A 144,179-nucleotide genomic window follows, 5' to 3' on the forward strand; every position below is an offset into this window, starting at 1 on the left:
GGCCTTCTTGGCCGCCTGGGCACACTGCCGGCTCATGTTCAGCCGGCTGTCGACCAACACCCCCAGGTCCTTTTCCGCCAGGCAGCTTTCCAGCCACTCTTCCCCAAGCCTGTAGCGCTGCATGGGGTTGTTGTGGCCGAAGTGCAGGACCCGGCACTTGGCCTTGTTGAACCTCATACAGTTGGCCTGGGCCCATCCATCCAGCCTGTCCAGGTCCCTCTGCAGAGCCTTCCTACCCTCGAGCAGATCAACACTCCCACCCAACTTGGTGTCGTCTGCAAACTTACTGAGGGTGCACTCAATCCCCTCATCCAGATCATCAATAAAGATATTAAACAAGACCGGCCCCAGTACTGAGCCCTGGGGAACACCGCTCGTGACCGGCCACCAACTGGATGTAACTCCATTCACCACAACTCTCTGGGCCCGGCCGTCCAGCCAGTTTTTGACCCAGCGCAGAGTACACCTGTCTAAGCCGTGAGCCGCCAGCTTCTCTAGGAGAATGCTGTGGGAGACAGTGTCAAAGGCCTTGCTGAAGTCCAGGTAGACCACATCCACAGCCTTTCCCTCATCCACTAGGCGGGTCACCTGGTCATAGAAGGAGATCAGGTTGGTCAAGCAGGACCTGCCTCTCATGAACCTGTGCTGGCTAGGCCGGATCCCCTGGTTGTCCCGCTCATGCCTTGTGAGCGCCCTCAAGATGAGCCGCTCCATAATCTTCCCCGGCACCGAGGTCAGGCTGACAGGCCTGTAGTTCCCCGGATGCTCCTTCCGGCCCTTCTTGTGGATGGGCGTCACATTGGCAAGCCTCCAGTCTTCCGGAACCTCCCCCGTTAACCAGGACTGCTGATAAATGATGGAGAGCGGCTTGGCGAGCACCTCCGCCAGCTCCCTCAGCACTCTCGGGTGGATCCCATCCGGCCCCATAGACTTGTGAGTGTCCAGGTGGCATAGCAGGTCATTGACTGCTTCCTCCTGGATTACGGGGGGTTCATCCTGCTCGCCGTCCCCGTCTTCCAGCTCGGGGGGCCGAGTACCCTGAGGATAACTGGTCTGCCTGTTAAAGACTGAGGCAAAGAAGGCATTGAGTACCTCAGCCTTTTCCTCATCCTCAGTGACAATGTTCCCCCTTGCATCCAATAAAGGATGGAGATTCTCCTTGGCTCTCTTCTTGTCATTAATATATTTGTAAAAACTTTTTTTGTTGTCTTTAACAACAGCGGCCAGATTGCGTTCTAGCTGGGCTTTTGCCTTTCTCATTTCCTCTCTGCACGACCTAACGAGATCCCTGTACTCTTCTTGAGTCGCCTGCCCCTTCTTCCACAAGCAGTAAACTCTCCTTTTTTTCCTGAGTCCCAGCAAGAGCTCCCCGTTCAGCCAGGCCGGTCGTCTTCTCCGCCCATTCTTCTTACGGCGTACAGGGACAGCCTGCTCCTGCGCCTTTAAGACTTCCTTCTTGAAGATCGTCCAGCCTTCCTGGACCCCTTTGCCCTTCAGGACCGTCTCCCACGGGACTCTCTCAACCAGCATCCTGAACAGGCCAAAGTCCGCCCTCCGGAAGTCCATGGTTGCAGTTTTGCTGCCCCCCCTCCTTACTTCACCAAGAAGCGAGAATTCTATCATTTCATGGTCGCTAAGCCCAAGACGGCCTCCGACCACCACATCTCCCACCAGTCCTTCTCTGTTAGTAAACAGCAGGTCGAGCGAGGCACCTCCCCTGGTAGGCTCACTTACCAGCTGTGTCAGGAAGTTGTCTTCCACACACTCCAGGAACCTCCTAGACTGCTTCCTCTCTGCCGTGTTGTATTTCCAGCAGACATCCGGGAAGTTGAAGTCCCCCACGAGAACAAGGGCTAGTGATTGAGAGACTTGTGCCAGCCGCTTATAGAACGCTTCATCCGCCCCTTCATCCTGGTTGGGTGGTCTATAACAGACTCCCAGCAGGATATCTGCCTCGTTGGCCTTCCCCCTCATCCTTACCCATAGACACTCAACCGTACCATCATCACAATCGTTGAGCTCTATACAATCAAAACACTCCCTAACATACAGGGCCACCCCACCGCCTCTCCTTCCTCGCCTGTCCCTTCTGAAGAGTCTGTAGCCATCCATTGCAGCACTCCAGTCGTGAGAGTCACCCCACCATGTTTCTGTGAGGGCGACTAAGTCATATCTCTCCCGCTGCACAATGGCTTCCAGCTCCATATACATAGTATAATGTAACCTTGTGGGCTCTGCTGCCAACCAACCATGGGGATATCTCCATCACCACGTGCCTCGGTTTTCCTGAATAGGGGAGGTGAAGGCACAGGCAACTGGCCTGACTTGCAGTTTCAGTATATTCCCAGATGGAGAAAAATAAACCTTTTAGTGTAGAAATTAATAAAGCTAAACAAATCAAAGTGCAATTCTATTACTTCTTACTCTTTCACGCTATGAACACAAGCTGATGATCAGCAATACATTGAAAGAGAAAAAAGAAGAGAATGGAGGAAGGGTCTGGTTAAAATTTGTCTATGAAATGCACTGTTAAGAGATTTCACTGAGGCCAAGACATTATAGGCATTTAAAAAATAGGGGTTTATACAAATAAACAAAATATTGCAGGATTTTGAGAGATTGATAAGCCAGTACTACACAGTACCCAGTCACTGACTAAGAGCTATGACTACTATGGGCTGATTTTTCTATAGCTGCTGGTATTAAAACTTTTCTGAACAAGAATGAAGGACATAACAAGCTTAACCCCAATTAGCAGCAAGGAAAACATCCTGTAAATCCACCCCATGATTTTATCAAGAGAAAACAGCTGAAGCTGAAGCAATCTTTTAACAACTTTATTAAACAGTATTTGTCTAGATTCATAGCAGTCTTCCTCATAGCTGTCGTTTGCCAAAGAAAGAAAAAAATGGGGGGGCTGCCAATATTTAAACATGCTTTTGAGAAAACTCCAAGATTTCATTCTGCACTGAACCCAGTGGACCCTCTTCTGTCTCTTGAAGAGAGAAAAAGAGCTCTGGAGGTTTCACGCTGTAGGCTTCACGCTGCATACACCTGCTTTAAAGCCATGTTCCATCTGGAGTGCTGTAAGTGTTTTAATTAAGCTATTTTCATGGCATAATGGCAAGACAACAGAGCAGTAAAGTCAAATACAGCCACACAGTCTTCTTTCCTTTACACATAATTCCTGTGAAGTCTATGGGTTGCTTTTCATCCTGCGGCTTAGGCTTTTTCTCTGCCTGCATGGCGTACAATTTTTTTCTTCTTTTTCCCCTTCAATTGCTCTCCACCTAACAGCGGGATGACAACAGACTCAAAAGCCATTAGCACAATGGGCAATCTTCATGCGACGACGGTAAAAACCAACACTGATACAAGTAGCTGCTTTGCCAGCAAGGTGCTGATTTAACTGGAAATTCTGCAAACAGAAGAATATATTTATTCTCCCCATGAAGCTTAACAATGTGGTTGAATTATTTCACTTAAAAAGGGAGTCTTTCATGCATATATTAATATGGTAAAAGCCTATTATATTCTTCCATTCCCTATAGCATACTTTTTTTGACTTGTGTCTAAAGTCACCTCCAACTGCCTTTGCAATTTGCTTGATCTGCTTACTAGCAAGCAATCAGTGGCAAACTCTACCACTTTTCGTGCCTTCTATGTTTTTCTCCTAAGCATAAATTACTTTAGAAAAGCACTCTCTGTCTTCACTATGAGATTTTTCAAGCACGGGAAAATTAACCTCTTATCCAACACAGTGTGTGCTCTGCATTTATTTACATCATTTATCGGGAGTGCCAAGCAGTGTAACAGATAAACAAATTTCTTCAAAGTACTCACAAAAATGACATTTGAATTTAAACATTTCACCTACCAGAATGGAAAGTCTTTACAGTGCCTGGAATGATGTGTTTTTCCCCCCCTTGTATTACTGGGTCTGCCTTATCTTTTCTATCATTCTGATTTAGATGACAACGTACAGAGGACAGCTGAAGACTTTTGGAAGGGTCAACTGGACAGACCTTCAAGCAACTAAAGTTGTATGGCTGAATCATTTTGTTTAAGAGGACAAGGAGCAAAATTTGAGCATTGCTGCAAACACAGGATCTAACAGAACTTATAAAGGAGAAACAGTGAAAAAATGTTGGACTTTTGGGCCACTGCATAAATTTTGTGTCCACACTGATGGACTAACCCAAGTAGGGTTTTATATATGGCATGGGTAGCATTTGCATTAGCACCAGTCACCCCATGCAGCCTGAAAGAGGGAAGGTTTTTGGGCTCGGCTCAGCTCAGCACTAAAGCAGCAGCTCTCAGCTCATGAGACACCGGGCACTGCCCCAACCCCACCATGGGTCTGGCCCTACTGCTCTCTTGCTGAATCCTCAACAGTGATGACAAATGACGCACCACCACCCAAAGGAGAGTAGTGACTTCTTTGCCAACCAGGATCATTTCCAGCTCCCTCAAACCAACGCCATTTCTGCAGCCAGATGCCAAACAGCCAACAAACAATGTTGGCTTAGTGATGGGAGGACCTGTTCTCAGCTGGGAAGTGGTCTTCTGAGAGCTGCATATTCAGACAGGCCCCTGCAAGCAACCAACACCTGCAGAAATGCTACTTGGTTTCCCCTCTATATGGTGGAGGCAGGACCAGACTTAACTTGCAAATTCACATTCACATCCATTTTAGAGCTAAAACTGACTTTAATTAACACCTTCACTGCAATAACAACAGTAGTCCATGTAGATGAACTAGCCTCATCTTCGAGTCAAGGATCTGTAAAAGTAACTCAGGAAAAAGTTTAGTATGTTGTTATCCCTTCCGTGGTCATCACTGCAGTTAAGTGTTTGCAGAACCTTAACCAAGCGGGATTTCAGCACCAAGCTTTACCCTCAACCGCCTAATTGGTTCAAACTCTTACCAAGTAACATTATATGGAATTAAGACTTCCCAGAAATAGAATTTAAAATTAACCTATTTGCACTGACAAAACTTTCTCTGGACTCTTTTCTTTTTGCATCAAATAAAAATATCCTGTATTAATTCTAAAACAAGGAACTGTTAAAGTAATTGTTAAAATTTCTCACCCTTACAAAATTCATGACCTTTGGAGATATTTCTAGTAGTTTTTACACAAATTTGAAAGCTTCCTTAAATTCTGAAACAACTCTCATTATGGATTTATTAGGTGAATTCCAAAACAAATATAGCTATTTATTGGAAAGAGTTTGTTTTGGATAAAAATACAGATCCTGGTGCGACTGTCCTTAAGCAGAAATCCCAATGAACATGAGCTACAGTTTGATACAATACTTTAGCTGTCTTCCAGCCTCAGGATTTTGTAATTCGTTGTCAGGAAGAGAAAATAAAACAGGTAACTATTACAAGACAACCTGTGAAATAATCACAGCCTTATTTGCATGGGTAAATATTAACTAAGAAGGAACTAAAAGTTTGTTTAGTTCTGGGTTGGAGACTTAAAACAATGCTGTACACACCTAGGAAAAACATGACGATTAATTAGTATTCCTGTTTGGCTGAAGAATTGGGGAGTTTGAAAGCATTATTAACTAGCAACTAGGAAAAAAGAGCAGAATGACTTTCATTAGTCTTTTGATGAATGTCCAGCTGTTAGAAATACCTATGACTATGTGTGGGGAAGACATGCTGAAATTTATTCTCTGTTGCTTGGTCAACCTCCGTTCCTCTTGCTCTTCCCCCATCCCTGCATCTGTGTGACTCCCCTCACTATGAAATTCTGATAAAGTATATATGTAATCAGAGATTTTCACCTACTGCTTACAAAATGCAAAAAGTCCCAGAGGCCACTAGGTGGTATATTCAACCCTCATAGCCTTCATAGGATCAGAAGCAGGGGAAAATAAAGATGGGAGAGAAGAGCAAGCAAGTTTAGGAAATAGTAGCAGGAATTTTTACTACTGGTAAAAAAAGGGTTTGAGATCAATCCTCCCATCATATTATCAGTGCATGTAAATAATCTACACTACATCTGAATCAACCTTTTTTTTTTTAACAGCTAACCAACAGATTTTTTGTATGAAAGTATGGTATGTCAATGACAGCAGTTGAAGTTGTGGCAACCTGCAGTAGAGCACACCCAGAAGGCATTGCCCAAGATACAACCCAAAGCCCACAAAAAGCCCGGGGTTCCTCCACAATCTGATATTAAATCCAACACATTTTGAATGTTATATCAGATCTGTCGCTTCTAAAGAACAACTGCTATAAATACATGTATGTATGCATGTATATATCTACATGTAAAATTCTTATGTGTCAAAATTAAGTCCAACTACAGACTGTCATTTTCTTTCTTGCTTACTCAGACCAGAGTGATACATAATAACATATTAGCAATCTATCTGTTAGGTCTTTACAGCTGAAAATACCTAAAGGCAAGAAAAACTGTAAGGCACAGGGCAAAATATTAGCGAGCCTGTGAACGAAACCCTGTTCTCCATGGATTTACCTTCCATTCGTAAGACCAAATCCTCAGCAGGGATTGATCATGGGAGTTGACTCACTTGGTGCATAGATGTCCTAGGTTTTCTTCTTTTTTTTTTTTGCCTGTGGCTGAAATTCACCCTAAACTACTATCAACCCATTTGTAACCTGACAGTGGCATAGGAGTTTATTAAACGTAAAACGCAAGCAGAAACACCAGAGGACACAACTGTCCTTCAGTGGCCCACATGCAGATATGGCAGGAACCTAAGACACGTGTATACTGATGGCCCTGGCGGAAGAGATGCGCGAGGATCACGCGCTGCAGTTATCAACAACATGGCCAAGGCCACTCTCTTGTGTGGACACTGACTCACTGCAATTCCTACTAGATAAGACAAAAGGGCCAGCAGCTCTTCCTTGATTTGTCACCGCCAAAAAAACATTGGAAATCTGAATTTTCCTACTTTTAGAAGCAGAGGTTTAGTTTCTTTTTATTTTTACATGCACTTGTCCTCGTTCATATCATGAGTTGCATGCTGGCAAGGGTTTTTTTATAGCCACAGACTGCTATGAAGCAGGTGGACTGATATGTAAGTTACTTGGTAAATAACCATACTTCAACTAACTAACTAAACTAACAGTCTTGAACAACATCTACAGATGGAGCAAACCAGGGTAAACTCAGAGGCTCAGCGCATGGAGGCACTGACAGTATCTTCTCCATGTTTTCCTTAAACATAACTACAGACTCCACAAAACACAAAATGGTTCAACACTTCATTCATTAATGTCTCATATCTATATACATAATTCTATTGCACAAATAAATAGACTTACAATTATTTTTATTGTGATATCACTGAGAAGTAGAAAATGTTTTGGGATAACATTACTGAAAAAAATCTTATGACAAATTGGCAGATATGCCCTACCATAAAGGAAGACTGAAACCTGTTCAGTTTTACACTGAAATTATTTCTATTCCAAGGTTAATTAGCTTTTTTGCAGCTCGATGGACTGATTCTGCAGTGGCCTGTCCTCGAGTCATAGGAAGGACTCGTTCAGGTACAGCAGGTTATGTCCTCCTCACCTGACGGGCAGCCAGATTGCTCAGAGGCACTTAGTCTTAATGTCCTGCAAAAAGTGTTTTTGCGCATCCAGGAGAAATCTCATGAATCATTAAATCCCCATTTACTGAGCTAATAAATCACAGCATTTAACACCTTGTTCTGTCATTGTGTCCCCATTTGGGGAAGGGCTTTATTACCTCTGTGGGATGAGCAAGGGTTGAACTTGCCCAGGCTTTCTGGGGAGCAGCACCCCGGCACTGTCCTTACCACACAGGATTACATTGCCCTGCTAAAAACCATCAGCCTATAGCAGTAAGGGAGGGGTGGTGGGGGGTGGTGATGCAAACACTGAAGGAGCCAAAGCTGGAGTTAGGGAGGCACTTGAGCACTGTTTCCTCCTTCTGCTGGGAGATGAAGGCCAGATTTTTTTAATTATTTGTATTTTTCCTAAAAAACCTGTGTTTACTTAGAAGTCAAAAGACCATCACTTGGGTATTACCTGTACATTCATAAGACAAAGTTTTGTGTTTTGCAAGAGCTTTCCTCAGTGTCCTACCACACATGGAACTAGGAAAATATTAGCAAAGGCTGTTTTCCACTGTGATGGTTTGCCATCAGAAAACCACGATTCAATTGCATCCATTAAGTCAATATATTTTTGCTAAGTGCATCTTACAACATCATGGGCAATTATAAAAAGGCATTTCAATGAAGTTGAATTTTTCAATCTAACATTTATTACATTACACAACATAGCAGAAAAGTTTGCTTTCATCACACTGTAGAACATAAATGCTGAAATTTTACGATCGAGTGAAATGTTAAACTTTACCAAAGTGAGCTGTTTAGAAGTGGTTCAGCTACAGGGCTCCGACTACTCATTCTGATTTGAAAGGAAACCAAATTTAAAATAGCAAATTCTCTTCAGGTCTATATGCAAGGTTCAAGTTAGCAACTTTTCTGTGCATAGTTCTCTGTGCATGTTTTTCCAGCTTAGCCGCCCTATATATTTTTGCAAGAAGAGCTTTGGCCTCACCCTTCCAGCCACACGCACAGAAGGAGCCTCTGGGGTTAGAGCTTGCCTTTTTTTGCATTCCCTCCTTCCTGTTAACTTCTGTTTAAGAAATTAAACAACATCTGGTGGGTGTTGTTTAGATGACACACGCGTCCCCTGTTGACCAGATTACAGTGGTTAGCCAATGAAGGGAACCCATAACCTGTCACTTAAGCTGTCTGGAAGCCTTCACATATCCCCATCCACATGTTACAATTCAGGCTGCAGAACAAAGCACTGTGCTTCTGGGCTTATTTTATTTCAGTCAGCTCCACCAACATTAGATGACCTGTTTTCTCCTCTGTATATCAGCCATGTCATTGGTCTGGTCCAAATATCTCCTGGTAAATCCTCTGAAATCAGTGCACCAAAACATGCTTTAAAAACAAAGCATTAAATAAAAAGAACAAAAGAAGACACTGATTAAAGACCGCTCGCTGCCCAGGTTATGCCATGTCAGGTACGGGTCAGAACTGCCTTGGTTCAACAGAAGGGGAACTCATGGCAGAAGAAAGAATGGCTGGTTTTAGTGTAAAACACAGTTGTAGACTGAAGTCTGTGCCTTTGAATTTTCATTCAAATTAATTGAAATTTGGCTGATGTTGTGGGCAGCTAGTTATCATCACTTATAAGAAAAACATCTATGTGAAAGTGTATGCTGTATGGAACACCTGAGGCTACAGCCTTCAAGAGGGAGCGAATCTTTCTACCTCTTTTAGTGTGTAAAGCACATACCAGGCAAAACAGTACCCCTCAGTGTTTACCTATTTTTCATGTCCTCCCAGTTTTTAGCCATTTTATTTAAACCTAGAAGGTCACTTTCATCACAATTTGCTGCACGCACAATTCACCCTTCTCGCTACTGGTACCAAATCATTTATAAGCAAAAAGACAAAGCCCGATCCCATCACTCTGCTGCCTTTACTGACACATGAACTAAACATCAGGGCAATGATCCCTTTTACTTTTAATATTTACTTTAGCTGGAAATGTGCACTGGCCCACAGGGATGAGAAGAAAAGTGGGTTGGGTTTGCTCCTGAGCAATGCCAGTTCATAAGCTGAACATAAATTTTAAATATATATATTTAACTGTATAAATATCTGTGTTCTTCATTTAGAAGATTGTATTTCTTGTATTTCAACCAGTTGGTGGAGACCTTTTAAAATAGTTTCAAACACCCGAACATTTTGCTTCGTGGCAGCTGGATGTAGAGGGAAGATTAATATTTTTCCAAGGTGGCTTGAAAGCCAGAAGCGGATGGGGAAGAGGTAGGATTTGCGAAAAAGACAATTGTCTTATTTCCCCCATATGCTTCCACTTGGCAGATATAAAGTCTAAGGTGAGTAATGGTGTATTATAGTCTCCTATATTTTTGTGGAATACAGGTGAAAAGAAATCAAGAATCAAGAAGCGCCCTGTAAATGGCAGGGTTTTACCTACAATGGGTAGAGTGAAGGAAGGGAGCCTTTTCATGCACTGCCTTGCCTTTAGCCCCTTGCATCCTGGAGACTTTTGGGACACAGCTATTTACACGTGTTCCACTGAAACACTTTAGTTTCTTAGTAGCTGGTCTGGAGAACAGCGCCTTGGCGGACACTAACTGCCCGCCTGCTCTCACGCAGTACGTCTGAGCAGACGGTAGCAGTGGGAAGACAAGCATGCTGGGGTAGGCAGGGAAGCGAGCTGAATTCTAAGCTGTTCTTCTGTGGAATAAAGAAAAATTAGCTGTGACCTTTTGCTGTTGCTACTAATCATATTTGTTAATGTGACCCACAGGTTCCACAATCTCCTTTACTGTTGGATGCAACCATTACTGGTTAGCGACTTAATGAAGCCTACTAATTACAGGCATCTCACTAATCTAGGCATCATTTCCGTATCTTGTTTCAGAAGTGCCATGGAAGAGGGACAAGGAAAAGAGAGCACAGATGTTCCTCTTGGGGAATTAAGAACATACAACACTGGTGAACAGCTTCTGCGTCTCGCTGCCAAAGCCCCTGGCCGCACAGTCCTCCCACGACACATGTGCTGTCGGCACGCCATCACTCCTAGGGTCACAGCCTACTTGCTGGCAAACAGCATTTGCTTGGCATAGCACATCAGACTAAGGAAGAAACAGTTCAGGCTCAAAAAGAAAATAAAAATAAAAGAAGAAAAGGAAGCAATCAATAACGACACAGTGAGAATTTCAGATGCCAAATTATTATCATCTCATTTATTTTCTGGCAAGCCCTTGTCCCACATTGCCTGAAAAAAAGAGAAAGAAAAGACACATGGACATGCAGTAACAGAAGAGGGTCTACGGACCGGTGGGTTATTGAAACCTGCTCTAAACCTGCTCGGAAGAGAATTCCCCACTTGAGGATGGCGGGGGAACTGGCTTTAAACAAGCTGTTAAAAGAGACTTGAAACTGAGGGAAGAATGGCAAATGAGAGTTAATCAGCATGAGTAACTTTTTGGACCTCCCCAAGGTCAAACAAGCACCAGTTCAAAATGGGAAGAGGTTACTGGAGGTAAAACTTCTCAACTGGTGTTTTCCATCAGCTTTATTAGGTAAATGGAAAAATGCCAAACACTGCACAGGCTGTCAGGCCATTGGTTCCTCCCAGCCTTCATCGTCAGCTGCGAGTGCTGCAATGGGATGGCAAAAACAAATTTCGGAGACAGCCCAGGGCATGCGTCCCACTTCAGCACCGACAGGTTTCTTCGCCCACTGATTCCAGCCTTGTCTCAGTCTCTGCTCCCACCACGTTCACTCATCCCGACCTGAGATCCATGGGCAAATGAGGTCGTGGCTCCTCCCGCAGCCATCACCCACGGTGTCCTGCCCGAAAACGAGAGCCCTGGGGCTAAGGACAGACAGACGGCATCTGCCAGCACGCAGATACTGTCTCAGCCATTCAGGCTGTGTCTATTTCTATTGATGGCTAGCACGGATTAGGTAGTGTCATAAACAGTGTTTGACCGTAATACAAAAAAGTCCTGTAGCAAATACCTAGGATTTAGCAAAACAGGACCAGAAGGAAGGATTTGTATTAAATCTACAGCTTCAAAGTATCAGTGTTTCTACTTCTCAAACACACTGACAAAATAGTTGCCTCAATTTCTTTTAATGTCATCACGTTAATTCCTTCATATTTTCCAGAACACACCCTAAACAACTTTGTTGGCAACAAAGTATCTATTATGTGTGTTTAGCACAAGCTAGATGTGGAACATGCCTCCTACATTAACCTCCTGATCTTAAGCACTTAATGACCTGCCTTACAGAAGAGGGGTGTTTCCATCTCCTGTGCAGAGCAAGCACTGGCCCCAGCCATCCATCCCCGCGACCCGGTCCAGAAAGTTGGGTGAGGAGCAGATATGAAGCTAAATTAGAAAATGTTAACAAAGAAATTGTATAACTTTATCTATGTAGCGTGTTCTGCAATGGCAGAAGTTATAGTTTCACACCCGAATAAGAACAGAGCTGCCTATTTTTCCCCTGCTCACTTTTGACTTGCCTAAAAAAATACATCTAGCTGAGAATTAGAGGGAAACATAAGGCCAAACCATCCCAAAGTGCTCAGATTTCTGTTTCTAGCTTGGCCACAGGCTTCAAGGAGGAAGCACTCAAGAGCATTGCTCTGATTAAAGGTGAAATATTTTTTGAGCACAAAGTCGGGTCAACATTCAGTTCCCCGAGGTTTTTCTGGCAGGTCTCGGGAAGACCTCATGAACGGGGCTGATGACTCCTGGCACAGATGGAGTTGTGGGGAAGCCCAAAGCACCAGCAGGATGGTTCCCCTCTGCAGACATTAGACATGCCTCTGCCCCAGCCCTTGCACAACCGCCCGGTGGCCCCGTTGCAGCTGGGGTTTTTCTTTCAGCACCCCATTTGCCCCCACCTATTTCTTGGACCCAACTGTATTTGTGGCACCCCTGGGGTCCCATGCTGGGGTCTCCCTTAGCTCATGGCTGCCTTCTTTGGGACTTCTCTTCTTCTATTCCCATACATCTCCTGACAACACCTAAAGAGAACAGAAGACTTTTAGCTTGGCCTTTGGTCCCTAATTTCTGTTTGAGCCAAGTTTGCGTGGCTTGGCACTCATGGGTTAAATGGTCACATAAGGAATTCCTGTTCCCTTTGTACCCAATATTGTATTTTTTGGTTAGTCTAAAGGTTAACAAATCGCTCTGTCAACTTCATTGCCATACTGCCTGTTCTTCGCATGCAAAATAGTTTCATGTTTTTGTTGTCATGGGGAATTCCTTGCCTGTGAACTCTGATGGTCTTTACTTTTTACCTAGCGTGAGAGGGCCAGCATGTATAACCTAATTGGATGAGTCACATTAATACACAAATCTAGCCTGTATGTGAAGTACAAAAGCAGTAAGAGTGATGGGTGAATTTACAGCTTCAGGAAATGTCTACATGCTTTTGCTTTGACTGAGCATCAGAGCTCCCATAACAAACATGTTATGTAAATGCATGTGGTTGCACAACTCACTCCTCAGCATTTACTGATCTCGCATCCATTCGTGTGTAGAGTGGCTGAACAGCCCTCCTCAAAAATGAGCCCATTGGTGCTCTAAAGGCAGAGATCTGTGGGTGATCCGGGCTGTGGTAAAGAGAACACTGCAGCCTGTTTACACTGACTTCTCAAGTTTCATCCCACAGACAAAATATGCTAGGTCAAACCAGAAGTGTGCTCATTGCGGCGCCGTTTTCCTGCCAAAATGCATTTTCTTCTCACTGATGCAAGCACTCTTGAGGTCAACGCTCTCGTGCTCTCATGCTTTCCGGGTCAACAGGATTTTATTCTGAGCGTTCGCTTCTGCTGCTAAAGGAAAAAACGCAAGCAGAGATTTCAGATACCTATCCCAGCAGCTGGAGACTGCTCAGAGGTCCTACAGAAAAGAAACGCAACCTCAGGGCCTGGTTTGGTGCCAGGCTTCCCTGGAGTGGGACACATAATCCACATCTGCTTTTCAGGAACCATGCTTACCTGCAAGGCTGAGCTCTTTGCAGTCACTCTCGGCTAGCATGATGGCACTTCCATATCCTGCAGGCATCACCTAAAATAATTTCTGACATCTGAAAAAATTCATTCTCTAAACCTACCTTTTACCGTCTTCTAGGTATAATACGTTAGGTTGGAAAAAAATATTGCAGGCATAAAACAGATGAACCAGGGACTGAAGGAAGGGAAAATGAGAAACAAAGGACTAACTTTTTAGGCTAAGGAAAAAACGTGTATGTTCCTGGTTTTACATCAGTTGTCAGAAGTGGAAGAGGTTTTTTTCTGCAATATTATTCTACTTTCAAGTAATTTTTAATAGAATGTGTGACTAAGACTGTAAGTCCTGGTATTCTGCTCTGCAGCTGAACTGAAATAAGCGTTCAATTTCTAAGTTTCTGATCACACCAAGATGGATTTTTCCATTAGAAGCTTATGGACACAATTAAGAGAGGTTTTTTGTTCAAGACTATAGTGGAATTACACTTACGAACTTACCAATGAGCTTCTGGGGAGCCCAAGACACTTCAAATGTTTGAAAAAGTTAGAATGAGTTTTCTTTATGACAAGTTTGATTTTAGCAGAGGAAGAGGGACTCCTGCCCTAGCAGACAAGTCTGCTCCAGAATGAGAAAACGCATGCTGGTACCTACAGCAGTGTAAGGTCTCAGCAGTGCTGGCTGAAGAGAATTTGGGCATATTGAGACACTTGTTACTCCCCCCATATAGATATCAGACCCCAAGCTTTTGATGCTTCTAACATTTTGCTCTTAGATCTGTTGGTCATAGCTGACTTTTAGCCTTATTCACCATACAGTAATGGGAGAAAAATATTTACACATTTTCTATCAGAATGATGCCCTTGCATTCTGAAGTACCTGCAAATGACAGACTGCTCCTGGTTTTCAGCAAACAGAAGCAACAGGCCGGCAGCTATTTCATCCGAACAGGTTTGGCGGAACTTCCCTCCTTGACGTGCTTTTTAAGAAATCTGAGATTAAAGGCAGCAAAGACCCAACACCCAAACCCGTACTGTAATTCGCTGTAGTAGCTCTTAACAGAACAGCACAAAATATCTGGCAGAGTGCTGACACCAAAATATATCAGTAGGAATAAAAATGGGTTGATGTGCTGTCCCCACACACTGAACTGCTCAAAAAAAGTTGTAGTTTTAACATCTAAACTAAAAAGAAAGATTAACAAGCAAAACCTTGAATTTCCTGCTTGTGAGCTGTCCCACATCTCTTCACAATAAAAGTGAAAATGTCACGTATATGATCAAAATAAACTGTCTGAAAACAGCAGGTGCCAAATATAGTTGTTTCATTTTTTTATTGTCTGATAACACTGTGATAATATAAACTGTATAAAGCATGATAAAACACTTCCATAAAACAGAGTAGGTACATATCATAAAATAAAAAATACAAATATTATGTTAACAAAGGAAAAAAAAAACATTTAAAAGAAAATATTACAATAAAATAACGGTACCAGTTTCTTCCTGTATTCCAAAATTTATTGAAAATGTTTAAATTATGCAGCACTAAGATAAGTTACTTTTATTTTCTCTCATGATTTTAAACATGCACTAACTCAAACAGAAATAAAACCTATTAATCAATACAGAAAATGTTATTAATCATGTAACATTGCATGTAGATTTAAGGAGGGATGAAGCAGTGGCTGTTAAAAGAAATGCATTATAATTACTTCCCTTCCCATGGGCTTACAGATTTTAGCAATTAAAAATACCTCAATGATTCACAAGAAAAGGACAGCCACTGAATTAGCAATAAACTTTGATAAATGAGCAGTCATTGTAAAAATTGTTTGTCAGAAAACTATCAAACAAAAGATCAGCTGCGCTTCAAATAGTCTGTGCACAAAGCGATGGCATTCATTGCGACCATGATCTTTGCATTTGCGAGGATCCTGACAGCCCTATCAGAAAGATAGAGGGTGAAATCAGAACCCTATTAACATCAACAGAAATCTTGAGACCAAAATTCCACTTACAGCTCTTGAAGAGAAACATGCGTGCCTTCTGACCACGATACTGCAAATAATCCTACTCAAAACGTGGGGTTTTTTTTCACTATGATGATATTCCTAGTGAAAGGAGTGCTTTTCTTCTCCATCTGCTGTGGAGTGCTGGACAAGCAACCCACAGGGCAGCTGGGGATGTGGTTTTCCCCTCTCACCTCCGCAAACACCTTTGTATGTTCTTTTGCATTAACTCTCAGAGACAGCAATCTCGCCTTGAACTAAACTATTCAGCCCCCACTGTCTTCTTCAAACTCCAGAAGAAAGCAGCTAAGGAACAACTGCCAGGACTGCCAGGTGCATTTGTTGAGAGTTAATCCCACAAACTAAAAAAATGAAACAAGTGCCCCAAAAACATGTGACTCCTAGATCTTGCACACAGTGCAAGGCCATCAGTGACCTCATCAGTTCCTTTTGCTCTTTCCCATGCTACACACCTGCCGATTACATTATTTCAAAGGAGGCTGGAAGTTTTCGGAGGTGCGACTGCATTTTTCTATGCATTTGCAGAGTTACCTCAACACTTGTTGAGATGATACTAAAATAATCTATGTCTATGCATGGTCTTTCATTATTCAGCGTACTAAAAATATATTTTTTAAAAATAGCCCTTAACACATGAACTACTTCACATTCTTACCTAGGAACCTTTTACCTATCCCCAGTAAACATTGCCACTGTCCCTTTGCAGAAATGTGATGCTTTTAATCATGATCAAATGCAAAATCATTATTAATTTATCTATAAACATTTTGGTCAGAAATACATGAACTAACAATAATTTAACACACAGGAGCTACTAGCTCAAGAATTCAAGCAATGTAATTTTGTGGAACAAAAGTGGATACACACATTATTAAACAGCAGTAAAGTGGACTTCAATTTTTGTGAAAATATTTGTGATTAAAAGATTCAAAAGCAGATCCTTCTTAGCACCAGTTACAAAAGCTCTACTAGCATTAACAACCAGCTGAGGATCCTACTTATAATATCAAAGATGTATAAACCCCATTTCTTTGATACCCGTTTGTTATCAAAAGTTTGTTGGTTTTTTTTTAAGAGACACAACTCATGCAAGAAAAGTGAAATTTGAAACACAGCTTGATGATGGAGTTTTGGTAAGGCCAATATAGCCAATGGTTATTAGTGAGCAAAACCCCTTCTTGTATAAGAAATCAACCTTAACAGAGCTAGTAAGCAGCCAAGTGATTTAATATACCAGGGAGCTGCTGTTGCCTAGCAGTAGTTAGCAATTACTGACTTTTCAAACCAAAGTCAGAGGAAATCTTCTCATTGACACAAAGCAGAGTGGAATCTGGGCCCAAGCCCAGGTATATACATATTGTCTCTGTTACTGAAGTTTTATTCTACTGTGTTTCTAATTCCGTCTTACATTTCAAGATATGCCCAGTTTACATCAATTAAAAATCAGACAATTACCCCACTATGAGAAACTTACAATTTTGTAAGGAAAAAAAAAGACACTGAACCCAATGACCATAGTCAAAATAAACTAATTCCATAGTTTTTAAAATAAGGATATCAGCATACTGAAATGTTTTCAATTTTTTTAGTTTAAAAAAAAGTACAAAATTATATTGAAGCTTGAAAATTCACAAGAAAATGTTTTCAGGAGTTTTGCACAGCCCTGTTCAGGAGCAGTGATGCTCTGATAATGTCTTTTTGACTCCAGTTATAAAGACAGAAACAGCTTCTTGAAGGAGTGGAACCTACAACACATCCCCTACGTATGGTTGTTGTTAAGACTGTTCTTATTAAAGAATCTCCTTGCTTCAACACTGCTAAGAGACACGGAGCAGCGAGATGGGTTCTTTTTTCTGTATTCAATGCTTTCCATCATAGCTTCCTTGATCACCTGGAAAACAGTGAACATGTCATTCAGGGAAATAACTAACGTTTTAATGATTTAATAACTGATAGAAAAGACCCCTTCAGTTGTTCACAACTGTTGCTCCTGCTTTTATGACTGCTCCATCATTGAACAAAGTGATTGCTGAGTATTATTAATAATATTATTTTCTTGATTGTATAAAACAATGATTTTAATGTAGTTAATAAAGGTATGACAGGATACAACCAACATCAAAGAATTCACACAAGAATATTGACATTGAAACCGAGTCCCAGTGAAATTCTGAAGGGTAAATCAAAACACTGAGAAAATCCATACCTAAAGGATATAGAAAATAATTATCTTGAGAAAGAGTGAATCTTCACTTTTGCTTCCTTTGTCCTGAAGTAACAAGATTTGTTCACTACTTTGGAAAAAAAAAAAATCATTTCTTTATCTGGGATGATCATGTACACTTGTGAATATGGCAAGTCACCCTACGGATGCTGGGATCATGGTCTTGTGTTACAGCTAGTATCAATTAAAAAGAATTATTACTGAGTTAGTTGATAAATTAATTTCCAGAGATCTTTACAAAAAATTTCCATTTTCCTTTTTTCCAGTTACAAAATCAGCATACATAAAGAACTGAGTATAAAATCCTGAACATAATGTCTACATCCTGTGCAGACACCTTTGCTCAGTTATCCTGCAGGACTTTTGATGGTAAAGTGACAAAAACAACACAGGAACCAAATTAAAAAGAATATGAATTGGAATGGATCCTAACAAGCACAGGCTCCAACATTATGAAAAGCACACATTCTACACTCCAATAGTTCTTCATTACATCAATCTTCTTAGCCCCAGAAATACTGTTTAGACTTTTTTTTCCCCCACCGGAAAGCACCTCTGGCCTTTTCAGCAGTATATTTGCTTATTGGTTTATTATTGACAGAAGCTCATATATGGTAATACTTCCTACAACACTGATATATCAGTACGTCAGAAACAGAGGTCCAATGAAAAGACCAAATTCTCTTCACCTAATTCTCACTGTGTATTTCATCCAATTCTCTTCAGGTAACTCCAGACACTGTATTACCTATAGTGACTGGACTCTTCTTTCCTTCCCAGGCTGGAAGGATGCAAGTTGACCATGCCACAGTTTGCGCATGCTTCTACACAAGCTCATGAAGAACTTACCCAGGGTATACTCCAGCCCTCATTAAAATAAAGCAGATTTTATAAAATGACTATATGGGCTTTGATCCAGCGTCAATTCTGAGAATAGCAAGGGGCACAACTAAATGCAGGAAGCACTTTACATGTCATAACAATCAGGCAAACACTGAAGTAAACCCCTGTACCTTCTGTATGACAGATCTAGGGCTTTACTCGCATCACCTACTTTCCCATTTAACAATCTAGACCCTTTAAGCCCCTTCCACACTGGCATACATACATCTATGTTATTGAGGGTGTTGAACTCCATTAGATCATGAAGCCTCTTGAAAGCCTCATTGGAATACTGGAAGTTGAAGGTAGAGAATGGTGTATTCGGATCATCAAAAATGTCAAAGTCTGCAAAATCCTTTTCTTCCTGTGTTTCTCTTGGAACACCTGCATACAGAACAAATACAAAAATACAATCTAAATGTTAGGTCTGAGGACTTAGCATCTTATTTTTTAATGGCTCTCTTGAAATCCCTAGCTACCAAATCTTTGGGTGAAATTACAGTATATAATCACCATGTCATTATAAAGCTTCAAAGGAACAGCTAGATTTAGCATCAGAAACTGTGTGCTCACCTGGAGCTTTGTACTTCCGGAAGTTGATGTTGGCCAAAACAAAATGGATTATAGTTGGACAGTCTTTCTCCGAAGAGGTATCCTTTGGTTTGAAAACATAGCACTCCTTCATGCCCTCTCGATCAAATACATTTGGGTCTATTTTCGGGAAAGGAAGCTTGTTCATTCTGGCCCATTTTTCAGCAAGCAAAATTTCCTGAAAAGATAACAAAGACTCAGGTGCATGTAAGCATCCACTGCAAAGTGAGATTTTATGTAGAGAGAGACAGGTCAAATTGGTTACTAGAAGCAGTTTTATTAGCTCATGATTCTTTACAGCAGAAGGACTGATCAAGTCAGTCTTTGTATAGACTGTATAGACCCAGTATGGCAAACTGAGCACCTAATTCAGCCTGTCCAATCTTCACCACCTGTGATGATTCACAGGAAGGAAAGAGCTGGTCTGTCACATAAATCTTTCGGTGAATTTACAGAGCTGACAGCTAGAAAAAAACATCCATAATTTTACTTGCAAACTGAGTATCAGTGCTATGGAAACCAATGAAAGTTAATAAACACCAATCCACACATTGTTACGTTCAGAATCACATCATAGCACAGACCAGCATTTGAAACCATGCTAAGTGAAGAAGTAAGTCTGGAAAACAGGCTTTTTTTTCCTCGTGACAACTCAGTAAACAAAATAATTTGTAAATAATGACTCAAAAGCGTGTAATGAGGGTGTGTGAGGGAGGAGAGGGAAGGTCAACATCCTTAATCTTGGTTTTGAATGAAATAGGACCCTTCTTTGGACAACTGTTTTGGATACGCAAGAGATTAAAAGATAGTGGGTGTAAAATGATAAAACAAGAGCAGAGTCATTGACTTCAGCTGGCTGATTTCCCTATGTGTTGGAGTAATAAAAGTGTATTAGAGCGCTACCATAGATACAGGTCAACTCTTGAACTGGCATTTACTCTTTGTAATGCAAGCAGAACCAATGGGATTGCACAGCGAGTAAGCAAAACTGGTTTCTGTCCTTTAGGCCATTAGCATACAGCCTATGCTTGTGGACTGTATGTGTGTATTAGCTGGAGGTATGTCATTTTTTTTATTGTACACATATTTGGACTTCGGAAATAATGAACCATTCCCTTCAATGGTGGCTTCATGAAAACCTAAGGCACCATTTAATTTTCCTACCATTTTTTCTTGCGTAAAAGGATTTTGCCTTTTTGAAGTTAGAGTTTACAGAAAAACCTTCAGGACACCACTTGACTTCCAATCAATATCTCCGTGTTATGTTCCCCAAAACAGCATAGAAAATTGCAGCTGATGAAGACAGAAAGCTCAATGCATGGGCCAAGAGTAACAGAGATGACTATACAGAGCCTTTTGCACAGACTCCACGTGCAGAACACAACATAGCTGGAGGAAAAAAGATGTTTCATAGGAGATGGCAGTGCTGTGTCAGCAAATTTAGCTGACGGGGGAAAATACTCAGTCATGACAAAAAAGGAGACAAATTCTTAAACAAAGAGAAAATTAAAGGAAGAAACAGATTGTGGAATTCAGTCAATTAAGGAAAAATGAAGAATCTCAGCACTAGTATGAGTCTTCTTAGTGCCCTACTCTTCCACGTAGTCCCCAAGAGACCTAGAGATTACAGAAGTTACTCCTTTTTATTCTCCTGAAGCTTGGGGGGTTTTTTACATTTGACAACACTCATCTAGAGTTCATTTTGCTACTGCTGTTATTTTCTAATGTTGTTTTGGGGTTTTGTCCCTTGATAGCAAGAGGAAGGAAAAAAATACTCTGTTTGTTCTAATTGAAATTTCTCTGTAAAGCAACAATGAATGCCAATTGTTTCTCAAACAGGCAAGTTTTCTTGGTTTCCTTAAAAAATATTTTTTAGAATCCACATGGGTTTCAAATAAATATTGCCTCTTTTTTGAGTACCTCACAATAGTCTCATAAGTGCTGCTTTTTGTGTGTTAGCTACCAAAATGGTCCAACATTAAACTTTTCTGATCATTTGGAGCTGTCTGGATGCGTAGGTTATACAGGTCATACAGAATGACAGCTGTGCTTTCCACACCTGCTGGATTTTTCTGTGGTTGCTCTGCTCTTGCCTGAATGGATTTAGGAATCCTACTTAAACCAGTACTGGGATTATCCTAGTGAGATGTAAATGAACAGTTAGCCCCACTTCTAAAATGTTATATATTTAGCAATACCAGAGTGACTGAGACACATTTCTGCAAGATGATGACAGAAAACCATTCATTTACATCACAGCATCACAGAGGAGAACAGCTGTACAGAGCTAGAGCACTAGCACAATGGTAAATGACTTAATTGTTTAATACTGACATAAAATAAAATTCTGCAATTCAGTGTGAAGGCAAGACTTCCATAAAAACAACAGAGCTACTACTTCAAATAAATTATATTAGCCTTCTTTGTGTCAGTTGTCTCATGTGAGTCATGTAAACAGGAACTGAAGCAGAACGCAATATTCTGCCTTGACATGGAAACAATTTGCTCCAATGCTGTTGATAAAATAGCACTAAGGCCTTCTGGAACCATGAAATGTGCAACCAACCCGACTGGAAGAATACAACTGAGTCAACTTAAATTTATGAACACAAAGCAAGGAATGGCCTATTTTACTTACTTTGAAAGGAGGACTGGAATCACTTGGCCTCGCTGAAAAATCAAAAGAGATGATGAGATCAACGCCTCTTTGAGGTCTTAAGATAAGTGGGTATGGCAGGTTAAAAGTAAGCCCACTGTCCACTATATGAATCTTTTTGCTCTTTACATCTAGTGGCTCGTATATCCTCTCAAACTCATCAGGATCTGCTCAGAACAAATGAAAACAAAACAAAACAGGAACACACCAGTTAAGAACTGAAATTGTGATGGGCTTTCAAGTGTTTCCCCAAGTGCAGAAGATTCCACAGAATTCAAAATGTACAGTATCCCAGCTAAGCACACTGTGAACCCATGTGTAACATTGACTCTCATCTTAACAACTGGAGAATGAGGGGAAATAAACAGAGCTGGAAGGGACCTCAGCAGGTCAAGTACACAAACGCCCTGTCCCAAGGCAGAAGCAGGGGTGGCTCGAGGCAAAACCGAAGGGGACAAATGCCCAGGTTTGACCCTAGCCTTCCTAGCTTTACCCCTTCATCCCTAATAACCCATACACAAAGGAAAGTGTTTATGGGACGTTAAGAGACAGATTCCTAACATACATCCCCTCAGTGTTCTACAACCCCTGCCCAAACCTCTTCCCCCAGGTTCCCTCCCAAACCCCCTGTCCTTCCCAGCTCCTCTTCCCCAAATAACTGAAATTTGCCTAACAGCCTTGATGTGGCTCTGCTCTTGAGAGATGCTTTTCTATGTCTGTTTCTGTCCATTAAAATTAGGACTACCAAGTCAAATGACTTGTTTTTCAACCTACACGAAATCTTATGACCTCATACTCACTACTATACTAGGAACAAGAAGAAATGGTAATCCATATCCGTATCTGAAATTTAAGCATTGGGCAGAATTACATGTGAGCCACTTACTGCTATTACTGTCATGGTATAGTACAAAATAGTCTCCTATCTCTAATGCCCAAACTGAGGGCTGAAGAAGATGACGTTTCCTCTTTAAACCCAATACTCCCTGGGTGCAACTCAGGAAAGAACAAGCAATTTTTCGTAAGTGCCTTTGCACTTATCCAAGCCACTGGATACTACTCCCGGCAGTACTTAAAACTTTTCTCCTGACAGTCTTTTCTTAAAAGATATCTTAAAAATATTTCCAGTGCATGTTTTTGCCTTTTGACTAAAAACTAATGCTCATATCTGTAGAGGGCAGTGTAATCTAAGGAATGCTGAATAGAATAATATAATTATTTCTTTATTTATTTATAATTAAATTTCCTAGCACCCACTTATTGGCAATGGAAGTAATCTGAAAAAAGATATTTTAATGCAAAGAAAACCCATCAAAAATAATTCAAATTCTAGTTCCTATCATTTCAGCATCCTTATTGTTATGAGCAGAAAAAAAATCTCAAAACAGATATTTTGACTTTTTATTTCTGTTATTATTATTATTTATTAGAGGGCACTTTGCTAAGAAATGAGGCACCAGTTTCCTAACATTTGCCTTGATTTCTAAGGGAGAAAACACTTTCAAATCATTGCCTATTGCTAAAGGGTTAAGTGTGTTTATAGACCTATTTTAGAACCAGATATATTTCATAACCATGAATTAGCATAAATCAACGAAAATCTATTACTGTTTATCAAACTCATCATAATTAAAAAAACACCGGTAAAAAAAATACACTTACTACAGATCCTTTCAGCACAAGTAAACTAGTTTTGTTTTTCCCATCCTCTTTTAAGGACAATATTTCAAACATAATTTATCCCTTGTTCTCAATAGAATTTTAAAAAATTACAGAAACATTTTTGTTTAAGTTTTGTATTATCTTATTTTACAAAAATTTGAATTTGAAAGTCAACAGTGATCCTTTAGACAAGAATAGTACCACCTATAATAATGTTTGTGATAGGAGCGTTACTGCATACACAAACTTCCTACCAAGAAGGCACTGAAGAACAAGACGGTTCCTATTGCTTACAGCCTTCATGACTCTATCATCAAATTTATCATAATAATTTTATGATATTTTGAATGATAAAACATCATAATGCCATCAATAAATTTATAACAACCACATAGATTGTTTTTATTAGTCATGGTCTTCTGTGATTACAGGAGAAATTAAACTTAAAAGTTTTTCTTTTTATTATAATTCATTTTAGAAGTACATTTCCAATCTTTGAACTGAGAAGAAACACTCCAAAATGCAACTTGTGTCCATGTTACGGGGTCAGAATTCAAAAAGCAATGAAGATAATCCAGTGTTATTTTAACGACACGACTTTAAAGGCAGACTCCACATGTGATTTGATTTGATTTGATTTACACAGGATCTGGAGCCAGAGGCCAGAAGCAGCACACAATACCCAAGGCAAGCAGGCAGACTGAACTACGGGTCAGGACACTGCAGGTGAGCCTGCAATTGCTCCTGGGAGAGGTGTAATGTACCATAAGTATCCCTGATGCTAAAAGAAGCATCACCTACCCTATATCCTGTGCTGTAGTTATTCTGAAGGGCTGGATAAGAAACCTTTGTTCTTTTTATACTTTACAACACATGAATCGAGGACAGTTATTCTATATACACAGCCCTGGTAAGGCAATCCATCGTTATTCATCAAACAGTATGAAGACTGAATGGAGTATTTATGCTCTGAGAGCCTGGGACATTAATTTTCAGCCCATGCGGACTGCTTTTATGAAAGATGCATCCATTTTACGAGAAGCTTTCAGTCCATCAAACAGCAAACTGGGAGAAGCAAAAGATGTTTACGAGTACAGCTCTGTGTTAAACCAGCACAGCATGCCTATCTGATTTGCAGTAATCGGATACTCAAACGGATATTAACAATTGTTTGCAAATAAAAAAGAGAGCATGTTCTAGAGACCAAACCTTGTCACAGATGGCAGGTTCAATGGAAGTATGGGAGATGAAAAGGGCATTTGCTACTGACGTGTGTCTACTATAACAGTTTCCATAACTACTGAAATACAGAAGCAGAGATTATGAGTTATTTTTTCCCTATTGTTATTCACTTGGCATTTTCTCAAGTGATTTTGGTGTGTTGTAATATCAAGGCACAGAAACAGAACAACTCTGAGTTCACAATGAAATCATTCAAAGGGTGTAAAGATTTAAAGCATATTTGAGACCAATTAAGAAAATGCTCAGCATAAATAGAAGCCGTAGCAAAGCGAAGCCAAGCGTTTTACTTTCAGATCAAGCAGGTGGGATCTCTGCTGTATGCAGTGCAGACATTTAATCCTCAGTAATGTCTGTAACATCAGCTTAGGTCTGCCACAGTTCATCCTCTGCAGTGCAACTCAGTGGGTCTGCAGAAAGTCTGAGACAACTGGAGGTGTAAAGTAGTATTTATATCCTTTTTGATTCATTTATTTCTCCTTTTGAGTGTCTGGTAATAAAGAGCAAGTAAGTCCTAAAGCAATTCAGACTTCTCTCTGTACTCAAGCTGCTAGTGGTAGGAATAAATATGCAAACCTTAAATGCATCCAGTGCCTTGGCAATATACAATATTTGAAATTTACATCAAAGTTTCTTTTCTATCTACTCCTCTGGGCTCCTAGACTTTTACATATATTAGCAAAATTCACAGCATTAAAAACTGGATACACTTAATCACACTAATGAATGATTAAATTGTATATTAACTACTGAAATTTCAAGAGGTTTTTAACTATTCTTGACCATAATATTGCAACTACTCATAGCTGTTAGATTTGAGTTGTTAGTTCAGGTCTATGAGTGTGGGCTTCAGCTAACCCTAAAAAAAACTCAGTTATGACAAACTTTTGCCAGACATGTTACCTAAAGAAATTTCACGCACTCAAAAGTAATTGTCTCAGAGGTGCAGGCTTGTTCTGTCAAACCAGCATTTTATTCCAACTGAAATTAAAACCCGGGAAGTTGAGTTGATTCTGAAGATTATCCTCATGTCTTAATTATGCAAAATTCTCATCAACTGTCATTTTTTCCAAGCATAAATTTAGTACCTGCTTTCCTGCCTCTTTTACAACTACTATAAATATTAAGATTACCCAGTTGTAAACATGATGAGATGATAAAAATATTTAGAAAGTGTGCACAGATGGAAATTACTATACAACCACTCAAAGGGATTTGTTACATTAACAAATACACATTAGAGCGCGTCTGCTATTTAAGCTTTTAAATGACATCTGGTATTTACTATTACATAATGACCAGCTAGGACAATCTCTTTCCTCTGAATAGAAAATAAGGCCTGAAGTGACTACTATTATTACGAGGGATCGTTGGCAATGCTGTGCCGCTACACAAGAACATGGGAGGAACACCACTTTCAGAGACTTTTAGTTCCTCAGCTTGATAGATGTCAGTAATAATCCACAATAATCCAGAAGCATTAAAGTTTGTGTCATAGAAACAGTATGTGGAGGCTCCACCAAGTATGCATCTTCACTCTGATGTAACTTTTCTATAGGGAAACTCACATCCTTAACTCAGTGCTCTGTTGCCTACTGAGGAAGAAAAAAAAAAAGCACCAGTGCCAGAAGAATACTAAGAAATTCATTGGCTTTCATTGAGAAGACTGTAATGAACAGTCTATAGCAAATCTTCAAAATACTAATCGAACATGATTCCTAATTCTCTGCAGCTACTGTCCCAGACACCATATACTTCATGGAGTGGGGGAAGACATTGAACGTCTTTTGCAAATTAACATTTTTCTGAAATTCTTATTTTCCATCCGCATTCCTGCATCCTGCTTATGCCAATATGAAATGTGGATGCATCTACACACCAGTCACATGTGAAATGTGAATGCACCTGACAGATCAGTCACACTGGGAAGAACCTGGTGTCAGCAAAGCAAGTATCTACACTTAAAGAAGTGTGTTGCCTCCACAGGTTTTTCAGAGGAAGACAAAGACAGCAGAAGAGCTATAAAATTTTTGCAACAGGGAAGCCCTGCCCTTGAGGACAAGGAAAGGTTTTGTTTCCACCAGAAGGCTTAGCACCAGGAAGAGAAAAGGAACAACACAGGATACCCTTTGGAGGAGTCCAAGAGAGTGAGAAAGTGGCCTTAATGAAGGGCACCATACACAAAAGCAGTTTGGTCACCTCTGCCAGCAATTCCTTCAAAACAAAGAGCCACTTCCCCTCCAAAAGGTACTGACTGTTCTGCACATTCTGCCAGGGAACACAGGAAGTAGGCAGTAGACAGAAGTCACTGTGCGGGTGCCCTCTGTGACACCCAGTCACCTCATAACCTCTGCTGCTGATCAATACTCATGACTGCTGCCACAGAAATGTTCTCCTGCCTTCAGGTACCTGCTGTAGTAAGCCTCATAGTTCGATGTTACCACACTGAAAACACACTGTTTCTGGTTTTACTCATGAATATGCAGCAACACAGGCTTTCTGTGACCTAACCTGCAACAGCTGCATCTAGTTCATCTTCCTCCATGGACTCCTGAGTAAGAAGGTCTGCCAGAGGAGAGAGTGGGTAACAGCTGTTGAGGTTCAATCCCAGCATGAAGTTGTGCACTTTCCCAGCACGCCCTTCCCTGGTGTTGAACAGGGCACTATCACCCACCAAAGCCATCAGCATTCGCTGCACCCAGCTTTCTTGGCTGCTGTTCTGATATTCTTGATTTGCCTCAGCATTTTCAGTGCCTGTAGAGGAAAATGAAAATAACCAATGGTGAGACAGTTAATGCACAAAGTATAAAACCAAGATTTCTGGGTCTACTAAAATAAAGGACCTATTAAAATAAAAGGAACTGGGTCATAGCCTTCTTTCAAGGAGCCGTGGACTGAATGTTCAGAGGAATGGAGAGAAACCGTCCTCTTACCTTCACAGGCTAGTGAAACTTTTCATCTGCAGTACAGTAGTGTGGATGTATCCATCAGGAAAATAGATAGGGAATGTGTTAGATGACCTGAGCCGGACTTAACTAGTCTGGATGGCAAGGGCAATGAGGATATGGCTTTATCTGTGCTAGCACCCAAAAAGCAAACTCTCCTGGGCTCAGGGGACAGACTTGAGTCACCAAGATCCATGCTCTATGTAGACCTAATTCATCTGGATGTGTATTGACACCCTTCTCCATCCTTTGCTGACTGCTAGAAATCCAGTTTTCCTTAAGAAGGCAAAGTCAGTCTGCATAAAAGAGAATGCTATAGCATGGGAATTCTAAAATATCTGAAAATATCCTTTCAGCAAACTGTAGACTACAATCAATATCTGGTTTTAATTAACTAAAGAGTACAATGAAATGTCCAGACTTAGATGTCTACAGCTAGACATCGCAGTAAAAATAACTTGGATTGGTGTCATCTTGCATTTGTACTGTCAAAACTTGACTTTTTGAGGTGTTTTGTATAAGGAGATAATTCAGGCTCAGGCTTGATACTTTAAATCCGGCACTGAAACGTGCCTCTTTAATTCAGGCTGTAAAGGAGCTGATTTTTATATAAGCAGAGAGAAAACAAGCATCAAACACCACAAGGTTTAGAGGTCCAACATCTGTACAATAATATTCTATAGAAGTGAGAGGGATGACCAAGTCTTTACAAATCACAGATTTGTAGGTTGTCCACTATGGCTACAAACTATGGGAGAAATGTAGTGTTTCGTGCTGGCTATAGTGCTTACATAGGAAATCTGCAAATAAACACAAAATGTGGTATCACCCTCTCCCTATTATTTTACACGTAATTTTTCACATTTTACAAATGAAGAAGTAATCATTTAACTGAGCTAATGACATAATTCACTGTCTCATCACACAAGATTTTCTTTTCTTCCTGTAGATCCTAAAATTACAAAGAGCTGCGTTCCCATCTTTGCTTTATTTGTTAAAAACATAATCGATTTCTTCAGGTGAAAATCACTGTTGTCCTCAAAAGTATCATCAAACACAGAAAGCATTATTAGGACGAGACAGAGACCCTGACTAAAATCACAGAAATCCCCAGGTGGTTTAGGTGCCTAAAGATAAATTTCAATAGGATCTTTTCTTCCCGCTGTCCAATGTTCCCCTTGTGGTTGTGCCTCTTCTGGGAAACTGCATTTGGGCATTGTTTAAAACACTGTCCAAGCACTAGGAATTTCCTGTATCAGATGTCACTTATAAAGGTGCTAGAAGACATCTATGAATGCTGGAAACACAAACTAATATTTGATCAAGGAATCCCTGAAAACAATGGATAGTGTTAGTTTGCTGGGCTGATAACAATTCGAACATACCTCTGAGCTCAGTAGCTTGCTGGCAACAGACTTCTGGACATTACTGGCTCAGCAAGCCTAATTTTTGGGTGTCTGTGAAATTGTGGACCTCTGTGAAGCCCTGTTGGGCTGATGCCAAGATTGAAGGTGAGAGAATCATTTGATCATCAGCTTGAGCAGGAGGCATGAAGTCAAGCCAAAGGCCCTCCTGACATCTCTTGTTCAACATTTCTCTATTTTGCTGAGCCACTGGCTCCTTTAAGATCCTTGGGCTAGGCAATTAAGTTTTATCATTGGTATAAATGAGAGCAGAGCTCTCAGTTATAAAAGACTATTGGTAAGACTAAGGAAAACCAGCTATGGCTAATTACCAACATCCACGAACTTGACCATGCGACGCGAAAGCTGATAAAAACAGTAAACTATGAAATAAAATGTGAGGATTTCCTTACCTTTTGGATGCTGTGATTCATCTTCACTGTCTGAACTGTCATTGCTTACAAGGTGCTTTAGCCTAATATTTTCTGTTGAAAGAAATATAAAATTACTTTTAACTGCTAGGATTTAATTATCAGAACAGCTAAGAATTTCAAAACAATTTGAGTCATAAAACTATCATAGTCTTCATAATAGAAAATACAGCTGAAGAGATTCAATCTGCTGTGGACTTCTTTATGTTGAGAATCTGATCAGAATATATTGGCTTTAGCCTGCAAATTTTGCAAAGCTCCTGCACTAAGAAGATTAGCCAAAGGGCTGAGAAAACAATATGTAATCCTAAAGCAGTACCTACCACTCACCTCTGCACCACATATGTGACACATTTCATTCACCTTGATTAAAATTTAGATGTATAGCTTCTGTCCTTTCAATAACTCCTAGTGAACTAGGAAGACAACGTTAATTTCTGTTAATTACCTGCTAAATTTAAAAAAAAAAAAAAAAAAAAAAAGAGGAACGCTTAATCTCATTCATACATATATGAATGGGTACCCTTAGAAATAGTGGGGAAAAACAAAAGCCAAGATGGTTATGAAAGTTCTGCTGGAGTACGTGTGAAAAATAAAGGCCAATGCAGTTATGGTTTTCATCTCATAACATTAAGTGAGAGAAATAAAAACAGAAATGAGTGTACTTCTCTGGCAAAAATCTGCATTTTGTTAGGGTTAACAGCTTTGTTTCCAAAACAACCACAAAGTCATGGTTAACTGTTCTTTACTATCTCAAGGAATTATTTCAAAGTCAAAATGAGTACTGAAAAAGCAGCACATTCCACTCCTCAGGTAAGGTTTGTAGTGGAGGTGAATTCATGCGAAAATGGATTATAGGCTGACAAAATTATTTTTGCTAATTATGGAGGGAAGCCTTTCTTGAAATACAGTAGATTTGCAATGTTTTATGAGCAGCCTCATCTTGGAAGCTTTTATCCTACAGAGACTGGAGAGAGAGACTGAGGTCCAGTGATGCAACTGTATCCAAGAGAAGACTTTTGAGAACTAAAACCCTTTATTCCGTAGTATAATGTATGCTAGGAATCATCTCTAATTGAAATTTGAAGCCAGTTAAAATAAACTGAATGAGGGTTGTTTCCTAATGAACTTTAATGTATTATCAACTAATTGTTTTTTCCATTAAAAAATGAAAATAAAATAACATTTACTTTTTCTCACAGAAGGATAATGTAGATGTTGGTCTCTGGTGGCATACCCCTGCTTTGGGCTGTAATTTCCAACAAATGCTGTAATTTCTACCCAATGCAGTATCAAAGCAGTGGCAATTACACTTTGCACTTTTTGCTTAAGTCTATACCTAATTCCTATAAGCACACCTGGCTGAAAGAGAAGATTGAAGAGAGAGTCACTGTAACACCAAGTGTAAAAAACCACAGCTTTATTACCCTTGGTAATGAATACTGGATACAGATGACCACCACTGTTGCTTTTTTTCTAAGGAGGATTATGCCCTCTTAGACTTACATACAACACTGTAAAAATCCCCACAGAAACAGAAGAGCTTGGTCAGCATGTATTTTTCCTTAAATACTTTTTCTTTTTAATACTCAGTGGGTCCTCAATATACCAAATAATATCAATGGACAAACACGCACCAAAGACAAACATGTACAAATTCTTGAGCAATGACATAGGAGACAGGTCAAAATAAAAATTAGTGACCAAAAAAGGAAGCTAACAAAAACAACAAATGCAATTTTTGGACGTCAAACCATCTCTTTAAAGCAACCCCCATGCAAACTTTATTATTTACTGCTTCTAGGTGTGATTTCTCTTCTAATGTCCACTGGCATTTTGCCATTCACTTCGGTGGTACCAAGGTTTCACTGGGACATCCACAGCTCTGCTAATAGACTGTGGTTCAAGTCACATTAGTATTGTCACATCTAATCCAACTTCAAAGCGTATTTTTTAAATTATATGTGAAATGAGCCACAGATGAGAGATAACATTCTGTCTCTCAACATCTTAAAAAGCAATGACACAGACTTTTCCACTATCAAATTTACTGACAGAGATCCTCCATTAGTAGGTGTTAACACTCATAAGGTGTATCAGAAATATGAACCTGGAGGCACAGGTCTCATTTTCATCCATAAATAAGTACATTATCAAACAGCTGAATACCATCTATTAGGAGACAAAAACAGCTAAGGGGCTTGGGGTTTTTTTGTTGGTTTTTTTTAAATCAACTCAATCTGCGTTTTCTCTCCACGCTCTTCACAAAATTCTGGCTGTCTAGTACAATTTCTTTATTGGTTACATATTTCCCTGTAATGCCATCTTCTGAATAGGAAAAAAAGTGTAAAAAACCCTTTCATTATCATCTGCATTCTCGAATAAAACACAATAAAGTCTATTCAAACCAAGCTACAACTCTTTCCTTACAGTCATTATGTCATTTGTGCATTAGGAATGAAACAAAAATCATTAAATTAGTAAGCAAAGGATCAGATACCAACAGGTGACTTGTGGTTAGAATGGAACAATCGAACAATCCAGAGATGATAAAATTTGGTTTTACTTTACTAATCCCTTGAATAATACAGTCCAGTGTCAAGAGACTACACAAGTAACTATCAAGTATTTGTCAGCTTTTGATCTCCAAAAACTAGCATAACAACATAAAAAAGGGAGTTCTATTCTTTTAACTTCATGAAAATAGCTAGATACATGCAGGTGACTTTCAGTACCTCTGATACTGATTAGAAACAAAAGTGAAAGAAAGAAAAGAAAATTACTAACCCTCTTTCCCTGACCTCATCAGCATCTAGCAATTTCAGCAGTTAAAGTTACCTGAATTCCACATTCTTAAAATTACTACCAGCAGAGTGCCATTCTTCCAAAGAGTAAGAGTGCACTGAATCTTGCTAGTAGTTGTTTTACATAGTAGAAGAATTATTTACTAATATTACCTAATTCTTCTTCCATGGTGGGACCTTTATTCTGAGAATTGGAGACGCCAAGCACTCTGTTAAATAATATAGAAAATGCACTGCCCCAGACGCCTGAAAGGGAAAAAGTAAACAATGAATGGAGGCTGGTAGAAGAAAAAAAACCCATATACTGCACTATTTAAGCAGTTGCTTGCTCTTGGAACACACCTCTGATTTTAGAACATGCTAAGTCATGAGTTCAGATATACATACCAGAAACAAAAAAACAGGGAATGCCAATCCATGTCTATGAAATCTTTCAAATGGATGTCTTCTAACAAATGGAGAACTCTACTTGTTGTCTCACACCTTGTGTGATTGTGTTTAAAAGCCCTTGTCCATGAACTACTGAAATTAGTTTTATTTTAAAGTCTCTTTCTGTCACATACTCACCCATCAAGAAATGCAAGGGATTTTCACTATACTTCTTCACCACTGTCCCCATAAAAAATTTGCTTCCAAACAAATCAGGAGACATAAAAGTGCCATACTTTGCCATACCAATCTCATACGGACTGAATTCCACCCAGTCTGCAAAATAAGAAACAAAATTGTCCTTTAGCAATCTCAACCTGAATAGAAACAGAGGATGAAAATACATAAACGAATGAAACCTCTGCCAAGCAAAGAAATTTTAATTAAATGGGAAGCTAAATAACCAACAGGAGTATCTCTTAGGTTGTGCAAGAAGTCAAAATTTTTATTTCAAATGAAGGACAGTCTAATGTCTCAGCAGAGAAGGAATTCTCATTCTCATTCTCTCTTATCACAACAAACTTTAGTGAAAAAATATCAGGTTGTAAAAACAGAAGTATAAAAGTAGCGATCACAAATGAGAAAAACAAAATGACATCTGGTTTTCATCTCATGCTTCAACATGATTCCCTCTCACATGAAACGCAACGTGGGTCTAAGTTCCAAGTTTCTTTTATTTCACTGTGATCCTACCAAAAATGTGGAGGGCAGTGACAAAGGTGGCAGAAAAAAATATTTAATATGACAAAAGTTGTGAATGATTCTAGGAGAGGCATTTGGATTCCACCAAAACCTAAAGTTTCTAGTGAAATCCAATATGAAAAGGCAAAGCTGAGAGACAGCTGAGAAACTTATTAATACCAAACGATGCAAAATATATTTTTAAAAGTACATGCCATTTTATTGAATAGAGAGCTCAATAAAAACATGGAATAAAATGTTCAAATGCACTTTTTGATCTTAGCAGAAAATTTCAGAAGTGATTTACATTCTATGATGTATGCCTTTTTTGAAAATGGATTTTAGCTGATTTTGAAGTATTTTCTTTGATACCAGTGGAATTGCTTACATCAGAGAATTCATTTCAAAAAGGAGCAATACAAACAAAAAATACCCTACATTTTTAGTATTTCACCCATTCATCCATTTTATGTTCCATATTTTTAGGAGTGATTGATTTGGTGGTGGTCGGAGGCCATCTTGGGCTTAGCAACCATGAAATGATAGAATTCTCGCTTCTTGGTGAAGTAAGGAGGGGGGGCAGCAAAACCACAACCATGGACTTCCGGAGGGCGGACTTTGGCCTGTTCAGGACGTTGGTTGAGAGAGTCCCGTGGGAGACGGTCCTGAAGGGCAAAGGGGTCCAGGAAGGCTTGACGATCTTCAAGAAGGAAGTCTTAAAGACGCAGGAGCAGGCTGTCCCTGTACGCCGTAAAAAGAATGGGCGGGGAAGACGACCGGCCTGGCTGAACGGGGAGCTCTTGCTGGGACTCAGGAAAAAAAGGAGAGTTTACCGCTTGTGGAAGAAGGGGCAGGCGACTCAAGAAGAGTACAGGGATCTCGTTAGGTCGTGCAGAGAGGAAATGAGAAAGGCAAAAGCCCAGCTAGAACGCAATCTGGCCGCTGTCGTTAAAGACAACAAAAAAAGTTTTTACAAATATATTAATGACAAGAAGAGAGCCAAGGAGAATCTCCATCCTTTATTGGATGCAAGGGGGAACATTGTCACTGAGGATGAGGAAAAGGCTGAGGTACTCAATGCCTTCTTTGCCTCAGTCTTTAACAGGCAGACCAGTTATCCTCAGGGTACTCGGCCCCCCGAGCTGGAAGACGGGGACGGCGAGCAGGATGAACCCCCCGTAATCCAAGAGGAAGCAGTCAATGACCTGCTATGCCACCTGGACACTCACAAGTCTATGGGGCCGGATGGGATCCACCCGAGAGTGCTGAGGGAGCTGGCGGAGGTGCTCGCCAAGCCGCTCTCCATCATTTATCAGCAGTCCTGGTTAACGGGGGAGGTTCCGGAAGACTGGAGGCTTGCCAATGTGACGCCCATCCACAAGAAGGGCCGGAAGGAGCATCCGGGGAACTACAGGCCTGTCAGCCTGACCTCGGTGCCGGGGAAGATTATGGAGCGGTTCATCTTGAGGGCGCTCACAAGGCATGAGCGGGACAACCAGGGGATCCGGCCTAGCCAGCACGGATTCATGAAAGGCAGGTCCTGCTTGACCAACCTGATCTCCTTCTATGACCAGGTGACCCGCCTAGTGGACGAGGGAAAGGCTGTGGATGTGGTCTACCTGGAATTCAGCAAGGCCTTTGACACTGTCTCCCACAGCATTCTCCTCGAGAAGCTGGCGGCTCACGGCTTAGACAGGTGGACTCTTCGCTGGGTCAAAAACTGGCTGGACAGCCGGGCCCAGAGAGTTGTGGTGAATGGAGTTACATCCAGTTGGCGGCCGGTCACGAGCGGTGTTCCCCAGGGCTCAGTTTTGGGGCTGGTCTTGTTCAATATCTTTATCGATGATCTGGATGAGGGGATTGAGTGCACCCTCAGTAAGTTTGCAGACGACACCAAGCTGGGCGGGAGTGTTGATCTGCTCGAGGGTAGGAAGGCTCTGCAGAGGGACCTGGACAGGCTGGATCGATGGGCCCAGGCCAACTGTATGAAGTTCAACAAGGCCAAGTACCGGGTCCTGCACTTTGGCCACAACAACCCCATGCAGCGCTACAGGCTTGGGGAAGAGTGGCTGGAAAGCTGCCCAGCAGAGAAGGACCTGGGGGTGTTGGTCGACAGCCGGCTGAACATGAGCCAGCAGTGTGCCCAGGCGGCCAAGAAGGCCAATGGCATCCTGGCCTGTATCAGAAATAGTGTGGCCAGCAGGACTAGGGAAGTGATCGTGCCCCTGTACTCGGCACTGGTGAGGCCGCACCTCGAATACTGTGTTCAGTTTTGGGCCCCTCACTACAAGAAGGACGTCGAGGTGCTGGAGCGTGTCCAGAGAAGGGCAACGAGGCTGGTGAGGGGTCTGGAGAACAAGTCTTATGAGGAGCGGCTGAGGGAACTGGGACTGTTTAGCCTGGAGAAAAGGAGGCTGAGGGGAGACCTCATCGCTCTCTACAACTACCTGGAAGGAGGTTGTAGCGAGGTGGGTGTTGGTCTCTTCTCCCAAGTAACTAGCGATAGGACGAGAGGAAATGGCCTCAAGTTGCGCCAGGGGAGGTTTAGATTGGATATAAGGAAAAATTTCTTTACTGAAAGAGTGGTGAAACATTGGAACAGGCTGCCCAGGGAAGTGGTGGAGTCCCCATCCCTGGAGGTATTTAAAAGACGTGTAGATGAGGCGCTTAGGGACATGGTTTAGTGGGCATGGTGGTGTTGGGTTGACGGTTGGACTCGATGACCTTAGAGGTCTTTTCCAACCTCAGTGATTCTATGATTCTATTCTATGATTCTATGATTTGACTGCTTCTGTAAACAAAATAGAAATAATTCTGAAACAGAAAGGCAAAAGAAACAGCTTTGAAAAAGCCCCACAAGTCATAGGATGTCATCCACTCCTCAAGATACTCAGTGTTTCTGTTGAAATGTTAAGCATAAGGTTTAACCACTCATCCTGAAAAAGAAAGATTTAATCATGACCGCTGAGAGTTTTGTTTCATGGGGCAACACTTATCTATGCTAAGTCAAATACAACATCCTATTTTCCAAATAAACCACCCACAAATTTTCACATTTATTGGAACAGAAGAAAATTCCTTTGAAGACCCAATCTAGGAATTTAATGGTATTTCCCTTTAGATATATAAACAGGAATTGGCAGATATGTATTCAGAACCATGTTGACAGCAAAACTAAATTTAGAATTAGAATTAATTTAATCTGTGATAATACACTTTCATTTTTGTATTTGCACTGAAGAAGATGATTTCTCAAATCACATATCCTGCTTAGGGAAGTAAGACTTCTGCCTTTAATTTTAAGGGCTTCAGCATTAGCTTCTGCCATTCCAGAAGCTCCTTGAGACAGTGGCCATTTAAATGAGCAGGACTTGAATGTCCCAAGAGACAAGAACTCTATACCAAGAGAAATACTTAGTGTTTATATCCCAGTAAACTGGGTTAGTTCCTTGGCTGTGGCTTAATCTAAAATGTACTAAAGTCAAACCTCTCAGGTATGTTCACTGCATTTTGGATGTGGCCCTGATGTAAATTAGATCATAACTCTACATTGCTTCATACCAGCTGAAGATGTAACAGATTTTTCCTGTTCTCAGGAGGGAAGACAGAGAGGTAATATTTTGCCAACGTTAAGCATTTGGCAGATTCAGGATTGGGCACATAAATGCATGGACTGTACTCACACACTGAGACCAGATTCACTTCACAGTCCAGCCTTGCTGCATGCGGGCAGATCAAAACCACACACCCAATCCAGCATGAGTGATGAACATGGCTAACCGAGCACCAACTGAAGGATCGCTCTGAAACCTGGAGCCTTGGATCCGAGTGCTATGAATCCATACCTCAAGGCAGCCCTGCTTCCCCAATGAATTCTGTAGCACTTACTGGTATGGAGCAACACACACACTCACCCTCTCACAGACATAAGTTTACTGTAATGACTTTCAAGAGCAATACCCCAAAATCCAAATTTTGACTGGTCTGGCATTGCAGCAGCAGCAAAGCTGGTGAACAAGGCTGTTAGGGGATGGAAGCATGCAATACCAAAGCCAAACATTAAATTCCACTCCCCTCTTTAACACTGGATATCAGTATCTTCAGGTAATTTCTTATCATTAAAGAAGCTATCATAACAATAAAAAAAAACCTAACTAAATCACTGTAATTATGTTCAGTTAAAATGATTACTGCAGTTTTGGGTATGGCCGGCACCACCTGGGTCAGAAATGCTATTGGTAGAGAAAACATGCAGAGCCTGGGGCGTGAAAGCTATTAGCAGCTGCATGAAATCTTGCACCATCGCTCCCAGAAGGAATGTTATCTGATATAATTAATGCATTTCAACTTGAAACAACATGAATGATCTCATCTACAGCTATAATCTAGTAAATAAGTGTAAATATTTCTGTTCAAAACTTACTATATATTTCACATCAAGAATAGCTGTTCAGTTCTAAAAGAAGAAAAAAAGCTTACAATAGAAATGATTGAGATCTAGCATCCTATATAATGATATAGATGATAGCCTCAAAAAATCGAGAATAAGATCTATTGGCAGCGGCAATACATCTTTTAGACCAATTGCTAAGGCTAGAGAAATTAGACCAGCCTTCAGGTGCTTCTGGTCTTGCTTGGAGAAGGCCATTATTAACTGAAGATAATTTTGTTTTTAAAATGGTAAATAAGTAACCCAAATAAAATGTCTTAGAAAATAGAAGCTCATCAAAAAACAAAATACTTTTATTTTCAGACAAAAAGGTTTCAGGTTCCTAAGGAGGAAAGTAGACATTCTCCCATGAAAAATTTAACCTCATTTACAATTTCATTTTCCATTATGAACAAAGTTTTGACAGCAACTTTTCCAAATAATCTTTTTAGGAAATGTGGATACAATGTCTGACTTATAAACCTAGGGCAAGCCACTTGGTGTTTCCCTTCTCAGTCTTATATATAACTATATAGATATACATATCCTTTTCTTTGTACAGCATCTAGCACAATTGGACCCACTCTCAATCAAGGCTACTAGATGGGATTAAAACCTATGGAATAAATAAAAGCAAAGCCCCTTTTGTGTTACCAACAGTACTTTACACTGTGCAAGAAGTAAAAACAAGGGAGTATATTTGATTTGTTTGTTCAATTCTAATTTCACTCTTCTTAGAAAGAGGAATAATCCTGTATGACCGAAGACATTTCCCTTTACCTGTTTGATTTACTAATGTTAAGCAGCTTTCTGCTATTGGAGAAACACCAGCTTTCTTTTTGTCTTGACTCCTGCAATGTACTTAGCTACTTCATGGATAAGCAATGAATTTTTTCAATTGGTAGGAAATCATTTTTTGTAACATATAGAGAATAAAACTTGGCCACCACTTAACATTTCACAGAAACCTAAAGAGGTTGTTATTGTATTAGACTTATTTTCAGGTAAAAAAATAAAAATTAACATTTACAAAATGGTCTAAGAATAAGTCTCCAAACCCAAGAATGATGGAGAAATAAAAGGCTGTTGACGTAAAATACAGTCTGTTTGCCTTTCCATGGACAGGAAAAGATGCATCTTAAAAGCCAAGAAAAGGCTCAGATCCATGGTATGCCATGACAAATATGTCCATTTGATGCCTGTTCTCCACAACCCTGTAACCTTGGTGCAAATACTGCACCAGTCGAATAAATATCCACCTACCTAAGTATGTGAACACTTATCCCTGAGTAACTTCATGTTATCAGACTCTACTGTCAAGATTCCCAGAAGCCTCTGAACACAAATGTGTCCATTTCCCTATCACCTTTTGAAACCCATCAGAACTGTCCTTATGATGTGCCTGTTTGGTATTATCCTTCAACATCACAACTTCCTATTCCTTTTATAAATTAAAATCTCCCTGTATTCAATTCATAACAATGTGAGTTTTGTTAAGCCCCGAAGAATGTTTCATATCATAGCAAATTCTTTCCTAATCCTTGCCATAAGACTAATAATTTCAACATGTACCAAGTCGCAGGATACAATTATTCTCAAAAGTATTAAAAAAATAGGCTTTTTTTCAGCCACGCACTTCTCTCTTCTTTTCACAAGTGACTCCATACACAGATTGAAAACATACCTGCAAACATCAGCTCTGAGACATCTGGTTTGACATGGAGACATGTAAAGAGTGGGAGAGCACACTGGGCATTATTGATTTTCTCTTTCATGTTGCTCAAAGTGGTGTCCATTCTCTGCATGAAAAGAAAGACATTATGTCCAAACGGATCCTATAAAGGTTTGCTGATATTTGGGAGACTACTCATTTCTCTGAAATCCTCAAAGAGAAGGAAAATGGGCAAACTCAGTTACTTCCAAGAAAAACAGAACAGAAGAATTTGTAAAAGGAAGTAATCTGCTTCACTACCTTTTAAATGCACAGTTCAGGAGGGAAGGAGTGGGAGAAGACATGATAGGAAGATGAAATAGGAATGTGTTATAGAATCCAAAATAACATGGCCAAAAACGAAAACAGTATTGCTGCACAAAGCAAGTTCTTTCCCTCTGCTACTGTAACAGATGAAAACAAGGAAAAACCTCTTAGGCAGAACCGCCATTAATAATCATGTAATGTTTTTCAACATCTGCTGTTTCTGAAAAGTCAGCAAAGATAATTAAGAAAAGTAAATGGACTATTAAGAGGTTTACATTTGCTAACCAAGGATCTGCATCTCCCCCAGAAAATATTCTGGAGTCTGCAATCAAGAAAGGCTGAAAGTCATTATGACATAATAGTACTAAGATGTGTTATCTGTGAATAACCAAGAGCCTTATTTCCATTTTTTGCTGATTGTGTCAGGTTCAGATTTAAGCTAAACATTTGTGCATTTGGTTTAACTCCTTAGTAAACAGGGACTTCTAACCAACCTCACAGGATCATTAACATCCCTTCATCGTCAGAAACTCACCCTATATATCACAGTTACTAAAAGCTGTGTTGCCTGTTTTTCAGTATTTTAGAATGTTTAAAACCTAATGGCAATGTATACTCATGAAAGATGCAAGTGCATAAAACAAGTCTGTGAATCTATTAACACATTTCAATCTTAAGATAAGATCAAATTCTCCTCACCTGACTCATTTGAACCTGAAGTCTGTGTGCCTGATTCAGTCAATTAGGATTTGTCAATAATAAAATACAACAGTATGAAGCCCTCCTATTGCCTCTTTTTTCAGAAAAACAAGTAATAATAAATAGAGATGTGGACCTTTCACCTTGAAATCAATATTTTGTTAAGCAAATGGTGCTTTTCTTATAGCAAAATGTGCATAAAGAGGTTATACCATTTTGTAATTTTTTGTTGAAATTGCTTGAGCAGTAATTTTAATGGATGATATACAATGTTAAGAGCTTGCTGCAAGTACCCAGCAGTTGAGTTAATTTCTGTTGCACGTGAATGCATGATGTTTTCCTAGCTCTTAAAGAAATGAGTACCAGTCAGAAACATGTCCCAGAGCAAGGAAGGCATTTATAAGTTTCCTATCCAGTATCTGTTCAGCTATAACTTTAAATATTACTATTGCTAAACATGCTTTGTTAAATGCTACCAAGGTAATTTCAAAAAAGTAGTAACAGCAGTTATTGCGCAATAGTTTCACAACTCTAATAATCATAAAAAAATGAACTCACATTATGGATAAGTGTTTCACCTATTAGCATTCCAAAGATATCTGTGAAGGTGACAGGCTGGCCTGAGCTCTTCTTATTCCACAGTGCTTCAATGTAGCGTTTGACTTTCTGAGGAGTGAGCAGAAGAAGTGGGTTGTGACTCACAGAGTTCATCAATTCTTGATTAATCTCCTTTGGTCCTTTTTCTGGAAAATCCGGGTGTGAATACAAAGTTGACATATACCTGCAATGGAAAATAGGCTCTGTAAGTATCAAAGCCTGGTTCAACGTCAGCTGCCTGAAACGTATAAGCTCAAAATAATTTGATACAATTACTGATTAGATCAGATTAATTTACTCACCATTTATAAAGTAAATCGTTATTTCTTTTTTCTCAGGGCATAGAAAACTAAACAATTTGTTCTAAATGTAAGCATACAATCAAACACTCAACATACATTTCCATAATGTGTATGATGTAAAGGATTAAAGCGTTCCTCATTTATCTGTTTAAGGGACAATGGACAGAATCATCATAAGCTGAAAAAACAGCTTCTCAAGTTGTCATAGCAAACCTAAATTGGGCAGACTAGAGGTCCTGTAAGTATACACATGCAGTTCTTCCGCTCTAAGGTGTACCCCTCTCTGTCACTCTTCAGTTCATTATTACTATTCAGAAATTCCTAACATATTTAGTATATGGCATGCTTTCCAGGATCTAGATGTTTTCATAATAAGATGAAGCACAACAACCAAAACCTGTGCAGAGATTTAATTGAGTCTGAGATTTCAGAAGAGGTCTATCAGGATTTTGTCACTGAGTAACTCTGGAAACTGAAGTTTTGTTTACTCAAAATGAAGTTTAGACACACATGCAGACAACTGTGGTTTCCACTTAGTTGGCTTAAGTAACGCTATCGGTGAAGACTCAAGATAGGCCGTCCTAATCTACCAGATGCTCATTTCACTATTATTTATGCAATTAGCTGGCTCAGGTATACATACCATACTGCAGGCATAATTCTGCATAGCAGTGAGATACACACTGTGTAAGCTTGGCCCTGAGGTCACTGCCCGGCAATTTACTTAACAGCATGATGAACCCTGTCACATGCACGATATAAGATCTTGATTCATTAGTCCTTGCGCAGTCTCTAAAGCTTAGCCTGCATGTCAGCTCACGGGTGGAACAAACACAGCAGCAAGCTTCCATGTGAGCAGAGAAAAGAAAGTGCAGGATGAAGAATTCAGTACAAAGTTGAAGCAAGATGACAGAAACAATCAGGGAGGTAAATGCATTGCTCCAAGGTTAGGTGTGCATCTGAGTGAACAAGCAAAAACCTGCCCCTCTCTGCAGGAAAGGAATTCTCCACCCTTCAGAAAAAAAAAAGAAAAAAAAAAAAAGAAAAGAGCATTATTCCCAAGTAATAGACTGCATGGGAAAAAAGAAAAGAAAGGGAGTGCCAAAGTGTCAATTTATTTATTCATCAAGCAAGGAAAGTCTGAATAGGTGACATCACCAAGACAGCAAAAGCAAATTTGTTTAAATACAACTGTTTCCAACATATGTTCCTGACTAAATCAGTTCAGATAATCTTGCTATTTTAATACAAATTTTATAGGTTTACATTAGATCAACTATGTATTCACACCTGGATTTTCCCAAAAAAGGACCTCATGGCCAGCTGACTGATGTCTTTTGAGAACATGGACTACATACCATTCCCTAGAAACACAGTGAAGATTTTTCACACTGCATTGCACTATTCAATTGCTCTTCATCCAGCCAAATGATATCTTCCACTTTTTGCAATTTGACAAAAGTACATCCAGGACTCTCAATAGACAGTGATAAATCTGCCCCCCCCAACCACTAGTGATAGAAAACCCTGATTCCAGGGATGCCCATCTTTTATAGTTCAATCTGTATGAGAAACTTACTCTAGTTCATAAACACTTTTGGCATTTCAAAACCTTCTGGAATTCTGAAAGCTTTCTATCTAGTATAAGGGGGGGGAAGCAAGCTTCACACAAGTGAAAAGTAATTGAAAAAAAACCACACAAGGAATAGAACAGATCATCACCTATTTCAAAAGTTAACAACTCTGGGGTTAGAGTATTTCCTTAGAACATGTGGAACCAAAATTCATGTGCTTCCTTAGAGTTAAACCAGGGGATAAAACTCATCCCAGGCAGATTCCCTGCTCATTTTGTATTTAGCTATTCCAACAAAAGTCTTCGTCCCTTACTCTTGAAGAAATGAGATATTCATATAATCTTGTAATTTAGACTGGAAGGAACCTCGAGGTCTCTGTTCCCACCTCCTGCTCAATGTAGAGTCAACTCAAAAGTCAGATCAGGTTGCTCAGGGCTTTGTTCAGTCAAGTTCTACTTTCAAATGAAGTATTCACTGAATCAGACAGAAAGAGGATGACACCTTACCCAGCCCAGTCAAGTAAGGATGTGGCAATACATTCCAATGCTTGACCACTCTCACTGCAAAATAATTTTCCTAATAGCTAATCAAATTTATCTTGCTGTAACTTATGGACATTACCCCTTGTCCTTTCTCTGTGAGTCTCCAAAAAGAGTCTGTTTTCTTTACAGTTACCCATTAGGTAGCTGAAGATAACAGTAAGATCTCTCACCACCACTACCCTTGCCTACTCCTCAAGGCTAAACAAATGCAGCTGCCTCACTTTCTCATGTGCTTCAGTCCCCTAATTGCCTAGGTGGTACTCTGATAGAATTAATCCAGTTTGTCAACACCTTTCTAGGTGGCCCTAAACTGGATTCAGATGCAGCTCCAGTATTCAAACTGGTACATAAAAAAACCCTGGTTATGATAAAATTGTATTTTGTGACATTTGGGATACTCCCTTGAAAAGTTCAAAATTTTCTTAAGATGTAACATCCTCTACTGCAACCTGATCCATTGACATTAAAACCAAGTTTTAAAGTTAGACAAAAAAAGTCTGCAATTTTTCACTTAATGAAAAAAATGTAGTGTTAAGGAGTCCAAACAGTTAAGAAATTTGGATTGAATTTGTCAGCTGTCTATGGCTGATGAAAATCAGCCATAACAGCTTTTAAATATGTTACATCAATTTATTTAAGAAACATCAAAACAAATAGTTTCAACATTTGTAATAAGTGTAATTTGGGACTATTTTTATAAAAGCCAAGAAGACAAAGGGCTACAGGTTCATAGCACTGGGCAGGGAGAATAGAAACCCTCTCATTCAGAAGAGTGGTTGAGGCAGACATAATACTGGGGTTCAAAGCATTCTGCTGCCTCCAAAGCCCTGAGCTCATAACACCCAGAGAGTGCCTTTCCCACAGTGAAGTCACTCTGATTTTCTCCTGGTGATGTTGTTCTTGTTAATGGGCTGAAGATTTCATTCAGTCAGTCAGACAGAACATCATAACTACCTGATTAGGGCATTCTAATCAAGACATCTTGGAAGATCTTTTCTTCCATCTAACAAACTATTTTAAAAACCAATGTAATTTCTAAATTAAACAGTGACAATAGGAGTGATACAATGCAATCCATAACAGGATGCCCTGCAGCATGACAGTCAGTCGGTATTCTTTCCTACAAGCTGAAATACATCTGCTCAAATCTCCTTATGCTAAGAAAGAATCAGCAAACAGGCCCTAGACATCCCCAGTAAATCCACCAAGAAGGGGACTACTGAGTCTAAAATGGAGCAAAAGATCTTTCAGTAATTTTGAGAATCTCTGAAAAGTGCCCCAAAAAGATATAATCCATTTTGGGTTGAATGAGTCATCATCTTCAAATCACAAGGAATTATTTTTTTTTTTCATTTAATCAGGAAAATAAAGCAACACAAAAAATATTTTGGATTTATACCAATGGCTTGAATTCTTAATTTTTTTGTTATCAAGATGAAAGAATCAGTTACACAGTCCTAGTACATACAGCATTGGCTGTTGATACAGAAATGTGGCTGCATACGTGTAGCACCTCTTTTTACCCACTCCTGCTATCAAAGCTCCTAGGAAGATCACCTGGAGACTGAGCTGTCTTCACCCTTCAAAGCATTCTGAAACCACCAGCAGACTTGCTCCACTGACCTGCTATGCTGCAAGACAGCTGTCTCCGTATGTCTTTTCCATACTGATAGTGTATGTGTAAAATTTGCTGTGAATTACAACCTTAGAATTAAGTCAACTCTCATGAAAATTCATTCTTGAACTTCCTGAAGAAAAACCGAAGAAAAACAAAAGAGAAAACCCTTACCACGTGGATCCTGAGAGACCAGCGATGTAAGTCGCACAGTCTAAAATTCCTGATTCATAAAGTGCTTTCATGACTCCAGCAAACCCTACCATGGCACGAAATCCACCTCCTGAACCCAATATCGCTATCACTGGCACCTGCATAGATGAGAAGAATAGCATATCACCGCATCAATTCTGATAGACTTAAAAGTAGTAAATAAACATTATTCATCAATCACTGGCCAAACATACCAGCCTTGTACAATTAATAGGTCACCATCCATAGATCCTCACAGCAGAGAAGAAACCTGTGCTTTTCCAAATCTGTGCACAAAAGTTCTAACAAGCCAAAAAGAAGGTATTGTGCAGTCTCTTAGTGGTACGTGTGTAAAAGAACAGCAAAATACTTTAATAAAGCACTTTGAGATATGACTTTTAAATGCTGTATGTAGAATGGAGCAGTATTGTAATCCCATCCATGAAGTTACCTGTCCCTCTTAGGTTCTCTGGGCCCAAGAGTGTTGTACAATATCTGTATGTAATTTACTCAGTCCCTTCTGCTTCACAAAGAGCTGGATGGCAGAAGTACTTTTGGACTGCAGCATGGGAGGAGAGCACTGCCAATCACGAGCAAGGGAAGCCAGGAACCAGCCAGCAGCATGAGAGGTTCTGTCTGCCCAGGTGGAAATCTCACAGAGGGGCAGAGCAGACTTCCTTCCAGCTTCCTATTTATCTTGTATCTAGGGACCATTAGCAACCAGGAGGTGCAAACAGATGGCATGTAACAAAGCACCTGGCATGCAGGGATATAAAGGGAAGCTAAATGTGCCTAGCTCCCATGCAGGCAAGAAGGAAGGTATGACTGAGACAACACAAGGGCAGGAAGAAAGCATGAATTCCCAGAAGAGGGGGAGCTGCAAGCTTGCTACTTCTGGCAGTGAGAGAAGTCTCTCCTTCCACCTGCAGCTCTTCACCTCAGTTCAGAGTCCTGGTGACAGAGAAGGAACAAATGCTGTCAGGGAGGATTTTGGACCAGACATCACAGATTACTGGATAAGAAAGTGACAAGTGATGGTAGCTGATGACTCCCTCTTCTATGGGACACAGGCCAACCTGCCAGCCAGACTGGTTGTTTAGGGAGGTTTGCTGATTGCCCAGACTCCGGATCCATGATGGCATGGAGAAATGACTGAGTCTCACCTAGCCTTCCAGATGCTACTCCTCGCTGCTCATCCATGTGGGCAACAGTGATACAAGCAGGGAGACCCTGAGCAGATGAGAGGTGCTTTGCCCCCTGTTGGAGCAAGAATGCACAGGCACCCAATGCTGTGGCCTGTGGACTTGATCTTTCCAGTCTGGAAGAGAACTGGCTCAAGCAGATGCTATCAGGCTCAGGTTATGTCACTAGTGAGACTCTTGGCTTCTTGACCATGAAGCCTTGCTTGCTGATGAAGATGGTCCATGGGAAAATAAAGAATCCACCTGACCAACAGAGTGAGGAACACCTTCATGAACAGACTTGCTAATTCAATGAGGAAGACTTTAGACTAACTTCAATGATGGGGACCTAAGTGAGCAAAGGGTGCAAATGTTGCAAATGCAGGAGGAATGCATGGGGAGAAAGCTAGTAGTGAGACCTGAATGTTCCTGCTCTGAAGGAAGAATGTTCAGAGGCTTACCTCAAATGTCTCTATATTGGTGCACAGAGACATCAACAAGAAAAACTGGAAGTTCAAGTGCAGTCACAGGTCTATGACACAATCAGAATGCCATAGACTTGGTGGGACAGCACGCATGCCTGGCACGCTGCTCCACGATGGCTGGAGGCTGGGAAGATAGGCAGGGAAAAAGGGTGCAAGGGGGCTGTGCTCTACAAGAAAGCAGCTCCTTGATTGCACAGAACATCAGGATGCAACCAGAGGTACGTCTTTTGGGAGCTTCTGGGTCATGATCAGAAAGAAAGTAATGCTAGGGATGTTGTGGCAGTCAGATTCACTGCTGACCAATGGGATGAAGTGGGTAAGGCTTTCTCTAAAAAACAGAAGTTTCCTGATCTGGCTGTGGTCCTCACAGGGGATTTTAATTCCTTGCTGAAAGGTCATCATTGTGCAAGCCATCCAGGAAGTTTGTAGACTGCCTTGGTGACAATTTCCTAATGCAAATGCTGGCGAGGCTGACTAATGCTGTTCCTCACCTGCTGCTCACAAATAGTAAAGAACCAGGGGCAAACACAGCCACCAGGAGCTGCTTGGGTTGCAGTCCTCACAAAGTGATTGAGTTCAGTATCAGACCAAGGTTGGGAAGTGAGCATCAGAGTTAAGACTCTGGAATTCACTAAACTCTGGATGGTTCTGGGACTTGCTAGGCAGAATCCCCCTGATTTTCTCTGTTGGCAGTAAATTGAGTGTTGGCAACAGCACTCCTTTCAGAGACAACTGGGACTAGCTGACCTCCAGAGGTCCCTTCCAAACCATATTTCTATGACTCTGTTATATCGTACTTTTTATTCAATACTACTTGCTAATAGGGCACAATACTATCACTGCACAGAATCCTCCATTTTAGGTTCCTTACAGGCACAGAAAAGTAATGCCTGATTTTTCTGATTCTTCAGGTCAAATAGTAATATATATATATATATATATATATATATATATATATATATATATATAAAGTCAAATACTACCATTATGACCCTCCTTAGCTTCCTGTCTACTGAAATAATGTAGAGAAATTGAAGTTCAGTTCACTCACATAGATTTGTGGCACTGCTTCAGACCTTAAAATACAACCAATAAGCCTACAAATTGAGTGAATAAACCACATCAGGTCTCGGCATTAGCAAGTTGTTGCCCCCACAATGCCCTGTTACTTAGAACTCTAATTGCCTGCTTTCTGAAGACTTAGAATCTATTTGAAGAAGTCACCACTTGTAGCAAGATTTCTAAATAAAAATATACTCAGAATTTCTTTAGAATATCTGTCCTTCTTATCCATAATCCAAAATAGAGAAGATATTAAATTTAATTATTAAATAAACTATTTAGTTACAAAACCACAGAAATTTTTAAAGCAATCCAAACATCAGCTTTAATCCAAATGATATCTTTGTGACAGAGCCAAAAGCAGTAAAAGTTACTAATCAGAAACAGAAGAGAGACAAATAATATTTTGGCTAGGAGTTTAAAAACACATTTTATAATAAAAACATCTGATATTACTATATAGCATGAAGACAGTCTCAAATTTACAACTACTTTGCAAAAACTACAGGTGAGGTAAGGAGAATTTATGCCTATCTGTACACCTACTCAGCTACCAAGAGATAGCAAAGCGAGCAAAAGCAGAGCCAGTTACAAGTGACACCATATTGAAAATGTATCTACAGGGGTTTTTAGACTTTCCTTCTTACTTCCCAGCCTTCTCAGCCCTAACTTCAAAGCTGTTCCCTTCCATTGCATAGTTTCTCCAAGTATCTAGAAAAAAAGACAAATTAAAACAAAATAGCGATAGGAGAAAAACTGCCAGCAAAACCTCAACCCTGGATATGGGGAGAGCAGACTTCGGGCTGCTGAAGGAGCTAGTTAGTAAGGTCCCCTGGGAATCTGCTTTTGAAGGTATTGAGGTCCATGAATACTGGTCACTTTTTAAGGCCATCTCTTAAGAGCGCAGGGGCAGGCAATTCCAAAGTGTGGGAAGTCAAGCAAGCAGGGCAGAAGGCTGGCTTGGTTGAGCAGAGATCTTCTTCTAGAACTTGGGCAGAAAAGGAAAGCTTACAGACATTGGAAGCAAGGACAGTCGACACGAGAGCACTACAAAGATGCTGTTTGCCACTGTACAGAGAAAATTCGTCCAGCCAAAGCTCAATTACAGTTTAAGCTGGCCACCATTGTGAAAGACAACAAAAAGGGCTTTTTTAAATACGTTAACAGCAAAAGGAGGATCAGAGATAACATTTGTCTGTTATTTGATGAGGTCGGTCACCTCACAAATAGGGATGTAGACAAAGCAGAGACATTTAATGCCTTCTTTGCCTCTGTCTTTAACACTGATGATGGGCCCTGGGACTCCCGGAACCCTGTGTTGGAAGACTGTGACTGGGGGGGATGATAAACTCCCAGCCAACTCTGTACTTGTTTGAGACTTGCTGCTCCAGCTGGATGCACGTAAGTCTATGGGGCCCCGATGGGATTTGTCCCAGGATACTGAAAGAGCTGGCTGATGTTATTGCGGGACCTCTCTCCATTATTTTTCAACAGTCTTGGGAGTCTGGAGAGGTCCCAGTCAACTGGAAGCTGGCAAATGTTGTCCCAGTTTTCAAGAAAGGTAAGAAGGAAGACCCTGGGAATTACAGGCCTGTCAGTCTCACTTCAGTGCCTGGTAAAATTACGGAGGAGCTTACTCTCGGAGTTATTGAAAAACACTTGAGAGACAACACAGTCATTGGTCATAGCCAACACAGGTTCACGAGGAGAAAGTCCTGCTTAACCAACTTAATTTCCTTTTATGACAAGGTCACCCATCTAGTTGACCAAGGGAAGCCAGTGGATGTGGGTTTTTTGGATTTTAGCAAAGCTTTTGATACTGTCTCTCACAGTATCCTTCCGGACAAAACGTCCAGCACACAGCTAGACAAGTCCATAATATGTTGGGTGAGCAATTGGCTGACGGGTCGGGCTCAAAGAGTTATAGTAAACCGGCTGGCAGCCAGTCACCAGTGGGGTTGCCCAGGGCTCAATTTTAGGGCCAGTGCTCTTTAATGTTTTTTATAAATGATCTGGATGCAGGAATTGAATGTACATTAAGTTTGCCAATGATACTAAACTAGGAGGAGCTGTGCACTCCCTAGAGGGTAGAGAGGCCTCACAGAGAGATCTAGATAGACTAGGGAGCTGGGCAATCACCAACCGTATGAAATTTAACAAAAGCAAGTGCCGGGTTCTCCACCTGGGATGGGGTAATCCTGGTTATACATACAAATTGGGGGACGAGAGGCTGGAGACCACCCCTGCGGAAAGAGATCTGGGGGGTTAGGTTGATTCCAAGTTGAATATGAGTCAACAGTGTGCCCTGGCAGCCAAAAGGGCCAACCGTGTCCTGGGGTGCATCAAGCACAGCATTGCTAGCTGGTTGAGGGAGGTGATTGTCCTACTCTGCACTGCACTCGTGCAGCCCCACCTCGAGTACTGTGTGCAGTTTTGGGCACCTCAATATAAGAAGGACATCAAACTATTAGAGTGTGTCCAGAGGAGGGCAACCAAGATGGTGAAAGGTCTCGAGGGCAAGACTTGCAAGGTCACTTGGCTTGTTCATCTTGGAGAAGAGAAGGCTGAGGGGTGACCTCATCGCAGTCTACAACTTCCTCAAAGCGGGCAGTGGAGGGGGAGGTGCTGATCTCCTCTCCTGGGGACCAGCGATAGGACACAAGGAAATGGAATGAAGCTGTGACAGGGGAAGTTCAGACTGGACATTAGGAAAAAGTTCTTCTCTGAGAGGGTGGTCAGTCACTGGAACAGGCTTCCCAGGGAAGTGGTCACGGCACCAAGCCTGTCAGAGTTCAAGGAGCATCTGGACAATGCTCTTAGTCATATGGTTTAGTTTTAGGTGGTCCTGCGAGGAGCAGGGAGTTGGACTTGATGATCCTCATAGGTCCTTTCCAACTGGAGATATTTTATGATTCTGTGATTCTAAAAATTAACTTGCTACCATCATCGAGTGTTTCAACAAAGGTCCCACCTGGTTCCCAGCTTCCGAAACCTAGAAGAATTTTCCACTGTTCAATGGCAATAAGGTAACAACCTCTTGGTTGTTACTAAGCATAAAAAGAATTACACAGTTGTGCAGAAAGCCCCTATCTGATCAAACTGGTAATCAATCAAAAATTTCACTGAAACACTATTTAAGGTGCCAATAGACAGGATTAAGAAGAGGAACCATGTGACTACTGGGTTCAGTTTCTTTCTGCAGACTCCACACTCCAAGCCATGAAACTCCGCTGCAGAATGAAAACACAGTGTCACATGGAAATGACCATGCACAATGACCAAGTATGTTGAGACATTTCTTGAGGCTTCCATTCCACAAAAACTGCTTATTCTTGATACAGTAAGATTATTTTATTATCTTCATATGTGTTAAGCTTTAGTAATAGAAACCACAGGTATTTACTAGCATCAGCATTCATCATGCACCTCCAGAGATACCTATCTATCAAAAAATTACAAAACAAAGGTAAAGATTTAGGACATGCCTGTTTTGTTAAGCCAACACCCCAATAATGGAGCAGTTGCTTTGAACAGAAGAGCCATATTACTAATCACAAATTTAATAATGTATGTTAGGCTTTGAAAGCTCTTTAAAAACACTACCTAATTAACCTACACAGACAAATCCCAACAGGATGAAGACAGTGGTTTGCAGGTGCAAGCCTGGAAAAAGTATGTGAGAACACTTCCAAAGCACCACTATTCAACAAATCTATTCATCAGTGCAGTGGCATGAGCACAAGGGAAAATCTGAGTTTTCTTCAGGATGCAGAGAAATCTGTAAGGAGGATCAACAAAGAATGTCAATGGCAAACACTTCCTGTGTACTTAATCCACAGGCATTCTGGGAATCATAGAGTCCTATACTGGGGGAGGGTGGGTATACCAAGAAGTAGGTGTATGTATAGTATCTCTTCATTTCCACTTGATACCAAAGCAAAGTATGAAGAGTTGCAATCACTACTTTATTTCCAGAAATGAAGTTCAACTGAAGAGCTCTAGAGTAGAAGGCAGTAGCTTAAGTAAGCTTCCCAAAGTAAATAAAGCTTTTTAATGATGAAAAAATAACTGAAGAGAAGCATGTACTGCATATTTACATTCATTTACTTCAGCCAACTGAATACAAGTTGACTTGTAGGCGTAAGTCAGGTGATGAAGGTTGAGTTCTTTCTTGATTTGCAAAGGAAGGTAGAGCACATTTCCAAGCAGGTACGTTTGTTAAAGCAGCTTTTTAGCTGCAATTCAGTTTCGAACACATTTAAGGGCAAGAAATGGTAACATTTTAAATTACATACACCCATCTTACAAGTTGCCCTCTACGATAAATAGGACAGAGGCAGGGGGGAAGTAGCTGCAGACAGAGTACAAAGGGAAAAGAACCAAGAAGCCATCTCGTGATTAAGAAAGAACGGAGAAAAGATAGGATATCAAGATGTGCACTCTTCTCCATGTACACAGGCTGGGGCTGACGCACTCCACTCTTTGAGGCACTCTGAACCTGAAGTCCTTTGTACATAATCAGTAAAACCAGGGCAGAGGTACTAAACCCATTCAAGCAGACTAGTAAACTTAGACCTAAAGGGTAAGTGACTCACAAGAAAGTGATGCAGTGAGTCAACGGCAAAAATGTGAATTGAATTCAAAAGTCTTGGAGACAAAAGCCCATTGCTCTAATCCCTGGCCACACTGCCACACTCAGTTATATATAGTTGTGCCCACTTCTGAACAACCAAAAGGCCATGCCAGCACGGCTTTCTTTTTCCTATGGTTTCTATGCACAGCACAATGCTGAGGGACCTAAGCTAGTTTTGAACAAACCAGCTTAGATATCATCCAAACAAACTCCACTGAACAGGATTTAACAACGCAGATGAAGTGTTTTGTCAATACGTCTGTACTGTTTCTAGGATCCATGGGACACTGTACTGTGTGGACAAGCTCAGCACCATACAGTTCCACTTCAGTCAATGGCCACCTCATCTCAGCAAGTGCCGATTGCTTAATCACCAAACTGGGTATGAAAATGAAAATTATTTGGGAAACAAGATATGTTTTAAGAAAAGCAAGCCCCAAAAAAGACAATCTCGATCATATTTTCCAGTAATCTGGCAAAAAAAGCTAAAACATATTAAATTTTGTTTTAGGAACGAGTGGTGTAGATGTTTTTATCCAAATGCCCTGGAAACACAGTGCACAAAATCTGGACAAGAATACCTGTAGTGGAAAAAAAATTGCCATGGGGTACACAGATGATTATTAAAAAATTGTTCTGCAAATCCAGTCTTAGAGAACTATATGCTTTCTTTAATTGATTATGGTATTTTTAGAAAATTGTTTAAAGCAACAAAAATTATAAAAATAAACTGAGCAATAACATAAGTACAAGAAAACTCATCCTTTGTGTTTTCAGAATGTGCCTCAAGATTAAGTAAGGAAATTTGGAAGTACTCACTTCCCCATCCAGGGATGCGTAATTATTTCACAGGTATTAAAGTCTCGTAGCATCCCTGAAAGGCACACGTGTTGCTATTCACAGATGAAGAAACTTAGGTGAACTTTGTGACTTGTTTAAGATTAAACAATGACTCATAGGCAGCTAAGAATACTCATTATGTCTCCCGATTTCTGATGCCATGTTAAGACTACAAACATTCTATAAATCCTCCTGCTATCTCCCATCTGTAGCTATAAAAGTAAAAAAGACAGGCTATAAGGACAAAACTGTATTTTAAGTTGAACAAAAAGGGTTTTTTCATTGCTAGAAGCAGCTAAAAATTCTGACAAGTCAGCTTAAAAATACACACTTGGCATATGAAAAATGGGAGGATCACCTTATCTCAGTCCTTCCTAGGGTTGATAAGACTACAATTAGAGATTACTGTCTGGTCTTGGAAGATGCAACGTAACTGATAAACTTTCAGTATTTGAGACAGTGAGGTATACCAAGGGAAGATGATGACAAAAAGAATATGAAATCTTACCTAGCATTTACAATAATTCATGCACACATACCACCTGCAGAAAACTGATACTTCAGGCACTATCTCTCCAGTCCTAACTGGATCTTGGCAGAATATCTGCATCCTTTCTGAGAAAGATATTATTCTGCTGTAGAAGACCAGACCAATGTCACACCCACAAATATATATTCTGATAAGATTTGCATGTGTTAAGATTACTATAACTGAACTGAAAATTAAAAAACCTTGAAAATGTTCCTTCACAATATGCACAATTTATATCTCTGCAAATAAAATATGTACAATACTTATCAAATTCTTTCATCTTCCTCAGAAAGCTCACACAAGCACATTTTACTATGCAAGACAGAGTTCAAAAGTATACAACAAGAACACATTTACCACCTGCTCAAAACTTCATAGAAATTTAAAAGGAATTCTTCAGTGTTGGTTCCAGTTTCTGCAAAAGACTGTCACATTCTGCTTATACTAAAAACGCACAAAAGGAATCAATATCAATTAATTAATTAACCCAGATTAATTCATTGACTCTGTTCATTGCTTGACACCCCCCACATACACACGGTCTTCCTGTCACAATTCTGAGAGCAGAACAGGATGGGGAACAAGCAAGGAAGAAAGAGGAGAATGGAAAAGCTACTACAAAACAAGTGGATCTGTACCAAATGTATCCTTAATTAACTCAAAATAATGCAGTGTTTTATGAAATCACTGAAAAGATCAGTAGGGTTCGGCACCCCTCCTCACTTTGATGTGACCCAAACCACCATCAGTCCATCTAGATTTGTTGGGTTGACTTTCTGTTGGATTGGTATAGAGCACCAGCCAGTCAATGAAAGCTGCAGTTTCTCACATTCTCTAATAAACTTCATAATCCTAATCCTACAAAATGGGCTAAAGGAAAAGAAGAAAGAAAAGAAAGAAAATAATTTCTAAGCTGACACTAACATTAAAACAGCTCATTTCCTGCCTAATCCTTTAGACACGAAGGCCATACAGCCACGGACATTTTAAGAGCACAGGCCGGATATCAAGCGTGCAAGGGCAGATTCTGCAGCTGGGCGCGTGCCCAGAGCCACCGCACACTTCTTGTGCAGCAGGTATTTCACATGCCCTTTAGGCATTTTTCAGATGACGATCTCAGCTCAGAACCAACACCTTAACAAAGCATGGAATTCAGAATCAGAGCAAAATGAAAAGCATAGATTTATCTCCTTTACCCAATTTTAACCTAGGCAGCCTGCTAAGGATTAAAACAATAAAGAATCAGATAAAAGTTACAGCAGTTTGTTTAAGGTGCCAGTGCAAATGAAAAGCTGTGATTTCTATCCTACAATGGCATTTACGCAGTCTTGTCCTTTTAAACATAATGGACATATCTTATTTAAGTGACGCTTCATTTTAGCACAGGATTTTGTCTCCTTAAACTTTAATCTATAAATTTAGAGCACAAGAAAAATTATTCTCCATTCTAAATATTGTACGCACATAGAGGAAAAAGAAATTTTTTTGCTTCTACCATATGTCTTTACATTGAACCCTTCTACCTCATATGTCTCATTCATTCCTTTGAGAGACAAATGCAGGACTCCAAAGGTGATACTAATCTTGATGTGAACTCTCCAGACTTACATCACGGGAAGTAGTCAAGTTCTTGCTGTTTTCCTCTCCTAGAAATGATTTCATGCTGTGTATGATATTATCTTTTCTCTGTTGCCGAAATTTCTTCTCCTCATCACACAGAGCCATGCTGAACCGGAGATCAGTTGAAGAGCTATTTTGCAAAACAGACAGGCTTTAACAAAAGGCATAATTCAAAACAGAATTAAAAATATCACCTAGGGAAATGAATGGAAGTAAGAGTAAATTCCTCATTAACTTACATAAGATGAAATAAAATAAAATTATGGTTAGTCATGCAACACAATTGCATCAGCTGATTTAATAGAGTGATGGACACAAAGAACAATGGCACGCTGCATCTTTAAGACGTGTATTTGATATAGAAAACTCAATTGTTCACAGACTAATGAAAACAAAACACAAAATATGCAGCTTCTAGTGGTGTATTATGTGGTCTTAAAAAATACTAAATTAAAATAGAGCAAGTGAGATCACCACTCACATACAATTATAAATTTACAGTCTAGAAATTTGAGTTCTCTGCTTATCCACTGAACAAAGAACTGCAATGAAAAAAGTTCACACATTCCTACTAACATATACTCTCCTTAAGTTAGAGGTTCATGTTAAGGGAGGAGAGGATAACTTTGACTCTTTATTCATTCAGTCTTACAATCAAAAACTGTATGGAACTTAGCAAAAATTGTACTGGTGGCTACAGGAATAAGCCTTTTTCTCTAGTTTTTTCCCACATTGTGTGATCAAAAGTGTACATAGGGCTGCATGAAGACCTCAGTTCTGTACTTAAATAAAAGCTACAACTTCAGCTCCCACTTCTCATTTCGGGTATCAAGGCAGGATAAACAATTTGAACTGCCACCGCATTTGGGCTAGTTAACTCCTTGAGCCTGTATGTCATTCCACGAGTTTGAACTACAATACCTCTAACAGACAGCAACGAGGAGGAGTGTACAAATTTGTCCTGGTACCTGCCTCACTGAATTCCCATATTTACAAAGATGAGCTAAAACTGTTTGTGGATACTTTGACATGTTAGTTACAAGGCAGCATTTTTAAGAGTCCTTTATGAAAAACATACAATTGTGAAATGGATCTATTTAGGCACAGATAATAATTCTTCAGATTTTTTAAAAACCTATTAAGTAATTAAATAATGGGATTAAGAAAAAGGGGGAAAAAGACTGCCTAGAAGCAATGTTCCATGAAGGTATATATGATACCATGAACAAGAGGTCCACACAGAATCCAAAATCCATGTGGCCATCCGAGAATGACAGAGCAGAACTTGATCAGATCCTTTTGTTTAAAATATTTCAAAGCCTACTGCCTAAGAGCAGCAAGACATAGCCAAGCATCTTCTGTTAATTTAATGTCAGAGATATGAAATACTTGTAATGTACAAGCCCTGGAAGGTTTAGGGGTGGTCTCAAGGACCACCCACATACACATCCCTACTAGTAGAAAACGATGAGCAGAAATTATCCCTGGGGGATGTTTGTCAGTCTCCAGAGTCATTATGAAGGAGTTCTACATTCACAGTTACAGTGCTCAGCACTGCTATTTATAGTTACAGACTAAAAAAGACTCTTTAAATGCCTTGTTCTCAGTAATTAATTTTTAGACTTAAAATATATTTTTCTGATTATGCCTCAAGGTGATTTTTGGTCTTTCACCTAGATAGGCTAAGAAAGAGGGAGAAAGAAAACTAGAGAGAAGAAAAAAAAAAGGGAAAAAAAAGGTAGCCATCCGCTTAGCTTTACACATGGTGAAATCTTGGCCCTACCAAGATCTTCACCTTTGACTTCAGTACTGCATGGTATTAACATTCAAATACATTTCAGGGGCAGCTTTGTAATGACTATCACATACGCTGAAAGTTAACATGAGACACATAGTTACCACAGAAGGTAAAATAATGAGGATAACGGCTGAACCTGATGTCTATGAGTTTATTAGAGAAAAAGCCCTTGAAAAGGAAAGCACTTAACATAAACCAGGATGAGAAATTCATATATGATGGCCTTGTTCCTGCAAACATTTGAAAAGGGCACACCTATTAGTACAAATAATGGTGTTTAAGTCAATGATAGAATTACAATGTGAAAACAACCCTCAATTTTAAAATCTCCTGACTTTACAGTACTTGGTATTTCTATGTTAGAACAAGGAATTTTTGCACTCTACCTGACTTGTTTGTAAGAAAATTCTAACAAATAGAGTAAAATAAAAAATACCTTTGCTGCTAATATATTTTCCACTTTTTTTTTTTAAATATGAGATACTTACCATACTTCAAGAGACAATTCCAAAGTCATTTCTGTGACCTAAACAAGAAATATTTAAATATGGTTACACCACTTACAGAGGGAAAAAAACACAAACACACCTGGAACATAAACTATTACTGTCAGAATTTTTCTTTAAATCACTTTTTTTAAAAAGGAGGACATTTCTGAAATACATGAATGAGTTTCTTTTCTACAGAACTTTTTTTAAAAGCACACAATGTGATTCCAAAATACTCCACTAGCACTGAATACAGTAGAAAATGCTACTAGGTCCTGACTTTCATTCATCAGATCCCATTTTCTTGGCTTTCTTCCACTGACAATCACTTTTTGACAGTGCTATTCATCTTTGGCCTGAAGGGATCTAATTGTCTTCACACACTTACGATCCTTTTTTTCTACTGCCAGCCACAGTCTATCTGCCACTTGCTTCCCAGTTCACTGGGTAAGCTTCATACTCAACTCGTATCTGAAACAAAGACTTGTAAGGGAATGACTGCTCTGTGTTCCACATGAGGCACCAAGTGTCTTTCCACAGTTAAATGTGCTTAAATTATCAATCAGGAAGAGTGATTGCTTACAAATGCAAGTAAACTAATAAATGTCACTACATAATTATTTCACTTGCAGACCACATAGAACTACCTGACCCACAAGCTATAGGTTGGTCTCCTCTGCCTTTCACAGAGCACTTAAAGGGGTTCCCTGCAGGCAAAAGGTTAAAAAATGATGGTTAAAGTTAGGCAAAATTCAAGAGTACGAGTTTGCTAGAACTAAAACAGAACAGACAAGCATCTTCATCTCCCTGAGCTCTCTCATATGCAATAGTGACCAACAGACTGATACAGCCTTGTAGGAGTGTGTAAGGCTCACACACAGTGTCTTGTTTCACTCTGCCTCTAACTATAAACGGATTATCCTCCTCGTTTGTAGTATGTGATCACTAGGAACGGAGCTAGAACACCTCAGACTGAACGTCTGCTTGACACTTATACAGAGTAGTTAAGGATATGGAAGTGCAAAGCTGCCTCATCTGGCCTCCCTCATCCCGCGTACCTGCCGATGGGCCAGGTAAAACCTGGCACTCCACTCCTGCCCTCTGAAATAGGAATTGTAAATGAGGTAGCATATTAGCAGGGTGGCGGGAGAAAGAATAGGCAAAGAAATAACAAAGGGAGAACATGAAGAAACAAAGTGAAGAGTCATTTACGGAAATACTTCAAAGACAGGGTAGTAATTACATTATTCCAGCACCTGGTATTACTAATGTAGAAAGCACTTCAGAAACCACGCAGTGATCCAATGGTTGAGAAAAATGTACGCACATGGTATTAAATAAATCCTTGAAGTGAAACATTGCAATAGGGAAGTAGCATGCCATTTTCTATACCTTATATAGACTGCCACAGAAATCTCAGGAATACACGTTGTGTATACAAGTTGCCTACATTGGGCTCAACCTGACGATGTTCCCTTACCATTTGCTTATAAATTTCAGAGTGTATTTGGCTTTTTTCACTGATTTTTTTACCCTATATACTCTACCAGGCTTTGCTGAGTGCTGATGAGAAGTTAAAGCATATCTGTGATGTGGCAAGGCCTTATATTATTGGCATGAGCTTTGTACACTGTGTTTTCAGAATTTATTCATCAGCTCTTTCTCACTACCTCACCTCATGCCTGGCAGAACTAGGCATCTGCAGTCAGCCCACATTCTGGAAGCCCAAGTTACTGAAGCACTTAGTGAAGTAAATATGCAGAAACTTCAAAAAATGCAGTAGCTTAAAAAAAAGGGAAAAAAAATGAGGGTATCAAAATTCCAACTGTCATAAGGCTATACCTAATTAAATGCTAAATCTTACATATGAAACTCTCAGATTTCCAATAAATAGGCCTTAATCAGTTATTTGCTGTAACCACACTTTTAAAGTTATATCACATGGAAAACAGCAGAGCAGGCACAAATCGAGACCTCTGATCATATAATAAACCATAGCCCAAAACAGAAATGCAGACAGTATTTATACATATAGTATATGCATACAACATATACACATATAAAGATAATCAGATGTGATGCATGCAACTACAAGTACTGAATTATGTTCAGAATGGCCTGCGATATGTTACTCTAATAAATGACGATATTTTAATATGTGCAGAACAAGCTCAATTACACGCAGATTTAACAACAATTTCCAAGAGTCACTGTGCAGGCAGACAATCTCTGTTCAACTGACTCTATCAGTTTTATATACGTGTTTAAAGAGAATAATCCAATTGGGACTTGCCTTTTTTTTTAGAGCATTCACATACATTAATGCATTATTGCATTTTAACTAGGACTGTGTTACAACAAGCCATTTATTGAAAGTGAAACATACAATAATAAAAAAATTTCTTTTAGCTTTCCGGAAGCCACAGGCATCAGTAGTAGAGGTAATATACTGACCAGTAAAATCTGTGTAACCTCTCATGCTAACAAAGACCATTAAACTAAATTGAACCAAGCGGTGCAGAAACTGGTTTAGCAAGCAGAAGTTTGAAACTAGACTTTTAAAGAGGATTCTCTCAGAAGAGACACTAAGGCCTTCAGTGGCACTGCTTAATTCTCCTCTCAGCAGGACTGTAAGAAGATAAATACGGTGCCTTTAGGCCAGTACTCTGTGTTTAACCATGAACAACAGTGAATGCTTAGAAAAGGAGCTTCAGAACAGGATACGCAGAGAAAAATCCTCACCTGAGATACCCTGTCCTGTGCCCCCACATATTCAGCTATTTCCTGACTGAAAGGCTGCCATCCTTACCCCTTCCATGATATATTCTAATCCCTTCTTGAATTCAAAACTTAACTCTATATTAAGAAAACACATACATACATAGTACTGAGGTAGACTGATGGGATCAGAAATAGTCTTGGATTTCCTTTCACCTAGGAACATGTACTTCTGACGAGTATCAAGAGCAGGCCAAACGTTTTTCTTATGCTTCAACAAAATGGCTGAGGGAATACTCCGAGTAACATCAGACCCAGTGAGAGTCCTTAGAACACATCACTTAGCCTTTATAAACACCATCCTCTATTGATTTGTGAAGAAGCTTTATCTAACCAGAATGTGGCACAGATAAAATTCAGACACCTGATAAAGGACTGAAATGTGGTACAACCTGGTCCACACAATAGTTTAGGTCTCTCAGTTCAGGTCCTCTTTTAAGAACTTTCCATCATGTTCAAAGCTGCACCAACACAGGCAAAGCTATGAATGTTGCAACTTACATCATTGAAAGTTAACTGGACCTCCTTCTTCTCTCCCAGTTTCAGAGAAGATATAGGAAATGTGGAGGTGCCAAGAGTCTCATCCATAACGTAGTTGGCATCCATCAAGGTAACCTAGAAAAGATACATGGGTATTCAATTCTACTTTGATAAATCCCTTTTTCATTCCATACAGCCTATGCCTAAAGTAAAAAAAAAATTATATGGAAAAGGAACAGGCCTAACCCAACCCAGTCAACATCCAGTGCCAACAGACATGTTCTTTTAAAACAGGATAAGCTCACATGTAGTGTAGGTGGCACCTTCAAGGCATTCAATTGCATGAGTACAACAGTATCATTTACAAAGGGTTTTTTATCCGAGCACCTTTCTGTCAGTAAATCTCACCACCTTTCTAAGCAGACATAGTAACTTCAAATTATACATATAAAAGATATAATTACTTCAAATTTCCAGTTAGTAAAACTTCTCTATGGAGAAACTTACATGGTTTTAAATGTGATACGCCAAAAAACATACAGCAACTTTTCAGTGAAGATAGAATCCATCCTAGCCTTGTATCTACAGACCAAGATTTTTATAGCAATGATTTGGCAAAATGTGCAGCATTCCAAATTACACAAAGCTTTTCTTCGTATCCAGCCAGACCTTCAAGTCTCTTCTCATATTCTCCATGTCAGAGCATATACCTTTTCAAAATGTGGTACTATCCAAAGATGTACGTGGATACCGCAGAACACTGTTCAATGCTTTTGCTCTAATCCATGTGGGTCTACGTCTAGCAGTCTTTTTTCTCAGTGGCAGCCTTCCAAGTTTTCAAGTAAGATGTTCAGAAGAATTTCAAATTACCATTTACATGGTTTCTATGAAATGAGTCCTCCAAACTCATTTGGCTTACGATTTTTTTCCACTTTGTGGAATTGTATCTTCTAAAATATCATGTTTGCGGCTTGGACCAAATCTTTTGCATAAAACAAATGGAATCAAGATACAATCACTTGAATAACTAGTTGCTACATCTGGGTTCAGCCTGTTCTCAGCTTTAAAGAATCTTCTTCATCCTGTGCCACAAGCAACCCTTTGAAATGATGAACTGTATTTTAGGACAGAACTCATTATTTTAATGGCATCTACATTCTTCTGTTTCCTTGCAGAACTCTATGCCCATTGCTGTAATCTCTGAGGGCTGTCTTTGAAAACCAAATAGCAATAGCAACAACTTCTTAATGGGATTTTGGAGACCTTCTTACACTTCAGAGTGAAAACTGCACTTGGGATAGAGTTAAAGATTTAGATTAAAATAATCTGAGGAGTTGAGAGGATTGTGGAGTCTGTGTGAGCTTGGGAATTCACAAAGAGCTTTTGGGTGGGTAGGTGGTTTCACAGATTTGAATTCTGACACTGCACTCCACGAAGAATCCAAAGGCTCTGCTGGGCACTGCATGTGTGTACAACAATGGGAGAACACAAACATCAGTTTTAACCTAAAGGCTATACCTTTCATGGTGAAGAGAATGTTTACCGTGAACACCACATATATGTGTATGCAAATATACATATCAACGAGGTCCACAATTAACCATGTGTCTCAGAAACCAGCAACAGCCTTTAGTTATTGTAAGGATACATTTCCAAATTCTGCTTATAATCAACCTTGTTGTGTTCTGTTACAGGAGATAGATACTTGCAGAACCTGGCAGTATGCTATGGCCATACTGTGCTGGAAATCAACAGCATGCCAGCTCATGCAATCCTGTACTTTATAACAACTGCATATAACCATGCTAAAAACTGAGAAACATCTTACAAAATGTTAGCCAAATTACAAAAGATGTTTCAGTAACTGGGGGTTCTCACTCTGGTGGGAAGTGAGCTAGTCACATTGTTACCACAGAAGGGAGCGAATGACCCAGGCCTCCACATGGTCAAATGTATCTGAGATCATGTAACAGTAAGAAATTAATGCCTTGCCAGCATTTCAACTTCTTCACATCAGAATGCATAAACATACAGAGTATAAGAGGTGGTACTGTTCCCAAGAAGGCATCAGGTAAGCCGCTTGCTGTTTGTGAGTTAAATTTATCCTTTAAAAATCCTTGAACCAAATTTTGTACTCAACAAATTCATACATTACTAGGGAAGCTGCCTAAGTGTAACTACAAGCAGAATCTGACCCAGTCTTTATACAATGCCAGTAAAACCAAGGGACTGTACTTTAACTATTATTTGCTATTCCTCAGTTTACCATTCTGCTCATCTTTTGAAGATCATGAGAGCTACTATAGATCACATCAATTATTTAGCCAGCTGTAGCTCCTGCAGATCTTCCAAAAAAAGCACAGCATCTGCAAAGAGACAGGTAAAACTCTCTGCCCCAGGACTTCTGTTAGAATCCACAAAGGCTTTATCAGGTGAAATTGAAATCATTTTTAGTTCCCATACTGCAACAAAAGCAGGTTGATGAACCCAAGTTCTTCTTTTCTTCTTCCTATTTCGACAAATGCTTTCTCACAAAGAAGCCAGAATCACTCCATTCCTCTTTTTAATTCCTGATATCTATTTGCCTGACTTATTATTGGAAAGCAAGAACTAAGTTAGAGATTTCAAACTTTTCTCAAGTTTCACGTGGCCAGTTTGTATGTCTATGACCAAAACATTTAGTAAGAATCAACTCAGGTGACTGTTGCACCTGACCAGCTGGTGGAAGCTATTTTGGGTAATCTGCTTTCTGCAAAGCTGTAGTGAAGTTATTGTGAATTCCCTAGTATTGCTGTCTCTTGTGCAGGATGCATATGATAGTTCTTCATGCTCCATTGAGCTGATCGTGGGATTCTTCCTCCCCGAACTGTAGAACCTACCCCTCTCCCCGGGAACACAGGGAACCTTGTAGGAAGCACAATTCAATTTTCAGATCTTGAACAGTTTATGTTCAAGAGATTATGGTTACTAGCTCAATGAAAAGCTTCACAGGCTTTAACCTCTGTCCCAGTTGGCCATTTAGACTGAAACTCCATAAGCTTGGATCAGAAGACTTCACATGTTAGGGCCATCCTCTACGAAGAACCAAACTAACAAAGGACTATAGATAACCTTAAATGCTTGCCATGCCCACTTATAAAATACTTACACTTAACACTCACCTTTTGTATATAACCCGGAAAGGCTTAACGTACTGAGACTTAATGGTGGCTTAGTCAACAAGCCTGCACATGGAATAAGAGTACCCAAAACATCACTGGGTGGGCTACTCGGCCCTTGGCTCCAGGCATAGGGGAGACAGCAGAACCATGCTTCTGCTTTCTGTCTCCTCAGGGAGAAGCAGGGAATGGGCAGAGACTTGACTTTACCCCCACCTATTCACTGTCCATAATAGCTGAGACAGTGTAGGAAGCAGGGAGAAAATAATTTATGGCTGATGTGAAGAATAGTAAGCTACTATTCCTCAGGAGCAGTCCGAGAGATGACTCAGAGGCATATCTTGTAATGACTCTCAAGGCTACCCCTTGAATAATACAATTTATACAACACCTGTTGCTTAGCACCATGCCTAAAGGCAAAAACCAGCCTTTAACGTTTAAAAAAAAGTTGTAATCTTGAGACAACAGATGCCATACATGTACAAGCTACTGTTATTTTAACCTTCCAGACATTGTACATTTTCACAGATGCAGCTCAGCCATGTGATTTACCTCAAGAATATTCTCTTGGTTGGGATCCAAAATGAACTCAAAGGTCTCGTTCCACACAGGATTCACATCATTATTGAAATGTTTCGTTCTCTTCCTGCAGTCAGGGGCGGATGGGATGAACAGCTCCACATAGGGATCTGGAGTGTCAACTACAGAGCAAAATAGATGTTCAAGTTAGGTAAAACTCCAGTTTGGGTTGTAATAATCAATACAATTATGTGAATCCACAGATCACCTCATGGTCTATGACAGAAAAATATTCAACTATATAAATTACATAAATATAATGACATGAATGATACAATGATATTAACAATCTCCCAAAAAGAAACAGACATTATGCTTTTAAGAGGGGAGGAGAAAAGCTTTGAACAAACAGAATGGCACTGGGACTGATTCAAGTTTATTGGAAATATGTATACTTCCACCAGGCAGTGGTAATTATTTTTAAAAGCTTTTACCCCTTCCTCTCTTCATAGCCTTTAATTACTTTGGCTTGTGTCACAGAAGTAAGTATTCCACAAAAACAGACTTCAGTTAATGAAAACAAGCAACTTGGTAGACAGTTTGGGATCCTCTTTCACCTTTGCTGGTTTGGCAATCACAAAGGAAATCAGTCGGGCCACTTATGTACTGCTAAACACAGCGTAAGGAGAGCTGTTCAAATCTGAAGCCACTGCCATCACCAGAGCTTTGTGGAGGTTACCACAGAATCAAGATCTTATTTACACAGTATATTTGAATAACAACTGTGCAGAACACTAACTGAAAATAAAGAAACATATGCCAACCATAGCTAATTAGAATTATCAGTGGGAGAAAAATGCACATTGACAAAACTCATCTGATGTGTCTAATAATAGCCATTCCTGAGAGCAAAGAATGCATTGCTGGCAGCCCTAAAAATCCTACTTTTCCAACCGGTTAAAGCATGTAATTTTTTTCTGTCCAATGAGGTTTTTTCTGTCCGATGAGATTTTTTTTCTGTCAAATTGGGCCAAGGCTGATGTAGTCCTTTACAGATTTCTCTAAAACATTGCTCAGGTGCTTCACAGGAAAGCATGGGAAGTTATTTCTGTGGTTTTGGTGATCATGAAAAGCTACCTGCTCTGCTGTGGTAAAACACGCACATCTTTCCAGCATCCTCTCTTCAAAGTTTGTCCTCTGCTTTAGTGAAACATTTTCAAGCAAATACAATACCCACCACAAACAAGAATCCTTTCCTTAAAGGTCTCTTGTTGAAAGAGATTAAAACCCATTACTAGGTAAAACAGGTCTGAATATTCCTCCTTGTACACACTTTAAGTCTAAAGATACTTTTTTCAGCAAAGCCAAATGATTTTAGAGACTCTTGGATTTCAATAAAACGTTATCAGTGAGATTGCTGAGGCCCAGAACCACATGGTCATTTCAGCTGGGAGAAGGAGGGAAAGAGCAAAACGAAAAAGTTTGATACTTTCAAATGGGAATCAATCATCTTTTGGAAAAAAAACAACCAAACAACCAAAAAAAGGCTTTCTGAAACCACTCAGGAGGTTCTGTACGTGTACCAGGGCAGAACGGAAAAAAAACTCAAAACGTTTGGCCTCCTGGCAATTCTAGTGGGGAACATCAGCCAGACCTAACGTGCCTTCTGATGCCATCACCAAACATAAAAGATACTGAACTTACCCACAAAATACTTCAAATATCCCTGGAGATGCAGAATAATACACAAGGGTCATGCTTTGAATTAAGTATTCCTCTAGCTAGGGAAACTTTAGGGACAGTAAACAAACCTTCCTCTAGACTCAGGCTCCCTCAATTAAAATTTTGTATGTGAATAGACTTTGTGGTTCAAAGATTTCACTGTGTGAGAATTTCCTTGGACTGCTACAACACTCCCCAGAACTTCTTAGAGAGTTTTACACTGTGCTCCGTATCTGTGGGGCTTAGCTAATTGCTACTATTTGGCAGGTCACACTGCTACCTGTATAATTAACAAGCAGCTATTTCAAGTTGGGGATCAGTGTGGAAAGCCCTTAAATAGCAAACTTTATTAGCTCCTAAGAATCTATGTCTGATCTTGTCTCTTATTTAAAGTCAGGGGAACAGGGGGATCAACCCCCAAGTGTATTTTAAATCTGTTTTCTCACTGGCAGATGTAACTAATTGCCAACTTTTACTGAATACATTAGCTCCCTTGAATGATTACACAAAATTGTGCCAGAAAGAAGGGAATCAAGGCCCCTTGAAACTAAAGAGCAAAATATCTACCGAAATCAGAAGTGACAAGATCTCATCTGGTAAGTCTGGATATCAAGCACTACTCTGGCAATAAACATTACAGAGTTGCTCTGCCAAGAGACTTGCTACAAAAGCTTGTTTTTTAACCAAAACACTGGTGCTGAACAGCGTTCTGGGCAAAACGTCAATGCTTCCCTTTCCATTTAATTTTTTATGCGATTATGCTATCAGCCCTAACTATTAGTTACAAAACTCTAATTTTTTCTTTTAAACACAAACAGCAAATGGTTTCCTATCTGTATTCAAAATCCCGAAGCCTGTGGAAATCCCATACCACTGCACAGCTGGCATACGGATGCCATTACTAACTTCCTATCGGACAGACTCCAAATAAGTGTTGAAACAGAAACTAAACCCAAGGCACGGAACAACTAAACTTAGAAAAATCAGTCTTCGTAACTCAGTATTGCCAAGCCGCCCCCTCACTCCCTGCCTTTATTATCTTTTTTAGCCCGAGGCAAAGAGTTAATCATCTGCCCTTTCATGTTTGAAAGTTTATTTTGCGCTATTTTCAATTAAGAAAATTAAAATCTATTCTTTTATAACTTCCTTCTTCAGATGAAGAGGAAAAATATTGGAAGACTGTGTGCTCTGATTAAGATATTGCTATAAGCTATACTATAGTAATCAAAATCTTACTCCTTATTATTGGTTGGGAACCAAAAACTAGCTACCAGCAATCTGGCAAGTAACACAAAAGTATTCACTTAATGTATCTCAAAACATTAAAGTTATCAAACGCAGAAAAAACAGACAGAGTGTGTATCCTTTTGCATGGATGTCTTTATTCCTGTTTGTGTTTTTCCTAGTTGATTTGCCAGGTATGCTTTTCAAAAAAACTAATCTGAAAACGTAAGTGAAAAGTAGCTTGATCACTGCTGTTATCTATGTTTTTGATTTTAAAAGGAAGCATCTTTATGAAATGGTTTATGAGTCAAAAGCTGATGTTTTGCAAGTGTAATCAATACAAGAGAATTACCTATGTAGAGACAACACTGTCGTGGAATTACTCTTTTATTTTAGCAGCCTACTTGAAATACCAACCACAGACTTTTCAAAAGAAGCAACACGTAAGAATTTGTACTTCTTCCTCAGGACACTTCTGAAGAAAACGAAGTTTCTATACAGCTCAGCTAGGCTCTGGGCTATTCTTTGTGCAAGCATTCTCACATGACTCCTCCGTAATTTGTGGGCTAGCTATCTGCAGTGCATCTCAACTTTTTAATGTAGGTAAAGTTTGGAAGGTTTGCAAATGGACACATGCACTACCATAAGACAGTGACTGCATGGTATGATTCCATATTCCTCTCTTCCTGGAACTCTTTGACTATTTACAGAAAGTGCCTCAACATGTGCGTGCAACTAAAACGTCGTACTTCTCCCAGTGTCAAAGAGCTTCAGACATAACGGCATACGTAATGCTCTGGAATAGAGGGATCAGACTCCATTAGTATTTCTCAGGAAAAAATGAATATGAACTGACAATTAAGTACAAGTGTATCTAAAACCCCACCTTTACACTAAAAAATAAAATTAAGAGTTTCAGCATTGATGTCAATGGAACTAACAGAGGGTCCTGCAATTAGCAGCTTATAGCTAGATGAATTATAAAGGTAATTAACAAAATGTTCATAATAATCCTTTTGTAAGATTTACAGCATCCACCAAATCTCCAGGGGCTGAAGACAGATATCCAATAACAAAAGCAGAGTCAGCATCTAAACTGTTATTTTTAAACACACTGGCTTAAGAAACGGCTGAAAGGTAGGAAGTAAGGATTCAATGACTTTTCCTCATTTGATTTATCTCCTGGTTAAGTAATTGCAGTAGAATTCTATCTCTAAATTACATTATGAATCATGAAGTGAAACACACAATGGCTATTAATTAGGATCAATCATTTTCACATTAAAAATGAGTAATGCTTTAAGCAATCTGTCTATTAAAGAAACCTGTAAAATTTTCTACCATGACTGGAAACCATTTGATCTTGTGTTACTAATTTGGTGAGATGACTGTCATCAGGCCCCCATATTAATATAATTAATATTTCAGACATATTATTTATATTTCATTCATTCCGATTTCAATTATTTCAATAGCATAATAGACATAAAGAAACTATAGAAAGCCTGTTCAAATATAAAATCCCAAGGATGAAGCCACTACCATCATACATTAAAATTTATCTCATTTGTCCATCAAAAGTTGAAAGAAATGCAAAGTTCTTGAAGTATTCCAAAATCTGGTTTGCTACAGAAAAATTCTGCACTATAAGAATTTGTCTTTTGTTTCCACATGAGCATGTCATAAACACTTGTGATCATAATGGATATTAAATAAAACTATATTAACTTTAATTTCAGTTAACATATGCATCACCATTATAGAAAGTAAATCTGGATCCAGATTTTTTGGACCCATGATCTCCAGATACCATATTTATGCAATTACAGGAATATTCCAGCAAGTACATGGCAGAACTTCCTTATAGAACTATGTTAGTTTGGTTCATTGGAGTTTTTTGCCTTCTGGTTAACCAACATCCTCCACCATTAAGTGCAACGCCGTTCATAAAATCTTACTAGGTCCCAAATGACCATCTTTGTCTACTTTCCACCATTTTTTTTGGCTTACTGCACTACAGTACAACTTGGTTAGCATGAAGTTACATGCAGCTGAGCAGCTTGACCAAGGTCAAGCTAATAATGGGAATTGCTGAACTACCTCCCTCTCCTCCAAGGGGAATGAAGCTAAAAAATGCCAGCTGTGCCTTATGTGCAAGTGGTTCTGGCTGTGGAAGGGAGCTCGAGCAGGCTGTGCAGCACATACTCGCTGCTGTCCGGCTGCAGGGCTCCTCTGAATTTTATGGAAGTTATCAAACCTACCGTTTGCCTAGAGAAACCCAAAGCAGGGGGCACAAAGGCATTTTCAATGGGTTGAACATTAAGTAGTATCAATCACAGTGAACAAGCCTGGCACGAGCTACTATGAATCTCTTCCTAGGCCAGAAACATAGTTTTGTTGTGTGCTTAAAAATAATAACTGAATTTTTATTCAAATAGTGAATTTTATGGGGCTTACTGGACAATATGCTTCACAGTGGCATAAAAACACGATTTGGTCTCTGCCACCGTCAGGTGAAAATGTAATGAATTTTGAAATCATGTTTTTTCCCAGGTTAATGTGATTTCCCAGCTTAAAAAAAGGGAACTCTTAAAAACAGTACTTATCAGTAATTGTCAAATATCAATAATTCCCAAATAATTAATGTTTCCCAAACCACATATTAACAAATATGTGAATTATTAGATTTGGCTTACCCTTGCTCTGCTGCACATTAGTGAAAGGACATACTAACACAAGGCCCTAAAAGAAGATGTCTCCTGTGTTCAGGAGAACATAGGCACCATTAATTGATTAATTAATTCAGTATCAGACGGGCAAGGAGGAATGGAAAAAAGGCAGAGCCGCAAGGTCTCCCATACAGCAGCCAGCAATGCTACCGGGCTGTGTGACGGGATGGAGGGGATGGTAAACAGTCCAATTAGGGTGCTGGCGCTCAGGGTAAGACATCGGCTTGGTGTACCCTCCCTCCCAATTCACAGGCAACAAATAAGTATGTAGAGTCTTTGCTGCAGAGGCTGGCAGTGTGATTTTGGAAACCAAGTTCTTCCCCTGCCTGAAGAGGTGGAGCCTGGGAATGCCAGAAGCAGAACTGGCTGTGTCAGGCCGCCACATACAAATGCATCTCATCACTCTCTTAGGTAATCTTTGCGTTAAAAACTACCACAACTGCAGAATCACAAGCCCTCCAATTCAATAGCATAAAACACTGCAGCAGCTAACAGCAATAAGACCAAACTTTTGATCTGTCTTTTTAGATATGTTCTGAATTTCCATTTTCAAAAAGGACTGTAGCTGAGTCCACTACAAATTCAGGCCTCCCATTCATTTGGAGCAGATACTTCTGAGAGTCTTCAAACAGACAAATTCATAGTCTAGCAGTAATAGTGATGCTAGACTAAGAGTCTGGAGACATGCCAGAAGGCCACAGGGAACCTAAAATATCCAGAAGTACACAGAGAGATTACCAGTAAGGGGTCCCAAGGAGGAGGCAACAGGTTATTTGCTGCCTGTGTTTAAGGTACTACAGGAAATGCAAGGGCTTTTGGCCTTCATTTTCAAGAGGGATGATGCAGTGCAAGATTTCATGAGCGGAAGGTGACTACAACTGAAGTAAGGCAGCTCCCAAACCAGCAGCTATGCTATGAGAAATCCTGTGATTGGGTAATACATTTATTAGAGATTATTAGTGCCTTGTATTACAGTGCTTTTCATCTCCGGCGTTGTTACTTAAGAACTGAACCCCCAGCAAAGGCTGTGCACTACCACCCAGTTTAGTGGGGTGGGACATCACTAGCAGCTTTGGTGATCCAGCCTTGAAAGGAAAAAAAAAAAACCCAAACCAGTCAGCTGAACCCTTCACTAGGTTCAAACCGAATTTGTAAAAGTGACACCACCAAAAAAATATTCACTTCTCTAGGTTATCTGTACAATTCCCTTTGCAGACAGCAGTAAAAAATGACTAAAACATTAGCTTGCAATAGCCCAGAGAAAAATCTGGTTTTCTAGTAGTGTGCCAGAATCTAAGGGGTTTGGGGATTTTTTTAATTAATTAAATGCCTAGTTCTTCAGAGCTTTTTCAGTGTTAAACTTGTGAAGCATTTCGCTCTGCCAACAAAGACACAAGCAGGAGAGAAGGAACAGGCGGTGTGGCTGCCTAGTTCAGCTATGACTGTGGGTCCACAGTAATGCCAGATCTGGGCAGTGATAATTTGGTCTAGAGTAGGTTTAGGCATATCATCACATTCCTGGTGAGTTACTCAAAACCCACAATATGACTTTTATTCCAGATTTATGTTAGCTGATGGAGTATAGATTATTCCTAGTCTGGCATAAAGTCTGCTAAAACAAATTTAAACTGGCAACGTTTTCTGAATCCACAGAACAAGTTTACACTGGATCTGTGTTTGGTATCATGAGGCTTTAGAGGTTTTGGTCCTCTACCAGCAGCCCTAGAGCTTGATTTACTATATTGCTGAAGTGCAGCCTCCAGGCCTTTGAGTGAGAAGAGGTTCTTCCCTTGACTTTTTAATTCAGACAATTGTCAGGAACATTTTAAAAACCTGGAGCTGTCCTAACTGGGCAGAACCGTAGCTAAGTATAGGCTCAGGTTGGCTACGTAAACATCACATCTTAGTAAAACCATCATCATTGCTACTGCAAGCAATTACAGAAAACTCAAAAACGAAGTGACACCTGTGGATTGTGTCTGCCCCAACCTCGCTGCTCAGTCATGTCATTACAGGCATTTCATTTACAGGACTGAAGAATGATTGCGAAGCACTTAGTCAGAACAGCATATGTACACCGACGTTAACAGGTCCATAAAGGGAAAGGGATGATTGTGCATCTGAGTTAATCTGTCCAACTAAGCATGGCACAACCTAGCATTAAGTAGACATTCCCGGTATTTCAACTGTCCTATAACACTGTTGGTCAGACACTTTGACAGAGCATAGTTTTTAGTGACAGGCTTTACAAAAGTGTTCCTTTCTGTAGTGATGAAGGTTAAATGATTTTCTTTCTCCCTTTTAGAACACATTCAGTCACAAATATATAAATTAGCACATTTATTTATGCATAAGAACCTTTTTTTGGTACAGACCAATATGTGGGACAGTTAGCATCCTGCAAAATGCAAGTAACCAGAGGATGCTTCAAATCACACTTTTAAAAACACGTTTTCAAAACAAATTAAAAGTCGTCTTCATGCAGTAAATAGCAACCTGCAGAACTCCTTATCAAAGGAGCTGTGGATGAGAAGACTTACGTGGATTCAAGGAAAACCAGTGAAGTTTATGCAAGAGAAACTCAGTAAGGGCTACTAATTACATCAGAAGCACATCCAGCTGAGGGAGTCCCTTACCGAAGACAGCTGACTGCTTGGAGAGGATCAGAGGGAAGTATCACATGCTTACCCTGTTTGTATTTTTCCTTTGTATCTGACTATGACTGATGTTCTTCCTGATTCTTTCTTAGAATCAGGCATTAGCCCAACCCTAACACAGCTTCAAAGCGCTCCCTGGGAAGGGGGATGAGAGGGAAAAGAAAAGAAAGCAGGAAGAAATCAAATTATTACAGAGGACAAATGGAATAAAAGGAGCGAGACCCCTCCTAAATGGAGGGAGTGAAAGGCTCAAACTGGAGAATCAGTGGTGTCCACAACCCTGGAGAGCCTCACCATGAAGTTCTGCCTGGAGACACGACAGCACATGAAACGTAAACAGTTCCCAGTCACCATCAAGCTCCCTTTTCCTGGGGCTGCAGTTGGTCACAGCATGGCAAGGGCAGGGAGACAAGGAGATCCTTCAACGAGAATATCAGGCAAGACGGATCTTTGGTCTAAGCCAGCATGACTGCTTTGATGTTATCATTACAGTGTAACAGAGTAACAGGAGAGCCTTCCTCTAGGATGAAAACAAGCTTTCACTAACATTTCACAGAAACAGTCCCTGCCTCAATAACTACATGGCAAGTGTTCAGAGATAGAATTTAGTTCTCATCGAAAAGATATTTTTGCAGCTGGAAAGAGCAGCATTTTCTGGATCAGTTTCACTGTGGAACACATGAGCCTGTTTCCAACACAACTTTCACCTCCCAGTACTGCTTCTGGCTAACCAGGGCAAAAATACTGCATGTGTGAGGGAAACTGAAATCTAGTCTACTGTTGCCTCAATGTTAGACTAAGATCTGCAGTAGACATTTCATGAGCAGTTACCAGTATTGTTCATTTTCGAAGATACACATTTTTTAAAGATACATATTTCAGTACCAGCCTATGGCTCTAGAGCCAGAGTCAGCTGCTATGGTTGGTGATGGAGCATGGACCACTACAGGATATGACCAACAGTAGGGCTGGTACAAGGGCTGTTGGGAAGAGTCAAATCAAAAGGGGTTGCTGAAGGCCACAGAGCTTGGTCATCTTGGGACACTGTTGCCCATCCAGGCCACCCTAGCACAGACTGGAGCAGCATGGGTCCAAATGGGAACATTTCTATCTCCTTCCTGCAAGATAATTCTAGTGTTCCTCCTCTGCTTTGCTCTGTTATGCATATAGTATATTTTATGGCTCCTGGAGACGTGAAGATCTGCATGTGCAGCCTGTAGGACTTGGAAGACCAGCCAACTCTGACCTACTTTTTCCAGGTTGTTAGGCTAGCAAAGGGGAGGAGTTTGACTTGTTTTCCTCTTGAAGCTCCCTTGCAAAAATCAGGTCCTGCTTCACGGCCTTGCAGGAAGAGCATTATCTAATGACACTTCAACAGTTAAATCAAGTATACTGTAGCTAAGTCAGGGTGCAAGACCAGCCAGCTGTGATACAGAGAACAGCTGGATTAGTTCTGAATGAGCTGCTGTAACACAAACTGTTCTGTCCCTGCTCTAACACAGGCAGGCAAATCTCTAATTCCTTCCCTTTCAGCTAGCTGAGGTTTAAAACACTGCATACGTATGCCTAAACTGCACTACACTATTGTGACTCTGGCTTTAAATGAGCCAGCTTCAACACCAAGAGCTATGGCTGAAAGTGAACACAACCCCCGGGTAAAGGCGTATGAAGAGAGAAATGGTGACTGAAACTGCACTGGACACCACCTCCCCTTTCCCTCCACATTGCTGAAACAGATTCTACAGCCAGGGCCAGGCTGGTGCTACAGGCAGGGAAAGGTGCACACTCATCCCACGCAATGCCACAGCTCCTCGTTTCCTTTGGAAAACCAGGAGACAACCAGGAAGCACATCAGTGACACTGCCCCAGTGGAAGAACATCTTGACTTGCGGCACATGTCTATTGCTGGTTGCAGCAGCATGGGCTAACTGTGCCAAGAGCCACTTATAGAAGCTGCTTTCCACCTCCGTGTTAGCAAGTTTTGCAACCCGGGTTGAGCTTTGTTGACAGGAGTGCTCCCAATACTTTAACTTGTTTATCTGAGCAGGCTAACTACAGTGGATATGCATCTTTAATTCTAACCGGGTGGACAGAAACTGGGATAGAAGCTGAGTACTAGTGCCACAAGCTATCCAAACCTTAAACGTTTTTATTTTTAAGAAAAGACCTTTTCCTTAAAACGCCCGGAATTACACTGTTTATTATGATAACATCAAAAGTAGATGAAGCAAATAAAAGCTGAAAATCCAAAACAGGATTAAGCAAGATTAGCGATCATTAAGAGTACAGTCATACAACTGGTTTCCTTTGTAGATGCTACCAGTTGTTTTGAAAGCCAGTATACTTAAAGAAAAATAGATCTTTAAAGATGTAAGACAAAATTTTATGATGCTTCCTTTGGTCCAGTTTTCCACCAAGCCCCCTGAAAATCCAGAAGGGGACAGATCCTATGGAAAGAAGAACCACAGTTTGCAAACATTTCTCTTCCAGAATGCTGCAGTTTGGGATTCTGGTCTTTTTCTACAGGTTCTTGTACTGTCATGGAAGTAAGGAGAGGCTCTATGGTATGGTGTGGTATCTGGAGTAGGTTCAAAACTAAACATCCACTATATAAGAACTGGACTGGAGGCAAGGTCTTTTCCAAAAGTTCCAGTCAAAGAATTGATTTTACAAAGTCTATTGACCCCTGTGACCAGCAGAAAACTAAGCAATTAAGATAATTAAATCCTTGCCAAAAACATGCAGGTTTTGGGCAGTAGGGGGGCTGCAGGAGTGGCTTCTGTGAGAAGATACCAGAAGCTGCCCCCATGTCAGACAGTTTTAGCTGGCTCCAAGATGGACCAGCTGCTAGCCAAAGCTGAGCCCATCAGCAGCACTGGTTGTACCTCTGTGACAACATGTTTAAGGAAGGGTAAAAAACACAGTGCAGCAGCTGTGACAGGAAGGAGAAAATGTGGGAGGAGCAACTATGCAGATACCAAGTCAGTGAAGGAGGAGGGGGAGGAGGTGCTCCAGGCGCCGGAGCAGAGATTCTCCCATAGTGACACAGGTTGTTCCCCTGCAGCCCATGGAGGACCATGGCGGAGTAGAGATCCACACTGAAGCCCATGGAGGATCCCACACTGGAGCAGGCAGATGTGCCCTGAAGGAAGCCACTGCCCATGTAGAGCCCATACAGGAGCAGATTTTCTGGCAGGAACTGTGGCCTGTGGGTGACCCATGCTGGAGCAGTACGTTCCTGAAGGACTGTACCCAACAGAAAGGACCCATGCTGGAGCAGTTCTTGAAGGACTGCAGCCCATGGGAAGGACCCATGTCGGAGGTGGTCATGAAGGACTTTATGCTGTGGGAGGGACCCCACGCTGGAGCAGGGGAAAAGTGTGAGGAAGAAGGAGCAGCAGAGACATGTTATGAACTGATCACAACCCCCATCCCCATGTATCGCTTGGGGGGAGGATGTAGAAGAGTCAGGAATGAAGTTGAGCCTGGGAAGAAGGGAGGTGTAGGGAGGAAGGTGGTTTTAGTTTTATTTCTAACTATCTTACTCCGTTACAATTAATTGGCAATAAATTGAAGTAATTTCCTCAGATTGAGTCTGTTTTGCCTGTGATGGTAATAGGTAAGTGAGCTCCCTGTCCTTATCTTGACCCAGGAGAGCTTTTCATTGTATTTTCTCCTCCCATCCTGTTGATGGAGGGGGAGTTATATAGCAGCTTGGTGGGCACCTGGCAGCCAGCCAAGGTCAACCCACCACACATCTGCTGCAGTTGCTCATCTCAAATGTTCCAGCCTGTAAAAAGACTTAGCTAGAGAGTTGAGCACAGCTATTAGAGCAGCAGTCACTAAAATAGAATTTAAATCTTTTGTAAAGATAGAACTACATCAATTGGATATTGATAGCACAGTATCTAGCGTGTGAGCGTCACCTTGAAAGGGACACCATAAAATTAAAACAAGTGAAATCAGTAAAGGAAGTACTCCTATACGAAGGCAACAGTAAATGGGCAGATGCCTGAAATAACAACTACTTGAATGAACTCCTGGAAAAGAGGGAGTCTGCTCTCAAAACTTTTTTTTCCCCCTCCCAAACATTCCAGGTCATATCTTCTTACAGTAATTCTCATTTATCATCCACACACACATTCACAGAATGACAAACTGGTGTAAGTAGACTAACTTCCTTCATATATGAAAAGCATTCACATGGAAAACTCCTACGATGCAATTATGCCATTTTCATTTATTTTGATGTGCTTTATCAGTGAGAACAAAAGCAGCTACTGTAGCTTAGCTACTCAGATCCTGGTATGACCCAGATTCAGATTTGATTGCTTGTCTTTGTCAGATCACTCTACAAAAATTTTAAAGCTTACAGAGACAATGGGAAATCTCAGCCAAATAAAATAAAAATAGAGGGCTGGAAGCTATCCTAGCGCCAGCTTTCTGTTTTGTGTCCCAGCCACCCAGATCAGCCAGGACACTAAGAAATATGTCTTGAATCAGCAGTGCTGTGTGTGTGAACTGTTCACTCAAGGAAACACATTGCCTGTGGAAGTTACAGTGTAATGGGCATCTATTACCTAGTTTTAAGGATGACACAACCATTTATGCTCTCCATTAAAGAAGAGCTCAAGAAATCTTGAAAAACTTGCTTAAAATACTGCATATCTCCCCAGCCTAGGCTTGAGGAGACAGAGGTGTGCATAACTATGCCAGAGAAGTCAGGTCCTCCATGCCCACCCACAGAGTTGGGGCACCATACATACTAGACCTCTCATCTAAAACTCCTTGAGCAGAGGTAGACCTCAAATCCTTAAGACGAAAAATATCACACAAGCAGCAAAATTATAAGCACTTCCACATATTTAATAAACCTAGATTTACTCAGATCTTTCACAGCTATTCCAGAAAGCCTTGGAAAGACTGATATGGAAAAAAGGAGAAAAGCAAAACATTATACAAAATCTCTCATGTTCCCCAGGACCTCCATCATCACCACAATGTTAAGTTTCCTCTCTTGCCCACAGAGCAGTCACTGTCTACACAAACGGGAGCAACAACAACAGAATAAATTAGGAGAAACCCACCAGAAGAGTCAACAGCTCAGTAGTGTCCATCATGGGAGAGCAACACTCAGGTACCCACCCCAACCAAGGCATCTCATATTATGTATCACAGCCACCCTCCCTGGTAATGAATCCTATCCTTGAGGTCAGAAACTCAATGTAAAAGTTCAGAAATTCCTTCAACAAGTTACAGTTTTGGCAAATCAAATTAAAAAAAAATATATATATATACACACACATATATTGGCTCGCACGATCAACTGTAAAGACCCTCCACCACTCACAGCTTCATGCATCTTCCTTAAGTAATTAACATGATTACTGATTCGATCAAATAGCTTCCAGGCTCCAACACACCAAGCTTTGTATATATATAGGAAGCAAAAACATTTATTTTCCAAAAATAAAAACAGAAGCAATGATCTGTTGTTTTTTTTTTTTTTTCTCCACTTCAGGGGATTTGCCAGGACTCCAAGAACAAGCCCCAGGAACTTGGAAGCTCATTCAGAGATGCCCCAGACTGCAGGTGCCTCAGGCTACAGAGCACTCATAGCTGCCTCAGACAGGAAACCAAGCAGGTTTCAGTGGCCCTTGAGCATAGTTCTGTCAGGTTTTATCAAAATAAAAAGTTCTTCCTGAGTAGCTTTTTGGTTTTGATGATTTGGTAAGATAAGAGTTTTGTCTGGAAAAAAATCCAATTATATTGATGGATAATATTTGGAATTTATACTACAGGACCACACTTGTCCTGGGCAGGGTGGGGGAGGGAAATAATGCCATAGTCTTCTGTCTTTCTTCACCCTTTCCACATTCCCTTTAATATCATATCATGGGGTCCCCATTTCAACCCCCTTTCTTCCCTTTCCATGTTCCTCACACTGTCTCATGCCAGACACCTCTGTGTCTGAGAACTTGTGTCTTTCCATTTAACCCATCTTCTTACACACACAAACTTGTGGGCCCCTTGTTCTACTCTTTACAGCACTTTTCCCAAGGTCTTCTTATATAAAGACCCTCTCAGAGGCCACCAGGATAACACCCCACTGCATCTTCTCTGTGTGCTCCTTTCCTTCACCCCACAGTAGATGCTAAATATATTCGCAATTCCTTCTTCTCCCCTTCTGCCAGGGCTCCCCTCTCTCCCCTCATACTTGAGGCTCTTGAACATTCCCCTTCTAACTATCCCTCCCACTTACCCCTCCAAGTTCACTATCAACAGTAAACACTAATTATGGAAAAAAAAAACCACACTGTTAACCCACTGAAGCAAAGCTGTGTGTCAGAGCAGCTGCTGTAGTTTCACCTGAAAGCAGTTTCCAGGAACGTGCTGGGAGAAAAAACAATTGCATGTCAGATGAGCCTGATGAGAGAGCAGGAGCAAGGCATCACACATCCTCCCAGTCCCAGCCTGCAAGTTTTAGGTTATGCAATGCTCTGCATGAAGCACCAGGGAAAGGGAGAGACGACCTGACAGCAAAACAGTCATAATCAAGGAAGCGGGAATATTCTTTTTACAGATTCAGCCAATATATTATTCTCTTCCTCTTCCCCCCTTAAAAGCAGACAAGAGTTTTAATGGGTCATTCTTCCTAGTGGTTTCCTGTTCAGCTACTAAGTCCAGAGGCTCAGAAGCCTAACAGAAGAGGGAAGAAGTGCTGGTGTCTTATATAGCTCTCCACCATGAGATCTGCTTACCCGTTTTGGTTTTTTTTTTTTTTCTTTTCTTCTTCTTACTGCATTGACTCAGAGCTCTGGGCTTCTTTCTTTTTAAGTGTTCCCACCACCAAACCACAGCCTTTTGTAGATACAGCAATTGCCAGTTTCACTATACTCAGAACAGCACTTCCGACTGAGCCAAAAAAACTATGTGTAGGTGTTGCTCGCTTGTAGGCAAATTGTTTACAACTCACTCAGTTTTTTTGGATCAATGGAAAGAAGGAGCAGTAAATCTGCTTTCTGAGTTAGAGTGAGTGAGCAATGAAATGGGTACATTGCCCTAGCTTTAACAAGACAAAAAAACACCACCAAGCCACTAACAATCATTTAATGCATGACAAGCTTGATGTGTCATCTGCCCCTGTCTACGGCAACAGTCTCCTAGAAGAAAGAGACAAAATAGAAAGAGAAATACTCACGCATGTCACCAATTGCTCCTTTTGTGACATTTGTGGCTTTCCTTACTGTCACAGTAAATACGTGTGAATACTGGTGTTCCACCTGGAAGTCAGAGAGTTAGAGGTGATTAAGCTCCAGAACCAAAAACCACTTATCAAAATAGGTTTCATTTTGTCCAAAAACAGAGAGAGAAATCACCCAGTCAAAATGTAAGTGAAACTCATACTGGATAGAGCATCTTAAAGCTGAACTGCACCCTGTAGTTTTACTGAAAGGTCAGACCTTACACTAGGGTTGCTTGATTTTCCTGCAGCCACACCTACTAATCTCAATGAATAACACTCCTCCTCTCTACAGAACCTGCTTTAAGGCATTTAGTCAGTCAGGGACAACTTGGTACGGTAAGGAAAAAAAATAAAAAGAGGGTTATTTTACAGTGTGCTTGTCTTTGTAATTACCTTCCCCCAGTAAAAAGAATGGGTGCAATTATTTTAAAGTATGCATTCTGGAACACATATATGCATACTGCACACACAAGGGATATAGTTAGTAATGCATGGAATATACCTTTTTAGTACACATCAATATTCAAAGTGCAAGTGTCCTCAAGACAATGGAGGGAAGGTGAAAAGCAAGCTGTTAAGCCATTCACAAGCAAGTTTCATGCAGTTTCTGGAGCTTCCTGTTTCCTGTAAAGCCCAAGCACACAGCAGGAACTGCCTTTCTAAGAGCAGGTCTGTTCTGAATGAACTAGAGAAGTAGAAAAAGGCGTGAAATTAAGAAACAAAAAGTAAAAGCCCTAATGAAAAGAGGTCAGTAACTCACATCTATTGTTATTTTATCTACATAGCTATAAGTTTCACCAACCTACTGAATACCATTATCAGAATCACCACTGCATATTACAAGGCACACAACATCGGCCTTTACAGGGACACAGTACAGAGCTTGTGGGTAAGTTATTTTTTATGTATTAGAGCTAGGATCAGGTCTCACACAATTGCCTCTCAGCACTTACATCTACACTGCTATCTTAAAGCCAGTCTTAAGACACTCAAGCTGTCTGACTGCCAACAGTGCCTAGACATTGACTCAGGTGCTGGTACAACCAGGAGGGCGCCAGCTCGCTCTCCTGCAACAGAAGCTTGGGCACCGGGAGGGGACCACCTCACACCTGAGCTCTGCCTCTACAAAGAACATCAGGTCCAAGCTGCCTGGCTCTTACAGCTCAAGCCACTGTATCAAAAGTGTACCTCCTGTGGGACCTCAGGTAGTCACCTATCATATACAGTGACACACCTCTACCTCAGGTTTCCATTTCTAAAACTGAAACAGTGATATTTTCTATCTTTTCCTAACCACCCATTAACTTTGTGAAATACATTAAAAGAAACACTGCATATCAGGCATTAGCACCAAAACAACTAACCAAATATTAAAAGCCTTACAACATATTCCAATCAGAAGGAAAAGGGGGAAGTACAGAATCAGGAAATTCACTGACATTTATTTAAAATGATAGACAATACCCTTGATACAGGACATGGGACACGCTTATTCAGGCTGTGTCTGGTGTTTTCCTGCTATGTTCTCATCTGGATACTTCCCTTTTTTTTAAAAAAAAAACACACCTCCTTTTTAAAGGAACAAACAGATAAGCCAACAAAACCCTTCAATCCATACGTGGCTTAGTTTTCAACAGTGGCACATGCCTCCATTTAAGCTACTGCTGCTTCAACTGCTAGACTTTATAAGGTCCTTCAGGTGGTTCTCAACTATTTCAGAACTGGTTGCTTCAGCCAAGCCTCATTATTTCACATCTACAACACATATCCAGAGACTAGAACCAAATTGGATCCCTCTAATACAAATAAACAAAAAAAAAAAAGATAGTTTCTTATAGGTTATATATCATTTTCCTCAAAAAAAGAAAAAAGCCAAAACCAATCTTCTAAAGACAGCAAAAGTGGCTTGTGAATGTTTAAGTAGCAGTTGAGTCAGGACGCGTTAAAAAACAATGCAAATGATACCAACAAACTCCTCCACAAGTCTGTAGAGGTCTGCAAAGGCATAGCCACATCACCATGGCAAAATATCTAGGAGAAAATGTCCACAGTGATACTGAGGGTATGACTTCACTACAGACACTGGCTGACCCAGACACTGAATTGTTGCGTCTTTATTAAGGCTGTAATCACCCACATGTTGTGACGACTGCTGAGGCTCATTTCATGATGGTCTGCCCAGCAGTAAATTTCAACTCTGTAATTTTTCCCCCGTAAGCTGTAGGAGTTGTCCGATTCAAAGAACAAGTAAGCAGGCAGGGGGAAAACTGTGGCAATGTAAACTGTCACCTTACAAGTGGTATACTGAAATCGTCATTGCACAGCAAGTGGTTCACCAACCACAGTAAAAATGGAATCCAGACTCTAATCGATTCTCCTAGCCAGGACTGTTAACTCACCTCAAAAGCATCAAACACAACAGAAAGGGTTTAGATGTGGGAACTCAAAGTTGTTAAGAAGCAACACCTATTTAACAGCCTGCCTTGTGCTGACATGAAGACATACCAATGATTTCGTGACATCCACCACCTTTTGCATTGCAGCTTCCAAGAGTGGATGGATGAATGGGAAGGAGGATGGCACTTCTCCCTGAACAAACTTCTGCCTCTGCCACATGGCAAAAAAGGCCCAGAGTTTTCCATCACAGCAGAGTAAACAGGGATTTTGGCAGGTATTTGGGAACAGCTGGTACTACTGTGAACACAGCTATATAAAAGTTACCCCAGCTCTGTCATTTACCCTACTTCAAGAATTTTTACAAGCTGTGAATCTGCAGAAAACAACTGTGTCTCTTGTTTTCAGTTTGCATCTTGAAAGTGCTCGAAACTGTTTTATCAGTGTGTGCCACCTTCACACGCACATCAGATCGCTGAAGTGTCAGTTTCACAATGCAGCACTGGCCCCAGAGTTTGTTCACACAGGCTGATGTAGTTCCTTTGTCATATATAACCTTGTAATTAAGAGAAACAGCCCAAAGCACAAACACACCACCCTTATTCTTAGCTGTTAAGAAAGAGCCTGTCCTCACGAGAGACCAGAAATCAGAGATCACTGAACATTTAGGAACAAAGAGGAGGATGGAGTTATAATTAAGTAACAAGCATGGGACATGGGATTTAGTTCTCAGCTGCTACATGGAACTCGTGTGCAATTCTGGTGCCCCAGAATCCTGGCTGTAAAATGGGGATACTACAAGATGCTCACTGACAAAAAGCACTTCTGTAAAGTAATTTTCTGTCATCTTCTAGTCCTACTCACGAAACTCATATGCCTAAATAAAATGCCTACCATCAAAACAAGGCCAAACCACCACTTACTATTCTCATTACAGCAGTATAGAGACCGTCTTTACTTTCTATTACAAGTCGGTAACTGTTTTGCTAATACTATCATGAGAACTGCTTTTTATTGACTTAAGCAGCAAACCCTGTCATTCCAGCTGTTGTTCTGCCAAGAAAGTTAAGTCTGGTTTAAGATCTGGTATCCTCTGAAATGAATGCGAGCACACAGAGGTCTGGCAAAACAGAAAAACATTATCTTCTTTCCCCACATCTCACCCAAAATAACTCACTGAGGCTTATAATTATAGAGTTATTAATATTTGGACATAATCACATGCTTGGAAGAAATTTGCAACTACTAAAATAAACGAACTCTCTCTCAGTCAAAAAAAATACACAGAGATACACAAGAAGCTCAGAAGTCTAGATATTTTCTTACCTCAAAATAAACTTTTTTTTATGCAACTTAAGTGCAATCGGAAATTAAGGCAATTTTCCACTTAGGATCCAGTTTCTAAGGGTATTAAGAGGCCTAGATGTCCATATTAATAGCTAGCAGAACTTTCAGAAGCATTTTTTGGTTAGTTTTTGGAAAGACTGAGTTCTAAAGAAGTTAGCTGCCCCCTGAAAATACCACAAGAAATGGACTCTGAATACCTTTATAAATCCAGCCCTTGCTAGTTTAGATGACTAAGCTGCATTTTCTAAAGTGACTTATGTTCACCTTAAGTCTTGATAAAAATCTGTACATTGCCAAGTCCTCAATTACTTCTGAAAAACAGATGATGGTATATAAATCACTTAAATGTTGCAACACTGAGTGGAGTAACTTCTGCATATCTTTAAAAATCTAGGCCAGGTTAAAAATTTCAGAAGCTCACAATTAACTCAAAAACCTAAATCCTATCATCCAAAGTGACCTAGCTTTACATATGTGTTTCATTTCACTTCCTCCTTCTCCATAAATTTAGAGAAGAAAAAAAGTTTTCAATATGCCCTCTCTGAACATGGGTTTTCTGAATTACAGAAACTCCTATGGACAGTATTCACTCTCTACTGGTTCAATCCACAAGGTTTTCCAAGCATCACGCACAGCCATCGTTCAATATCTCCTGTTCTCACACCACAGCTCTCCATTTCTTCTAACTCCTCCTCCTGCCTCCTTTGTTCCTCTACCACCTTTGACTGCTTTTTTCCCCTCCCAGTAAAATTTCCCAAATTATCTGATTTCCTCTATTTTACATATCACTGCATTTGTATGTACATAAACACCATTACCTTCCCACTATGGGACTGGGAAACAGAACAACATGCTAAGATCTCCTGTAACACAATCAGGTTTTACCTACGAACTTTCTGCCCTTACTGAGAAAGCAAGGGATTTGCATGCATTGAATATAATATTTTTCATATCCCAGAATGCTGAGTCACAATATGTAACTCAGTCAGGAGATATACTTGCACACGAAATACCAAACAGGAAGCTCTGGTATAGACAGACTGTGTAATAAGTATTTATTACTTTTACTTCCTTAACATTAAGGACACTTGAGCTGACGATTGGCCTGGACAAATGAAAATGTTTGCCTGTTTTCTTAAGTAAGAGACTTTCATAAAGTAGTCCATGCTCTTCTTTCACAGGGTATTACAATTAAGACAAACATTTGTGCATATGCACACACACAAATTTTATCTTGAAGTGATTTTTCCCATTGTTATAATATTTATCCCCCATATCAGTGTAACTGAGTATGTATTACGCATCTTAATTCTTTATTCTCTGAATCTAAAAAGCATTTTTGGTACAGTCAGTGCTGTCTGTACCTGCAGTAACTTTGTGAATGCTTTATTTTATTCCTCCAAGTCTTGCATAAAATGAGAAAAAAAGATGAGGGAAAAAAAAGAAAAATAACTATTATGTGTTTTCCGATCGCTTTAACAGTAGGACTTTTGGAAAATGCAGAATTCTTTTGAGTCTTTTCATGCCAAATGTCATTAAAAATTCATTATTTTTGCATTGATATGAGCCTGCTGCCCTTGACTGTTCTGAATTTTAGTAAAACTTTCCATGCAATTTCATTTTTCGAATTAAGAAACCTCAAAGACTTCCATTCACTTTTCAAGCAATTATAGGATCAGCTCTTGCATTAACAGCGTTCGTCCTGCATTAGCAACATTCCCACAGCAGCAGTTCAGCATTGCCAGAGGACTGTAACTACATATACTTCTAAGACTCCATTTTGTTCATTATAGTATATATATTGGTATCAAAAGAGATCTTTTATGTGAATGATTCAATGAAATATAACTGAGTGCCTCAGAGACCTCTCCCATAAAGGTACAGATCAGATCAAGCATTCCATCCAGGAGAGGGCACTGATGCAGAAAGGAGTAAGTTAATGTATTGTTTTAACACTATTAAATACAGACATCAACCTGAAACTTGTCTTTACAGCAGCGTTCACAGAACTACAGAGTGAGTAAAACACAAGTTTGACATCTGCTGGCTGCAAACTCATGTAAAAGGATGTGACTGCGTGGGGTAGAAACCACATAATTGATAAGAGATCATTTCAAGGAAGCATATGCTGTATTTTTAGCAATGTAAAAGTTCAACATTATGACAAGCATATCACTTTTCCTGCCATGAGATTCTGGGCTGTTACAAGAAGTGCTTGATATGAACACACCCAGCTTGTTTCAAGATTTCAGTTTGAGCAGGAATTGCAATTTCAGTGTTTACTTTGGACAGTCACTCAAGCAAAGATATGTGTGAATATTACAGCTGAAAGCCAGCATTCAACAAGCTGCTGAGCCACTCCACTGGCTTGCCACACAATGGGCAGTTCTGCTCCCATTTCCCTTCTCCTCCTTCCCTTACCCCTACTTCTCTACTTATACAGGTTGTGCTCACATGGTTGTACCCTTGGGCCAGCTCTGACAGCAGAGAACTAATATCTTTTGCACTGAACTGTTTTTCTGCCAATTCAGCAAGGTCATTTGGCTCACTCCAATCAGATACATTTGAGAGCTGGTACAAGGGATGCAGCAGGAACACTGGAATAAAGCAGGAAGGAGGGAGCAGGAGCTTCTGGCAGCAGTGTGTTGTTGAATGGCACAGATCATTTCACTGACCTTTACCTACAGTTTGCAGGCTGTATTTTGAAGATTCTCTTTGAATCAACATCACTGATACACACTGGTTTAAGATCTAAATATCCAAAATTGCCAACTTATCCCTCTATCCATACTGATGAAAAGGGAAAAGAGTTATTCCGTAACTAGAATTGTACACCAAAAAAAAAATTGTACTGTAAGGGAGAAAGTTACACACGTGATGTTACTTTTGTCAAACTGAACTGTAGTCTGCAATCAGTGTGTGGAAAATCTTGTATGAAATAGTCAACAACAGGCACTTTGATGAAACACTTTGAACAGGCAAGTCCTTTAGAACGATACCCTACGACATCATACCCATGAGGTTGTTAGGAGCCCGTATTCCATTTTGACTTACACATGAGCAACTACACTCAAAGCCGTGACATGCTTTCAAAAAGCTAACTTGAATCTTTCAAATTTCATTCAAATAAATTTCTGAAGAAGTCTGCTCTAACCATGCTTACCATTTCTTTAACGAATTAATGATAACTCTAATGGTGTGCGCTTATTTAGAGTAACTTCTAATAGGATACATTATACAAGACAGTATATATTATACAAGACAGTATACATAGAAGATTCAAAGCTACTTACCACAATGTGTTGATAAGGATCTATGACAGACATTTTTGCCTTAATTTTTATTCAAGACAACTGCCAAAAGTCTACTTCAATTCTACACAGAAGAGGCTTCCCAGTTTTTCAAAGCAGAGTTCAGTATGACAGATCCTTTACCTATTAAGTAACGAAAAAAATATAATTAAAATTCTTATGTTCCTTTTAAACTGTATTTTGTAACAGAGCAAATGAGTTCCTCCACTTTAGGATGGTTCCTACAATTCATTTGTCTACCAAGAGCTTAATTTCGTATGAGCTATGGAAGTATAGATATTTACTTGCCTGAACTAGAGAAACTTCTTGTGCTTATTTCCTCTACCTCAGGGTAAGAGCACAAACCAAGTATCTTGAATTCCAGTCATCCAAGTGTTTCTAGCAGCTCTACAGATAAACAAAAGAATAGAGCAATTATATTTATCCATTACATACATTCAAATGTATATGCTTCCATGCATTACAATACTAGTTAATAGACTTTTTACTGTAGTGACAAATTCTTGGTTCCCATGCTTTGCTTCTATATTACGATGCTCACATGGTCAGGACAGGACAGAGATGAAGTTCGTCTTTGTATCCTCCTCCCCTGTACAAGGTGAGGTACAAGGATATGTCCTGCACTCACACCAATGGACATGAATTTTACCAATGGACATGAATTTTAGAACTGAAAAATCAGTTGGAGAGCACAAGCACAATAGTCAGCAACTCACACCAGACAACTGCAACCCTTTGTAGTAAGGGTCTGTTTAGCCATTTTAACGCAGCTTTTCATACCACCTTCACTTTGAAAGCTTCTTCCACAAACAGCAAATTCCCAAAGTTGCACCTAAGAAAATAACAGAAAACAAATTCCAGCCTCTAATCCACACCAACAGCACAGGCGAATTAATTCGGCAGCTTCTCATTTAACTATAAACAAGCAGCAATAGTGCCCTCTGTAAACCTGGGAAGGGAATTCCAGCTGAAGCTGTGTATGGCCACATACACATCCCTGGCCACCCCAGATGTCTAGAGATCCACAAGAGGCTTTGATGGGCAAACTGCAAACCAGCTGGCAGGATTTAAATGGGTTCTTCATAGGCCACTGTTTTCTGAACACTTTGTGAAGATTTCTACTGAAATCAGGGGCCACCAGAGCCCTTAAACTTCAGAACTGTTTCCAATCATCAAAGTAAAAAATACTAAGAGAGGTAATTCCTTTCTGCATTTCTCAAACATGGAAACTGCTGGACAGGATCAGTTCTCAGATTCAGCTGGACCACAGTCAGACCTGAACCATCAGCAGAAGCTTCAGAGTGAAGAGAAAAAAGCACCTTGTGGGGCTTGGTCTCAAGGAAATTATTCCTAATTCTCAATTTTGAAAGGGCAGAATAAGCCCTAAAGAATGATGATTTATGTCACTCCCAAAACCCTTGCTCTTGAGCAATTATGTGCATGCATTTCCATAAAAGTTTTGTTTCATTATGATCACTAGAACATTACAGTATCCCTTCCTTAATTCTGTCAGCCCTAACAATAGCTTGAGGCTAGAAATTACCCTGGTTTTATTTATTTGTTTTTATCCAAGGAAGTCTGAACAAGAAAAACTAACATACATTCAGTTCAGTTTTCATTCAAGGCAGCTCAATGCCAGGGCAACAGGAACAAGTCATCTTTATCATAGAAAGCAAGTAGCTTTTCAGACTTAAAGGAAGATCTCTAACACATAAATCCACCATTATTTCTCCTACTGCAACAATAATTGCAAAGACTTATTTTTATTAAAATTCTATCAGCCAAATTCTGCAGTGGCGTAAACAGGCAGATGGGAGGGAAGTAACATTGTGTTTATAGACATATTGTATAGCTAGTTTGTTATACTCAAGTTTATTTTACCTTGGGTCCTACTTAAATGACATTGGAGAACCTTGGTAAACAAGCCCTGCCATATCAGTTTTTGAGGAACTGTTGCAAACTTCAAAGGCAATCAAGAAAAGGGATCAGTGAGGGCTATCCGATCACTGCAATGAATAGGAAATTTTTAAGTCATAAAACAGAAAAGACACCATTTCCCCTAACTGCACAGTCAACTACCAACAAGTTACCACAGTCATTTTGAAAAGATACACAAAACTAAGCTGAGGATACTGCTCTATTTGCAGAAATAAGAAAATGGGTTAGGCCTAGGATGAGAAGCCTGGTTCGAGTTATTTGTCTAGCATCCTAGAGGCAGAGTTCCAGTTCTGCAGATCATCACTCAACTGGTTGACTGGCTTAGACATGAGATCATCCTCTCTTTTCCTATAACCCCCTGCCTCATTTATTTCAACATCTGCAGGAAACACATTTGTGATCCTGCAAACAACAGTCTCTTTGACTACGGAGCTGTAATGAATCCCCAAGCACCATCTGTCCTCCATGTTGAATGAGGCAAGGATCATGCAGACAGACAAATATGCAATCACGTAATTAACAACTGTACCAAACACACATGCACAAACTGCAAGCTAAAGATACACAGACAGGGTCTCTGAATAGGGAGAAAAGGGCCAGGAAGCAAGTAGACCCTGATGTGATAGGCAAAGCCTAGTATCCTGGTTTTCCATACAGCTCTAACCAACAGCATGACAGATCCCAGCCCTAGTCATGCTGGTATTACTCAAAATTGGAGCTCTTGGTTTGCCGTCTTAATCAGTCTTTCAGGATGTGATAAACAGAGGCAAGTACCCAAAGACAGGCATCTAGTGCCATTTCAGACACATGAGTGTACCTGAGGCACCCTGGGGCTGGCAGATGGACAGGTATCCAAGCTCTGCCAAAAGCCAGCAGGACATCTGAAGTGGTAGCAGACATCTATGTTTAAGTGACTTGAATACTTACGTCCTTTACAGCGGATTTAATTCAAGTCAGAGTTACTTGACCCTAATATACTTACACCACACCCTTTGCAAGCTTGCACTATGTTATCAATAGAGTTTGGGTTAAGCACACTAATATATTTCTATATCTAAATTCTTAGTGTGGCAGAGGAGCCAAAATACAGCACTAACAGAAGCTACCTATTACACTCATCAAGGGCCGCAAAGAAAGTATTGAAGAATGTTTAGTTCAAACATCTGCAGTAAACAGAGCTGTGATCCCAAAATTATCTCACTTAAGACTGCCACTATACACTGTCCATCCCACAAAGCCTAATGGAAAAATCATCAACTAATTAAGGACTGTATCACAAGCACATACAAAGAACTGAACTCAAGTTGAAGCTGGTGGCAGGCCAACCCTTGACAGATTGCAGGGGAAGTAGCACCTCTAAGCAGATCTTCAAGGACACTTTAATATTATTAACATGTATTGTTTTGTTTCCCTGATATACGGTGGAATCGCATCGTCTGTGAACTGTGCTATTCTAAGGGCTGATAGCACTCCTTCCTAAAGGACTAGCAAAGCACCTCTCAGCCAGTGCCTCTGCAACAACACAAGCATAAATTCTGTCAATTCATACAGTATCACCAAAATTAACTAAGCTGGCCAGACTGATTAATGATATATTTCTTGATGTTTTATCGACAAATTGTCCAAGTTTACAAAACACCATAGCAAACACAGCCACAGCTTAGCTTGGTCATGTAATACAGAGACAGCTTTCTGCTAAGTTTCTAAATCTCACTTTCACCCAAAAGTGAACTCTACTTTTGTCAGCGCAACAGCATTTAATTGTTAGGCACAGTTTCAGACATCAAAAGTAACAAGCTATTAGCGGATAGGTGGATAGCTGTTTAAATCAAGGCTCTTCTGTGATCTTAGCTCATTTCACTTGAGGTGACAGATTGAAATGGTTAAGGGATTATTGTCTCTAAAGACCGACAATAACAGAGCAATTCCACAAAAACAAGTCACACACACACGGACAGAGATTATTACTGGAACGGTTTCATTCTTAGTGTTGATCCAGCAAATTCCTACAGATAATTCAGTTTTACAGGATGTCAAGGACAAAGGACAAGAATAATGAGATTTTCCCATTTCATGCTGAGTATGAGCTTACTCCACAGTTAGTCTCACCAAGTGGAAAAACTCTGCAAATGAGTAAAGCACAACACAGTATAAATATCACCACCAGAATACATCCTCAAGATTGTAAGAAAAATCATAAAAGGGAAATTGTTTATATGAAGCTGGCCAATTCTTCTTAAAAAAATCAAAGACACGGACAATTAAAAAAATAAGTGAGTAAGTGCGACTCACCAGTACAGTCATTAATGCTCAATCTAATATGATAAGAGTAAGGGGTACAGAATAAGCTAAGTATTGACTCAGGCTTTTGGTATGAATGTCACCATCCGTTTCTATCAAATCAGATTACAGAATTTTATTTGGTTACAGATTGATCCTGCGATTGTATAACAGAAATAACAAATAATCTGTTTCTACGTGATTTTGCCTAGCATCCTGGAAAATCACTGTAACGTTATTTCTTAATTTAGGTCTTCCCACACAAGAAACAAGGTTTACCTCTTACTCTGTGAAAAGCACCCATAACTCCATTTTCATCATAAATGAAAAAGTATATGCTTTGCTGACGTGCAATGACTGTTCTTCCCATGCCTTGCTAAGAAAGCATGGGTAGAAGGAAGGATTCTGAGCAGAAAAGCAAAAAGCTCAACCTTTGTGCCACATTTTTGGAGGATGCTCTGGGGTGAAGTTTGGCAAGGAAGTTGACACAGCATAAATAGCTAGACTGGCAATTAAGATTGGGAAGCCACATCTGGCTTCCTGCTAAAGAGCACGTAACATATGAAAAGATTGTGAATATCTCTTTGAAAGGTGACCTGCCAGCCTGTAAAGCAATTACTGAAACTACAGGTGACACAGAGTAACTAAGATTTCCTTTCAATGGAAGGAAAGCACTATAAAATACCCTAGCAGGGCTGAAACTCTGGAAACATCGCAGAAATTTTGAGCAAGGTAAATTTACACCTTATCTAGTGCTGGAGGCTACTTTAGAGGCCAAAAGCAAAGAAGACAGAAGTGGTAAAATAATCAGGCCAGTTCTCTATATACAGCTGCCTAGCACCTCCTGGAGAACTCCATGTTACAGTAACCTCCTGTAACAGGAGGCAAGACTTGGTGAGTCAGGGGAAATCAGACATGCTCCCATAATAAACTTAATTAAGCTGGATTTAGTCCAAGAGGAAAAAAAAAAATCCCTATCTTACATTCTGTAAGGAATGACCTTTCCAACAAGAATATTCAAGAGGCTGGAAGCATTTCTGCCTGAATACCTGCACCTATTCCACATCAGTCATGGAAGTTCCCAGTACATTTCCTATCCAGACAAGTACTGTATTTTCACCATGAACACTAACTACAGGCCTGAAGGAAGAGGCAACTGATTCAGGGCATGATGGTTTATCTTACAGTTATACTGCTTACGCAAAGGAGAGTTAACAAGAAACACTCACTGCAACAGTTTGCGAGAGGTTATGAGAAAAAGCCATGTCATCATACATGATTTTACTGTATAGGGAACTTACAGAAATATTAGAAAGTGGAACTGAGTAAATTCAAAGTAAGGAGTTAACTTATTCTGAGAATGAAAGAGTTACTTGAATTAATACATTTACATAACTTTTCTCCCATGTCTTCTATTTTACTTCAATTGAAATTGCACTAGAAATAAAAAACAGCCTTGAATGTAAAAAAAAAGCTCTGCTAAGGGACTCCAAGAATATTCTTTAAAAATGGCAAAGATCACTGTCTTTTTCTACAGAAATCCAAGCCACAAGACAGACAGTTTAGATGGCAGAGTCTCAAAATTTACCGAAAAACCTCAAGCAGCTGATCAGTAATCGCCGCTGTGTAGGTCAGACTCCCTGTAGCTTATGTGGGAACCAGCTAGCTTGTTTTTCTAGCAAGCAGGCCAAAAACAAAAGAAGAATGTGAAAAATCTGATGGAAGTTCCACGAAAAAGAAGAATTATTAGGATATATTCCCCGTAAAAACAATTACAGTACACTAGTCAAGTCCACCTATTATTTAAATCATTTCAAGAAGATTGTCTATGCAGGCTATTTGCTATATGCACATGACAATTAAGAAAAAGAAAAATTAAAAAATGTCCAGCATTTCTGTACATTAGGATTTCAGAATTTAGTTATTCCACAAATCAACTTTTTATGTATGACAGTTATTTGTTTAAGGGTATTCTTACTTTTGGAAGCCCAACTTAAGGCAGCAGAGAACAATAACTCATACTTCAACTTCAAGATAATGGGTGCCCCAAGTACCTAGCATGTTTGAGATATCAAGCCAGGCTCTCTGAAATGGAAAAACTCAATACCAGTGGCAGCTTTAAAAGTGTTGCCAAAAATGCAAACACTTAAATAATAACTTCTAAAATTAAATGATATACATCTCAAGTGCAACACCTGATTGGACAAAGTTGTTGAATATATTGCTTTAAAACTCAGGTGAAGGGAAGAAAAGAAAAAAACTCCCCTGCATTTCATTCTTACCTGGATCTTTGACAAAACTTTCCATTTCCTCTAGTGTGCTGCAGTGTGCTGGCCGAGAGCTGTTGCCTGCCAAAACCTCCAGGAACAACCTTTAAGAAGCCTCATTGGTACTGTAGAAAGAACTGCTGCTGAATATTTTAGGGCACTAGATTTAGACTCCAAAGATCTCAATCCAAATGCCTCACTCTCCCTTGGTGACAACAGGGATGTCATCCAACTTCTAAATATGTCTGGGTCAACAACTTTTAAAGATTTTATTAAAATAATGAGAGTTTGGTTCTTACATATCTTTAACTTAATGCCTTCATTCCTTCTTTTGCTTCCCTGTTGTAAAATAGGGATGGTTTAAACTAAAAAACTTCAGGGAAAATATTAGAATAAATTTTTATTTAAGTGTTTATGTTTGACTTTTTGGGGAAGAGACAAGCATGCAAAGCTGCCCAATGCTCTCAGGCTTCAATTGCAGATGACAATCCTCCTGCATTACAGTTATGCAGTGGTTACACACAAAAGAACAACCACAATAATAGCTAAAAATGCAAGGAGCTAGTGAAATTAACAGCTGGCTTCTGTTCAGGTAACACGTCAACAATAAAACAAATTTAGCTTAAAGTTAGGCAAACATTTCCTTTAAATATCTTTTTTAATTCTCTTTCAATTCAGTTAGTATCCAGAGCAAGTTATCCAAACTGCTCTTTTTTTCCTGAATTTCCCGGCATTTCAGTGCAAACTGTAATGCCAGCCAGCACACACAGGCTACTGTCATGCTGGCACTGCAGGGATGGAGAAAGGACTGCACACAAAAGGTGTGTTTCATCATCTTACACTCATAGTGTCTGTACAACATGACTCAACATTACAACTTTCATGTTCTGGTTTTGGACTATTTACTCAAAATATGAGCTCTGGTCACTGTCTGCAATAAAGGGGACAATTGTGCTGCACTTCCTTTGGTCTGTATGATCATAACGTTAAAAGCATGACAAAGTAGTTAGAGTGACTCAAGGAATTTGTCAGGACTTTCTAGTAAAAGTAGTAATGAACAAACTTCTGATGCTGAGATTTTTCAGCCTCTTTTAAATGATATGAGTAAAATTTATATGGAAATATTTTATGGCTATTGCCCAGCTGGAGTTTGAGTAAGTAATATAAACTTATGTTTTACACACAAACACATAGGCAGATGTAGACATCCCTACTGCATATATTATATTCTTGAGGGGAGAGACTAAGTGGTAAACTTATACTATGAAAGACTTCTTTGCATTTTTCATGTACAAATAGTTTTATAATCAACTGATTTAATAAATAAACACATACTAGACCTAGCAGGATAGCTCAACTGCCCTATCCACTTTCTTGAGAAGTCTGCGGTGGGACACTTTTGCAATAGAAAGTGCATCAATACCAGTGTTCTTCAGACCAGGATTTGAGCAGTTACAAAAAAACTACAGAGTTACCAGCTTGTGCTCAAAGCCAAACTTACATCGGCAAACCATTTACTGAGGGGTTTTGATTTTCTCTACAAATTCAAGTAAGACTTTGTGGCACCTCCTCCACAGCCCTCCTCTCCCAGCTGGAGAGGGGAAGCAGCAAGCTATCTTCCTGCTTGGTGACTGCACAAGGGAGTGGCACATTATCCTGCCCCTTCCTGAGCTTCCTCTTTCTGTACCATGCCTCTCAACTTTTCTGAGGCGCTCTCTGTTCACCAGTCATCTCTGCCATCTGTGCCCCAGCTGACAAGTACCTGTGCCTGCTCTCTTCCCAGGGCTATAGTAGCAGCATCACAATGACTAATTTTCTGCTCCACCATTTCCACTGAGTTCAGAGTAACAACAGCAAAAACGCCAAGCCGCTGCAAGAGCTTTAGTGCAATCCCTCCACTGATTTAGAAAGAAAGCTTCGAATTGAGTGATGCTTGCTTCATTTTTAGACAGCTATCTCAAGTTATAACTGTTAACAACACAGTCAAGCCCTGAGAGGATGAGGGGAAGGATCTAAGCCACTATTAACAGATGCACAACACTTCCAACTAAGGCTTTGGAGATGGGTTAAAACTGAAAATAACATTTTGATTTAATACAGTTATTGGAATTTTTTCTATTTATCATAAACAAGAAGATATGTCAAACTTTGTGGTAATCTGATTCTACCAGTACCAAAAGGTTAGCTACACCAATGGTTACATAAAGCAAACAAAAAACACAAAACTAACAAAAAAGCAGCAACCACTAGCTACCCAGACCTTAAATGTCGCTTTCAGGAAATGTGATACAATCAAATTCACTAAGGAGCCACAAACAATGACTCAAGAAATAAATGGACAGCAATCAAAGTCAGGAAGAAACCCCGAATTTGCATATTCCCTTGTTAAAACAGCTTTGCAAAATTAGGGACATAAGGGGGACTTTCATGCTCTTCTCTGAGGCATAGAGGATTGGTCAGCCAGAGAAAGTTCAGCAAAACTTAGATGAACTATGACTACTGTCTTACCAAACTGTCTAAACTTTTAAATTAACTATTTCTTAAGACACCGAGGACTTACTACCTCCCTTGCCAACTCAAACTCTCTCTCAGCATATTAAAACACCAGCTGATGTGCCCGCTCTGTGCTGAAGGGGAAATGATTGACACATATTACGGGACAGAGGAATACCCAGTGGAGACGTTCAAGCACTTTTCAACAAGAGTTTTTGTTCAGAAAAATGTCAATTTGCCAAAGCAAAAAGCTGTCATTAGAGAATGACATCAGTTTTAATAAAACTCTTTTTGGGAGAGTTTATCACATCTACACTCAAAACTGAAGCTAACTGCAAATAGCCAGTCTGTATGTGGCCAGGTCACTCTCAGTTGGGGGAGACTAATGCTCACCTTCCCACACTATTCATTTCAGAGCAGGCATATGAATTTTGGTCTCCCTCATCCCCAGTGCTTGTTCTTTCTCTGGCCCTTCATTTATGCATAGCAAGTGATACCAAGCAGCAGGACTGCCTCACAACCAAACATATTCTGCCCTAGCATGCAAAAAATTCAAGGTCAAACTTTTTATCTGAAGGGAGGGGAGAATGTCTAAGATGAGACTGAGACATGGTTTCAGGTTCTTATACATAATTTTGATTCAGATTTGACTTAATGACTAGGAAGAAGCTATTTAATTTCTCTGTATCAAAGACACCCTTATAAAAATTAAACCTATATTCACTAGGCCACAGGAGAGTTGAAGAGCTCATTAAATTAATAAATTTGGGATTCTTGGAAAAAGGAATTTAAGCATAAAAAGCAAAATAATACTTGGAAGTATGTCATAGTTAACTGTAATCAGTCACCTACCAGGAAGGTCTGTGTGAGCATGTGCTACTCAAAGTGGAAAATGTCAAAGAAATGCAAGATGTTGGCAGATTTTGCAATTAGAAAAAAAAACTGGTTTTCATTACTGTCAGCACAGACATCACACCAACTTCCTACAGGAACCTTAAACTGTTTGGTAAAAAAAATGAGTTTGCAAGTATCATCGCTGAACACACACACCCCCATAAAAATAAACTGGATATAGGAAAAGCTAGGACTTGCTTCCTTGCATCTTCCTGTTAGATGTTGTACAAGCTACTATTCTCGTTTGTCTTGAGGTTTTTCACTAGCACTGTCCTTGATTCATAGTTGCAGGGTTTTGGTTATGTGAAGAAAAAATATTTTTCCACATAAGACAACAGTCCAAAACCACCATGGTTGTGAAAACTTAGCAGATTCATGCCTTTATCAAAAGATAAAGGGGTGTTGCACTTAGTGCTACGGTTAGAAACTCATTATCAATTCTCTTTGGATTAGGAGGAAAAAGGATTCAAATAGAACAGCAACAGACCAATGGTTAGTTTCGTATTTTACAGAAATTACCTAGGTCAAGGTATCATTATTCCAGATGTTCATTTAAGCAGGCATCCATATTTATGAAACTTGTAAGAACAGAAGTGCCTCAAAAGTGCATTATCTTTTACAATTCTCCATTATAGGTTATTTTTAAAAGATGGTACACAAGAGTAACAACCAGAAAATTTCTAATTAGTTACATTCCAAGGGTCTACACAGTCACCTTCTCCCCAAAATGATTTGTAGTTCTGTGGTTGTTTTCCTAACAGGATTGCAACGTTAGGCAGCAGCTGCTGATTTTGCATAGAGTTACACTTTTGCATGTTGAGTACAAAGGCACAAGTTTTCTGACAGAGCATGCAAAGTAATGGTTCAGGCCACAGCGAGAGGTCTCCATGTTTGGTACAACAATTGCTCATGAGTGTTGTTTGTTTTCCCACTGACATTAATGGGTTTTGGAATAGGCCAAAATGAATCCTCTACTTGGGGGCATTTATTTTTAGTGTCCAATTGACAATGCACTAAGTTATATGCATGAGAAAAACAGTTCTAGTAGTTAAGTCCCATTTACAGTCTATATCCTGGAGACACAGACATGGTAACGGGGGGGAGGGGGGGGGAAACAAACCAAAAAAAAACCCCACACTTAACCTACAAGGTTTTCCAAAAGCCAGATCTTTCTATTAAATAGTCTGGCCAATGCAATGGACCAGACAGGATGAGACAGCCCATACAAATGCATTCACCATGCTTCTTACTCCATCATCTCTATCTACCCCAACATTCCACTTATCAGTCTTGTTCATCATGCATGTCTTCTAAAATGCAATCCTTTGGGGGCTGTGACTGCCACTTATTACAATAAATACACATTTGTACAGATCTTATTTTTTAATTTGCACCTCTGTGTGTGTGCAAATAAATATATAACTTTATAATCACTGTAAATATAAAAGGATAATTTATTATCATAGTGTACGTTCCTACAGATCTTGGCTAAGGATATAAGCCCTGGTATATCTGTCTGATAATACCAATAGGGAAAGAAATAAAAGTTTTACTGATTTATGCTGAGATCATTTTAAGGAAAATATTAGATAAATATCAAAGATGAGTCAGTTCAATGGCTTTACTATCAGATAACCACAAAAAACACAAATGTGACTGAGTCAAATCATGTATAGCTCTGAACTTGTGTATGTGAAAGCTTTTGACCCTACATTTTCTGTCTCCTTCCTAAATCTGCATATTTAGGGATGGAAGCCGGAATGATGGAGATCCAAGGATTCTTGTTTGCAAACAGCCTACTTTATATTTCAAAAAATATGCTTTCAGCATCCTAAGGTGGTGAAAATTAACAGTGAGCAACATTTAATTTAGCACTTAAGCCTGTAAGTGTCTGCCAAAGTAATTTTATTATCAGCAGACAAAAAGAAGCACTATATTCCTTGCGGTCAGCCTTAGGATGCACCATTACTAATGCTACCACTCATCTGAAAGGAGATTGCATCTCAAAACTTAAAAAGAGTGCTTGCAAACAGAGCTGTGCAGTCTGCACAGGAGACTACTGGGCTCAGAGACACAGACCCCAGAGACAGGATTCACCTCACTTAACTTCAAATGCCTACCATATAAAAGTCTTCATCTGTGCTTAGCTACTGGAGAGAAAGAGGCACTCCTAGCACATAATTTATATGGCCTGTTGGATATCTGCTTTAGGATCACGTTAATTTTATCCTGGAAGCGCCTGTTTTTCCTCCAGGGATTACTTGAGGAGCCTGGGCAACTCACACATCGACTTCTACAATGTTTGTATTTGTCAGTCCAGATCCCAAAAGCTTCCGTTACTACACATGCTGACAGCCTTGGAAGCCCCAGCACACAGCAAAAGCATGAGCTGAGATGGAAAGTGTCATCTCAGCAACCCTCTTTCTGGAAAATATATTGGGAGAAAAACTGCAGTGCCTGTGCCCCTGCCCACCTGCCAAGTGATACAGGACCAACACAGGCTTCAGAGTTACCACTGGCAACAGCCCATGGATTTCATTATCAACATTAGAGAAAATGAGTAAAATCTCTACAGTGATGGCCCCATCATCTATCAATATGTCTGATATTTTTCCCCTCACCAACACTGTGGTCTTATTTTTTTATAGAAATCATCTCATTCTATACAATACTTTCAAGCTGAAGAACTAATTGATCTTTCTAAGGAAAGTCCACCAATTCTCTCTTGCAGTATTGCCACAATATTTTCCATTTTAAAAAATTAGGCTGAAGTTTAAATGTTCATTAGTTACTCTTGCTTTCCCCACAAAATCTGTTTTTTTAAAAAAAAAAATTCTTTGGAACTTCTTGGTGCTTTGTTTTCTCCTGCTTTGTGGACCATTTTCACATGTCCTAGAGACCACCTCCCTTCCCTGCACCATTGGCTGAGTAATGCTGCTCCAGACGTTGACACAGAGACTACTGGAAATTGGTACAGTCAGGAAATTCATATCATTTCTCTGAGGTAAACAGTAAATGAAAGCCCTCAGGAAAGTCTGAATACCAGGGTGGGTTTTTTTGGGTTTTTTTGTTTTGGTTTTTTTGTTGTTTTTTTTTTTTTTTTTTTAAAGAGAGAGTTCTTTTGAAAGTATTCTGTTACTACATCACGTTATTATAACCTAGGGCAGCGATGAGATCATTTCCATTACTAAGACAGGTTCTGGGATTTGTTTTTCAGGCTAGTGAGAAAGACACAGTTATATCACTGAGGCATGGCAAACACACACGAGAGAGTTCATCACCTCTCAGGAAGATGATAGCCAATGCTGCTGCCACTACCCATGAAGTCAAAGATAAATCCTTCCACAGATTACATGGAGCTTCTGTTTAGAAAGGGGCAAAGGAAACAAAAACAGACTAGTTGTAAACTCAATTTAAAAATGTGTCTCGTGACTGGTCCTCCAGGCTTTAGCTGGGAGCTGAAACACCAGCTGAACCACAGCAGTCGGAAAGTACTTGATTTTATTGGTTAAACCACCTCTGGACTATGTATCACAGAATTTTACATGTACTTGTCTTTAGAACAACCACTGAAATGTGGGCTTCCCCAACAATGTCAAGTAAACAATTAGTCAAAAAATCAGTTTTGCTCCCTCAAGGTCACTCCCCTTCTTAGGATACTGCCCTGAAGGATAAGGAGACTTTGATCCACATCAGTATTTTGTATCAGGTAAAGAATAAGCTTGAACTTAATCCCCCATCTCTCAACTCCATGCACTAACCATGGGCCATACCATACTCTGAGCTTCTACCTGTTGTGCTAGCAAGTTTCCATGGGAAACTAAGTATTTTCTCATATTTTGTAGTCAGTTTTCATACTCTTGAACTTCTGGGTACAAGCAGGAGACACCTCCTTCTCTGGCTGCTATGCAAGTCTATTCCTGATAACTTCCACAGCCCAAGCTGGTCAATTAACAATTCAATTTGAATTCACAGTTCCCAAGTATCTGGAACAGCTTCAGTTCTACTGCCAATGCTGTCCTCTTTCAACCTATATGCAAGTTACAGAAGTTGCCACATACCTGAATATTGCATGTCAATTAAAATAGACTCAAACAGAACCATTTTCTATTACTTCTGAAGTGATGTGCACCTGGAAAGTCACTGCTACATTGCACTGGATTCAGTCCCTTGGTATCATCAGGAAAACATGCGAAGGAACAGAGTAGAGGTTACCCAAAATGTCAGTGAAGCCTGCTCAATGGCTTTGCAGGAATACCTCTGAAGGAAATAGTCAGGGCTCACTCCATAGTCATACATAGGGGAAGAATAACGAGTAAAAGCTATGCACTGAAGTACACCAAGGCAAAAAAAGATTGGCTGAAACATTTCCTATTCTGGCTATTTTAGGCCAGCTGACAAAAGTAATCTATTCAATGTATCATGAAAATTCAAGAAGGGCACCTTATGAGAACTATGTTCAATAAAATACATTCAAGTTAAGATGAAATCAAGTATGCAATCTTAGTGAAGCAACAGCATTAGATTTTTTCTCTTTTTTTCCCTTTTTTTTTTTTTTTTGCTTTTTGTCTAATTCTTCTAAGAAAAACGAGTCATAAGCCGTACTTTGTGCCAAGAGTCAAACTGGTATTTTTCCAGTGCAGATTAACTGGCCATGCAGGAAGAGATTGAATTATGTAATTCAAGCATAAGTTAAGTATTTCCATTTCTCTTTTGTTATGTATCCCTGCCATAGCAGAACAAGAGTGCAGAAAGGTGGCCATAAAGGGACACGGTGGAGATTCTGAGAGACAACAATGGCAGAGGAGCACTTAACTCTACACTGTATATTCAAAACCTTCCCCCTAACAGAAAGAAAATAAAGTAAGCACATCAGTTTTAGGTTCACGTTTTCTCTCTGAAAGTCTTAGTATACTGAACAACTCTTCGTAACCACAAAGAAGCTGATCCTATGAATCAACTGTTTCATACAGTAAGTATCTGAGCCTACTGAGGTGCAGAAGACCATCTTCCTGCCAGCAATATCCACTGCAGTTAGAAGTTCTACCCACACCATTGCTCCTCACTTGGGATTAGAGCTTTATCTAGTTTCAGAGTCTGCATGCCTTCATCTGCAAGGAGCCTCCAAATTGAAATTTTCACACTCGGAAGTTCAGGCGGCCAAAGGGATTTTCCCCAAAGGTATGACACAAGGTGCCAACAGACAAGCTCTGACCAGCTCTGCAGGGGTCACACAGCCAACAGATGCTGGAGCCTTGGCAGCTCCAGTTCACAGCCCAGCACAGTAGTTCAAACCCACTTTCAGTGGCTGCTCAAGGGAAGGTGACTGACTTTGTACCAATGCAAACCACTGAGCTACCAGGGGAAGGAAGCACAGCCACCAGCACAGGAACTGGTCATACCACTGAGGCAGCAGCTTCTCCAGGTGATGCAGCAGGACTGACCAGAAGTCAACCAGGACAACAAATTAACTTCTACCAGTAAAAGCGTGCAAGTTTGTTCCCAAAGAAGAACATGTAACCCCCTGAAAACAAGGGATTATGGTCTGTGATCATAATTCTAATATAAAATAACAGATGCCTGCTACAAGTCACAAACAGGAACTCTTACACACATTTTTTTCATATCAGACCCAAAAGAAAAGCTGCTGTCGCAGACATTTTGTGAAATTTTTCCTTAACAGATATATTGTTTTACTTCTCTATAAATTTCAAAGTGGATTGCTTCATCGCACATACTATGTGGGGATAAGTAAATGAGATGGCAGTTTGCAGTAACTGTTGCCAAAATCAGTTCCAGGGACACTGGACGAACGCAAACACGAGTCTATCACCCCAAGACTGAGGGACTGATGTAATGCAGTTTATGTAAATTTTGCAGTCCCTCCTCCTATTTGCTGCACGATCACCACAGGCCCCTCGTACCTCTCGCTGCACACGTTGCACCGCTCTGGCACACATGGCAAGCGTTGCAAACGCTTTTTTACCCCTCGCTGCCTTTCTTTTACCTCATGAAAGGTTCGTTTTACGCGCGTATGTGCTTGGGGAGGGCAGACGCCGTATAGCGATTGTGTTTCTCACAGAGAGGCGAGCGGGCAGCGCGCCCTCCTCAGCAGCCACGGCCGCGCTGCCCGGAGCGGGGCACGGGCAGGGCCGGGCGGGCAGCGCGGCGGCAGGTGTCTGACGCGGCGCCCGCGGGATAGACGCCGCGCTGCCCGGCGCTCCTCCAGCTCCGGCCGCCCTTCTCAGCGCCCCTCACAGAAGGGGGCTCGACCAGCCGCCTGCCCTGCCGCGGGGGAACGCAGCCGGCACCTCTCCTCAGCGCCACGCTCTGGCCCGCCCCTGCGGGTGCTTCAACCGCCTCAGCCCGGGCCCTCCGCGCCCTGCCTGCCCGCGAGGACGGGCGCGGCAGCCGGGCACCCCCCACCCTGTCGGTGTTCCCCTCCCACCCCGCGGAGGAGCCGCTGTTGAGCGCCTAAGGCGGAGGCACCGCGCTTACGGTTGCCTGGGATCCCGCGGGCTCAGCCATCCCTCTCGGCTGGGGCACGATCCCGTTTCCCATTGCGGGCATACGGCACTTTTCACCCGCGCAGCGGGGGAGGTGCCAGCCGTCAGCTGACCGCCGCCTCTTAAGGAGGCGTGAGGCGCCGGCCGGCCGGGGCGGCTGTGGGGAGAAAGCGCCGGGTTTTGGTATGGCTTGCTACCTTCGGCTGCTCAGGGGGCACGCACGGCGATGGCGGGGCGGAGGGTCAGGCTCTGCGGAGGGGAAGGTAGCCTCGAGGAGTGGCGGGCAGCCTTAAGGGCGATCTGCCTGCCCAACGGCCGCGGCCCGCGCTCCCGTGAGGAGAGGCGTGGCGGCGGCAGCCGGACGGACAGTACGGGCGGTGCTGGCCCTCCTCGGGTGGTTATTGGCTCTCTGCGGCGCCTTTTCACGAGTAGCGTTAAGTTGAAGCCGTAGAAAGCGACCAGGTACTGACTGTGACCAAAAAAAAAAAAAAATTCCGTTATCTAACAGGCGGCTAAATGGAAGTTTGCGTTAAAATAAGTTTTCTTAAAAAATCCACATCTTTCATTGCTGCAGTGACAATCTCTGGATATTCATGTGGGAATAAATGTACGTTATTCAATACTGCATTTATTTGCTCCCCGAGTGCCTGCAGCAGCACTGCGTTGGGTGCTGTGGGAATAGGGGAGAAGCCGCTCGTGGTGGCCAAGCCCCGGCTCAGCAGCCAGTCCCCAGCACGTTAGGGCAGCGGTGCCATCCTCAGCAGTGCCTGCAAGGCTGACGTGCCCGAGTCCTGCTTGTCACCGGTGTGAATCTCCCGACCTGACGCAGCCGCCTCAGCCTGTGACCGCTTCCCGATGCAGGAAGAGCACCAGCCCTCTCGTCTGAGACCCAGCAGCACGCTTCAGGTCCCACACCAGGGGTTTATCAGGACTCAAAAAGCGTCCAAAATCCTCAGAGCTATTAACAGGAATGGCAATTCTGTCCATTAAACACATTTACCACAATCTCCTTTTAAAACTGTCAGGTGATGCTTCCCCTCCCTTCCATGGACCTGAATTACAAAAAAAGGCATCAAAGTGGGAGACTTTTAAATTATGCCCACTTCGATGCAGAGATAGCTAAATTGGTAGCATGGTAAATCAGTAAACAGGCAGTTTGGATCCAGAAGCTCTATACCAACAGTGTACGCTAACAACCAGGGCCATGGATATTATTTTGGGGTCAGTGCCCCATACTCATGGCTACACTGCTTGGGCCCAGCCTAGCATACCTGCATGGCTCTGCACTGAGCCACGCACATGGGCTTGCTGGCTGCCTGCGAGGTCTCTGTGTCTTGGTCCACAGAGAAATCCTTCAGCTCAGTGAGAAGAAACTCTCTGCAGTGCAGAATCTGACTTTCAAGTTAGTATTTTACCACCCTAAGGCTTAGAAATGCAAAGCAGCTGAGCTTATGCACACATGGAAGTCATTTCTTGTCACTGTAAGTCTTTTCACTGTCAGGCTACTGCTTCCCCTCACACTTCAGCATTATTAAAGATTTTAGTCCGAACCACATCCCCATCACGCCTTATTCAAATTATGCCACTGGGTTCTCATCTGGCACATACGAAGTTAAATGTTGCACGTTTTGGCTGTGTGCAATGGTCTTTCCTGGAGGAAGGGGAAGTGGGAAGGAGGAGATTAAGGAAAGCAGCTGGCTGGTTTTGGTTGTTTTTAATGGCAACACAGTTATTTTTATTAATTCTATCACTTCTGCCCTTTGTGAAGATTTAAGATGACCTTAAAGTTCCCTTCCACATTGTTTCTGTTTTGCTTTAAAGGATTTAAAATTGAAGTATTTTGAAATATACTGAAGTATACTTATAAATTGAAGTATTGTATTATTTGCTGCATTAACACCCAAATAAATATTTCCCACCTGGGTTTGTGGACTTCACAGTGAGTCAGTGGGAGAACCTGACAGGCTTGAACCTCAGCTGCTGCTTGCCCATAACTAGCACTCTCAAAATAACAGATTTCAAAGAAGCCAGTTCTTTAGTTGCACCAAAAGACGAGACTGAGTTTCAATTCAATGTTGACGTCAAGCTCTTTCCAAATACCCAGTTTTATGTTGGAATTTGCTGGGGCTTTGCACATACTTAGCGTCTAAATAGGAACTCACTTCTTTGAAAAATGTGGCCATAAAAAAGCAAAGATAAAGGAAAAAAATGGCTTAAATGACTCAACTAGGACCTCCTCAAAGCACAGAGAACCAAAGGGTACGCTTCCACAAGTGAGAGGTAAATAAGTGACATTCACATTCTGTTAACAAGGTTCCTTAATGTGTCGTAAACTGGTAGCCACAATTAGAGGACAGCAAGCCACTCCTTGGTGCAAAGCAATGCAAGCCAGAAACCTCATTTTCTCCATGATCTTACTGGTCTCCTGGTATGATGCACTGCAAGAGCTGAGCAACTCTGGCCATTACTTTTAACCTAGTTTTCTGTCTCATCTTGTAAGGAAAAAAAGCATGGTAGGAAAGTGCTGTCCTGTAAGCGCTGTCACAAAGAAGGGCAAGTTTATGTTTAGAAAGCAAACCTAGGACTGCCAGCTCAGAAAGCACTTATTTGATGTGTACAACCTCTTCACTCACCTCCTCATCGTGCCTATTTGAGGGAACATTAACCAGAAAAATGCAGCAAAACCACGACGGTGTCATTATTCAGGTCCTTTTGACTTCCATGTCAACTACTGTCTGAAGATCACCATCAACTCATCTTTTGGTAGGAAAAGACTCTTTAAAATGTGTCAGAAGAGCTCAGTAATGGTCTTGAGACACATACAAATGACAAAAGGCATGAATATGATTGCTCTTAGCAAGTTAGTTACTTTCTTCCCTTTGACTGGTGATTGATTGGCAAGGCTGAGGGTATAACCACTGTTCCTGTGCTCTAAATCCCCCAAATTTTCTTATTTTGAAGTGTCCAAGACATGTACTACATACTGCTGAGCGCTGGAGAGGCAGTTTCCAGAAGCTGCATATGTCTCAGAGGTGACCGTAAGCACCCACCATTCCAGCGCAGGTATGAGCTGTGTTCCTAGGGGTCTTGTTACTCGACCTTCTCCCAGGCATCTCCACCCTGGCACAGTCCTGCTCCAGCCACATATAAACTTCTGTGGAGCCACATGTTGCTGACAGGTTTGATTAGCTGTCCCTGAACGGTGCCAAGGAAGTGTTATCTGCAAACCGAGGCTTAATCTCCAACTCTCTTTCTTGGCATTTTAAATTTATGCAAAACATGATTCCCAGGGAATGGCTCTGGTTATATTCTTTGTGGTTTTACAGATAGCAAATGCAAAAATAAACACAAAACCAAACAAATAGGGGAACTCCAGTATTTCCATCAAAACTCCCTACTTAGTTCTGAGTAGCAAAACTCTGATTTCTCCCTATCCAAGGAAACAATGCAGACTCTTGATAAGGAGCTGACTAACTAGTGAGCAAAAATTCCTCTTCCCTTCTTTTGACGCAAGAAGAAATGCTTTCTTTTACATTATGACTGTTCCGGTTATTTCATATAATATTATGAAAGTTATTTTTGGTCTTAATCCTATTTCTTCAGGAAAATTATGGGTAGGGTTTCATGATATATTTTTTCCTGTGACAAAACAAGTTTAGCAGATGCCTTCCCCCATCTCTCACTCTTCCCCACACACTGCAGGTCCTTACTCACCTCATTGTGCCTGTGTAAGATTTTGTGGGCTGCCTTGTCAAAAAATCTCTGAATGATATGGGTTAAGAAACCTTCTTCCATTCTTTTTTATGTGAAGCTTATTTTTTTTTTTCAGATTATTTCAACCCACTAACAACTACCTGCTGCTGCTGTTCATTCTGCAATACACCACAGTGTGAGATGACACTTCTGCCCTCCACTGATCAACACGTGCTGTATATATGTTTCGATCTGCCAGAGCCCCCAGACCATGAGCTGCCTCCTTAGCTTTTCACCCTGACAGCGGCTGGTCCAGAGTGGAAACAAGCCATGAACTTGAGGTGAGGCAATTAGAGGGTGTGGAAAACGGCATTGTGAAGTACAAAGCAGACAAAGGTCTTTTCTGAAGTAGACTTGTAAGGGAAGCTATGACAAATTACAGAGGCCATTTTAGTGTGCTGCTCGAGAGCATCAAAGCTCAGACACAACTTTAGGCAAACCATGGAAATGCGAGACTGGGCATATCAGGACAAACAAGCAACTAAGTAAACAAAAAGGGATATTTTGTCAGATGCTTAACACAAACCCAGTATTTTCTTCCAGTCATTTTTAAGCACAGACACTTCACAATGTATCAGAAAAAAAATCACTCTTTGATCAGGTTTACAAACCCCAACTTATTCCATAGAGGACTACCTCCTGCTCCACATTCCTGAGGCCTCCACCAGGCCTGAGACATTTGCTCTTGTCAAGATAAAATACCTCTCTTTCTGTGGTGAAAATAATTTAATCCATTGTATGTAACACCACGGGGGGGGGGAAATGTAAATCTTGCTATTAAGATTGCTCTAGTGAAAAATAGCCATTTGCTTATCAATTGCATAACCTGAAATTATGTAGCTGGGTCCCTGCCTAAAGCTGGATTTTCAGCTACCAGCAGCTATCCAGTGCCTCCTATCATTGTCATTTGGCAGAATAAATGCACTCTTAATCTCCAGTTTGCTCCTCTAAGACAATTTATCAGATATATAGGTACAGCAGAAAAGTGACATTTCCTCTAAGCCAGTTTGCCTCTGCACTTACTCCCCCACATCCACATGCAAACACTTCCCCTACCACTTAAAAAGTAACTAATCATTCTGGAGAACTTTCCACTGTGAATGAGGAAAATTTGCACTCAAAAGGAATTCTGCTCAGGTGTCTGATTCCTTGGCAGACCCCTTCTTTCTGTTCCTCCTTCCACCTACATGGTGGTTTTCTGGGGTTATGGCCAAGTCACCCATGGCAGTTATGGAAACAAACATGAAGGGCTAAAATAACAGCAGGTTTCAGACACAATCCTGCAATCCTGAAATATCTTCTGAGAGCTTGAAGTACAGCACGTTGGGTGAAACCTTCATATTAAGGAAGAAGTTAGTCTCTGTAATTGTCTGTTATTATATCTATAACGTCTGACCTCATAAAATGATAGGATCGTAGGATAACTCTGGCTGGAAGGGACCTCAGGAGGTTCCTGGTCCAACCTCCTGCTCAAAGCAGAGGCAGCTCTGGGATCAGACCAGGCTGTCCAGGGCTTGATCCAGTGGGAACTTGAAAACCTCTGAGGACAGAGGTGGCACAACCTCTCTGGGCAAAGTGTGCCATGTCTGGACTGTCATTGTGGAGGAAAAGTTTCTCTTTAGATCCATTCTGTACCCCTCTTGTTTCAACTCACACCCATCGTCTAAGGTCACCCCGTCATGTACCACTGTGAAGGACCTGGCTCCATCTTCTCGATCCCCTCCCTGCAGGCAGAGTTGTTCTACTTCACATTGGATCCTGAACTGGTGAACAGCTGTGTCTATCACAAAGTGACACATCACTTGGATTCCCCCTGAATCAGTGCAACCTGAAAGGCCAGCTGAATGCTCCGCATAGCCAGTTTGTGAGCTACCAAGTCAGTTTAAGTAATCTCACAGCAGTTGATGTTTCAAGGTAGTTTTACATTATTTAAAACTCATACATGGTATTGCCAGCTGCTTTGCCACATGCTTGACAGGAAAATCATGTGACTTTTCAACAAATTAGAATAATTATACACTAAGCTGATCTTGTTTATACTAGGACCACTTAAACTCATTCATTTTAAAGGAGATGAGTACAGGACCAAATATTTTATTAAATTATACCCTGGAGTACCATTTACATTACAGAAGTAAATAAAGTTGCCTCAGTCTCAATAAAAATCAGTCACAAAAAGAAACAATAGACAGAAAAAAAAATCATTTTAACAACATAAATGGTATGGAGTTCATTATTCTGAAGATCTGCTGTCCTCAATGTAATTTTCCACCTTCCTTCTTGCCCAGTATCTTGTCTTCGACTGTGACCAGTAGTGGGACTTAAGGAAAAAATGTAGGAACCAGAAAGGGTGTAATGTGCTCCTTTCCCTGACAGCGATGTGCAGTAGGGACTTCCTCCCCTTGGGGTTGCACCAGGGCACCAGGACCATGATTTTTAAATACCTGTCTGTGGACATAACTCTTATCATATCTGTCTAATCTTTTTGATGGAACACCTTCAGTCTCTGTACCTTCCTATGTCTAGAAATTCCACAATTTGAGTCAACAGAAAGCTTACTTTCTTTTGTTTGTTTGTTGACAGGTTGGTCTTTTATTGGCTAAGCTGAGTTTTCGTGCTATAAGTAACAGCGAGTAATTTCCTGTACTACTTTTCCAACTCACTGACCGCTTACAGACTTTTGTCTGTCACCTCTTTTCCAAGCTGAAGAATCCATGTTTATTTAGGTTTTTTTCTTGAGGTGCGTAAGTCACTGGTCTTTCGTTTACATTTTCTGTCTTCTATATTCTTCGTAAGGTGGCCAAGTAGAATGACATGCGTCATTCAGAACATGGGCTAACTGTGAGTTCATACAGTAACAATGATTTTGCTTGTTTTCTGTTTCCTTCCTAACTGTTTTTAACTTCCTACTTGCCTTTTGCTGACTGCTGAGCTAGCCACAGTGATGACCAGCTCTGCTTCCTAAACAGTAATACTGAATTTGGATCTACATCTGTGTATATGTACTGCAGTTCTAGCTACACAGAATAATTCTGTTAGCTGCAAAGCCGGTTCCTTCACTATTAAACCTTTTTTTTTTTCCTGAATGAATATATTAAATAGCACAGGCTCCAGCAAGAGATTCCACTGATTATCGCTCTCAGTTATGAAAACAACACTCCTTCCTATCCTTTTTCCCCTCTTTTAACCAGTTATTAATCCATGAGAGGACTGTGGATATTTTACCTTCTTTTTCAAAAATCCCAGTTTATCAAATTGGATCACCTAAAGGTGATAAAGGTGGTTGACATCTTCAAAGTGGATTTGTGAGGCATGATTTCCCCTTGAAAAAATGATCTTGTTATCACATACTTACAGATATAATTTAATATTGCCTGGGAAGAAGTAAGAACTCCCTGGTCTACAAGTCCCAGCTCTGCCCTACAACCATCATTAAAAAAATCAGTAGTACACCGGCTACTGGCCTCACAGCAAACTGAATCAAGTGATAGGCTGCACACATCAAAATTAGCAGTTCAGAATTTTGCTACATTAGCTACGCTTATATTTGTGTTAGCAGTCTGTCCCAAAATTCTTTTACTAAGACTTTCCCTCTAACCCCATCCTGTGAAGAATGGCTCCTCTGTGGGAATCTCATTGAATTCTGCTGTATGGAGGATGGATGCATTAAACTTATTTAGATTTCCTAAAATTTGCTATCATCCTTGAGTGTTCCTGTTACACCTTGCACGCATCTACAGGAATAGAAGAAGACAGTGTAAACAGAAAACTATATTAAATACATTTCAGTTTGAAATTCAAACTAAAAATCAGTAACTAATGAAGACTTCATGATCTGAAAAAAATGAATCAACACAGAATCAAAAGAAGTTAAGTTGATCCCACTACTAAACAGTAGAGTGGTTCAAAATATTCAAAGCAAAATATCCAGGAGTGTGGAAGGCCACATCAGTGAAAAGCAGAGAAGTACATATTGGGACTGTACTCTGCTCATCACAGCAATAACAAGAATATGAATATAGGGCATTCAGGGACTTCACCATGTCCCATCCTTTACAGTCATGTTCCTTCTGACAATCCTTTATTCATGGAAGTTGTTCAAATAAAGAAAATGCTACTACTCTTGGGAATAAGTATCTGCAGGACTCACTACTTATTCTATTTTTGGAAGTGTTTTGTGTGGAAAGAGACTTATGGAAAAACTGCATGATTCAAAGAAAAATGTGGAATTTTTAGAAATAAGTTTCTGACATTGACAGTATGGAGCAGCTTGAACACTTGCTGTGCTTGAGTGTATAATCCTGGAGAGGGCTAAGGCTTCAGTCAAGCAAATGATGTTTTCTGCAAAGAATTCACACAAGTATCACAAGAAAACTGAAAGGAACCCATAGTTTATATTTGAGAGACACTTTTCAGGAGGTAAAATATTTCTGTTAAAAAGCTGAAGGTAGTGTTTGGACAACCTTGCTTGCCCTTTTGAGAATTATTGCATAATAAACATTCTCTTGACACACTGTTATTAACATCATGGGTCACTGGTTTTCTGCGTACTTCATTCAGGTTCTTCAAAGGCAACACTCCAGTTAAAGGGTAACTTGCACATTTCCTCTCCTAAATGAGTGCATTTCTGTTATAATGTCCTTTTTTTTTTTTTTTGTGATGGCAAAGATTCTCATTGTATTATTTACGACAAAATTTCCACTACTGTAACATACCACTGTAAGCAAGTTTCCCGTGTCTCATTTTGGCATTAATTTTTCTTCGGAAGTATTTTTTTTTAAGTGTTTCTTCTTTTGCAGTAAAGAAGTCTGTTTCAATTAAACATTTAAAATACTCCAGAAATATCTTTCTTATTCAGATTAATACAATTCTGTTTGTAGTGGAACTATTTGCTCAGGCAGTTAATAAAGTGAAAATGTGTGACAATAGGAAGGTCAAGCATTTTTTCAGCTGCATCCCCTTCAATGAACACTTCAACTCCAGTCTTCTCTGCTGTCTTTGTTACTTAAGCCCAGATTTCCAATTTATCCTGTATGCTAAAGGGATTTTTTTTTTTTTCACAATGCCCATTACTCTTCTGCTTCTCCTTTGACTAAAATCAATCTGAGCTTTGCGGTGACCACAAGAAGAGACTCAGCACCCATATCAGAAATGATAATGGAAGCCTAGGAGTAGTGAAAATCTCAGGTGCTATTTCCAAAGAGTGCCGTCTGCTGCTAAAGAGCAGAGAATTCTCCAGAGAGTCCTCACTGCCCAGGAATCCAGGTGTGACAGACTGATGTGAAGAAGCTCTTCAGAAATGTGTTTGCTGAGTTTTGCATCTTCTGCTGATAAATTCTGCTTTAATCTCTTCGGGTTATTTTGTCTTCATTCTCCTGAATGTTACTTCGTTTGTCTCATGTCCATAAACTAAGTTAGACATAAAAAACCTACATCAAAGACCAAGATGAGAAACTACACTAGGCAGAGAGGTGGCTTTATTTTTTAATATGTTCTAATATTCAGTAAAGTTCCTAGACACCATTAAAGAGTCTTCAACTATCAGGAAACCTTATTCCCTAATGCCCTAAATCTACTATATTATTATGACAAAAGCAAAGCACATAAACATATTCCCTAACCACAAAGAAACACTCTGTAAAACAAGTTAAACTCAAATAGGAAATTGTTCTACCAGTAAGAGTTATGGACCCGCAGTCCTTTTCCGTTACAAGGATACTAAGACATTTTAGTGTACTGAGGCTGAATTTGAATTTTCAAAATACTTCTAGAACAGCTGAACCTCAATGTACAAATGCTATCTGGTATCAAGCATCTAATAACCAAAAATAAGTCTTGTATGGAACAATCTCTCAACCTGCAATTTTTAAAGCTCGGGAAGATTTGAGTCCAAATTTGCAGAATACACACAGAAGTGAACCATTTTTACATTTGCAGAATGAGAAAACTGTATCTTTTTCTGGCTTTGTTTTTGTTTTGCACTATAAGGAATAGATTATCTGGAAGTTAAACGTCTCAAATGTTTGCCCTGATATACAAATAAAAACAAGAAAATCAGGAGCCAGCTGTTTCTCAGAGATTATACAGACTTACACATTTCTCACTGAGAAACTATGAAATCCTTTCTTTATCTTATAAATGGTCAAAGGCATTCCAGAATAAGAGTAAACCTGAAGACTTCTCACTATTTGAAAGCTGAATTTTTGAGTTGCTGTTACTTATCAAATTGATCCTGGCAGTTAATTGCAGTTAATTATATGTACTGTTATGAATACTTCCGTTATTTATTTCTGAAGTAAAGTATTCTAATGATTAAAGACATCTGCTCCCACAAATGGCTGGAAAACATTAAGACCAAACAAACATCACCAACATCACCCCACCCAGCAGCAATCTGTCACTCTCCTCAAAATAACAAACTGACAGTCAACTTTGCAAGTAGAAGTTAAGAAATAGAAGTAAAACCTGGAAATATCCAGAGCAACCAACACAGAGATCAACATGGAAAAGCTGATAACACGTGATGCATTCAGAAGGGTTTTTTTTACAATTCTACAGACAAACCTGGGCAACCCAGTATAGCAAGAAAAAAATCTGCATTTCATGTCTCAGAACCTGGGGTTTGGGAATATCTTGATTTGCCTTTTTGTACAACTTTGAGTTACAAATATACTCTGGGTAGTTTCCCTATACCTTCCCTCATTCTCTTAAACTTTCAGTCATTTTTTTTAATTCTAGAGATAATCTCTAAAGCAAGAACCTACACAGCAGAGGCTATTTCAAACTGCAGGTAGACTGACACACAATGTGCTTTGTGCTTTGTTCCATCGATTCAATACTAGAGCATACTGAAAGTTTCTGGGGTCATATTTTTTTTTTTCCCCTCCAAAGAGTTGTCATTTCTATTATTAGCTATCTTCTTGTTATTTAAGTTAAGTTGTTAGGCTTCCACCAATCCTAAGGCCCCAATGTGACTGACCTCCAAAAGCACAGCTAGCAAATGTGTTTCCCCAAATAATTTAGTCTAAAGAGACGAGAAGTGGGAGGAGTGCTGAGCAGTGTGGAGTGCCAAACTGACTAGTCTAAGACGGTAACAGTACACCAGTAACAGCACAAAGTAGGTCACCTCACCCCAGTCTTGTATTCCTAGTGCTGCTGCTCAAGTCTGTACGAGGCAAGAAAAGGCCCTATGAACTGTGTTCTGCAGCTCTAAAGATGCATGCTCTGCACTGGGACACAGTGATCTGGGGGGATCTACTGTAGCTAAATTAATAAAAAATTAAAATCTCTGTGATGGATGATTCCTAAATAAACACTGGTTGTGTCTTAGGCTTTTCACTCATTACTTCTCCCAGTAATGAACTGTAGCCTCCTAGAATCAGGTAGGTTTTTGTCACATAAGAAAATTGTGGAGATCCCTACCAGAAGATACTGTAAAGGTCCAAATACTAAATGAACTCAGAGATTAGAGAAATACATGAAGGATATGTCCATGTGCAGCCATTAAATGCAATGTTAAGGGCACTACCTCAGCCTCAGTAAGTTCTTAAACCATTGCTTGCTGAATGCTGGACAGGATATTTGACTTTTTATTATTTTCTTTTATCCGGTGTACACTACTGACCAACACCAATGAGGCGGCAGTGAACGAAGGTGTGACCATCTCATCGAATATGGTGGCTTTCTCCCCACCAGGCAGTGTCTCTCACTCTTCTGGGAGGGCCTCCCTCCATAATCCTTCCTTTAAATTGCAAGTCTCACTTACCCACTGCCTCGGGGGAGAACCAAAAATCAGATTGCAGAAGACCAGAAAAAGAGCTTTCTTGCCTGGAAAAGAACAGGCTGCAAACCCCCATTTCAGTAAATACAGCCTAAATATATCAGAGGACAGTGTTGCAATTTTTGAAACACCCTTTAGCTTCATGCTTAATCTACTTGCCCCTTACAAGTATCACTATCTACTGGAAAAGAATATACAGTAATTTGCCAAATAAAACAAACCTTATACACTTATTAGTAGAGGATGTTATTATTATTTGATAGAGCATAATCCCTTTTATTAACGATTAAATGGATGCAACAGCTTATTCCTCAATGATTATGCTTCTTTACATTCCTGGATATGCGCAGATTAAATTCTCTTAAGGGATAACTCCATATTTACCATCAGTACAACAGGGCTTACTCCTGCAAAGTTGCCAAGTAAAACAGCTAAGAAAAAATAATTACAGATTGAAGTATAAACTATATTTTTGTTAATATGTGACAGTAAAATGTTTCAGTAAGACAAACCAGCCCATTACTGGCAGAAGGACATAGTCTTGTGTCAGGATACTTGGAGGAGGAGTCAAGTGAATGAAACACATGAGAAAAAACTAGACAGCCTATATTGGTACTTTCATAAAGACCCCAGTGAAGAATTCTTATGGTAACAAGGAACTCAAGCATGCAAGTTATTAGAAATAATAAAGAAGCAGAAAATAAAAGAGAACAAAGCAGTTCTTATGCTTGAGACATTTCCAGAATTTATCTTTTCTTTGTTCTTCCTTTTATTTGGTGGAGTTTTGCATAGCAGCGCTTGTGAAAACAGCACTGAATATAAACCAGGTACCTCAACTGCAGTTGCATTCTTCACTTCTGGGTTTACAGACCTCGACCTTTCTTCTTTTGTTCTCCTTGTTTGTTTTTTTTTTTTAAACTACAGAAGTAACATAAATCATTACCAGCCTTCAGCAAGCATTGTCAATACTCAAATCTCAGCAAGCAGAACTCTTCTTGCTAAACAGCAAACCAGACTTGACAGCAAGATCAGCACAGTTTACATCAGTATTCCCTCTAATTTGATGCCAAGAACACAGAGCTTATTCCAGCATTATGCTTATCAGAATAAAACTCGTTTCCTTGCTGGCTACCTCTTCCCTCCCTTCTCATGTGGCAGGATGACATCTAATCCAATGAATGTAAAAATCTTCCCTGCTGCCTCTCCCCTAATGAAACATCTTTCTGTACATCCCCAAATCAAGCTTCCTGTGTAGAAAGTTTTTCAAAACCTATATTAAAATTTGCAATAAATAATCCAGCTAGCTATGGTTCTGAATATGACTTGTCACTGCATTTTTATTCTATTGTGCACATATTTGCCAATGGAACTTTAATACCACATAAAAGGGCACATAGGCTTAAGGACTTCTGTTTTAGTCCATTTTTAAATCAGCAGAAGTATGAGGTGATGGAAGCTTCTCTAATCAGGACATCACTTAAGCTCTGTTGAAGTCCCATTGACATCAAATAAATTTAAGCATATGCTTTATTTTAATTGTACGCTTAAAGGCTGGTCTGAAATGGGTCATAGATGGCCACCTTCTACATTTGTTCAAAATCCTATGGGATCTTGCATTTCCCTCAGGGGAATTAATTCTCGTGTTCACACATTCATTTTTTCAAGACAAAATCCTTTCTCCATTCTGTATGTATAAACCATCCTAAGCCTAACCAGGAGAAATTTCTAAAGCTTAAGTAATAATTCTCAGACATGACATCAAAACACTGCTTTTCTTATAATAAACTGTTGAAAACAAATCATTACTGTGGTTAAAGATTAATTTGCTACGTCTTTGGTTTTAAACTTCGCCTAAGGCTGCAAACTGCTCTTTCAGGCCATTATTTGTTTCAAACAACCAATTTCCTAGGTGTATTTCCTTAGAATTTATTATAACACTACCAATGGGTAAAGATCACCAGACAAATCCTTCTGCCATAAGCCTTTTCCATTCATACTCCATCTTTACAGTTATGTTCTCAAACCTTCTGATTTCTTTTCTGTTGGCCCATTAGGAATATAACACATCACTAAAGAATAGACATGGAATATTATAATTTCTGAAATGACTACCCGATTAGTTGGTGTCACTGTAGGCAATGGGCATTCCTTGCTCTAATTACTCCAGATGGGCATGCATCCCGTCTGGTCCCAGGCCAACCCTAAATTCAGGCTCTCTTAATGTCAGAGCTCCTTGCTACCAATCACTTGAAAAAAGGCAATTAATATGTGTGCTGCTAACTAAAAATCCTCTGTCATTCATATGGAATGTATGTTCTAAGCAGGACTGAATGAATTTTCAGTCGCTGAGATAAAATGTTCAAATAAACTGGACCTGGAAAGGCTCTAGTAGATGAAACCACCACTGCTCAGCAGAACGGTTGTCCTCCAGAAGTCAGTTCCAGTGCAGTAACGGGAGGACTGGCCAAGCATGGTGGGGAAGAGGAGAGAACAGGACATTTCTTTTCTTCCCCCACTCCTGCCTCTTGTTTGTGCCTGCTTTGCTTCTCGCTACCAGGCCACCTCCTGCCCATTCCTCATGCGCTGCTCAGCACCCTCATATGTTTCCACCACTTCCCAGAGAGAGAATGTGATGGCCTGTGAGACATCATTGTTAAAGGATCCCCTCCCTTTTATCCAGATGAATGTTTCCTCCATTACTTTGCCTGCTATTTTTAAAGATACCTGAAACTCTTCTTTCATCCTCCTGTATATACCCTTCCAATGTCCATAGATAGTTAGCTGTCCAGTGAATTGTCATTTAGCCAAGTTATGTGGTATATTTACCTACTTTAATACACTCTCATAACCCAAACCTTCCAGCCAATTACCTTTTTTATTCCTGGGTCTGCTCTGAACTTCTTCCAGCTGTCTTCTGCTCAGAAGGGAATGCCATGATCTAGGTGTAAGTGCATTAAAAATTACTACATCCCACTCTGGTATTTGATGGGACCAACCTCAGAATCATACTGGGTTGTTGTGAGGATTTGTGACAAACTTGCTGTGAATTGTTATACCAGAATTTCAATGGCATAATTCTTTCCCTATTTCTCTCTTTTACTCTCTATACTTTTCAGATTATTTTCTTTTGTTTGCAAATTTTTGCAGTTCCCATCCTGAATTTCATTTTGTATATCTTTGTCCTGATTTCTTCAGCTATTCATTATTGCGTGTTTACTTCTATGCCTTCCTGTCCTCACAACTTCCTGCCATTTAGTGTCATTTCAGGCTTCTCCATATACAGACCTCTGTAACACTTCATCCATTTGAAGCTTAAAACCAGCAGTAGAAGAAAAACAAAATGTAGTATTACTATATCTTTCAAGTTTATGCCCTTTTTTTTAATTACCATAAATTCAAAAGAATACAATATCATCTCATGAAGCCACCACTAGTAATCAGTTTCTCAGTTTAAAAATAATCATAATCTTCTTCAAAGGAGTTTAATCATTACAATTTTTTTTCCAAATTTCCAAAATTTAATTAGTACTCACTTAGAGATAATCTAACTTATTAATAACAACTGACTGGGTATTTATTTCTATAGGGAAACCATTATCATTGATTATCTTTGATTTACTGTTCATGAACCCATTATCAGTCTACTGGAAATTTCAAGTAGTTTTGCACTTGAGATGGCAGGATTTAATTTTTATTTCTTTTGACAATGTTTTACTTAAACTTTGTTTTATAATATGCTCTCATCTCTTCAGCCACCAGTTTTGTAGAACTCCCTTAAGAAGGAATGTTAGAATTTTGGAGGGGCGGATTACTATTCCTGGGTCTAAAGTGGTATTTTTAACCCAAACTTGAACCAAACAACACCTGAAGTTTTGAAAGTTTGATTCACTTTTTAAGTCCTAAAAATATATCTTGGATCCGGACTCTTTTGCCCTACACATTTCTCTTTTGAAATTTTTATTCTTCAGTGTAAAAATATCAAGATCCCTAACTGTTTCTAAGAACTGAGCAAGAATTTGAAGCTCACAATTGTTACAGTTAAAACTCAGCACAGTTTATAAATCCAGGTTCATAGTCCTTGCTTTTCTTGTCAGAAAACACTGGTTGCCAAAGTGAACCCATTCTTCCTGACGTGCTTACTGCAGCTTAGGAGAATCTTGAGTAGAAATAACTAACTCCTACTCCCCACACAGCACCCTTATTTCATGCTAGGAATACCCATTATCAGTAGATCTATAAGTTTTTTACATACACAGTACATTTTATTCATCTGCCAGACAAGTGTAATGACTCAGAGAGAAAATACCGAGTAGTCCAGCAGACACAGAGGGTCATTAGCAAGGAAAGATTAGGTAGGAAAACCTAACTGCTCCTTTCCTAATAATTAAATGGCAATGATATTTCCTATTTAAATTTAGCACCATGGTAAAAGCTCTGCAGAATTAAAAGAATCTCAAGGACATCCCTGTGTTTGCACTGTGTCTTAATAGGGAACTGTTTGTTCTAGCAAAGCATACTGTTTCTCTTCGATGCCAACTTTGACAATGTCAGAACAGCTCTGTGTTTTAATTAGCGTTATGCAATGCCTCAGGTTATGCTGCCCAGTGCACACGCATGTAGTCTTGAACTTCCTTCCCAAATTAGAGAAATATCTGTGCCATTTTCTCATCCACAGACTGAAGTGATTGGATGGAAATGCAGGAGGAAAGGATGAGAAGGAAGGCCAGGAAATAGATCTGCCATCATTAATTTTACCTCCTTTGACTGCAACAAGCCCCTGGTGCAAATGGGATCTACAGAGCATGGTGACACTCTGAAACCATCAGCACCACACAAAGCCTCTGCATCCATGTGAATCACTTGGTTTATTAGCTTGAAATAATCTGCGTCTAAATTGAGATGATCACAAGTTCCAAAACTGGTTAATTTAAAGATTTTATCTACATTTTATCTAAAATTTTATCTACAGCCAGACCTTTCAGAAATTACATACTATAGATTTCTTATCCAGATTGGAATTAGGTCTAGAGTTTCAGACACACCAGATTATTTTTTTCACGCTGGACTCTCAGAAAATCTTGTAAGTACATGCTTATGTGGCTGGATGTGCCACATATGTACAGACACACACACTCTCTGTGTCTATTTAAGTACATCTGTCAAGTATGGTATGAGCCAGTAACATGCACAAAAAGCAAGGCAAACACAATCTGCATCATAATGTATAATATCAATTACTCACAACCAAGAAAGATAAAAGAAACCAAAAGAGAAATACTTACCAGCTGAGGTTTTCTCTATACAACTGGACCTGCTCAGGTTTAACAAATTGTTGTTAATGGAGCTGGAAGTTTAAGAATGACACTTTCCATCTGGACACTCATCACTCTGGCAGCCAGCCGCTCTTCTATATAACAGTCCGCTGACTCATCATTCTCTGAGTCCTTGTTGATCCTGGATTTATTTTTCACCTTGTTAATGTTCACCAAAGACTGCAATTCTTGTGTATTTCCCCAGGACACAGTCCCATCCAGCTCTTCACCATGTGGAAAGATGGCTTGACTAGGTTATCAGCTTTAATTCTTTGCTCTTCTCTCAGATTATTTATCTGCTGACTTGTCTTGATGCCTCATAGCTTCCTAGCTGTGACCTTGCTCACCCGCTCCTTCGTCTTTGTTTGCCTGAAGGACTGGGGAAATCTGATCTTTTGGATAGTGACAGACACGTACCTAAGACGTAAATGCCACTGCACTGTGTTTTTTGCTAAAAGAGATACAAGATACAGCTAAAACAGTTGCTGGAAGTGAGACATACATAAGTGGATAGTTAGGTATCAATATCAGGATCATAAAACTTCAGATGGAAATATGCTATGAGCCAGAACTGAAAAGACAGAGGTCATAGTCAACAACATGTCAAGCAGCAGAGAGCACATGGGTAAGCAAATAGAGTCATCCTGGAAGGAGTCTGAAAAACCACCAAGCTGGGGCTGAGCACAGATGTACCTAAACAAATGTTAGTATACTACTTTCATATGTAGGGCACTTACATTAGTTTTCAAAACATTCTCAGATTTTTCCTGTGGCTTCAAATAGTCAGAGTATGGGAGCTCCACAGTGTCTTCCTCAGAGGGAGCTGCTTTAGTATCCACTAATGAATAAGTACAGTTAAGACAGTTTCGCCTTAGACGCACTACTTCAAATTTCATACACCAGATTTTGCCAAGGCTGTCAGTAATCAGAAACCTGTTTGCAACTTTACATTCAGCTTTAGATTGAACTGACCTGAGTAACCAAGACAACTGCAAACTTTGGCTCTTCACCCCTTTAGGTCCGTCCTGTTGTTCATGAGTACTGAAGCATGTGGAGCTCTCAGCAGATTTGGCCGGCAGTTGTTGGATGCACGCTGATCACCCTTTTGCACTGAGATAGGGTAAGGGTGGGGTTTTTAGGGAGTTTCTTTGTGAGTTTCTCAGCACCAACCAGTATAAAAGGAAGATATACACATCTTCACAAAGCTAGTGAGGCCAAAAAAAAGTCTTTATAGCTAAACCAGCTACTTGATAGAAATGCAAAAGTCCATTTATTTTCAAGTACGCTACAAAATTGGTACTAGTAAGCTAAGGTACAAGAAGACAATGCGAATGACATGTAACAGAACCAGAAAACAGCTTCTACCAGAGTGGTGGTGTTAAACTGTGGTCCCCCACTGATGCTCTTCCCCACCAGAATCTCACCTTAATTGCACAGACCTGGCTACAGCCCGAATTCACTGCACGGACTCTGTGCAGAGCTCTCTCTTCTTAGCAAGAACCATACAGCATCCAAGCAATCCCACAGACCACCAAGCCTCCATCTTCCTTGTAAGTTATGAGAATTAAGACCAGATGAACTTTCACACTGAGGCTGCTTTTTGTTGGTTATGTGCACTTTACTCTCAGGTGATTTTTTCATTTTAAAATCTGAGTGGAATTGTGTTTGCAGGAAGGCGGTACAATACATCCAGATGTGGCAAATGGCTATTGTACATAAATGCAGTTGTCATCAGGAACAGCTTCAGCATCTCCTGGATTTTGCAGTAAGCTGAAATAGATGGCAAGAGGCCTTGGAGTGTGAGCTCAGTGCACAGGCTCAGTGCAATCATTTCAACTGGTGATCCAAGGAAGCAGGTAAACCTCGGCTCCTGAAGTGAGGTGCTCTGACCTGACCTTGTGTGCCACCTAGTGCTGCTATTAGAAAACAAATACCCCGTATTAGGCAGAAAGCTGAGTCATTAAATCACACCTACACCTGTCAAAAGTAGAGATACAACAGCCATTTATCAGGCACAGTATTAATCTACATTTTAAATTTAGACTATTTGAGTGCTTCCCAAAAAATTTTCTCCAAATACAATTAAGTTTGCAGATGCCTTCTCAGCATGCATTGAGGGACCTGAAAATTTATCTTAATTGAAAATGTATAAAGAGGGCCAATCCAATGAGCATAAATCACACCTAATGTCCAGAGTTTACAATCATAAAACTTCAATTCATCTTGTTAGGGAGATTATTTGCAATTTATAACACCAGAGACTCCCACTGACACTGCAATCCAGGTATGTTAAATTCTGCAGGTACTCAGAAGAGTGCCCCTGCCCACAAGACAAGGCAAAGGTGACAAACAAGTCCTGTTCTTCTGCTCTTACAGTTAGGAATTTGGCACAGGAGCCTGAACAATTCTTACCAGGTTTCCCATGAAGATAATGGCAAAAACCTAATTTAATCTCAAAGTCACCCTTCTTCTTCCAGTTCTGGAAGAACTGGTTCATTTATCCTGGTTGTTACATTTCTTCAGGGATATCTTTGATAAAGCTTAACATGATAACACAATGCCTCACATAAAAAGGCAAGCATGGAAATTTGTGACAAACTAGAAACACACAAAATAATTATTCACTTCCTAATATTATGCTTTCTTTTAAATAAAACCCTAATTTTTTCCCCATGTTCTGTTAGAATAAGTGAGATGCTTGGTCACAAATGACAGAAGCTTTGAGACTGTGATTAGGTCAAGATTTGAGAACATTTGTTTGATCCGTATGTTCCTATGTTATAGAAGAGAGCAATGGTTTTGCTCTTAAGAATACACATCACCTTAAGTAACTAGCTCTACTCCTAAACACAGAACATAAATATCTACAATTGGTGTATGGAAATACATAGATGGATCTTCATCCTCCTCTAAACTGAATGGGTCACAAGTTGGAACAGCAGCAGAAGCATCACACAAAAATATGTAACTTAATACATACTCCTACATTATCTTTGTTCTGGGTTTTGTGTTAGTAGCTTAAAAATCCAACAACCCCTCATTCAATTTTCTCCAGGTTTAGCTATTTCTAAAGCTTTTCCAGTAGGATCCCACTTGTATTAACTCCTATTTTTGTTACCCCTATAGAGATACATGGCTCTTTAGAGCTAAGTATGCCAGTTCAAGTCAGCATTAATTAATCACATTCAGCAAGGGAGTGTTAAATTCATAGACTGGACTTTACATACTGTACACACTGTCACAATGGCAAATTCATGACTGACCACTTTTCCTCATCATAATTCTGTGTACTAAAGCTTGGGGACAAGATTGTGCCACTCACAATGTAGATATTCACAGGATGTATTTAAATCAAAGTCCTTCACAAGACCAACCTTATTTTGCCTCCACCTTTCCCATTTTTAAGTTGTAATGAGACAGCACAAAGAGAACCACTTCTTCACAGAAGCTTTTTGAAAGGCATTTAAAGGCTTAAATAAGTAAAATGAATAATAAATGTCACTGAAAAATCAGTATATAAAACATTTTTTTCCTGACAAAGTTAAAGCCTAATAAAGCCCAAGTCACCCAAATAATATGTATGAAAAACTGCTGCTGCCTTTGGAAAACAAACTGTGGAGGAAATAACATTACAGTAACAATAGATCAAAGCTCAGTGTACAAGCTTATAGAAGGGTGTGCTGGGTTTGGCTGGGATAGAGTTAATTTTCTTCACAGTAGCTGGTATGGGGCTATGTTTTGGATTTGTGCTGAAAACAGTGTTGATAATACAGGGATGTTTTCGTTATTGCTGAGCAGTGCTTACACAGAGTCAAGGCCTTTTCTGCTTCTCACCCCACCCCACCAGCGAGCAGGCTGGGGGTGCACAAGAAATTGGGAGGGGACACAGCTGGGACAGCTGACCCCAACTGACCAAAGAGATATTCCATACCATGTGATATCATGCTCAGCATATAAAGCTGGGGGAAGAAGAAGGAAGGGACAGGGGACATTTGGAGTGATGGCGTTTGTCTTCCCAAGTAACTTTTATGCATGATGGAGCCCTGCTTTCCTGGAGATGGCTGAACACCTGCCTGCCGATGGGAAGTAATGAATGAATTCCTTGTTTTGCTTTGCTTTCGTGCATGGCTTCTGCTTCACCTATTAAACTGTCTTTATCTCAACCCATGAGTTTTCTCACTTGTACTCTTCTGATTCTCTCCCCCATCCCACTGGGGAGGAGTGAGCGAGCAGCTCTGTGTGGTGCTTAGTTGCCGGCTGGGGTTAAACCACAACAAAGGGGAAAGTAACTTTGTTTTAAAGCAAAACTGATTTCATTTACTCATATTCACACTCTCATACCCACAGGATTGCAAGCACTAGGATGTGTGTGTCCAAGTAGTCTGATCAGCATTCACACACCAAGAATGTGTTTCAAGGTTGTGTGGTCAGGTTTCCTTCAATGACACAAAGGACAAGAGATGATGGCTATCAAGTCTTAATTGTAGCTCCTCTGTTCAGCTGATGTTGACAAGGGTGTGCTGGTTTTTGGCTGTGTTTTCTTCTGTACCTTTGGGAGCTGATGGTAATTAGTTTCTATCCTGTCAAGTATCTGTGATTCTTTATGATTTGCTCAGACATTTTCTTCTCAATCTGGTTGCCCTGAAAAGATATACAGAGATGTGTTGGGCTCTTTATGACTTGTTGGTCTAGGTGTTCACATTTTTAAACTCAAGCACATATTTATAGAAGAGTATGCAGAAATATGCCTAGCTAGACCCAACAGAGTGTGTGTACAAATCATACCTGTACAGTGCATCCCCAACTATCCACACTTGATCCTTTATCAAATGTCATCATTATCTAAAAAAGCAAGTATGCCAAAGGAAAACCTTCATATTTTTACTTACATCTAAAATGAGTATGAAAAATGTAAAAGGCTATCTCAGTTTAAATTACACTGCACTAGTTCATACAGGGATACTTGGGTGGACTGCAACAACCTGCATGTAGTTTGACCCTACTCAAATTAGCCTTCTGTAACTACATTCCCTGGCAAGCAGACCAGTAATCTTTTTGGGAGCTATCAGCTGTGTGCATAAACTTTGTGTCCTCTCCCAAAAATGTTACTTTGTTTGATATTATTTCTTTTTGTTACTTTTTTTTTACAATTACTTTTAATTTCCTATGTCTAGATATACTTTATTATGCCTTATGCATATTTATCTAGTTGAGTTCATAAAACATAAAAAACTGGAAACCTGGCAAGGAAAATGTTGGGGTCAGAACCTAAGAGAGGAGGAACCTAAGAAGAGGGCACGTATGTACATTGCAATTCATGACTTGTACACTCTCACGAACTTCAGCAAAAAGGGACCTGAATCATATATGTGTACACACCCAACTGAGAGCAATGTGCCGTGCATTTTCAGTTGGCAAATATTTTGAAAACCAACATCTTTCCTTTTTGAAAAGGAAGTGGGAAGACAACAGGAAGAGAACCTACAAACAGATGGTCATTTTCAGTCTTGCTAAGTTTTCACCCTTATTCTCTGGGCTGTCAAACAGACAAAAGAACAGCAGCAAGCCAAAAATGATCAGCTAGCCATGCCCATTATTTATTAAGTCCGGCCTCTGAACTGAAGACACTATTGCAGCTACACAGGAATAACCTGGTGTTGCAGAGCTTGCAGCTCACCATAATCCCCAAGCTTTTCAAGAGGTGGGGTTTTTGACAACCTCTGTGAGCTGAACAGTTCTTGTAACTAGAGAAGGCAAACAATCCTCTCTCACACAACTCCCATACCATGTCACGTCATACGGACAAAAGGAGGTGGTGTGAATTCAAAGAACAAGAAAGGTGGGTATCACTACCGCAAAATTTGTATGGATTATTTTAGGATGAATTCCCTGCACAATTTGCATGTCAATTCAAATTTGTAATCTAATTTGCCTAATGGTACTTCATTCAGTAACTAAAACATTTATTTCTGTTAGTGTTGTTTACCTTGACATTAATTATTATCTTTTATTTTTGAAGTTATCAAAATAAAGTTTGTTTCCTTTTTCTTTTTCCCCCCAGAGGTTTTTATATGTATCTTCCCCTTTAGCTGCAACACCCAGCTGGTATACTAACTCAAAATAGGTATTTTCAGTTTTATTCTCACTGGAAAAAGATGAGGGTACAAGCTAGAAGGAGGGAGAAAAGGAGATTTCAGTTATCTACTCCTTTTTGTACAGAAGTCAACAAAATGATGACTCATGTTCTCAAATTAGCAGGAACAGAGAGTTACTTTTGAAGTTATATTTAATTCAGCAAATAAATGAGCTCTCAGCCAATGAAATCCATCAAATGAATCAGGCACAAATTAACATCAAATATACTGACAGCTTCTTGTTCCATAACTTTTGTGAGCACAAGAGGAATCCTTCAAATCCTCTGTCCAGTGCAAGACATAAAGAAATGCTTTATCTGGGTCCTTACACATCCATGAAAATCAGTTTGGAAGCTCTTCAGCCACAGTTCATCCTGTATCTGAAAAAACATGCAGCACTACCGTACCATGATAGTTCTCCTGCTATAGATGTGCTCTCGGACACAAAATAACAGCAGGTTTTCTTCCAAATCTGTCCAGCTTCTGTTTTTCATGTTTTCCTAACTGCCTGTTGTCTTTCATCGTCGATTCAAACAACTCAAAAAACATAAACCATACTCATAAAAAACCCCTATAGGGAGCCATGCTTCTAATCTATGACAGATGCATGGAATGAGCAGAGGGGTGAGTCTGTATACCAGGCTGGACTAAAATACTTTCAGCTCTTGACAAAACAAAGCACTTTGTGTATACTCAGGAAAAAGCATTGTGCTGTGTTTTAAACAAAAATTATGCAAATGTGGAATACACTGTTTGCCACAAGCTTCAAATATACCCTTTCAGACCTAGATATGAATATGGATATGGCAGGGATCACTATATTTAAATACATGTTCTGTAGTTTTCCTAGCAGTGTTCCTGTTCATGAATGCCTGACCTGGGGCACAACTGGGATTAGAGCTCAGGGCTGAGCACTCCATCCCAAAATCAGGACTGGTACTGTTATTGACCCCCAATACTGGTAATTTAAAAAGATGGTTAAAAATGGCTATATTAAATGTGACGTTCAAAGCAAGAGGAAAAGATTCACCTTAAGACAAGGACACAGCTATGCCAGGTGGAAAAGCCTGTTTTTAATCCACAGGAGGTTAACAATTTATTAATATTTTAGTTAAGCATCTGAGCAAAAAGAAAATTAAAATTACCCTCCCAATTAAGTTGGAATCAGAACACCCTGGGAAGGGGAGGTTTTGCAATTTTCACCTGGATAAAATCCAACCAGGCTTAGGGTATAAAATGAAACATATTATCCCAATCAACACTATTTCTGATGACTGCAAGCCTAAAGTCATAGTTTTTGCAAAGGAACTGGTTCCAAGTGACAGGTAAGTGTTATCCAGCTGATGGGCTGGTAGCAGTATAAGAAACCTTTTGGATTTGAAGATAGAGTTCTGCAAACAGGCTTGTTTTATTCCTGCTCACCACAAACATTTTAACTGTCCAAATTTTGATGTTGTGCATAGGTTCTTTATTTCACATTAATTTTATGCTGCTTTGTGCTGAGAAGGACTTCCAGGTAATTGGCAAACACTAAAATATTCTATCCCCAGGATAAGACTCGTAGAGTATCCAAAACATTGCAATGTAAATCTCCATGGAGCTGCAGAAACTTGTCTGGGAACAGGTAACAATGAACTGATACCATAATACTGTATGCGCAGTAAAGTGCAGCAAATAGAAAAAGGATGCTACCCGGATTACCTAGTAATTCTTGCTGTGCAAAGTGCTTTGCATTTCTTAGGGTTTTCTCTTCCCCATTCAGTATTGCTCATAGTGTGACAATAATATATGACTTCTCGCAGTACTGCCTTTATGTCATTTACATTCATTAGTGTTAAAGAGCAGGGGATAAGGAGCCTTGGGCAAGGGGGCTAATCATTCTTACCAGCCAAGTGAAACGACAAAATGTTCTACACATAAATATTTCTCCTCTTTCCTACCCTCTGGAAAGTCTATAAACATTTCAAAATCCCCAAGAGCTAAGTTACAACACCTAAGAACTACTTTGCATGAAACACTCCATATTTAATTGATACAGGCAGGAGTGCCAGCTATTTCAAATGAGTTTACCGAGAGGAAGTTCACAAGGTCTTGCTTGCCACATCCACACTTCCATTAACAGCTACCCCAAGATGCCCACGGGCCTGACCCAGAATCATCCAAGTTCACCGAGTCTAGGGTGGAGGAGTCTTTTGGGAGTTGTGTTTGTGGTTAGAGCAAGCCATGGGGGAGCTATTTGCATAGGAGCTATGGCCCTTCCCTAGAAAAATCAAGTCAAGAGGAAAGACACACACTGCAGAGTGTCAGGATTTTTTTTCCCAGCAAGAGCTGAAACTCTTAAGGAGCTGCAGGCAAAGAAGAAAAGCTCACCGGGAGCCAGCAGGGAATGGTAAACCCCATTGGCCCTGCCACCATCTGCTGACCTAGAAACCACTGAAGGCCTATCACAAGATTGTGATAGCCTTTGCAATGGTCTGGAACCAGTCACTTCAAAGGAACTGGTGGTGGCTCAAAGAAGCAATGACTCCTCGGGAACACCACCACAAAATTAGTTCCCCAGACAGAACTCTATAACGGTGAAATATACCCTGCTATTTCCATCCAAACCTGGCCTCAAGCCAAAGCTGAGGGCTGACTGGCCTGAGGTCTCTGGCAACTCTCTGCAAAACAATCCCAGGAAAACTGCTGTGCGAAGAAAACCCAAAATAACATGCACTGCCAGAACATGTTGCAAAGCCCTCATTTACTCAATGAACTACCTATAAGGAGAATACAGCAAGGCACAGAGTGGCACCAGCACAGAATTTCCACAGCTGGTGGAAACAACTGAACAGGACAAGCTGAAATGTTTTCAGTTGGGTTTGTATGATTTATCTACTCTTCACTGAGGGTTAGGATGAGAAATAAATCAAAAAATATTTTAGAGAACACCTCTGGGTAAACAGAAAAATAGTGGGAGAGAGTCATGTCAATATTAAACTGAATTTATAATTGCTCCACAAAGAAACACCATCAAAATTCATCATATAGGACAAATCGTGTGGAGTACAATAATAAAAATGGTTCACAAGATCATATGTATTACTCTTACAAACAGTAATGAGATGTTCAGCTAGACATGAGTTAGTCCTTTAACCTGTATGCTGACAATTCAGTATCTGGAACAAATAAACACATACGCTTTTCTGAGAAAAAATCCTTTCAGGAGGTATTCCCTCATTTTGCTTTTTGTAAAGGGGCATTCCTACAGGCAAAAAGTGCTCTGCAGCAGTGCAGTTCACTGGGTTCTGGTTCACCAATATACACAAATATAAACGATAGGCCGATGATGTTCCTGTTGCAGCACACGGGCTGAAACCTGCAACAGAGCTCAAGCACCAAAAGGAAATGTCAGATGTTTTCCCTGGCAGATACGAAACTAGATGGACTGTGGGTCTGATCTCTTACAGCCACTGCAGTGTTTGTATCTCCTTAATTATTTACTATTTTTATACTTTCAATCATTATACATTTTCCCTAATTGAAAATTCTAGGGAAAAGAAATTAAAAACAGCGAGACTTTATTTCCTGATGAGTATCGCAATGGCATTATTTCCCTCGGAGGCTTGCTTTTGAGCCCAGCAAGACAGCCAGTTTTTTATGCCATTACATAATTGGCCATCTCAAAAAGCATAAAAGCATTTGAACAATTTCTAAAATTATTTGCCTTTGCTTAGAGTCATATGTCTTGGCAAGACATAACATGATGTGATGTCTCCTTCACAATCATCTAATTTCACTTTGACAAAAGCAGGAGTTTCTCCAGATTTTCTCTCCCGAGCCATACTTTTTCTTGGCAGAATCTTCCTGGATTAAAACTCTTGTTCTGACTTGAGTAGTTTAACTCGCAATATATCTTAAAATGCCTTCAATTCCCACTGGTAACTACAAATAATTACAGCAAGTTACCCACTTGCTTGAGTTTCTAAAGGCCTTTTAAGGAAAAGGATCATGGGGGACAGTTTTTATCTGGTCTCTGAGTCCTTTTCCCTCACTAGTAACCAGCTCATTTAATATCATTTCAGCCCTTTTATTTCTTAACTTCCTCCTATTTTTTTTAATCATGAGAGTATGTTGGAAGTAAGGCAAAGTGACAAGCCATTACAAGAATATTGGAAAAAACTGATTTAATTCTGGAAATGGAAATGGAGATGACTAGAGAGGAGATGGGAGTTTGGGTACCCTGCACTGGGCACAACCTGCTCCAGGAACCTCCCCACCCCAGTGCAAGCTATTACTATAATTTGCGCGGGTATGGTCCACTGTCCATCCCGAAGAGCTGCCATGAGATTTGTGTCATGGAACATTTTTGTTTGTCTGACACCAGATGACTCCTCCAGCCTCCCAGCTGTAAAGAGCTAGAGTCAGTTTTAAGGAGCTCAACGTCTTAATACCAACATTTTAATCCACATCTAGTCCTCAATGGACAATATACCTTCATGGCATCTTCTTCTGTGGGCACTGAGTGAAAGCTCACAACAAGAAGTTGCAGAGTGGAGCTGCCTCCTTCTCAAAGCGCTCAATGTTGTTACTTAACAAGCTTTGTTAGACCATACTACAACCCCCAATGGAGTTACTTTAAAATTAATTTGCTGATCACAGTAAGTACAGCAGCATCACAGCAACCGACACAGCAACCTTTGCAATATTGCAAAGCAGCGTTTGAAAACCAGAGGACAAGTTGAGGACAGTTCACACTTCCACAGACTTGCACCGAAATAAATCTCCATTGAATGTTATTATACACACTGTGGGTGTATCCACCTCGTGAGATTCTGCTGTTGATCACCAAAGTCCCATCATGTATTGAAAATGTAAAAGGCCTAACAAAGTCTTACTGCGCTGTACGCATAAGCTTTCACAATTATTATTCACATGTGACCTTCACATATAGAAAATTTATTGCGATATATTAGACCTTGATGAAAACTCATCTGTAGCTAAGAGAGTGGAAAATCATGATGAGATGTTACACTCGTGTACTTAAGTTTGTAAAATATCCCGATACTTCTATCAAGCATTGCTTTAAGGACAGAAGTTTACGATGAACTTCCTGAGTTAATAAATCCATCTCTGCACAGTCACTGGCAGTTATGTACCTTTATAGACTGTAACTGCCCACAGAACTGTATCACTCTGCATAGCCTCGCACATCAAAGCCTTCCAGGAAAAAACTCAGCAACCCATCACACAAATGTCTACATTAGAAGTACATAAGCTGCACTTAGGCAGTGTTGTTTTTTTTTTTTTGAGTGCTTGACCATAATATTCTGTGAATACAGATGATTTACAGTTATATATAGATAGTTAAATATGTGGACTATATATATAGTTATATATGTGGATAAATGTCTTAAGTGGAGTTAGAGTCAATCTTCTATTCAGTAAACTGGTTTATGCAGTTTATGCTAAAGTGCTGCTGCTTTTTTCCTTTTTTCTCCCTGGGCAAGTGATTATATCTGAGATACAATATACATCTCATAGCAAAAGACTGTGTTTCGGCTACATGACAAAGGAGCATCTGTATCACATCCTGGGTTCAGCTCTTATATTTAAGCATTTGATGAATACACCTGTGAATGTTGTATCTACAGGATCTGTGGACTTCTTTTAGTGACTAAAGGCTGCTCACCTTATGAAACTATGAATTCTCGGAAAATCTTACAAAACCCTGCAGAGTAGAGGTTACTATATGGAACAGCAGTTTTTGCACTGTTGTAAATTGATCTGGTAAATGTTCTTGTAGAAAAAAACCCTCCTCTTTGCAGAAATAATGTTTACTTTCTGTAAACTGAATGAGAAAAGGGATTAACGAATAAAACTAAATAAACTTTAGTACCCAAAGAGGTGTTTTATGTAAAAAAGCATTACACTAAAACAATTTTCCGCTCAGTAAAACTTACTACAGTTTCCTTTATCCAGTTTAATGTCAGTGTGCTGGAAAGCAATGGAAAATTACAAAGTATGGTATTCGCTGCGTAACAACAGACCAGCTTTCAGCTGCACAACAAAAGAGCGTGAGACTGGATGAAAGACTTCACTAAAAGTTAAGCAGGAAGTAGTTAAAAGAAAATTCCAGCATCTGCAATGAGGAATGTAATATTTGCAAATCTTCTCTCTATGGACGGATTTTCTGTGGAGGTTTTCCACAGAAAGATAGCCTTTTGATTGTTTTGATATACAATGCTTACTATAAATGGCATAACAGAAGCAATTACCCTAATACGAGTTACAGCCGTTCTGTGAGATGACAAAAAGCAGATAAAATGTCAGCTGACCCTTCTTTATGTAAGGAAGTTACAAAATCTCATGACGTATTTTTCAGAGCTAACTGTGATCAAATGTCTACATAGGAAATACAAAGCATATTGAGGCTGCATGGAGAAAAAAACAGGGGCTCTGCTAAAAAAACCCCAGAGAACTGAATCACAATAGCAGAGAAGTTCACAGTTTAAGTTTGGTAGCCAATTGCCAATAAAGAAAACTTGTTTTTCTTCATTCAAGTAACAATGAACAATATTTTCCATTCTAATAGGTACAGTTCAAATAGGAAGAAAATCCCATAGATGAGTGTATCCAACCAAGGTCTCTGAAAAATTACTTGAAATTAAAAAAAAATCCATAGATCTGATCCAGAGCATGGCTGCCAAAAACTAATAGCTCATGTTTATCGCCTTTTCCTTTAAATTCACCATAAAAAGGAATTAAAAGTCTTGCCACCTAAAAAAAATGGGACCGATAGTAGCTAGGATGAAATTTTCAGAGTCAGCCTCTGCTTCAAACTCAAACTATCATATGGGATAAACATGTTGTGCTTCATACTCCATTCATCTACACTCCTTGGAAACAGTTTGTCCTAGAGTGCTTCGAGCTGAGTTTAAGTCATTTAGGGCTTGTTTTTCAGGAACGAGTCAGGCAGGACTGAATTTGTGACTACCAAGTTTGCAAATGAAGAAAAGAATAATATTGTCTAATACATTTCATCTGAAAACAAAACACGGTTCTGGAAGCCATTCTGTTGAGGCTTCATTCATTAACTTTCATTTAAAATAATGTGAATTCAATGTCTAGTCACCTCCCAAAGCAAAGAGCTCAACCTTGCTTTGGATAAGGTGGAGATTCAAATTTTAGCTGTTATTAATGAGCAATTCTTGTGTTCTTTTTCTTTCTAGTTTTGTGACAAATTGATGTTTACCACGTACCAAGAAGTGTGCAGATGCCCTATGGCCACGTTATAATACAGGTAACTGGCAAAGAGTTTGCAAAGCAAAGAGGCCTACCTGGGAGAAACCTGGCCATGATGCAGAACGATGAAGATGAAGTGTACAGGTGTCTCATTTCACATCTCGTCTCACTAGTTAAATTTGATGTAAAGTCACTCTTTTCACCTTAGTTTCACTCCAGCCTTTGACTCTTAACTGAATCTGTCAAGAATGTCAGAGGATTAAAAGAAGAACTCAGAAACATTAATAAAAACAGAAGCATGGAAAGAGTTACTTGAACGGGGTTTACTCTAAGCAGATGTTAATGATAGAAATTACAATCTTCCATATTGGAAAGCATCCCCCAAAACTCCTATTGGCTTCCAAATAAAACACAAGCTGTGTATTTATGTGTCTTCTTCAGTAGCTGGAATGCAAAGGTAAGCTGCTTTGAAAAGGAAAAAAAAAAAAAAAACAAGACGGGGCCCAGACTTGCTCAGGTCTTGCCTAAATCAGCCATAGCTTTTTGTGCCATCTGCCTATTTTTTGTGCACCTTTTTTCTGGATAATTCCAGGAGGGGAAAAAAAAAAAACCAACCCAAACTGATTTGGATAATAAGGTATACTCCCATTTTCCTAAGCAATGATCAATGCCCATAGTTACCCCATTTAGCTGACCTTCCACCTCAACCTCATGCTCCTTATCTCCCTGAAACAGGTCTGTGTAGGCAGCCAGAGCCCATGCACAAGCACTTCTCACCAATCACTGTCCATGGTATTTTTGTTGAGTGCAAGGCAATCCAGTTCCCAGATCTCACATACTCTACATTCATACCTATTTTTGACTGGAACAAATTTCTTTTGTGTTCCAGACAACAATAACAAAATTGCAGTAGTCTAGAAACTCCACAAATGAGGCACATTTTTACTGTGATTTTCCTGGAAAAGTAAACCTCCCTTGTTTTAAATCCAGGTAATAGAATATTTTTGTTTTCCAGCAGAACCTAGGGGTGCCAATGAAACCGGGACCCAAATGACCAGAGCACTCCATGAGTACACAGAATAAAGAGACAGAGAACTGGCAGCCCAGTTGCCTGGCCAGACAAACCGGGGGGTGATTACATGAAAGTTTAAAGCGACTACATAACTGAACACTTCTGTTAACACATTTCTGATTAGCAAAAGTCAGCAAAAGAAGCTTAAAGACATCGACTTCCTCCTAAGGTGCTTAGATTTTCAAGAACATTTTCAGAACATCCAGAATTGTTATTGTATCTTTGTACCCATCAGCCTCAGAGCATGTTTTTCCTTCGGATGCAACATATTAAAACTTTCTGTGATAGCAAACTTCAGATTAAGCACATTTTGCAATAAAAGAGCAGAAAAGTACAGACTGAAGAAATAAAACTGGCTCGCTTGCCAGGAAATTACTGCACTATTAAACATGATGATGAGATTCCCACAATCACAAAGGAAGGGAAAACATTTGAAATATATTAAAAAGGCTTGAGGATAAATTCACTGCTAGTTTAAGTGCAAAGAGCCCCACTGATTTGAATTCATTTACTCCTTTGAACCAGCTGATACAAGGAGTCTTTGCTTTACCAATGTTCTTGCCACGTAACGCATGGATCCTATACAATCTATTGGCTGGATGATTTTTCCATTTTAATACAAACCTGTAAATGCAGGTTAGGGGAAAAAAAGTGTTTTCTTTCATTCCGTTATAGAGTACCTATAAATATTTCACTAATTTTTCTGTGCATGTATCACAAATACCACATTTCATATAACTGCATGTTACACCTCTGAGCTCATGGTGAACATAAACCTGACAAGGCTCTGATGAGGCTCTTCGTAACTACTGATAGAAATATGCCTTTATTTAATATTATGCATCATCTACTCACTGTTTTAGAAAAATACTGGGTGCTCACTAAAGTGGAGATGAGCAGCTCCAATACCCAGAAAAATACTGGGTGCTCACTAAAGTGGAGATGAGCAGCTCACTTTATCAGTACCTCACTAGGGACCACAAGCAGTCTTTGCAGTCTCAGGCTCTCTCCCTAGAATATTCACAACAGCACAGCTCTATCAGAGCCTTTCTGTTAGTCATCCACATCTTGGAAGTGGCCAGACACCCCACTATGTAGATGAAACTCAGCAGAAGTCAAAATCATCCTGGCATCCAGACAGCTACTCGTGCTCTACTTTGTCTCAACTCCAAAGTGTACTATGCGATCAACTCATCAGTGAGCAGAAAAACTAGTGAGAAGATGCAGCTTTTTCCCTGGAAAAGCAATCTTCCCAGAGATTCTTTAAGATACGCAACAAAATCCTTTCACTTGCTATGGACACAATTTTAACAGGTCTGCAACTTAAAGGTAGATTATTTTATTATTTTCACCAAATATAATGCAAAATAAGAATAAACTCACATGCCCTTTAAGAACCTTTAGTTCTTAGACCGTATAGAAAGAGGACAGCTAGAAAACAACAGACAAGCAGAAATGCATTTAAAAGTCTTCATATTTGATTTTTAAACCAATTTGGGGAGATAATTTATGATTATAAAGTGGCAATATTATAAACAAATTGGTTTTATTTCTGGGGTTTTTTTTCCCAGCAAATTGCAAATCCTAATTCATCTTGCCTCTCAGTTTAGCACATTTCTCTGACATATACAGCATCTGGCTCACAGTGAAAGCCCCTGGGAGTCATTCCCATGCATCTGATGACAAAGTCATTTTTTAAATTATTTTTTAACAGCGCAATATAATCTGGTAGTTCAAGTATTTGTTCAATTCCATTTTTGATAGCTACAATTTGAAATTTTGTAAGAACAAAAAGTATTCCAAATGAACCATTTATCTTTTTATATTCAAGTTACTTAAAATTATTCAATTTTTTTTCCTGTCTTTTATTTAACAATTTCTAATGACAGCTTAACGTTGCAAAGTTCAGTTACAAAACAGAGCTTTATGTGGCTTGGATTGTAAATTATTAAATTAATAGAGCTCATTCTCAAATAAGGTATCATCTAAACAGTAAGAAGAGCAAAAATGAGCTGCATATCATCATTTATCATGTCATACAATAAGAAACAAACATCCAGCAAAAGAGGGCAGTAATATTCAGTGAATCCTTCTGCTTCCTTAAAAGTTGTCAAAACTAGTTCATGTGGGGTTCTACCTACTATTGGGGAAAAAAAAAATCTGTATTAGCTTATATTCCACTACGTATAGAATTGTGACTTAATTTCCATGTGCAGCTGCTAAGAAACTTCCCAGAGTGGCAGAGCCGAATTTCACTTCAGGGGTGCAAATATTCCTGATGAGAAGTGAGGAATTTACTAATTTTTCCCACTGAACCACAGCTACAGATAAAATGAATGAAAATAATCAGGGGAAAAGATGCATTTGCTGGAAAGATTTTGTTGCTTTGAAAACTATGCGTAAAGGCTGTACGTGCCTTGCAAGGAAGACATGCGATGGGCTTTGCAAAGCCTCAATCTCCCTTCCACAGAAATGCCATCTCAGAATAATCATTATTATTAGAACAATAGCATTTGCCTTGGATTTTCAGGAGTCAGTGCAAAAATGCACCAGTGCCAGGGGACAACATTTTCCCTGCTGCTGCTCCGTCTCCCCTTCTTTTAGTGGCATTACTGAAGCATGTCAGTCATGGATTGCTGTATCTCCTCCCAATACTGTCCTGAAACCTTGCCTTAGGGAAACAGTAAACTGACCTCAGCAAAGAGATGTGAATTCGATATATATTCTCTAGATAACCTAGAACTGCATATCTAGATAATATGCAGTTAAACCTGAAATAGAAACAGGAACAAACAGCTTTCAGGGAATCACCTTCTCCAGAAATTTCAGCCAATGTAAAAATGTTGAGGTTGAGGAAGCTACTCTGTTCCACAGACTGCTTTCATCTGGACCAAAAGGTACTTAAAATAACTCTCACAGAAGTAAAAATAATACTGATTTTTTGCAAAGATAGTTAATATGCTAAAAAAAAGAGAGCACTTCTTAGCTGATGCATCAAATCTCCACCTGCTGGTGAATCCTGCCACAGCAAACTTTTATTTTTAAGACGAAATCCCATTCCAACATATAATCAGTTCTTTGTTATAGACAATCCCAAAACAACAAGTGGAGAAGGACAGCCTTCAGAAAAACAGCACTATCATACCTCCCTGATCTTCCATCATCTTGGAAAGCTGAAGAATCCTTTCATTTATACTGCAGCTATCAGGCGCACAAGTCACCTTCCCCAGCCAAAAACAGGCTTACAGAGCTCACATTGCACCATACGTAGGGCAGGGTGGCAGGTGAAGCATGCTGACTGTTTTTTCAGCTGCAAAAAGTGCTGCTTCCCAAGGTGAAGCGTCCTCTGCCAAGGCTGAAGTTCTGCCCTGTTGCTCAGTTTGTACATTGGTTATTGATAATAATTGAAAACTTTAAGCAATATCAGCTACCTATATCCCCAGGGCCCTCCAAATCATAGCATAGTTAGCTTTGTATTATCATTTTAGGGGTAATTCTCTAGCTGCACACAGTTCAGTTTTCCCCTTAACGTTGCTGGTTCTACACCCTAGAAACATTTTCTGGATTTACATTTTCCTGTGCACCCTATTAAAACATAACATCTCACTTGCCTAGTGTTTTCAGTAAAGTCTTATTATCTAACAGCATCAATAAGAGGTTTGTAAGATGGAATAAAATCAGTGTAAAATGGACATACAAAATCTAGGAAGCCAGACCCTTGATCTATGACATTGTGCATACCATGTATCCCTTTCTATACCCTGTTCTGCTGGACATTACCAGTGTTTCATAATTAGTCAATTTGGCTCATACACCTCGTAATGCAGGAACAAAACATCCCCCTTTCACACTTGATAAGACTGGGCAACAGTTACAAGACTTGCACGTAGCCACAGCCTGCAGTGACCTATGGTTCACGCAGGAACAGGCTCCCAATAGCCATCCTCTGCTTCAAGCATATGGCCAAGGCTGGTAGTTTTTTCATGCATATGCATGTAAATATATAAATATATAATATATGCCTTTTTCTATGCCAGAAGAATCATGCGATTACAGACTTTCGTGCACCATTCCCTAAAACATCTAGGATGACCTACTGCTGATGTATACAAATTATTCACTAACCACAATACAATTCTTCTGGGCCAAAAATAAGATTTTGTTTAAACTGGACCAAACCCACTTTCTGTAAAGTCACCGACTTGCCATTTAAACACAATCAGCATCGAACCACAAAAGATATTTTTATTGAAACAGCAATGGATTTTTTTCCTTTCGGTGTTTAATGCTGACATCAAGGGCGAAAGTGCGAGCAATGGGAAGACTGCCACAAGCCCCCAGCACCACGCCGTAGAGAATTACACAACTGTGTTACATCGTACTTGTTTCATAATACATTTTCCACACACAACGAAGATTAAAAATAGTAGTAGAGTGTACTGATTAAAAAAAAAAAAATCTATGACAAAAAGGTAAAGCACCCGCAAATGGCAAAATCTGCGCAGCATTTGAAGGAAATGAGCAAAGATTTGTTTACAAAGCAACTACAGAGCACTGGGGGGTATTTTAAAGCAAAAGCACTGGGGAAAAGTCACTGGTCATTTCAAAATAAGATGCCTAATAACAGGATTTGGTCTCATCAGAAACACAAATATATGGAAATAAAACTAAGTATGCTCAGTATTCATTTCTCCCTGCTGTGCATGTTTATTTGCAACACAAGTGCTCTGCAGCGAGCCCCCTTTCGCACATATGGAGAAACAAGTCCTCCAACCACTTGTTTAATGAACATATTAAAATTACCTTATTAATAATCTAAACCCATGTTCCCAAGAGCCCTCAATGCTGTGTCAGACAGAGGGGGGAACCCAAACATCAGTAGGGGTATCGTGCCTGGTGCCCATTTATTTCTTTCTGCCGGGTGACAGTTTTCATCGCACTTTCTCAGTCAGAAAAGTGCGTTTCCTCCCGCGGGCGCGGGGCGACGCCGGCGACAGAGCCCCACGGCGGCCAGGTGCAAGGCGCAGTGACGAGCTGCGTTTTGGAAACATGACTTAGAAAAGGGGCAGTTGGGGGGGGCAGGAAACGGGGAGGGGGGGAGGAATTTCAGCACCTCTTCGGACCCCACGCACCCGTGTCGTTCGGCACGGTGACCTGCCGCGGAGCACCGTGAGGCCCGGGGCGGCCGGGGGAGGCTCCCCGCCGCCCTGCCCTGAAGAGACGCCGGCGGCGCCGAGCGGGATAGGATGAGCCCGGGCGCTGAGGAGCTTGGCTGAGGCACGACAGCAGCGCCGCCGCACGTCCACCGCCACCTCAGCGCCCCCGCCGCAGCGTGACGGCGCCCGGGGGCGGGCGGTCCCGGCCCGCGGCAGGTGGGAACGAGCGGCGGCGGGGCGGGCCGGCGCACAGCGGCGCGAAATCCCCCATTTCGTGATAGTTTCCGGCGGGCGGGCGGAGAGGGGGTGACTCATTCGCGGCACCAGGGATAAATAGACCGGCGCCTACCTAGGAGCGGCACTGGGTTCTCGGCGCCGAGCACCCGTAGAGCCTGGAACGCAGCGAGAGCCCCGCCACAGCTCCACCGGGTCATGATCCTGCCCTGCGCCCTGGTGGCCGCTCTCCTGGCTGCCAGCCACGCAGGTGAGTCCCGTCCCCTCCCCTCCCCTCCCCTCATGGGGGCAGGAGCGGGTCCGGCCGCGGGTGAATCGTGATTCAAACCATGGAGGGGGTTTTCTTTTTTTCTTTTCAGCTGTAGATGGATTTAATGATTTTTTTTTAAAATGTTCTATATTCTTTTGTGATTGCTTGACTATTTGGTGTATGGTAGAAAGGATGTCAGGCTTCTATTGGCCTGTGTGAGACAATCCAACCCTTCTGAGGTGCTTTACTGCTGTAAGGAAACACACAACAAATTCCTATACTTTTGTTAATAACTATTACCAGTAGTAGTCTAAAGTGAATGGATGTTCATTCTCTTGTCTTCCTGATAAGCATTAAACTTCATGGCATTGTCTACCTCCATCTGAAAAATTAGCTTAGTGAGATGAGAATACCAGTGTAGCCATATAAGATGCTAATTAGAGCATTTGGTTTCATTCCAGCCAACCCTTGCTGCTCAAACCCATGTCAGAACAGAGGAGTATGCATGACAATAGGATTTGATCGGTATGAATGTGACTGTACAAGGACAGGATATTATGGGGAAAACTGTACAACACGTAAGTATCTTAAGTCTCTTTTCATGGAAATGAAGTTTGAGAATTCAGTTTCAGGATTGCAGGGTTTTCTGAATAGCAATTTACAATAATCTCTTCATCGATGCTCACAGCGGAATTCTTCACGTGGCTGAGGCTAACATTGAAACCTTCGCCAAATACTGTCCACTATATCCTCACCCACTTCAAAGGAGCCTGGAATATCATCAACAACATTCCCTTCTTACGAGATGTTATTATGAGATATGTATTAACATGTAAGTATGAGTTCTGTTTTAGTTCTCTTAACTGGCAGAAGTTATTCATAGGACTCCAGAATATTGTACTTGATTGGTCCATGTATAAAGTTAGCAAGCTAAAATGCACTAAGGTAAAAACATTCTAACTAAAACTTAAGATTTTGACATGACTGCAGACTTGTATGAAGCATGCTTTGAAATGGAAATGAATTTTACTCTAATATCTAATAGAATCCAGGACTTTGCTAGCATAGGCTTTGCACCAAATTGCTCATGTTAATAGTTGGATCCAGCTGATAATCCAGGACCCAGTCCTGTTATTCAGTAACTGTAATCCCATTTAACATCAGTAACTGATATGTGTGGAATTTGTCAATGCAACTGCTGCCAAAATATATGGAAGAGATCTGGCCTTGTGATTTACTTTTTGAGACTAGAATGTACAGTTTAAAAAAAAAAAGGCAAAATAACCACAACAATACTCTTTCCTTTTCCAGCAAGATCACATTTGATTGACAGCCCACCAATTTACAATAATGATTATAGTTACAAAAGCTGGGAAGCTTATTCCAATCTTTCCTATTACACAAGAAACCTTCCACCGGTAGGACTTGACTGTCCAACACCAATGGGTGTTAAAGGTAAGGAATAAACCAGATGTGTAATGTTCACTTCTAGGAATTTCTGCTTATCTTAGAAAATACAATGAGACCTGCTTGTCTATAACCTTTTTTCAGTGTAGTTGACTTTAAGAATAGTCATGTTGTTGGATACACTGTGTAAAGACCTAAAACATAACTATTCTGGTTCTTGTTATTGAGTTACATGCTAAAAACGGGGAATTTAAAAGTTTCTAATAAAATCAAGAAAGTAAGCATAGAAAGCAGAAAACTCCCCTTATTTGTATGCTGCTCCCCTTCAATAATACATTGAAAGTCTTAGACTTCTTGTTGTTAGGAACAAAATTAAGTATTGCATAAACATAGTTGTCCTGAATATCTCACTATTTCTTTCTCTCGCAGGTAGGAAAGAGCTCCCAGATTCAAAGGTGATTGTGGAGAAGTTTTTGCTAAGGAAAAAATTTATTCCTGACCCACAAGGCACAAATATGATGTTCACATTCTTTGCCCAACACTTCACTCATCAGTTCTTCAAGACAGACCACAAGAAAGGACCTGGCTTCACTAAAGCTCTCGGTCATGGGGTACGATCATAGCTCTGTAACTTGAATGCAGCACTTAGCTCTTAGGAGCTACTGAGCAGCTAGAATGGTATCTTACAGGTTGTCAGGGTACACACACTGGTGCATGTGCTGTGCGACAGTGTTTGGCACAAACTGATGGGCTTACCCCTTCTGTAACTTCTCCTTAGGCAAAACTCCAGCACTCAATAGCATCTCTTTCTGGGTCAGAACTGCTTGTGCAAAGTATCTGGTTCTGTTTAAAATATCTGCACAGTGATCTGTATGACTCTTTTATTCCTCCCAAGAATCTGTTTTCACCTAAAGCATGTTAGATAAGTTCTGGATACTCACTGGTTCTGGACTTTTTCTGTTGGTTGCAAAGAGCTGTATCTAGCACTGTAAAGTATTTTATGTGCTGCTAATTGAAGAGACTTAGTTTAAAAAAAACTTCAAAAGCAGACTTGGATTTAGGATCTCTATCTACAAAACAGGCAGCCTTTGGACAAAGAGTTCTTCAATATAAGTGTAGTGTGTATGTCTAAACCAGAAAGCTATAAAATCTTTGTGTATATACAAAGAGCTGTCTGCATAATAGAAAGCTGCTGACACTGAACAGAGTCCTCTTAAATTGCCAGTCAATTTAAAAACTTGCTCTTACGCAGAGATTGCTCCAGTTGCCAGGGAATAATTTGGCTTCATCTGAAATATCAGTGCATGATACTTATAAGGTAACAATGTAATTAAAAGGTAAACATCTAAGGGATGAGCTCCTATTGGCATCCATAGAAGTGGGACCTATCCTAAAATAGCAAAAGATGTGGCTTGGCTTTATGTTCCAAATGCTTTATTTTATAGGTTGACTTGAACCATATTTATGGAGAGACTCTGGAGAGACAACTTAAACTGAGACTTCTAAAGGATGGAAAGCTAAAATACCAGGTATGTCTTACCTCAAAACTTATGCCTTCTTACTGGATGACATATATTTCCTAAAACTAGCACTCTGTGCATAGTGTAGTTGATCTAAAGTGTAAGCTTAAAGTCAGTACTAACAGAATCAACACAGCTTAACTCAAGCATCATAGCTTACAACTTTTATTTTGTTCTTTCTCCCTCCCCCTGGCAGATGATTGACGGAGAAATGTATCCACCAACAGTGAAGGACACTCAGGCAGAG

General features: G+C 40.1%; 2 protein-coding genes across 5 annotated transcripts in view; one reads left to right on the top strand and one right to left on the bottom strand.

The window, feature by feature from the left end:
* Positions 1-14,915: 14,915 nt before the first annotated feature.
* On the bottom strand, positions 14,916-120,982 carry PLA2G4A (phospholipase A2 group IVA). 4 transcript variants are annotated; one of them, XM_076339546.1, is made up of 20 exons: positions 120,906-120,982; positions 118,494-118,561; positions 88,001-88,099; positions 87,695-87,835; positions 80,616-80,697; positions 65,116-65,264; positions 61,427-61,540; positions 58,148-58,185; positions 55,850-55,991; positions 45,491-45,627; positions 41,245-41,467; positions 39,694-39,808; positions 33,038-33,175; positions 32,624-32,716; positions 29,649-29,720; positions 27,399-27,641; positions 21,969-22,153; positions 19,313-19,508; positions 18,966-19,123; positions 14,916-17,524 (listed from the first exon to the last, which is right to left on the bottom strand). In XM_076339546.1, exons 4-20 carry the CDS (start codon positions 87,725-87,727, stop codon positions 17,393-17,395), a joined length of 2,250 nt encoding a protein of 749 aa, XP_076195661.1. In that variant the 5' UTR covers positions 87,728-87,835; positions 88,001-88,099; positions 118,494-118,561; positions 120,906-120,982; the 3' UTR covers positions 14,916-17,392. The 4 variants fall into 4 exon arrangements, with proteins under 4 accessions (XP_076195661.1, XP_076195663.1, XP_076195664.1 ...); XM_076339548.1 differs by lacking the exons at positions 118,494-118,561; positions 120,906-120,982 and adding exons at positions 88,496-88,544; positions 104,083-104,146; XM_076339549.1 differs by lacking the exon at positions 118,494-118,561.
* Positions 120,983-140,892: 19,910 nt separating this feature from the next.
* Positions 140,893-144,179, top strand: part of PTGS2 (prostaglandin-endoperoxide synthase 2) — a 7,927-nt gene continuing 4,640 nt past the window's right edge. The window contains exons 1-7 of the mRNA XM_076339550.1: positions 140,893-141,005; positions 141,467-141,583; positions 141,694-141,837; positions 142,317-142,460; positions 142,842-143,023; positions 143,858-143,941; positions 144,129-144,179. The exon at positions 144,129-144,179 is cut by the window's right edge and continues 196 nt beyond it. Coding sequence (XP_076195665.1) covers positions 140,954-141,005; positions 141,467-141,583; positions 141,694-141,837; positions 142,317-142,460; positions 142,842-143,023; positions 143,858-143,941; positions 144,129-144,179 — 774 coding nt within the window. The 5' untranslated portion in view covers positions 140,893-140,953. The remainder of the gene's footprint in view (positions 141,006-141,466; positions 141,584-141,693; positions 141,838-142,316; positions 142,461-142,841; positions 143,024-143,857; positions 143,942-144,128) is intronic.

Source organism: Aptenodytes patagonicus, chromosome 5 (genome assembly GCF_965638725.1).
Source record: "Aptenodytes patagonicus chromosome 5, bAptPat1.pri.cur, whole genome shotgun sequence".
NCBI lineage: Eukaryota > Metazoa > Chordata > Aves > Sphenisciformes > Spheniscidae > Aptenodytes > Aptenodytes patagonicus.

Excerpts from the sequence above, each read along its gene's own strand:
- PLA2G4A (XM_076339549.1), bottom strand. The coding sequence starts at position 87,727 with ATGTCTGTCATAGATCCTTATCAACACATTGTG. Across the intron at positions 39,809-41,244 it reads GTGAAACACTTATCCATAAT|AGAATGGACACCACTTTGAG; the intron begins GTGAGTTCATTT and ends CTTTTCATGCAG. Across the intron at positions 19,509-21,968 it reads ATTCCAGTCCTCCTTTCAAA|GAAATTTTGCTTGCTGAAAA; the intron begins GTAAGTAAAATA and ends TTATCTTTTCAG.